Here is a 144,179-nt window from a genome sequence, read left to right as displayed (position 1 = left end):
ACCCTCCTATCCTAATGTCTTACTACCCCTCTGTAAAATGGAGACAATAGTAGCCCCTACTTCATAGTAATATCACCTATGTGGCTGGCACATACTCGGTGTTTAATAAATGCTCGCTAAGTGGGTGAATATTTTGGTCACTACCTCTGGGTTTGGGAAAATGCTTATAGTACAGACAATCACCTACCAATCTGCTGAGTTCTTCTTCAGAGAACGGTAGTAGTAGTGCCTGTTTTTAAAAGGTTAATTGATATCTCTTCTTTTTACAACACACTTTTTTCCCCCAGAAGCAGAGATAAGTAGGGATGCTCTCCAAGCTTAGAGGAGTGAGAGTAAAGGAAGTGGAGGTAGTAAATGTAGATGGCTTTTCTTCAGGCATTTGGCTAAGAAAGGGAAGAGAGCAGTGGGGATAGTAGGGTCAAGGGAGGCTTCAGTTAGGACATATTTCCTTTGATACTTGTTGGTCTCAGGGTCCCCTGATTAAGAAGGAAAACTATAGACTCATAGGAAATGAATTTCAATCTCTTCTTTCAAATGCTTCTGAAATTAGAAGAGCTGCTGGGAATAGAGAATGGGGTGAGAAGGGGCAAAAATAAATCGGGTTAGAGGATGGGGGGTGGGAGTAAAGATTTTTTTCAGTGTTTAGTATAGAACTTTAACTTTAGCCATTCAATTCTGGGAGTGCTTTCTAGCAAGACTGACATTGTGGTAGTAAAAACCAGTGTGATATCAGGGATCTCAGAGCTTCTGTAGAGACTGAACTGACTGGAGTCTCTCCCTACTCCCCTTCTTCTGTGAGCTCCCCAGTGTTGGATTTCAGCATCGCGCAAGGGTTCTATTTCCTGTCTCCAGTCTTGTGTGCACTAGGATTGTATAAGGCATTGCTCGGTCACTGGAGTGTGGCATACTAGGAAGGACATTGGCTCTGGAGGCAGAAGATGGATCCAAATGTTGCTTCGGTTACTTATTATCCATAGAATCTTGAACAGGTCATTTTACTTCTATTGGACTCAGTTTCCTAATCTGTAAAATAAATGCTTTCCCTAAGGTCCCTCACAGCTTTTGTTCCTGTGGTGCTATGAACCTACTAAAGGAAGCTTCCCTTGGCTGTTTTCAGACAGAATCATAGGATACAGAGCTGGAAGGGACCTTAGAGGGGGCTCAGTCCTCAGCCCCCTCATTTTACTGAAGAGGAAACTGAGGCCCCATGAAGTGAGGCTCCTTGCTTAAAGACACACAGGTCATGCCCAGGTCCTCTCTTTCTGGTCGGATGATCTTTCTCCTTCCTGTGGGTCTGTACAGGACAATCTGGGTGTGAGGGTCAGAAAGCTGGTCAGTCTTAGGGCTGGACCTTGCCGTGGGGGCCCGGCCCTGAAGGGGTCACCTTCTCCAGCCTTTCTCTATCACTTTATCTAAGCTCAGCTTGGCTGCCGTCCCTCCCCTATCCCCTCGTACCCTACTTAGCTGTGTGTTTGTTCCAATTTCCTCTCTCCCCCCTCCCAACCCCCAGTAGATCATAAGCTCTCTCAAAGGGGGGTCTGCATGGTTCTCATCTCTGTATCTCCAGCTTCTAGCACCAAGTCGAGTGTTTTGTAGAAGCGTAATAAGTCCTTGTTGAAGTCAATGGAAATATATGCATTAAGACAGATGATTGCCTGTGTTCTGACCACTGTATAACCACATTGTTTGTGAGTGATGGAAGTAAATTAAGCTTGGGGGTTTTGTATGGGGGAATGGAGCTTGATTAGGGGAAGGAAAGGATTACCTCCCTTAAGTTTCCAGAGACTGTTCCGAGGTAAGGGAGGGGAGACAGCGTTGTGTGAGCGCTTCTCTCTCCTCTAGAGTCCAAGCATGGACAGCCACAGGGATCTCGCATGGTGTCCAAAGGAACTGTCTGCCGCTTGATGAAATGACTCCAATAAAATCTGACGTGTTGGCAGCCTCCGGTTGTTTGTAATTTATTTTGCACGCATTTTTGCAGAACTCTAAAACTGTCTCCCCAGGAGCTGTGAGCTCAGAGGGGGTGTTCCGTGAACGATGAGCTCACCCTCAGAGGAGGCTCCCTGCAGGTCCCTCGGCCCTCAAGCTCCCAGGATCTCTTATGCCGTGGCTTATCTCTTGTCTTGACTTCTCTTTTGCACCTAGTACATTCTCCCGGGATTTCTTCAAATCTAGCACATTCTAGATTGTATCAGAGTCATTTGTGTTTATATCTTATTCTCCTGCATCAGAGGTGTCAGACGCTTGGTGGTGGGCTAACTCCTTTCCCCCCCCCCCACCCCCAATACTTTCAAGCTGGGCAGAACCAGATTAAGGCGTAATTGGGAAATATTGAAATACAAAATAAATAAAAATATAATTTGTTGTTGTCATTTATTCATGTCTGACTCTTCATGACCCCATCTGGGGTTTTCTTGGCAGAGAGACTGGAGTGGTTGGCCATTTCCTTCTGCGGCTCATTTTACAGATGAGGAAACTGAGGCAAACAAGGTGGAATGACTTGGCCAGGGTTACACTAGTAAGTGTCTCAGGCCAGATTTGAACTCGGGTCTTCCTGACTCCAGACCCAACCGCTATCCACTGCACCACCTCACTGTCCACCAAAATATAATAGAACATAATGTTAGTATGTGGTTTTTTTAAGACAATATGAGGCCTGCAGGGATCCTTATGCATGATTTAGTGGCCTTGTTTCTATTTGAGTTCAACACTACGGCCCTACATGACTGTAAGCTTTTGAGGGCAAGTCCTATGACATGTTTCCCTTTGGATCCCCATCAGTGTAGTGTGCAGGTGATAGGTGGTAAGTATTTGTTGAGCTGACTAAAGAGTCACCTCCACGGACTGGTTGTAGATCATTGGAAATGATTAAAATTATTTCTTTGCTAAAATTATCTTGGGTCAGTACAGAGTGCTGAGTCTGAAGTCAGGAAGACCTGAGTTCAAATCCAGCCTCAGACACTTCCTAGCTGTGTGACCCTCACCAAGTCACTTAACCCTGTCTGCCTCGGTTTCCTCATCTGTAAAATAAGCTGGAGAAGGAAATGGCAAACCACTCCAGTCTCTCTTCCAAGAAAACCCCAAATGGGGTCGTGAAGAGTTGAACACAATTGAACAACAACAAAAACACTTACTTTGCTAAGAGGCAGGAATAGATCAATCAATACACATTTATTAAGCACCTACTAAGTGCCAGACATTGTGTGAGGATACAAAGAAAAAGTGAAATAAACCCTGCCCTCAGAGAGCTTACATTCTAGTGGGGGAGACAAGCACATTTATGTGTGTGTGTGTGTGTGTGTGTGTATTATGTGTATGAAGATGCATACACAGTTGATACAAAGCACATGGATTTGGAAGGGGCCTTGGAGTACACAAGTGACCCTGTAGGGATTTGAACCTGGGTCCTCTGACATGAAGTCCAGGGCTGTTTTCCACTGCTTGCAGTACCAGGGTCCATGCATGTGGTACGACTTGAGCTTCTGAACCCACAACACGGCGCAGTGTTGTCCTGGCTGTAGGCCCAACTCCTGGTGGTCTTCAGCTAGAGACTTCCTTGTCATGGCATTCTTGGCTTCATGTTTGCTCTGCCCATTGGTCTGCAAACTCAGTTTTCCCATCTTTTGAGCCACGACAACGAAGTGGGAGGCTTGCAACACAGAGAGTCCAGGAAAGCTGGGCTTGCTCGCTGGAATTCGCCCTGCCGTGACTGAAACACTTGGGTGTGATTTTTTCTCCTCTCCAATGTTGAAGCTCCTCCCTTAACCAAGAGAGCATCTCTGGGTTGATGAACTGTGAAGCAATGACCTTTTCCCATCACCGCCATGTTGCTGTAGACGGGTGTGCCTAGAGATGCTCCAGTCATTGGGAGGTCTCTTCGCCCCAGAGTGAGGGGTTGTGTCTGGTGCCTGTCCAGGACATCCAGCCGTACCCTGTGAATGCTTTGAAAGTGGCCCCTCATTTGAAGGGATCTTATCACTCACATGTGCTCTCTCTCAATGTTGTCCTGCTTACTGAATACCTGGTACTCAAGGTCATCCGAGGGGCTGGGATATTCCCTCCAGTGGCACAGAATCTCATTTAATTCACCCTGGGCAGCTCGGGGTGTCCTCCAGTAAGATTGTCACAAGGAGGTCCCCCATCATGTTAGGGGTGGGCTAAGAGTGGGACCTTGAGTGTCGAGTGAATACTCCTTAATGCCTAATTTTTTTTAAGTTTTAGGTCACATATATAACAGAATGTTCAAGATCATGAAAACTGACCATAAGTAGGTTTTTTTGTTTTCTCGGAGGAATAGATGAGGTGTTAATGGAGACAGCAAAGGGGAATTTAGACAGTGATGCTCTCATTATGTTTTTTTTTTTTAACATGTCATATACAGAGGACCATATGTCTAGAGGTGGAAGGGCCTTTAGTGGCCGCCTGCTCTAACCCCTCCTTTTTACAGAAGAGGAAGTTGAGTCCCACAGAGGGAAAGTGACTTTCCAAGGCCACCGGGATGGCAAAGCTGGGCCCCTCTGATTCCTGTCATCTTTGTGCTACGCTGTACTGACAGAAGAGCTTCATGCCCCAGGGGGACCCAGCTCTAGGCTCAGCCGGTGAGGAATGTGGTGTGTATCCCCACGTGGAACACCCTGCCCCTCTACCCACCATCTTGGTTCAGCCTTCTTGTCCTGGTGGTAGAATTTGTTGGTGTTTCTGTTCCAGGGAACAACTTTGCAAGAAATTAGGATAAATGAGGAGGAAACTGATAGTGATGAAAATGGGGAGGATATGCCAGGACAGCCGGAGGACCACCACAATGTCGTCATCCACCTGATCTCACAGCTCCGCTTTGGAATGGACCTCACCAAGGTACGTCGCCATCCCCAGTCTCCCGGAGCGGGCTTCCTTTCCGTGTGGGCCAGTCTGGGGGTGGAGGGTAGGTTTGGAGAGGGAGGCTGAAGAGGACCGGGCTTCACCCCTGAAAGGCTGAGTCCCCAAACAGAGGAGGTGCTCAGCGGGAGGCCGGAGTGTTCACTTCCAGGTGTAACTTCTCAGTTGCAAAGTTGGGAGGTGAGACTTGCCCATTCTCAGAAGCTCAGCCGAAGCATCGGGCCGATCATCTCCTCTCTTGGGGGTTCAGTTTTCTCATCAGTCCAATGGACGGGTAGGACAGGGCGATCGCTACGGCCCCTCCTTGCTCTGAACGCGAGGGATTCACGGCAGCACGCTGGCTCCTCCTGAGTCCTGTGTTCCAGCCCCGCAGGTCCCTAGTTCTCTGTGTCTCGGCTTCTGTTTCTCCTGCATGGAATGGCTTTCCCTCTCTAGAGCGCTCATCCTTCCAGTCCCATCTGGAGCATGACGCCGGCCCTCGGGCATCCCTCGTGCGCTGCCCGTCTCCTCCAGCCCTCTGTGGCTCACGCTCTCCCTCTCCTCCGTGCAGCATTTGACCTGTGTTACCTTGCATTGTTGATTGCTTTTTTCATTTGTCTGCTTTCTCCCGACTAGATTGTAAGTGCCTTAAGGGCAGGCACCATCCACACTCTATGTGTCTTTGGTATCCCCAGAGCGCAGCTCAGTGCCCTGTAATCATAAGTGCTCATGAGTCGACCTACAGCTCAAAGCCATCCTGGGCTTCCTGAGACTTGGAAGAGAAAGGGGGATGACCAGGCTTCAGCAGTCTAGTGGTAGCACGGTGTGGTGGAGGGGGGAAGGGCAGGGGAAGGGAAGGAGGATTGATGAAGTGCCTACTGTGGGCCAGGCACTGGGCTAAGTGCTTTTACAAATACTGTCTCCTTTCATCCTCACAGCAACCCCCGTGAGGTAGGTGCTGTCATCATTCCCATTTTACAGATGAGGAAACTGAGGAAGCATGTGGTGGTGATAGCTAACATTTATATAGCACTTGCTATGTGCCGGGCACTGTGCTTACTTTGCAATCATTATTTGATCCTCACAACAGCCCTGCAAAGGTTAGGTGCTGTTATAATTTGTTTTATAGTTGAGGAAACTGAGAACACACATGATGATGATAGCTAATGTTTATATAGCACCTACTATGTGTCAGGCACTGTGCTTACTGCTTTGCAGTTATTGTCTTATTCGATCCTCACAGCAACCCTTCGAGGTAGATGCCATTATTATTCCCATTTTACAGTTGAGGAAAACTGTATAAGATGCATAAGATCTTATTTTATCGGTGGAGATTAACATTCAGAGCTTCGAAGGGTTTGGGAGAAGAGAGATCTGCCATGGTCTGGCTCCCAGCCTTGAACCAGCACTGCCCCTTGGTCGGGGGGCCAAGCATTGAGAGGTCAGTCTGCACCGGACTCGAGCCCTGGTCACATTCCTATACATTGTAGACGTGTATATGTATGCCTGTGTATATGCCCCTTTGTCTGTCTTCTCTGAGTTTAAAGGGAAAAGGACAGAGGTCCTCCCTCCCACGGGTGTGTGGGACTGAATTCTCTAATTAGCGAAGGCTCAGGTGCTCAGTACCTGGCCGAGACGCCCCTGGAGAGTCGCATCTTGGTCAGAATCTCTGGTCTCTCGTGAGGGATGTTGTCGAGGATGAGTTTTAGGGACCTGTTGATTTATCAATCTGCTGCGTGAGTAGTGGCTCACATAGTGCGGTGTTATTTCCCGAAGCAAATACATTAAATCTATAGATTTTGGGGGGGGAGGCTGTTTTTTCCCCTTAATTTTTTGTTTTTCCCCTTTCCTTCTTGGGCCAGTCAATCTCTCGGCAGTTTGGTGGGGAGGCCCAGGGAGGAGGGATGCTAAGTAGGCTTCTCTCTGTGAAGCAGACCCCCTAGGCCTTGCCTTGCCCCCAGCCCAGGGCGTGGATGTGACTGGCAAGCTGGAGGAATGGTTTTCTCTGTGCCTACAATGAAGTATGCCTGGGATGAAGGTTGCCAGGCCTTCCATGCCCAGGGGGAGTCTATAAAGACCAGGGATGATGTGTCATTTTTAAAGCACCTACTGTGTGCTAAGTTGGGTCTGGGAGGGGGCAACCTAGGGAGATGCAAACTCACAGGTAAAGGCGGTCTTGGCCCTCAGGAAGCTTCTATCCAAACACAGGGAGACAACGGCTCTTGAGAGTTGTAGATGGACTGGAAATGGTTTGGAGATTTACAGAGTTGGTGACGGGAGCTGACTGAGAATCGATCAGCGTGCCCTTTCCAGGAATGGTGATGCCAGCTTAATTATGTTTAATTGGTTTAATTAATTAATGCACTGGAAAGAGGCAGGCAGGCGGGGCTCAGGGGGCGTGTGTGAGGGGAGTCCAGGTAGTGAAGGGAAGTGTGGTTACCTCCCAAGCCTAGATGTGATGGGCAACCGAGGCAGCCACCCGTGAAGACAGAGAGGCCCCAGGATGACCTGGGCATGAACAGGTGAAGTCTTCAGAGTTTGGCTAAACGCCTGCTGCGTGGATGCTGAACATGGTCCAAGCCCTTCATTTGGCGCACAAGGAAACCGAGGCCCGGGGTTGCCTAAGGCAAGGAGTGTCAGAGACAGAATTTGAACCTAGGACCTTCGACTCTTCTGGGTCTGGGGATGGCGTATTTTCCAGGAGACCCCATTGCCTCTGACCTGTTTGGTGTCTGAAGGTGGAACACAGACCAGTGAACGAGCTGCAGACACAGACCTTTCCGCCCTGTATGAGGAACTTTCTCCCAGTCACCGGGTCCCAGAAGGGACCTGGCTGCCTCCGAAGCTGGTGGCGGCCCTGCACGGGGTGAGCCCCCGGGGGGTGGGGGGGAGGCTGAACCAGAGAACCACCGTGGTCCCCTCCATCACAGCACGGGAGGGTGCTGGAAGGAGCTGGGGGTGCCGAGCCCGGAGAGGACTGGAGGAGGACATGAAATTGGTCTGGAGTGTTTGAAAGGCCTCCCCGTGAAGGAGGGATTAGCCTGGTCCCAGAGGACGAGGGACGAGTCGATGGGAGGAGGTGGCAGAGCGGCCCCTGAAAGCCTATGGAAAGAGTAACTTACCGAGTCAGAGCCCCAGGAAAGTGGATCGGACCCCCTTGTGTGGGGGGTCCCTCACTGGAGGCCTTCGAGCATGAGCTGGGGGAGCAGCTGCTCGGACCAGGCAAGGTGGCCCCCAGGTGCTTGTGACTCTGCAGTGGGAAGCCCCCTCCCCTCACTGCTATTCAGTAAACATTTATTAAGTGCCTGCTGTGTGCCAGGTACTGTGCCAAGTGCTTTGTCAATTGGGTAAGTTTGGATTTCCCAAACGGAGACAGCTGCATGGTACCCGTTTCATCAAAGGAGTGACACTGTGACATTCGGGCAGAGGAGGGATTTGTAGTATGGTGGCAAGAGTGCTAGATTTGGAGTCGGGAAGACCTCAGTTTGAACCCTGCCTCAGACACTTAAAAGATGTGTGACCCTGGACAAGTCACTTAACTGCCCTCAGCCTTAGCTTCTTCATCTTTAAAATAATAGTAACAATAATAAATCATGATGATGATAGCTAATGTTTGTATAGCACCTACTATGTGCCAGACACTCTGCTAAGTGCTTTACAAATATTATTTTATTTGATCCTCACAACCACCCGGGAAAGTTGATGTTGTTATTATTCCCACTGTACAGTTGAGGAAACTGAGGCACACGAGTTAAGGGACTTGTCCAGGGTCACACAGCTCAGTATCTGAGGCCAGATTTGACCTCCAGTCTTCCAGACTCCAGGACCAAAGCTCCATCCGTCACACCCTCTAGCCACCTTCTTACATGAAGCATCATAATGGTACCTGCCTCACAGGGCCGTGGTGACCATCAACTGAGATAATACAGAAAGTGTCTTGTGAACCTCAGAGCATTATGTTTAAAGCATTTGTTAAACACCTACTATGTACCAGGTGCTGTGCTAAGTCTTTACAAATACAATATCATTTGATCTTCATAACTTCGTATGAACGTTGGTCCTCATCCCCTCCAGAGCGATCGCTGCAGCTGCCTCCTGGCTCTCCCCCATCCCCTGTAATGTCTCTGGCCGGGCAGCCATCCCTCTCATGGCGCTGATCTTTGCCTACTGAGCCAGCGACCGTCCTGTTGATCGACGGGATTTAGGGTCGGTCTCTGGCAAAGGCCCCTCTCGTCTCCTCTGGAAAGGTTGAGGTTGGTTCTGTTAATTCTTTTAATGGGAGAAAAGGCCAGTGTTATTGATAGCCCAATAAAACTGATCTAGTGGTGTTGACCTGTGCTGACACCGTCCGTCTCAACAGCTGCCTTATTACTCATGCGCCAGGTCTCAGGCAGACAGTCCTATTGGTGCCTGCCCCTGCCCCAGGCCCCCCGCCCACTGGCCCTGGCGTTCCGGGCCCTGATGCCCAGGAAGCAGAGGATGAAGTGACTTAATACTTACAAAGCACTGGTAAAAGGAGTGATAATAAAGCCCAAGAAAACCTCAGAAGGGACCAGGAAGAGCCGTTTTGCAAAAATGAAATGGAAGAAAGGAAAGGAGAAAAGAAGAAAAAAAGAAAAAGGAAGAAAAAGCAAGAGAAAAAGGAAGAAAGAAAGAATGGGAAGGTAGGAAGGAAGAAAGAAAGAAAAAGGAAAGAGAGGAGGAAAGAAAGAAAAAAGGAAAAAAAGAAAGGAAGGAAGAAGAGGAGGAAGGAAGAAAAAGGAAGGGCCGAGTTAGCTCCTCTTGCCGTGGGATTTTACTTGCCTGAGGGACTTAGAGGCAGACACCCCCAGGATGTCTTCTGGGACCTGAAGGGCCCTCCGCGGAAGAAGGCTGAGACGTGTTCCGCCCGAGCTCTCTGTGATGGAGCTAGGAGAAGCGGGAGGACGCCGATCTTGGGTAATTGACGCTAGCTAACATTTCTAGCGGCTCTCAGAGTTGGGAAGCACCCATTCAAATGCAAACTCTCTGAAGCAGGTGCTGTAGTCATGATCCCATTTTACAGATGGAGGAGCTGAATACCAGGTAAGAGGAGGGGGTGGGCTGCCATCCCCACTCTTCCTCCCCCCAGATCCAGAGCTTGCTCTGTCACGTCCCACTTCCCCTCTGGCGAGTCCTCGGGGATCAGTCAGCTGGACGTTTTGTATCTGAATCCGGGGCACCTGGCCTAGCACCTGGGGCAGAGTAGATTTTAATAAGCATTCCTTGATTAGTAGATGAAAAGGGCCACTTGGCACTTTCTGTTGGCGACTTCCCCGCTCTCCCTGTCATCTGATCTCAAAGCACTTTGTCTTCTCATAAGCATTCATCCTATCCTCATTCGACAGGGTCAGGGTTAGGCTTAGCACAGAGCGCTGGGCCTGAAGTCAGGAAGGCCAGAGTTCAAATGCAGCCTCAGACATTTACTAGCTATGTGACCCTGGACAAGTCACTTTACCTCTATCTGCGTCAGTTTTGTCAACCATAAAATGGGGATAATAACAGCACTTACCTCCCAGAGTTGTGAGAATCCAATGAGATAAGATATACAGAGCGCTTCACAAACAAAGCACTGTAACCACTAGCAGTTATTATCATCATTATTGATCTGTGTTCTCATTCTCTGTACACATGTTAAATAGATTCGTCTCTCTTTTAGCACTTTGTAAATAGTTGTTATTTAACTTTTTGAAGGCATCAAGGCATTGGGGGGAGAGGTCTGGGCTGGAGATCTCTGAGGGTCCCCTTGGATTCTTTGAGCCTCTAAATAAATCAATGTGTGCCAAAGAATCGAGGTCAGACTGTTTCCCTGAAACAGAGAAAGTACCAGATTCTGTGAAGCCTGTCATAGTCAGGAGCATCAGTGAACTCCCCGAGATACTCACTATGGCAGGTCACAGGCTGCAAAGTCGTCGTAACGACGGTGATGATGAGAGCGACCATTCACATAGCACCAAGCACCGAGCGGGTCAGCGCGAGGTTGGCAAACCTAGTGATGACAAACGTTTGGCAGGTGGTGGGGACGCGGATGGGAAGAGTAGGCCCGGGGATGGTGACTGAGAGATCCATGATGGGCCATGGTGACAGGTGGCGAAAAGGCCAAAGCGAAGTGCGCAAGGGGGCCTCAGGTGCTCCCCCTGGCCTGATAAAGGCCCTGGGGCCAGTGCCGGCCGGTGCAGCCTCTTCAGTGAGTCACTGGCCACCCTCCAAGTTTTATAAATTATTGGCTACAAGAAAATTTGAAGCCGAAGGGACCTTTAGATTACCTAATCCAATCCCCTTACTTCAGAGATGAAAAAATTAATAAGTAGCCGGGCTGAGATTTGAACTAACATCCTCTGACTTCAAATCTAGTATTCTTTCACCTTTCCCCCACATGCTGAAAAATGAAGGAAAATCTGGGGCCAACCACTGATTAATAAGGATTTGTTAGAGATTTGTTACAATATGAAAGGGAGGTGATACTCTTTTATCTGAGCAATCATCTATAAAGCCTGGGATTTGACCTTATTTCCATCTCTGCACGATTATGGTATGTCTTCTAATTTTTTTTTTGGCTAGGCAGTGGGGTTAAGTGACTTGCCCAAGGTCACACAGCTAGTAAATATCAAGTGTCTGAGGCCAGATTTGAACTCAGGTCCTCCTGACTCCAGGGCTGGTGCTCTATCCACTGCACCACCTAGCTGCCCCTCTTATGTCTTCTAATTTTTAAAGAAAAAACCTTTTTTGTCATTCCAAGATAGGACTTAAGGAAATACAACAACAATAATAATTAGCATTTATATAGTGCCTGATGTGTGCCAAGCACTATACTAAATGCTTTAAAAAATATTATCTCATTTTATTCTCACCACAACCTTGGGAGATACGAGCTATTGTTATCCCCCATTTTCTGGTTGAGAAAACTGAGGCAAATAGAGATTTAAGTGACTTGCCCAAGGGTCACTGTGTTGGTAAGTATCTAAGTTAGTAAGTTACTAAGTGTCTGAGGCTGGATTTGAACTCAGATCTTCCTGTCTCCAGGCCCAGACTTCTCTCTCCTGTGCAACCCAGCTGCCCATAATGGAATTTGGTCATGAATACTAAGAAACATTGTGATTTTTACTAATTTCATGTGCCCCTAGAATAGTCATTTAGGGGTAAAGTAGTGCTATTTTGTTGGGGGCAGCTAGGTGGTACAGTGGAGAAAGTGCCTGGCCTGGAATCAGGAAGACCTGAATTCAAATTTGACTTCAGACACTTACTAGCTATGTGACCCTGGGCAAATCACCTAACCCTGTTTGCCTCAATTTCCTTATCTGGTAAAATGAGCTGGAGAAGGAAAGGGCAAACCACTCCAGTGTCTTTGCCAAGACCCAAATGGGGCCATGAAGGGTCAAATACAACTGAAAAACAACTAAACAACAAAGTACTGTTTTGTGACTGGGATTTTTCTTAAAATTTATTGGGGAGAGTTGATTGGTCTCTTCTACACATGTAGTTTCCCACCATTAAGTAGCAAATGCTCTTCTAAACGATGTTTTTGTGGTGAATGAGCAGTTACCCTAGGAAAGAAAGGATGATCCATGTACCTTATTCATTCATTCATTCATTCATTCATTTATTCATTCATTCATTTGGGGGAGGCAGTCAGGGTTAAGTGACTTGCCCAGGGTCATACAGCTAGTAAGTGTCAAGTGTCTGAGGCTTGATTTGAACTCAGGTCCTCCTGACTCTAGAGTCGGTGTGTCACCTAGCTGCCCCAAAATTTGCTTATTTTAAAGGGGTGTGTTGATGGACCCCTTTTTTTGTAGCTGGCTGAGGCCTTGGACGGGCTAGAGGAAGAGGTGGCAGGATACTGCCCCAGGCGGGTCCAAGGCCTCTCAGGTTGGACCTTCCCTCCTGAGGGGGCAGCTAACTGCCTTCAGAGTCACGTCAGCTTGTGTGGGTGGTGCACCAGAAGCGGCTTTCCAGGTTTCCCTTTTTCTACACGAAAGATCCTGTCTCTGCCCTGTGTTGGTGATGCTTCATTGTGGTTTTTTTTTTCCATTTTCAAGGTGGTTCTAGAGCAGTGATTGATGGCGAAACCAGGTGTTTGTTACCTGTGAGACCCGTGCCGTAGGATCTTTGAGCCTGTGTCTCCTAGCTTAGTAATGACCTTGAAATGTAGCCCCCAGAAGCCAGCGCCGTGTTCCAGATGTGGTCTGACCAGAGCCAAGACCACTGGCCCAGTGCCTCCTTAGTCCTGGCATTATCCCCTTCCCCGAGCAAAGAGACAAAGCTTGGAGCAAATAGAGGGGAAAAGGGTCTGACCCTCGCCGCGGCTGGTCTTGGGGATTTATTAGGCCCAGGCTCCCGGCCTGAGCTGGACTCTGTGACACATGAGTCTCTACAGTGCTGAGTCCAGGGACTGCTGTCCTCCCCCTCCTTCCCAGAGGAAGCCACAGCCCATTAGATGAGGGACCTCAAGACTCCAGAAATACGGCATTAGCAAAAGGAGAACAAAGACACCGCTGAGTTTGCTGATGGCCAGAATTTCTCCTTTAACTCTTGACGGTCCTGAGTCAGACTCCAGACTCAGAAGAATGCCAGTATAGATGAAGTCGGGTCAACGAGCATTTATTGAGCGCTGACTGTGTGTCATACGCTATGTTTAGTGGCGGGGAGAGAGAGAGTGCAGTTTGTGCCTTATGGAATAAATGTCATTCCTTACACTTTGGCGGATTGCCAGGAGTGCTGAGACGGATCAGCAGGCAGCTGCTGGGGGGATAGAAGCACCCTAAGATGGGAGAGAATTTTTTAAAGCAAGGTTGAGCTTGCCATGAGCGTTGCAACTACAAAGGAACCTTAATGGTATGAGAAGAGAGGCATCCGGTCCTTAAATGAGGAATCACAGTTCCTGCCCTGAAACACTGCGATTTCTCCATTATGACAAACGTTTAAGGTCGTGGTGATCAAACAGAGTATGACGTCCCTGACAAGCTAGGATCAGTGCCCGTTCATTCCTATGTTGTTTTCGTTCTTTGGGACCAGGTGGATGGGGTGGGGACCATGACATCATCTGACCTGATAAAGCAGATAAAATCCCAGCCTAGGGGGCTGGGAATGGGAACTCCCACAGGCAGGGACCATGCCATCGATAACCCTGGTGTTGAGCGCTTCTGAGATGTCACACATATATTGGCTGAATGGAATCGAGGGGCGTCCCTGCCCCCTGCACTACAGCACCTCTCCCCAGGGATGCTGTGACAGCTGGGGCTCCCCAGGTGTGAGCTCACGCTTCATTCTCTGGAGCCTCCTGAAGAAGATCAGGGTTTCTGGTGTTGGTGACACTTTGCGATCCATCAACTTGTAACTGATATTAGGAAAGAGGCAACAACTTGCTCCCTTTTGCTGGTTTTCCCCCCGTCTTCACGTCTATAAATAATAGAGGCTTGGGTCGGGGCAGGGGGCAAGAGAAGCTTGTGTGTTCAGAGAAATGACATTTGGGGGGAGAGAAGATTGTCTGGACAAGGGAAGGAAAGAAATAGAGGGAGAGACCGTGTGTGTGGAGTCGTAGAAAAAGCCCAGGAAGAGGTCAGAGGATCTGGGTTCAAATTCTGCCCCTGACCTTAGACAAGTAGCTTTCCTCCTCTGTAAGGTGGGGAGGTTGGGCTTACTGAGCTCTGAGGTTCCTTTTGGAGATAGGTCCATGATCTTGTAACTCAACAGGTTCTAGGTTTCCTTCCATTTCTCATTGCAGAGTTCTGTGATCTGCCCAGTGTTGGGCAAGATCTTGGAGCCTCAGTTTCCTCCTATGTCAGATGGGGAGGCTGGACTTTCCTTGGGAGTCACAGCACCCCTCTGCCTCAGTTTCCTCGTCTATAAGATGGGGAGGCTGGACTTTCCTTGGGAGTCACAGCACCCCTCTGCCTCAGTTTCCTCGTCTATAAGATGAGGAGGCTGGACTTTCCTTGGTAGTCACAGCACCCCTCTGCTTCAGTTTCCTCATCTGCAAAGTGGGGATAACGGTATGGGCAGTGCCATCGCTGAGTTGCTTCGAGGTTCAAGGGGGTCACATCTGTAGGTGCTTTGAGAGCCTGGCCAGGCTGCCTGTGCTAATTCCCTGTCTGCTTCTGACACAGGTTGCGCTCCCCACCTTCATCTTGGAGAAAAGGTCCCTCCTGGAGATGTTTGCCAACTTCATGGCCCACCCAGACATGCTGCTGTCCATCGGCTCCGGGGCCACCCCGGCCGACAGAGCCATCTCCTTCGTGGAGTACTACCTGACGTCTTTCCGCGAGGGCCGCAAGGGCGCGGTGGCCAAGAAGCCGTACAACCCCATCCTGGGCGAGACGTTTCACTGCTCCTGGGACATCCCCAAGGACCGCGTCAAGCCTTTGCCAAGAAAGCGGAAGGCCAAGGCCCAGGAGGCCAGTGAGCCCCGGTCGGGACGGTACAAACTGACCTTTGTGGCCGAGCAGGTGTCCCACCACCCACCGGTGTCGTGCTTTTACTGCGAGTGCAAGGAGAAGGGAATGTTTGTGAACACCTACGTGTGGACCAAGAGCAAATTCATGGGAATGTCCATAGGGGTGTCCTTGGTGGGGGAAGGTAAGAAACAGGGCTGGGGGAGGGGTGTGTAGAACCCAAGTGCAAAGGGTTTCATAGCCCACTGAAATCAGGGCCAAAAATGTGCATTTTTCCCCTTTCCTTTCCTTTTTAAAAAGGCTTTGTCTTTGAAATATACCTTATGGTAAGGAGAATGCAGGGTCAAGGAAAAGTGTCAGACTCAGTGTCAGGAGCATCCCCAATTGTCCATACTTTCTGGGTGATGATGAGCAAGACACTAAGACCATAGGATCGTCGTCAGTCTATGACTGAGGAAAAGGCAGCTGAGGAAACAGACGCCCAGAGAGTTAAGTGACTTGCCCAGGGTCGTATGGAGAGTAAATGTGAGAGGAAGATTTGAAACAGGTTCCTAAGTTGAAAGCAGGAAGGGGACCTTGGAGATTCTCTACTCTCACCCCCTCTTTTTACATATAAGGAAACTGAGGCCCAAGGAGATTGTCACTTGCCCAAAGTTACTGCCAGATCCCATGGCCTTTCCTCAGTCCTCATCCTTTGAGCCATCAGTAGGTCTTGGGGACCCCTGGTCCTCCTCCAGTCCTCCCCGCATCTGACTGCTCCTTCTGAACTGCCTCGGGGGGGATCCTCCTCCAGGGCCCTCCAGCCCCTGACCACAGGGCGCTGTCCAGCCCCCTTTCTCTACTTCTTCTCTCTGTGGATTCACGTATCATCTCTGCGCTCATGATTCGCAGGTGTGTTTATCCAGCCTCGACCTCTCTGCTGACCATCTCCAACTTTCAGAAATCTCCCCACTCCAAAACAGAACTTGTCCCCTTCCCCCCCCCCCAACCCTCCTTCCTTCCCTGCTGCTGGAGAGGGCCCTCTCCTCCGCCCTGTCTCCCAGGCTGGCAGCCTTGCTGACTTCCTCGGCTCTTCCTTCTCATACCCCAGACCCCAGGTGTTGCCAAGGCATGTTGATTTTTACCAGAGAGGTTAGGTAACTTCCCCAGGGTCACCCGGGTGGTGTTAGAGCTGGGATTTGAACCAGGGGCCTTGGGCTCGAGCCTGGGCCATCTTCCCTGCGACATGCTGCTCCTGTATACTAATCACCAACACCCTGGTTCTGTTCACCAGAGTTGGCTTTATGGAATTGAAGTCCAGACCAAATTCTCTCCCATTTCCAGCGTCTCTCCCACCAGTGTCCTCACACGCTCAATGTGGGACTGAACATCTTCCCATCATTCTCCTGTTTGTAACTGAAAGAGGAGGACAGAACAGTCCGGTATACCCCAGGTCAAAAATGCGGGCTGTGAGCGTTTGTCAGTGCTTGCTATGAGCCCGGCACAGTGCTAGGCACTGAGGATTCCTAGACACAGGTATAAAACGGCTTTCATTCTAGGGGGAGCAGATGAGCAAATGCAGGGCACATCCGGAATACGGGCATGGTGAATCAGCAAAGGCCAAATCAAAGTCAGACTCTGAGGGTTTCTGTGTTTCGAGAATCGAGATCACTATGTTGGCTCTTCTCTGGTCCTGCGGCGCATCTCTTCTGTGGCTCTGGAAGCAGGGATGTTTGCTCTTTCTAGAAATGGATTTGGCCACAGATAACAGACATTCCCTGACAAGGGCATGGACCCTGGATTGGTAAAGACCTCCAACGAGGCTCATTTCATGGTCGTGGAAAGCTGGAGTAAATCTTGCGTGCTGGGGATTATTGGCAGATAGAATGCAGGTGTGGAGTCAGGAGTGAATGAATGAAATCGTGATTGATAAGCATTTATGAAGCGCTTACTGTATGCCCAGCACATAGGGAGATCTGGGTCCGGTTTTGCCTGTGATGTCTAATGACCCCGTGGCAAGTCTAGAATTAGATTTAGAGACTGGAAGGGAACCCAAGGTCGTCTGGCCCAACCTCTTCCTTTTATCTCTGGGGAAACTGAGTCCCAGGGAGCTTAAGTCATTTGCCCAAGGTCACACACGACATACAGAAATGACCGAGTTGGGACTTAATCCAGGTACTCCAACTCTCATTCCGTTGTCCACTGCGCTGCCCCTCCCTGCCTCCTGCATTTATCCATGAAAATGTAGATAGATTTCACGCTGCTTTGGTGGAAGGCATTCCCATGCCAGAAGTTTCTAGCGCTGACATCACAGATGCTCTGTGTCTGTGTGCTTATTGATCTGGAGAAGGCTATCACAGTTATGGTTCGATGAGGTTTCAGGGGTGGGATTCCCGACCTGGTGGGAGGTCATCCCTGGGGTACACAGAACCCCGGAGAAGTCGTAGTGGAGCAATAATGTCCTGGTCCTTTTTCCTTTTCCTTGAAGCATTTAGGTTAAAAAACAAACAAACAAACAAACAAACAAACAATCCAGTCAGACAGGATAACGGCCCTCTTGGGAGGTCTGCTTGTGGTGTGGCTGACCCTGGACCCTCCAGGGCTCTGCAAACAGAGTGCAAGCTCAGAAGGCCTTCGAGGAAGACCTTGGTGATGGACTGACTGTATTTCCATTGTCTCAGGCCTAGCCTGGCTAAGTTTGGAGGCTCCTCCCCCAGTCGACCCCAGGGTGATATTTTTTTTATACACAGTCACTCATAAGGATTGTGTACTAATTTTTCTGCTGCAGGTTGACTGCCTGTCCCATTGCACCCATCTCTGAGATGCTCTGAAAAGGTCAGAGAACAGAATAAGTTGGTTTTCATCCCTCTGATCCCCAAAGCTTTGTGCTCCGGAGGACGACGGCCAGCTCATTCCACCCCCCTCCTGGATCTCCACAGTAAAGCTGAGCTATTCCTCAGAGTTAGGTTTCTCCAAATGTGGATAGCAAAGGCACCCAGCTCCTTCATGAGCATTCAAGGGAGCAATGCAAAACAAGTATAGGACAGCCTTTATTTCGTCCCATAGATCCAGTCCTTGGTGGTCCAAGGTAGACGTGTCAGATACATGGCTGGTGGGCCACATTGTGGCCTGCAACACTCCTGAGTGTACCCAAACCAGATTTAAATGTAATTGGGAAATAGTTAACGAAACAAATAAAAATTCAGTAGAACATAGGAATCCACATATTAACATTATCTAAGTCAGTATACGGCCTGCATGGATTCTTATGAGCACTTTAGTGGACCCCCTTTTCTAGCAGACCTTTGATCAGGGAAAGTTGGTCCCTCCCAGGCCCTACCTGTTGGGACTTCCAGTCTCTTTGTGGAGAATCCCAGTGATCCCAGACATAGATTTTATTTCAGGTATTCTGACAGTGGTGAACATTTGCTAGCAGCATGATTTTTCATCCCATCTTTTTAAGCAGATGAAAAAGGATTCACAGAGGCCCCGAGCCATTACAAAACCCATATAGAGTAATAACTGCGCCATTAACCTCCCAGACACTCTGTAAAGGCTTGGACTCCTGGGGAACGAAGCCCACTTTTTAGAGGGGCTAACTGGTAACAATCCTTTCCATCAGACCTTCGTGGTTTGAATAACCAATGTGATAGTGGAGTGAGGATGGCTGGTCTGTATTGCTTGTCCACTGTCCCTTTTTTCTCTCCAAGGTTAACAATCACCACCACAATAACAATAATAATAATAATAATAATAATAATAATCGTTGGTGTTTCCATAGTTCTTGAAGGTTTCCAATGCACTTTACCAATATTATCTCATTTGGTCTTCACAACAGCCCTGAGAGGGAGGCGCTGTTATTATCACCCCCATTTTACAAATGGGTAAATGGAGCTGGTAAATCTTAAAGCCAAGATTTTAACCCAAGGCTCCACGCTTCAGGTCTTGAACTCACTCATTCTTTTGTACCATACTGAGCTCAAAATGCATTATTCACAAGTACAAGGAGCTCTCCTGATCTGCCCTGATGTTGCATTTCATAACTCAGACCAGCAAATTAAACAGGTTTCATCTCTGTTCTTGGGTTCAGAGTAATCCTTGCTGATTAAGTCTTAACAGCGTGAGGGAGGTTCTTCTCCCATTGTGTTGGTGATATCTTGGCTCTGGTCCAAGACAGTCAGCAGATCCTGGCCTTTGCCTGCTCTGGGATGTGCTGGTGAGGCCCTGCCTCTCCATCCTAGCTGAGGGAGGGAAGAGAATAAGCATTTATTAAGCACCTGCTATGGGCCAGGCACTGTGCTAAGCGCTTCGCAAGTATCAGCTCATTGAAGTTGCTCAGGAGAATGCTTAGAACCGACAGCATCCCGGGCCGTCCCTTCTGCTCCCCGTGTCCAGGGGATCCTTGACCTGAAAGGTGGCCGATACCAGGTTCCTGCTCGTCGAGGGGGTTCCGTTCTCTTTGCTCCTGGTGACCTCGTGCACAGATGTTATTTCATTGCCTCTCCCAGGACTGGCCTGGGTAGGTGGACATCCATGATCTCACCCCGTATTTGATGATCTCATCCTTGGCAGGAGAAGACGGAGCAACGTATAAAATGGTCATTCTCAGTTCTGAGATATAAAAATATGTCACTTCATGGAAGCATCCGTGGTAGAAGGAGATGGCAGTTCCTTCTCGGGGTTCCAGAGTCGCTTGTATATTTGCTTACGTGATTGAGGCTGCTGTGAGCAGACCCTGCTGCGTGGTCCTCGGATGGACTGGCCAGCCCCGGCCGGGCCCCCTTTCTGGGATGTCGTCCCTCCCCGTCCCTGCCTCATCGGGTCTCTAGCTTCCTTCTGCTCGCGTGCCGTCTGTCCCGCTCTCTTATTCTGACCGGTTGCACCCCGAGGGCAGGGACCCTCCAGTTTTGTCTTTGAATCCCCAGTGCAGCAGAAGGTATTTGACACACGGTGAACACTAAATAGATGGGGTTTCATGCCGTCCTTCTCCTCGGAGCCGCACTTCCAGATCTCCAAGCTGGTCATCCCATGATCATGCAGGGCTACGTGTTTGTTTGGTCTCCCCCCAAGAGTCGACTGTAAGCTCGTTGAGGGTGGGGGCTGTTTTTCATTTTGTCTCTGTATCTATAGTGCCTTGGTAGTGCTTAATAAATGCTTGTGGGATTGGATTGGGCCAGGTAAAAGAGATCTGGCAGGAGCCCCAGGACAGAATGCTCTCCCCAACGACAGGCTGACTCATAAAAGTCTCATGTTATTTATTCATGACTGACTTCAAAGATAAACCAGTTGTGACCACCCCTTCAAGGCCTTTTCTAAACAAATAGTGTGTGTTTCCTGTATACAGATCAGGTGAGTTTTCAGGATTCGGATTCGTGTGGTTTTAAAGGCTGTATAAGTTGCATTTGTGCTTTTAAAATGTCTTTATGATAATGTTTCGAAGGTTTACACGTTGGTGGATTTGGCTTTTGGCACGTATGAATTCTCTGTTTCAGTTCAGTTCAAAAAATACGTGCTGCTTGCTGTGATGCTGAGCACTGGGGGAGATGTAAACTTTATTTAGATCAGAAGTTCTCTGTTTTTGTGGCAGGCAGTCTGGTGAAGTCTGTAGGCCGTTTCTAAGAAGAAAGTTCTTAAATGCGGATTGATTATAAAGGAAACCAATGTTGGTGAAAATAAAGATGTAGTTTTTTTCTCCATTCAAGGTCACAGTTCCCCTGAAATCTGTCCACAGACTGCAGAGGGCAGTTGGACATGTCGCTGGAGAGGCTTCTTGGACTTGTGCTGGGGACACTGGGCTTGGAGTCAGTAAAAATGGGAGTTCCATCCTGTGTGTATAACCACAGCAGAATCATTTCACCTCTGTGCCTCAGTTTCCTTACCTGTAAGGATTCCATGATATGATGTGTATGTACATATATACATGAGTATAGATAGTGCTTTACAAATCTTAAAGTACTCCATATATTGTCAGCTGTCTCGAGTTCAGAAGGTCAGGGATGAAGTAAAATTTGGGAATGAATTACATGGAGGTCAAGCCTCTGAGGTAGGTAAGATTGCTAAGGGGAAGACTAGAGTGATCCTAGAGAAGAGACTAGCACATAGTAGGTGCTTAATAAGTGCCTATTGATTAAGGTTGTATGAGTAAGTGATTAGCTAAAGGGTCCTGGAGGAGAGTGAGAGGTGGTGGTCAGAGAAATTGGAGGAGAACCAGGCGAGGGAAAGAGAGAATCTTCAGCCTTGTGTCAAAGCATCTTCAGATCATATCAGCTATTTGGGCTCTATGTCCTGCGCCTGGCTCAGGTGAAGCCCAAAGTCCGCTAGCATCCCCAGGGCCTTCTCATTTGATTTGCTTTCTGCCCGTATGTACCGTTTGTACAGTTGATTTTTTGGACCCAAGTGCAGACTTTACATTTGTCACAGCCGGCTTTGGAGCCGGCCGGGTCGTTAGCATTCTTCTGGTCCAGTCCCTTTGTTTTACTGATGGAGCAGTGGGGATGCAGAGGAAGTGAACTCACCCAATATCGGGCTGCTAGGGAAACAGCAGAGCTTGAATTCCAGCCTGAATTTCCTGGCTTCAAATCTGCTGTTATCTCTTATTAGCTTTTGCTGAAAAGCTTTGGCCTAGACCTTTGGGGATCCTGGTTCTGTCACCCACTTCTACCATCTGCTAGTGATGATGGTGACGACAGCCGACCATCATAGAGCTCTTTGCAGTGCACTTTACGCAGATAATTTTATTTGATTGTCACGATAACCTCGTGTGAAGTAGGTGATCCCAGAGATGAAGTAATTTGTCCTGGGTCAAAAGGGAACTTAGAGTTCCTTCAGTCCACCCCCTCATTCTTACAGAAGAGAAACTGAGGCCCAGAGAGGTTGTGACTTGCTCAAAGCCCTACAACTAGTGTCAAAGATGAGGGTTTCTAACCTTTTTTTTTTTGAGTTATGGACCCCTCTGGCAGTGTCTGGTGAAGCCCATGGACCCAATCATAATCGTGTTTTTAAATACATAAAACAAAGTAGGATTACAAAAGGAAACCAATTACAACAAAATGCAGTTTTTAAAACTTTTTTTTTAATTTAAGTTCACAGGTTCCAGGTCTGAGGCAAGATTTGAACTTAGCTCTTTCTGACTCCCAAGTCCCAGGTCTGCCTATTACACCAGGCTGCCTCTCTGAACAGCTTAACTACAGATATGTCCTGCCCCTGGGCACCTGCTGCCTCCCCCGCTCTGGTGCCTCTGACACCGAACAACGTGGCGGGTGGAGGGATGTGGGAGCAGGGCTGAATTTCTTTTTTGGTCTCCCTTCTGAAGCTAATCCTTGTTGGCTTCTTCACATATAGGCCTGGGTTGAACAAAGCAATAGGACATTCATTCTGTCCTGTTCCATTTTGGATTAAAATGCTGTTAGAAATTTCATTAGATTTGCCTTCACGCAGGACTGGCTTTGCCTACATGCCCTGAGCTTTGGAAGTGTGGGAGAGAGGGTAGTCAGGGGCTTTTATTGTCAGAAAATGCCTCAAGGCAAGACAGGAGGAGCTTGGAATGGCCAAAATTGAGAGAGACTTTGGGATGCCGGTTGGTGGGTTTGTGTTTGCATATGGCACTTTTAGGCTTGTCTGGGAAGCTGGATTATGAGCCACATTAATGTAATTAATTGTGATGAGTGGGGTTCTCTCTTCTTTTTTGAGATAAAATTACCTCGTATTCTAGATAAGGCAGAAGTTTAGGCAATTTCTCCCCACTTTAGGTTAGAGAATTAGGAATGCCAATGTAGCTGATTACTCCCATGTTTGAGGGGAGGGGGTTTTCCTGAAGGTTGCAGCAGCTCTCAGAAATGAAGCCTTTGGATATATTCTAGAAGGTAATGTTTTGTTGAATTTTTGGATCGGTCAGTTGGAAGGATTGCTAGCAAAGACAGACTTGGCATTCTGGGTTGGTCTGGCATTTTTACTGCCAAGGGCTACTCAATGTATCATCTTCCCTGGCTCTTTACATGTGAATATACTCAATCAGTAAATATTTATTAAGCACCTACTATGTGCCAGGCACTGTGATGAGAGCTGGTGGTACAACAGAAGGCAGAAGACAGTCTCTTATCCTCTGGGAGTGAGAAGTACCAGGAACAATAAAGCGTGACTCCCTCTATTAACGGGATTCTCCCAGTGCTTGAGAAAAATAGCGTAATTGGAGCTGTCCAAAACTGGGATGGCCTGCCTTGAGAGGTGCTGGACTTGGGCAGAAAATCATCATCGTATGGTTGGGAACCCTCTTGGTTTGGGTTAGATTAGATGAGACTCCTTCTACCTCCCAAATCCTGGGACCGGCTTGCGTGGTTCTGAGCACAAGGCACCCGTTGCTTCTCAAGAGCCGAGCACAGCTGTGAATTCATTTAAATGCTGTTCACCCTGTTCGACGTTCTGTGGTCCCTCGTTGAGCTTGCAGCCGACCAAGCATCCGAGTCTTTTTTCAGGGGCGATATTGCTGGGTCAGGTCTCTTCCGTCCTAAAGTGCAATTGATTTCTTGAATCTTCATCCAGTTCTTTACATTTCTTCAGGATACATTAAGGGATTGGTGGTTTTTATCATTGCTGCCTGCCATGAGAATGGTGTCCATCACAGTTCACTCACATCTCATCCTGTGGGATTCTCATCCATAATTCATCCAACAGTGGTGGCCTTCACACAGTGGGAGCTGGGAGGCACAGCAGATAGAACCTTGGGTCTGGAGTCGCTTAGCTGTGTGACCCTGGACAAGTCCCTTAACCTGTTTGCCTCACTTTCTTCATCTGTAAAATGGGAAAAATAAAAACACCTATCTCCTAGGGTTGTTGTGAGGATAAAATAAGATATATGTAAAGTGCTTTGCAAACCTTAAAGCGCTATATGAATGTTATTATTGTTAGTAATTATTTTCCTAGGACTTTCTGATTATTGTTGAATTGGGACCCTGAAGCGTTTGCGGGAATTTAATGGCGAATGCTACCACTTGTGGTATGTGCTCGCAGCCCTCAATAGATGATAAAACTCAGTTCTTCAGCGTGTTCAGCTCTGCCGACATCAGAGTCCACTCTCATGGACATAGTGATGGGTCGCCCTTTCCCCCAATGCGCCTATCACTAAGGGAGCTCCTTGTCACGTGACCTGGCCATCACCATACTGTTCTTCCATGGTCTCCGGGAAGTCCCCCCCGCAGACCTACGGCTCATGCCCTGCCTTCTGAATCTCTCCAACCTGAATTCCCATCAGTGAGGGAGTAAATGGCTCATCCTCTTAAATGATCCTGATCCTGTGTCTGGGGAACAGGAGGAATGGAATTCACCCCATGAAAAGGAAAAGGCCCCTTCAGTATCACCATCCCCTGGTCCATTCACCACTCATTTCCTAGGCATCTAACGTAGGTCAGGCGCTGGTGCTAGGACATTAGGACAAAAAAATCAAACAATTACTCTGGGGTTATGATCCATGTACCCCAGTACATGCATGTGCATGCAAAAATGCACACGCATGCACACACGTACATACATGCACGCATACACACATGCATGAAAGGCAATCTCAAGGGGGAGAGCACCGACACCAGGAAAAGCCCAGAGTGGAATGAGTCTTTTGGCAGCATAGATTTAGAGCCCAAAAGGACCAGAGAGGGCATCTCGTCCAGCTCCCTTGTTTTACAGAGGAGGAAACTGAGGTTTAGACAGGTGAATAGCTTGCCCAAGATAGCACAGCCAGGACTTGAACTCAGGTCTTCGGATGTCATGGAGGCGTGCCGCCCTCCAAGAAGAAGGTTCCTTTATCAGAGGAACTGAGCCGGAGGAAAGGATTAAACTCATTTTGTTTGGTCCCAGAGGGCTGGATTGGGAGCGAGGGGTTGCCAGTCTCAGAGAGGTGGGTTTGTCAGGGGAGAGGCAGGAGGATCTCCCCGGCACAAGCTGCAGAGCCACGAGGCTGGCTGGCCCGCCAACGAAGGGATTCTCGTTTGGGTGTGACTTGGGTAAGGGGACCTCTGAAGTACCATCTGCGCTGAGGTTCGGCATCTGAATTCCCTGATCCAGGATGGGTCACAGGAACCAGAACAGCTCTCCTTTAGGTCCTGTTTTAATTAAGGTTTTTGCTCACTGCCACCTGACGAGGGAATGACTGGTTACTGGATTCAGTATTTTCTCCGACTTAATGAGTTTGAATCTTTGAATGGCTGGCAATTTTGCTGACTGTGAAAGCAATTCGTGAAATGCCAAGGGCAGGCTCCCGGGACAATAGATGGGCATGATTGACTAATTGGTCTTCTTTCAGCTTCCTCAGAATGGGTGCCAGTTAAGACAGAGTGTTAATTTGCCGTTCTTTTGATGAATGTGATTTGAAATACGTTTTCTATATATGTTCCAGATGAGGACAGATTAAAAAAAAAACATAATGAAAAGGGGGTACGTAAGCACTAAGACTATTGCTGGGTGATTTAATGGTCAAATTCCTTTTGTAAAATCCTAGGGATTTTTTATCCCTTTTAATTTACAAAGGGCCCCAAAGGGATGCATCCTTCTCTTAAGTCACACTGACTCGGAGGGCAGGTCAAGTGTGGACATGCCAAAAGAAGCTCATTTCATAGCGGGGATGGAATTAAAAGGTCAAGAAGAGACTTTGACAGGTCATCGACAGTTGTCCTCCCTGCCCTGTTTCTCCTTTGTTACGGAAACACCAGAGTTTGGTGGGGATGACTTTTAAGTCATCTTAGGCAAAGAGGAATTGATCCTGCTTTAAAGACCTGTAGACGAGGATGTATCCGAGTAAAGACTCGCTGATTGATTGGTTGGTTGGTTGAAGTCTTTTCAGTGTCCAAGTTTTGCGGAACAAATCCTTTTATTAAGGGGATGTTTGGATTCAGTCAAAGGGGTGCGCTTGAGGACCCAGAGGGCCACCTGTGGCCTCGAGGCCGCTCGTTCCCCATCCCTGCTACCATTGAGGAATTCCTGGTGTGTGGTCTGAATCCCTCATTGTAATTTTATGGTCTCTTCTTATGGCCTTGAAGGAGTTGGAAGACGCTATGTCTTCTGCATAACTGTCTTTCTGGTCTTTAAATGGTAGCGCGTGAAATGATCCCTCCAGTTGCCAAACGCACCCAACGAACAATGTTTTGGAAGAAGAAAAGGTAAGGAGAGGAAAATGCAAATGAAACAAAACAGTAAAAACAATGACAACAACAACAAAAAATCCCCAAACGCCCAAATCCTTGGCACCTATAAAAAGAAAACAAAAACATCATCCTCTGCATCCCAGGCAAATTGGGTTGCTAGGACTGCTAGCTGTTCCCTAATCTTGTCTTGCCTTCACTCGCCTCAATGTATTTGCACAGGTTGCTTGGTTGCCAAGAATGGATGGATGGATGGATGGAAAGGACATTTATTGATTGATTTATTCCATGCACCTTGCTTGGAATATAAATATAAATATAATAAATAAACAGCCCCTGCCCTCAAGGAGCTTACATCTGAATCGGGAAGATGACACACATAAAAGGGAGGTTTGTGTGATATACCCCTTCCAGAAATGGTGGTAGGGTTGAAATGATTACCTTTCCAGAGGGAGAGGTGGGAAGATGGCCTGAGCAAAGGAGCCTGGTCTGGTCTCAGAGCCTGGGTTCAGTGACTTGGCAGGGTCTCCGAGGATCTGGTGCCGGGGCTGCCTTCCCTTCCCTTCCCATCTCAGCCTTCCAGAATCCACCTCTTACTCCAGGTGCCATCTTGGATACTTCACCCTTCATAAAGTCTTCCTGGAATCCTGCCCAGCTAAAAGCATTTTCTCCCCTTTAGTCACCTTCTGGCCCTGTCGTGTTCTACATGTTGTTTTTTTGCTTTCTTATTTTCCCATCATTCTCTGTTCTCCTCTCACCTCCTTCGTCCCTAGCCTATGGTAAGCACCTAGAGGGCAGGGTCTTCGGTCTTTCTATCTTTGTATCTCCAGTGATAATTAGCACATGTATCTGGTTGGTGCTTAATATTTGTCTGACTCAAGGGTGGGGAACCTCCTAGGTCCTTGGGTGAGGCCTTTTGACTGAGTCCCAGTTTTACAGAACAAATCTTTTTATTAAGGGGATTTGTTTTATGAAGTTTGGATTCAGTCAAAGGGCCGCACTTGAGGACCTAAAGGGCCACATGTAGCCTTGGGGCTGCAGGTTCCCCACCCCTGCTGCTTTCTCCTTGTGGTTTACCTTGACCTATCTGGGCCTCAGTTTCCTCATCTGTAAAATTGCAAACTGACTGCTTGAACTAGATGGTTTCTTCTAATTAAAGCCTCTTCCAGCTCCAAGACTATGATCTGGTAATGAATCACGTTGTTTAACGAAAGCCATTGGTGTTGGAGCCATGGGTGGGCTGGTTGGACAAACGTGAAATACATGGGTTAGGGCTACTTTTGCAGCCGATTGTGACCTCTGCTGACGTCAGATGTTCTTTCTGTCTCCTTCCTTGGGACATTTTTTCTTGACTTGGTGGAATCTGCTGGAGCTCTGCAGGCTTAGCTTTCGAAACCCCAGAGTGAACAGAGAGAACTCTGTACCATGATAAGGTCTAAAGAGGGGCAGCTAGGTGGCACAGTGGATAGAGCTCCAGCCTTGGAGTCAGGAGGACCTGAGTTCAAATCTGGCCTCAGACACATGCTACTCACTAGCGGTGTGACCCTGGGCAAGTTACTTAACCCCGATTGCCCAAAAAAAAAAAAAAAAAAGGAAAGAAAAGAAAGAAAAAGAAAAAGAAAAAGAAAGATAAGGCCTAAAGGGTTGGTTGTAGTGGGCAGAAAGCCCAGCGATGGGCTTTCCAACCTGTCTTCTTAAAACAAGCCTAGCTGAGTTCTGAGGGGCTCACCACCAAGCTGGCCACAGGGCTGGCCCTTTATCAGACATAGCAACTCTGAAAGACCACTTAGTATTTTTTATAGTTAGGTAGTGTAATGTGTGGAGTAGTAGACCTTGAGTTAGGAAGACCTGAGTTTGAATCCACCCTCAAACTGTTACTGGGTGACCCTGGGCAAGTCATTTAATCACTTTCAGCCTCAGTTTTCTCAACTGCAAAATGAGGTAAAAATAGCATCTACTTCATAGGTTGTTATGAGAAAATATAAAATGTTTTGTGAGCCTTAAAGCACTATATAAATGCTAGCTATATATTATTGTTATTATTAACATTATTATTATTACTACTACTATGTCATAAATGGGTTGCAATCTGCATGGATCAAGAGAATACCCACATGATGTAATTATAGCTCCCTGAAATAGCGAAAGAGTATTTCCTCAGATTCTCCATCCTTGAACAATTTTATTCTTTTTTTTGTTTTGTTTTGTTTTGTTTTTGGTGAGGCACTCAGGGTTAAGTGACTTGCCCAAGGTCACACAGCTCGTAAGTGTCAAGAGTTTGGTCTGAGGTCAGATTTGAACTCAGGTCCTCCTGACTTCAGGGCCGGTGCTATATCCACTGCGCCACCTAGCTGCCGCAGAATAATTTTATTCTTTAGAGAGCACTGACCATCCATGTGAATGGATGGGTCATAACAGTTCTGGGTCTTTTGGGGAGGCCACTTCTAACTCTTCTCAATGTTTTCACCCATGAGGCGTTCTGCGGCTTTTGGACTATGGGGAAGACTACGTATTCACGCTGCCTAGCGCATATGCCCGCTCGATTCTGACCATCCCATGGGTGGAGCTTGGCGGGAAAGTCACCATGGATTGCGCCAAGACTGGTTACACTGCGCTAGTCACCTTCCACACCAAGCCTTTCTACGGAGGCAAAATCCACAGGTAGGAGAACTAGAAGGGCCAGGCTCCAGCTCATTTCCCCAAGGCCCAGACATTGTTTTATCCTGTGTCCCCTCCCTCCCTGCCCATCCTTTCTTCCTCTGCTCCATTCAAGCTGGGATCCCAGTTGGCCTAGGAAAGAATTGCTTCTCATCCGTTTGCCAAATGCTGCTGAGTCCCTCAGAATGGAAATTGAGATCAGATTGTTTGCGGTAAGTATTCTGATGCGTGATCTCCTATTTAACTGGAGAAGATGAATCATCTTGTTAGCAGGGATTTCTGCCAGCCCCTTCATGAAAGGCCGTCTTTTTTTTTTCACCTTTCTCATATCCAAGTCTCTTTAGTTAACTGTGAGTCTTTTGGGATACCCTTTTCACATATTCATCAGCTGGCAAGAATCGAGGACACTGGCACTGATAGAAGTTATCCTGTTCTGTGGATTGTTGTGGAGGAGACTCCAGTCTTCTGAGGCCATCTTGTCCAGTGCTTTCATTTTAAAGATGAGGAAGTGGAGACCCAGTGCTCCTGGGGGAATGCTAGGATCAGAGACCAGACCTCAAGTTTCCTCACTTGTAAAACAAAAGGGACCAAATGATCGTTCTGGGTGGTTGTTTTTTTTCCCCCCAGTTTCTACATCCTATGACTCTAATATATATTCTCGATGGGAAGTTACCTGATTGTTAACTGCTTCCTGTCATACGTTTGGGCCTTTGGGCGAGGAGAGACCCTCTGCTCATGCAAATCAGCGCCTTGTGTTAGTGCACAGTCTTGGAGAAGGGCCTGGAACACTGTCCAGGGTGACACAGCAATAGATGTCTTGGGGGAGGTGGCGGCACTCGAACCCAGGGCTTCCTGAGGCCAGTCTTCCAGTCCCCGTCCACACTGCTGCCAGCACCTTTCCAGCCACGTTGGCCGGTCCATCCCTGTGGGAGAATTCAATGTTTTCTTTCAAACTGGAAATCAAATAAACTCTTTGGTGCTTTTTATGAGTTTATTCTATGGAAATGACATGAAAGTAAAGTTTTTTTTTCTTTGTCCATAATTTGTCTTATCTGAGACAATCCACCCAAGAAGTTAATTCTTTTGGATGAGAAAGCTTGGCGATTGGTGGTTACCAATTTTGAGGCCAGGCCCTTGTTTCATTCTGAGCAGTTCTCAGTTGATGGGGGCCACTAGATGGCGCCGTGGTGCAGAGAGCGTCAGGCTGGGTGTCCCAAAGACTCATCTTCGTCTTCATGAGTTCAGATCCAGCCTCAGACATTTACTAGTCATGTGACACCCTGGCTGTGTCACTTCACCCTGTTTGCCTCAGTTTCCTCTTCTGTAAAATGAACTGGAGAAGGAAATGGCAAACCGCCCCAGTGTCTTTGCCAAGAAAACTCCAAATGGGTTTCTAGAGAGTTGGGTGTGACTGAAATGATTGAACGAAACTCAGCTGGTGAAGGGAGGAAGGAAATAGGAAAGGGAGTAAGCATTTATTAAGTGCTTACTGTGTGCCAGGCACTGTGCTAAGCACTTTACAAGTATCTCATTCAATCTTCAGAACAAATCTGTGAGGTAGGCGCTGCCGTTATTATCCCCATTTTACATTTGAGGAAACTGAGGCAGGCAGAGGTCACACAGTTCGTAAATGTTGGAAGCTAGATTCGAACTCAGCTCTTCCTGACTCCAGGCCCAGCGCCCTATCCACTGAGCCGCCCAGCTTCCCAGAGTCCTTTCCATCGTAATTTGTGTGTGTGTGTGGTGGATTTAATAACCCCCTTTTCTTTTACTTAAATTAATGGCACGCGATTTGAGCTCGTGCCTTCTGGTGGGGGAGGGGGGACTTGGAGGCTCAGGAGTCATGCTGGGATCAGAGGATGGTCGAGCAGGAGGGAGCCTCAGAGACCTTACCTGGGGTCCGCAGACTCCCGAGGGCTCTGGGAACTTGGACGGGAAAAAAGGACATCTTCGTCTTTGGTTTCCTTTGTGGTGCTTTGCACTTTAAATGCACTTTTTGCATTTGAAAACCTCCTTCAGGGGCAGCTAGGTGGCACAGCGGATAGAGTTCTGGCCTTGGCATCAGGAGGACCTGAGTTCAAATCCAGCCTCAGATGCTTGACACTGACTAGCTGTGTGACCCTGGACAAGTCACTTAACCCTGCATGCCTATTAAAAAAAAAAAGAGACAGAGAGACACACAGAGAGAGATTGTCAGACCCCACAGGCTGTAGCAGACCTCTGCATGCATGCATACATACATACATACGTAGATGCCTGCTCCAACCTGTGGAAGTCTGATAAGGATTAGCTGTTTAACACTCCCAGGCAGCTGCATTCTATTCCAGTCTATGCAGGGTTCTCCACCAGCCTGAAGGCTCACCTGCTGAGATGCTGCAGGTGTGGGGGCTGTGTGTGTGCACACAGGCTTTCCGGGTCAGGTCATGGAGTCACTGAAATTAGAGCCCAGGTTCCCCTGTTTTCTGAGATGCCGCAGGGGCTGGCTGAAAGTGCATTGGAGCTAACACCAGAAGAGACCTGGGTTTGAATCCTGCCTTAAAGGCCTTTGGCTTTTAACACTTGGAAGCTCAGTGACCAAATAAGCCAGTGAAGTGCTTGGAGCCTCAATTTCCGCATCTGTCAAATAGGGCTAATGGTTCCCATAGTGCAATATCGTGGGGATGGAAGGAGAGGTTTTCTGGCAATGATGTCCTGCATTACATACCCATTAAATTGAATTGAATTGAATTAACCCCAAGGTCACTAGCATCTATCTGAATTATAAAAGATCAAGAACTGGTCAGGGGTTTTGAGACTCTGACCCTCTTATATGACAGATGAGGAAACTGAGTCCCAAACAGGTGAAGCGATTGACCAGACCAATTCTAGACCATCATTTGGTGAGAACTGATGGTCCTAATGAGGACCCTGAGGGACAGAGGGGCTCTTGCCATGATCTGGCCAAGCCTGTGGTTGGTTTTTCTCGTGGTCAGCTCTATGTCAAGGGAAAAGTGGGGCTATTTTTTTGGCAGGGATGGTGCAGCAAAGTTTAATGATAAAACATTGGTCTTTTCTAATGCAACCAATAAACATTGAAACTCCTACTGTGTGCCAGGCACTGTGCTAAATGCTAAGGAAGCAATAAAAAGAAAGACAGCTCCTGCCCTCCAGGAGCTTACAGTCTCATGACAGGAGAGAAGGCAGGAGAGGAGGGGGACCAGGGCCCCTGGCGTGGGGTCTTCTTGTTCCATGGAGCTGAAGCCAGGCGGGGCAGCCGGGGCAAGGTGGAGGGAGTCTCTGCCCTCTGTAAAGGAAGGCATTGGGAGGCTTTGGGTCCTTTTCTGAAGAACTTTTGGGGACAGAAGACAGTTGCAGGACACGTCCTCCCTAGCTTTGCCCCCGACTGGCCAAGTCCCATTTGCTCTTCAGATAGGGGAAATACACTTTCAATGGGTGGAGATGCGGTTTCGTAGGGGCTTTGGGTCGGTGCGTTTGCTCGTGAAGGTCGGAGACCTGAAGCCGCTCAGGGGAGCCAGGGATAGAGCGTTGAACTTGGAGTCAGGAAGGCCTGATAACTGTTTCGGATCCTCGTTCGCTGCGTGTCCTTGGGCAAGTCACATAACCTTTCTCAACCCCATTTTCCTCATCTGTAAAATGGGAATAATAATGGAACCCACATTTCAGGGTTGTTGTGAGGATCAAATTAGATAATACAGAGAGCACTTTGAGGTCTGTAAAGTACTGTGTAAATGCTGGCCATTGTTATTATCAATGTCATCCTCTTTGGGGCGCTTTCCTCCTGGTTTGGGAAAATTGCTCCCTTGTAAAATTATATGGAGCAGTTCTTTTTTTTTCTTTACGTGTTCCCGTTCAGCATAGACGAGAATAAAGCACTTAGCACAGTGTCTGGTACTTAGTAAGCTCTATATAAATGTTAGCTATTATTTTTATTATTATAATTATTATTACTTTCATTGTTATTATATCATTAGATTGTGAGCTCCTTGAAGGCAGGGACAGTCTTTTGCCTCTTTTTGTATCCTCAGAGCTTAGCAGAGTGCCTGGTACATAGTAGGTGCTTGATAAGTATTGATTGATTTGGAATCAAATGACATCGTGCTCGCATCCCTGTTCTGCTAAATCTGTAACCTTGGTCAATCCTTTACCTGTTTGGGACTCAGTTTCCTCAAAGAAGGAGGTCAGACTAGATGGCCTGGAAGCCCCTGACCAGTTCTCAATTTGTGTGACTCTTTTATAATTTACACGGACACGAGTGACCCTGTGGTTATTTCAGTTAAATTCAACTCCATCTAATGAGCACATATTTTGTGGCTAATGTGTGTCAGGGACAAGGCTAGGGGTGCTAGCTGGAGATGCAGTGACCAAACGGACCCATTCTAGCCCTCAGAGAAATTATGTTCTCCTGGAGGAAACGGCAGGTCTACAAATTAAGTAAGTTCATAATAGATACAAAACAAATACAAAGGAATTATTTCAGGGTGAATGGCAGCCCTAGGAACTAGTCACAGCTTGCGGGTCTTCATCGGCAAGTGTTTATTACGTTCCAGGCACTGGGCGTACAACGACAAATGTGAAATCATGCAAGCCTCCAGTGAGTGTACAGTGTGTTAAGGGAATGCAGCAAGACCTCTTGGGTGTAAACAATCACGTTTGCCAGGTGGCTACAGTATTTGTGATGGAAACCACTCTAGAAAAGAGAAATAGCTGTTTTTTTTTAGTTGTTGTTGCTGCTGAAGATTTCACGGGGAGCCGGGAGGGCTGGGGGCTTTCGTGTGTGACCCTTTCTAATGACCAGGAGGCTGGAAGTTAGGTGAAGAGCAGTATCTTTCCCTCTGTTTTAGGACCATGAGTGTAAAAAAATAAGTAAGTAAAAGACACAGAGAAATCTGCTACTGGGAGGGGGAGGAACCAAAGCTACTGTCTTTCTTTGCTCCCGTTATAAAAAGCTTCCTAGAAGCAAATCTATTTATATACGTGCATTTCCGCTTCTGCCCTTTGGATCGGAAAGGTATTTATTCGCTTTGTGTGGAGTTAAAGTGAACACGACTGTGCGGAGCCAGAAGCCAGTTAAGGCTCACATTGTGTTCCCGGAGAACTTGGTGGGGAGGGGGGACCTGTGTCCCTGCTTGGGGGTCAGCCCACCTCTGGGGCAATGGAGGGGGTCCTGGAGCTCAGTGAGAGTGCCAGGCATGAGTCACACAGCTCTTGATGGAATCTCAGGCAGCTGGTGGAAAGAGCCCGCCTCCCTCTTGCACGGGGCCACTTTGGAATGCCCTGGGTCCCCAGGGGATCTGAGAAGCATGAAAGGACCTTTGGGAATGGGTTTGTTTTAAATCTAGAGTTTCCTGCAGATGATGGGAGAGAGGCAGAAGAAGCGAAAGGTCAGAGAGGTCCCTAAGAGTCTTTAAAGACAGGTTTCATGTTCACATCCAGAGCGGCGGCTGAGACAGAAGAGGCATTGATCTGTGGCTGTGTGTTGAGGCCAAGGCGTGTGGACTGCATCTTTTCCCTCATTTTTCAATATGATCTTGGTCAGGAGCATAGAATCATAACTCTCGGGCTGGAAGGGAGACCATCTAACCCATCCCCCTCATTTTATTTTATTTTTTATTTTATCTTATTTTTTGGTGAGGCTGTTGGGGTTAAGTGACTTGTCTAGAGTCGCACAGCTAGTGAATGTTATGTGTCTGAGGCTGGATTTGAACTCAGGTCCTCCTGACTCCAGGGCTGGTGGTCTATCCACTGTGCCACCTAGCTGCCCTTATTTCCCTCATTTTAGAGAGGGAAATAGGCAGAGAAGTCATAGGATCAGAGACTTAGAACTGGTAGGGACCTTCGAGGCCGTGTAAGCCAACCCACTCCCTTTACTGAAAGGGAAACTGAGGCCCAGAGAGGTCATACGAACAGAGCCAGAAGGAACCTTAGGCCAAGAGAGATAAAAGGATTTGCTCCAGGTCACACTGATAACAAATAATCAATAGAGCCCATGTTTGACCCAAACTGTGAATTATTACTTTTTAATGAAAGGATCAGACTTCTCTTTCACCTTCTTTTTTGTTATTAAAATATAGCAGGTTCTTAGCTTGGAAAATGACATCAGGTTTTCAGTCGGTCTGGGTTCTCATCAAAGTAGGCAGTCCTTCCAGTGGTACAGATTACAACCTCTCCATATCTGCCCATTGGGTCCTACTGTAATCCTCATGGGGATCTCCACCCAAGATGGCGGAGCCTTGCTCCCAGTCTCCCGACATTGCATAAATACTGGTGGGGCGATCCTTGGGTCATCTATTCATGGGAGCTGCACGGCTGAGGGGGATGATTTGCAAGTGATAGAATCTGGAAAAAAATCCAGCATGGTTAGGTCCTGTGGTCTTTCTTCCTCGTGGCCCTTCCCATGGAGGGGGATGGAGGTGCATTGACTTTGGTGTCTGATCGAACGTAGAGTCACGGCGGAAGTGAAACACAAGCCCACCAACACCGTTGTGTGCAAGGCCCAGGGTGAATGGAACGGCATCTTAGAGTTTACGTACAGCAACGGAGAAACCAAATTGGTCAACACAGCCTCTTTGCCCGTCTACCCAAAGAAGGTCCGACCCCTTGAGAAACAAGGCTCCATGGAGTCCAGGTGGGTGAGAGGAGCAGACGCGCGCATGTGCCCGTGTGTGTGTGACTTGTGGGGCAGCTGGGGAGGCCTCCTCTGGGGTCGCTAGGGCCCCGGCCGGGCCGTCGAGGAGCCTGGGGAAGGGAGAAGGCCGTTCCATTCGCCTTGTTGTGCCTCATTGCTCACTCTATAACAACAGCAGCGACAATGATGATCAGTAATTAATCATCATGCATTTCTGTAGCGCGTGAACATTTGCAAAACATTCTCCGTTTATGAGTTCTTTTCATCCTTGCGATAATCCCGGACGGCTTCCTTTTGTTCTCCTCCTTTTATAGAGGAGTTCGCTGAGGCTCAGAGCAGTCGGATGACTTGCTTTGGGGGCAGGCGCACAGCTAGAATATGCCAGGGTCCGGATTTGAACTCGGATCTCCCTGGCCCCGAGGCCGGCTCCCTCTCCATACTGCGCATCACTCTCATACAATCCTTCACCTAGGCGTAGAAAGGACCCCAGACACCGCTGTGTCTGCACCCCGGCCATTTGCAGATGGGGTGACTGAGGCCCGGGTAACAGCGACGGTCAGTGCAGACCCGCGGAGCCTGCCTCTGACCCATGCTGGCCGGGTGACCCTGGGCGGGCCACCTCAGCTCTCAGTCGTTAAAGCGTGGAGAAGGTGGCGGGACATTCCCGTCCTCGTCTCACTCCCCGTTAAGGTGGAGAGCGTTTCTGTAAAACTTCACCGTTGGGATGGTCCGATCCTCACCCCCCACCGTGAAGTGGGTGGGAGGGGCTGTCCGAGGCCCCTGCCCCCCGGGTCACTTAGGATTCCAGGCAGGATGAGGCATCGTTCACACGGGAAGGGGCCTTCGGGATCACCGAGTCTGAGGCAGCCGGACTCGTCCGGCAGGGACTGGGCATCTGCCGTGGGCCGGGCGCCGTCCGAGCGGATGCCCGCCCCGGCGGCCGCCGGGACACCGGGCGGGTCTGTGGTCGGGCGCAGACGCCGCCCGGGCCGCGGCTGGTGCTCGGTACGCTGCGTGCGCGGGTCCGGTGGGTACAGGGCTGCGTGGCAGCCAGGACCCGAGGGGGCTGCCCTCCGAGGACCTCCGGGCCGCCTCCGTGACACTGGTCACTGAGTCTTAAGCCAAAGACCGACGGTCCCTGCCCTCAGGGCTCAAGGTGTGGTTTCGGGTTGGGGGGGACAGAGGTTGGCGGGTGGCCGGCCCGGCCTGACCACCCCGTGCGCCTGCAGGAACCTGTGGCGCCAAGTGACCGACGCCATCAAGCTGGGCGACATGAGCTCGGCCACGGAATTCAAGCAGCACCTGGAGGACCGGCAGCGCAAGGACGAGCAGCAGCGAGCTGCCGGCAGCCGGGAGTGGCAGCCAAAGTATTTTATCAAGCAGGTAACGCGGGGGAGGCGGCTCTGCTCGTTTCACGGAGCGGGAAACTGAGGCTCCCGCGGCTTGGCCACAGAGGGAGTGTGAAACCTGGAGGAGGGAAGGGGCAGGCCGGGGGGGGCCTTAGGATCCTCGAATTAGGCTCAGAGGGGATCTCGTCTGACCAGGAGCAGAGGCCCTTGGAGGTGAGGGACCCGCCCAAGCTCCCCTAGCTAGGCGGTGGCCAGAGTCAGGATTTGAACCCAGGACCTGTGACTCCAAATCCTTTTCTCTGCCATAGCACGATGAATTGGGGGTGGGGGAGGGTGTGTTCAGGTTTTTGGTAGGACTGTCAAGGGGAGGAGGGATTTTAGGAGGGCCTCCTTATTGGGTGAAGGGGCATTCTTGTTGGGTGTGGGGCCAAGGACACCCCATCTAGAGCTTGAAGGGCCGCCCGAGGCCATGTCGTCCACCCCCTCATTTTACACAGGGGTGGGGGGGGGTGAGGCCCAGCAGGCTGTGAGCATCAGAGGCAGGATTGGGCTTCAGAGGGTCTGTGGTGTCAGACTGGGTCAGAGGCCTGGTTTAGAGGCGGGGCCAGGACTTAGTGTCAGCATTGAGAGGAGAGCAGAGGAGACGCCCTGACCAGGTTCGAAATAGGACGGCAGCTTGACTTCATGTCAGTGTCACTGGATCCCAACGCCAGAGACCTGGGTTCCAATCCCAGCTCTGCTCCGCTTTCGAATGCCAGGCGGCCCTGGCCGATGATAGGAGATAATACCGCCTCTGGAGCTGTTGCACAGAAAACCTCCAGGTGCCCTGTCAAGTGAGACAGTGGTACGGGAAAGTCGGAGGACCTGGGCTCAAATCCGACCTCTCACATTTCCTGCCTTTGTGACCTTGGAGAAGTCCCTTCACCTGGGCCTCAGTTTCCTCACTTGCCAGATGAAGGAGTTGGACCCTTCTGGTTCTGTGGCCCTAGTGGTAGGATCTGGATCTAGCCGTCCCCCCCTGTGGAGCAGAATCTTAGCTGGGTCCCCAGGGTCCCCTCTGTTCCTCTCAGGCAACAGGCAGGCGGCCCTTGTCCTACCACAGGGACATGGGGTCATCCACACTGCCAGGAGTAGCACTCAGTGCCCTCAGCCCTCTTGCAGGGGAAGTGGCCCGGAGATCCAGTGCATGAATCTCAGGGTTTCCTCTTACACTCAGTCCATCAGCTATCAAGCATTTATTGAGCACCGGCTGTGTGCCAGGCACTCGGGAGTCAGTCACCAAAAAATGAAACCAACTTGTTCTCAGTCGAGACAGTAGAGTAGGCTGCATTGAGGAGTAGTGAGCTCCCCGTCCCTGGAAGTGTTCAAGCAGAGGCTTGTCAGGGACCTGATTGAAGGAATCCCTGTTCAGGTGTGGGTTGAACTGGATTCAGATTCTGTGACTCTTTGAAGGCAGCTGTGAAGGGATTCCCCAAAGCCTGGCATTCATGAGCAGCTTTGAGGGCTCACTGAGGCATGGGCTGAGCGTGTCTCCTCTGGAACCCAGAATCTGGGGGTGTTGGAGCACAGGGAGCTTGGAGGATATGTTTTGTGCATCACAGGGAGAAGCGCTTCCAGTGATCACAGGCTTCAGACCCATCCCCTTGCAAGGGAGGGACCTGAGACCCAGATGAGCTTGTAGGGACGCCTGTCCGTGAGGCCCCGCCCGCCCCAGCTGCTGGTGCCTCTGGCATGGGGCTTGTATGCATTCTCTGTCTACTTATAAAATGTAAGGTCCCTGAAGGCAGGGCTGTTTCATTTTCATCTCAGTCTCCTCAGGGCCTGGCACACAGTAGGTACTTAATAACTGCTTGTATCCTGGTTGACAATCAAATATGGCAGGGTCAAGAGTAGAAATCAGAAGACTCCTGAAGATGTATTTATAAAGCTCAGACAAAAAACAGAACAGTCCCTGCCTCAGAGAGGCTTACACTCTAACGGAAGTGATTGGGTTTCTCTATCCAGTCCTTAAAATGAAGGTAACCATTTGATTGACAGACATTTTACTAAAAACCCCATTAGTTGTTTACATGTGCTGCTAACCGTAGTGTTGTGGAAATAAAACTGTATTTGGAGTTAGGAGACCTGGGTTTGAGTTCTGGCTCTGCAACTTACTGCTTATGTGACCTTGGAAAAGTCAGTTCATTTCTTTGGGCCTCAGTTTCCTGATCTGTAAAATGGTTGTGGGGCTGGACTAGATATCTTCTAAGGTCCTCTATCTATGTTTTTTTGTTTTGTTTTGTTTTGGGCAATTGGGGTTAAGTGACTTGCCCAAGGTCACACAGCTAGTACGTGTCAAGTGTTTGGTCTGAGGCCAGATTTGAACTCAGGTCCTCCTGACTCCTCTCCACCGCGCCACCTAGCTGCCCCGAGGTCCTCCATCTATGACAGAAGCTCGCTGACCACTTGTCCTGGGATGGATTGGCCATTGAGATGCCTCCTCCCAGCTCTCCATTCCTCTGGTTTTGATCCTGTGACGTTAGTTCCTAGGTAGTCACTAGGACTGTCCCGTTTCACTTGTTCCCTGCCTCTCCCTTGCCTCCTCTAAGACCTCCTTTGGCCCGCATCTCTGTGTAACGTCTCCCTTGTTCTCTTCTAGGGTGAAGGTTGGATGTATGTGGAACCTCTGTTGAAAGTCCAGTGATGAGGATCAAATGCAGTGTTCTTCCAAAATAGACCTATCTTTTTATAGGCATTAAAAGGTGCCATATACGAGGTTCAGGTGGTTTTGGCTGAACTCTGTTGGGATATCCCAAGGGGGGAACCGTTTTTCTTTTGTTTCGTCTTGTTAGAATCTTTTTTTTTTTTAAGGAGAGAAAAGTCATACGCTGTAATGCCCCTCCAAACTAATACGCTGTTGGATGCCCAGGGGCTGTTAATGGGATATATGCGTGTATATTTAGAGTGAGAGTGTGTGTGTGTGTGTGTGTGTGTGTGTGTGTGATATCTGTGTGCATGGTTCATACTCACGTATGTACCATATGCAGATGTAGACTGGGTATTCTTATTACATGTGTAAATATGACATGTATGTACCACCAATAATTTGCTTGATAGTTAGGAGTACATTTTTATGAATGAAGGTCAAAGTTTTCTATTTTTCACTTTGCCTAAAACTTTTTGCACTTAAAACAGGAATTCCTTACTGGCAATCAACTCCATGTCAAAATGGCGGTGACTTGACTCTGTCTATCTGACCATGTTGCGTGCGTTTGGTCCATAGAGCTTCTCATCCTTTTGGGGGGGTGTCGGGGGTGGGTGGGAATTGGGGGGGGGGGCCATGGGCTCTGTGGTTTCTCTTGTATGTCCTAATTGCTTACATCCTGCCATGCCATGTTGAGTAAGCAACTCCATCCCCTGACCCTTACCCATCTTGGTCATTGAGTTCCTGGGATGGCCTTCCAAAGACGGGTTTCCATGTGGCATGGTCAGCTGTCAGCCCAGTGGATAGAGGGCCCTTGAGTAAGAAAGCTCTGTTTGTTAGGGCGGGATGGGGGGAGGGAGGGATGGAGGGATGTGCCTAGCCTTCCAGGCTGAGGGTCCGGTGGGGGTCTCCAGCCTGCTTTCTTTGCCGATGACTCACACTCTATACTGCTTATTTGAAGGCTGGTTTTCTGCCTGCCTCTCTTTTTTTTTTTGGCCATTTTTCACCTTTCTTAGACGCTGCTGTTTTCACAGTGGAAACTCAATCATTTGGAAACATCTATTTTTGTTTTTAAAAAAGGGCTTCAGAAGATGCACCCACCAGTGGTCATGGTTTTTTAAAGGATTTGGGAGTTTTTTTGGGGGGGGGTTAAGGGAGGAGGGGGAAAGAAGGGTGCTCGTGGGTGTTTTTTTAATGCACATTTCTAGTTTAAGCTGAACTCTGCAAGGAAACCGCTGAACACAAATAAAGGCAACCTGGAAACACATCAACATTATTCAGCTTTCATTGTATTTTAGTCCTTTCTCCCACGAGGCCGCTTTAAGTACAGAAAGACAGAAATGTAAAGTAAATAAAAACAGGGAGTATAGAACCAATTGCTGTTTGAGGCTTTATTTTTTACTGGACTTCTCTGATATTTATGAGTAGCGTGAACGCCTGCCTCCCCACAGGACTAACTTTGGGCCTTTTCATTTGCTCCCCTAATGCCAATTTGTCCTAATTTGTAGATATTGAAAAAATATATTTGGATTGAGAACTTTTATCTATCCTTGTTTAAGTATTTATTTTATTTTTAGTCCTTTGAAAAAACCAGTGGAGTCACCTGGGCACACACAGCCTTGTACTGAGGGACTGCTGCTTAACCTTCATTGGTTATATCTTCAAATGGGTGTTCCTCCCTTTCATACCACGCACTCCTGGGTACCACGTGGCACCAGGTCTGGGCTCAGGAAAGCATGAATTCAAATTTTGCCTCAGACTTAGTAGCCGGGCAAGGCACTTAACTTCCTTCTGACTCAGTTTCCTCAATTGTGAAATGGGCATCATGATAGCACCTTCCAGGGTTGTGGGTTTCAAGTGAGATAGTAATTATAAAGCATTTGGCATAGCGCCTGGTATACTGTGAGTGCTTAATAAATGCTGATTCTCTCCCTCTTTCCCTCTCCTTCCCTTGGTGCTTTTGTGTAGGCAGTTTTATCATGACGGTTCATTGGGTTGGCTGGGAAAATGGTATCCTTTTCCTTGCTCCTTGAAAAATGGTCTTATTTATATCACTGTAGGGTTTTTTTCCTAAAATGCTTTGTGGTACACTAGGAATCTGCAATCTCCTCATAAACAAAAAACATGTTCCGACAACAATGTACTTTTTGATTGACTTGTTCCGATAAATTAATAAGGCCAGGGTTGTGCGGAAGCCAGATCCTACAGGTTCCCCAGAGCCGCTTGTTAGATTTTTAGGGTATTTACACCCCAGCAATCTGGTGCATCTGTTAACACTTGGTCTATTGTTTTGTTTTCTGTTTAGGCTTAAGAAAGTGGTGGAGAAAATGTTAATAATGCAGATTAAAACCAAAAAGTGCACTGGATGTACTTTTCTTGGAGAGCTGCTTGTTAAACATTTACCGGCCTACCCCAACAGTAAGCCCTCTCCAAGTGGATAGCTTGTCCCAGTTTGATGTAACATTTGTTGTTTGCGCAGGTACCTGGAGACACAGACAGGAATGAGAGTCCCTGCCTTTGAGGAGCTTACATTCATCATGCTAGGAGTTTGCTTCCCAAAATCTTTGTTGTGGACTCAGATCTCCTTTGGTGCTGATTTGTGCAATATTCCCTCTCACCTCCTGAAAAGCCACGTCTCCCCTCTCAGTGCCTGGAACACTCTCCCTCTTCATCTGCTCCCTCTTAGGGCTTTGGGCACCACCAAGACAGATGAACGTTTCTCGTTATGTGTGTTTTATTCCCTTATCTGTATATCTGTCCTTGGTCCCTGAAGACTGTAGGATCTCTGAGGGCAGAGACGGTCTCATCTTTATTTTTATCTTCAATGTTAACAGTAGGTTGAGTGATGGGGGCAGCTAGGTGGAACACTGGGTATAGTTCTGACCTTGGAGTCAGTAACACCCGAGTTCAAATCCAGCCTCAGACGCTTGACACTTACTAGCTGTGTGACCCTGAGTGAGTCACTTAACCCTAACTGCCTCACCAAAAAGCAAAAAAAAAAAAAAAAAAAATAGGTTGAGTGAATTGAATGTTGTCATGAATACAGGGCTGGGCCTGGGTTCAAATCTTTCTTTAGGCTTTTACTTGCTAGGTGACCCTGCACCTCAGCTTCCTCATCTATAAAATGGGATGATAATTCATCTCACCCAGTCTCGTTTTGAAGCTCAGATGAGACTGTAAGATGATGTCTGATGTGCCAACCCCAGAGCACTTTGTAAATGTGAGCTGTTGTGGTTACTTAATAGGGGGTTAGGGAGACCCTGGCCAACTGGCTTTTCACTCCTCTGAGCGGTGAAAACACTGCCAAGCGGCCAAGGGCTCAGACCTTGGACGTCTTCCTGTGCCGAGGCCCCCTTGGTCCCGTGCTGTGGAGGGGCAGCGCGTCCTCCTTGAGTGTCTTCACCCACGGGGACGCCACTGGCCACGGGTATGCCTCCTGCAGGAAGGAGGGTGGGTGGCAGACAAGCTGACTTTGTAATACGCAGGATGTCTCATTCCAAATCTGTCCTACTTTTGTTTCGAGCCTCGAGGTGTTTCCATTCCTATTGCTTTCCTGGGGATATAGAGATGGTTGAATGCAGATGATGTTTGGGCTTACTGTGTGCTTGGAGGGGAAGGGGGCTAGATGGACTGACTCCCCAGGAACCCTCAGAAGCTGCACTGGTAAGGGGGCTGTGTGTCATCATCATTTTCACGCCTTTGGGCCCAAGTAGAATTTCCAGGTTTGCTGTCTGCACTCAGGAATCAGTGGTTCCCAGGATAAAGCACTGGAGACTCTTATGGGAGAAGCACCATGTTTGCTTCACCATCAAAGGGAAGCCAGGATACTTGCTGAAGTCAGCGGCCTCCGTTCCCCATTAGTTTTTGCTTCACATTTGGGGGAATTAGAAGTGACACAGCACAGCGGGACTCTGGTAATGACAAGAGCATCTCAGAGTGGGCACAAGGCCTTAGACTTCCTCCCGTGGAGTCAGTCAGTGGCCATTAACAACATGGATGGATTCGGGCATCAGTCAGTCCTGGGCTCCAGCCTTCCTGCCTCTCATGCTCCCCAAGGAAGACCTCTCAGTCACACCATACTGTGACTGACGCTCTGTGAAGGTCAGAGACTTCCCAAGATTGTGTGAGATTTGTCCCTCGTCCTTGCGTCTCTGAACATGGCACTTTCTTGGTCTCACATGTGGCAGAATGACTTGAAGGGTTGCTAGGACCTGGGGTCTAACCTAGGCTGATGACTCTCCTCAGGTCCCAGAAAACCATGCATCTGACAACCAGGGCGCTGTCACCCTGATCAGGTTCTGAATACTTCCTAATTGGCATCCACTGATACTTTTTTTTTTTGGTGGGGCACTCAGGGTTAAGTGACTTGCCCAGGGTCACACAGCTATTAAGTGTCAAGTGTTTGGTCTGAGGTCGGATTTGAACTCAGGTCCTCCTGACTCCGAGGCCAGAGCTCTACCCACTGTGCCCCCTAGCTGCCCCTCACTGATATTCTTAAAGCACACAACTGACCCCATCACTCATCACTCCCCCCAATGAGGACTTCCACTGGCGCTCACCACTGGGATTGGATGCAGAAGTATCTGGCAATGCAAGCCTTCACGTGCTGGTCCCAACCTGCCTTTCCGGCCTGACTCTCCTTCACACACTTGGAGCTGTCTTCACAGGTCAGTCTGGCTCTGTGGCCGTGCCTCGGCCATCTGCCGTTTTTGGAATTCGCTCCCTCCCCTCTGCCTCGTGGCATCCTCATGTTCCTTCAAGGTTCTGCCAAGGCACCCCCTCCTGTAACACAGAAGGACTTACCCGGGCCTCCCCTCCACTGCTGCCCTGGGTTTATTTGGTATAAATCCTATGTACATTGGCGTGCTTGTCACCCCCCGGTAGCATGTCAGCTCCGTGAGGGCAGGGGAGCCATTTCCTTGTCTTTAGTACAATGCCTGGTGAACGCCAGCTGATTGTGTGGTTCCTATAACTACAAAGCTAAGTTGTGTCTCTGTCTGCACAATGCCTTTTTCCTTTCATGAACACGGAAGCCCCTCCTTGTCATGTTGTGAAAGGACCTGTTATCATCTGCTTGGCACAAAGAAGGTAGCATGGATCTCTCTTGAACGTAGGTGAAATTGGTACTTACCAGTGGAGGATGGATGGGGGGGTGGGGGGGATCTTGACTTAGTCGTGACATGATAATGTGGAGATGAGAAAGCTTAGGCTGGGGCCTGAGTAGGTGGGTCTGGGTCTTCTGGGATAAGGGCAGGTCCTGAATGACACTGGCTGGCGTTTTCCCCCCGTCTTTCCCCTCATATCCATGTTTTTTGAAATAGGAGGCAAGTAAACATCTGCACAAGTATTCTTGCACTTTGCACAATCAAATGAAGGGAATGTTCTCTCATCCCTCCTCCATTGAATAAACACTGCTCGATTAACAACCTTAAACAGACTGTGATGGCACAGACATCCTGATTGTCTCTCATGTGCTTGGATGTTCCTGGGAGAATTTTAGAACTGGCATTGATTGCAATATGCATTCACAGAGATCAGAGTTGACATTTCTACCTCTTCATCTCTTAACTGACATCTCGGTTTCCCTCATTTCCTCTGGTCCTTAGTGGGAGAAGCTGGAAGCCTTGGGGCCATGGCTGAAGGAAGCATTTGACCTGGATATGGTTTCTCGCTCACGTTTTCAGTTGAAGGCAGGCTCAGCACCGCTCACTGCAGGCCGGCTTGCGCCATTCTCTTCATTTGAACTCATTATTGGCAGTAGTGTAGGGGTTCCCATTGCAGCACAAAGCCGCCCAAGATTTGAGATGTCTGATACATGACGAGGGACTACATGCTGCCCTTGCTTCTGGCCTGCTCAGCCTGAAGGTGGCTGTGTTTCCTCACTCCAATTAGACACTCTATGATTCCGACTCGGGAACCTGTCAGTTCAGCAGAGCTTCGCGCCTTTGGGTTACGGAGGCATTCCCATCTCTCTGCAACCAAAAGCTCCCATTTCTACTTGCACTGAAAGCCAGAAGTGTTCATCAGAGCAGCAGCTCACGAGGAGGACCTCACAACTCCTCAGCGGTACAGGGGGCGCACACCCTTGACCGGAGGGAGTGACCTGAAGAAATGATCCCAGGAAAACCCACTGAGGACATTTGCAGGTAGCAATGGGATTAGCCATGGCCCACCTCTGAATGCAGAGCAAGAACCGTGACAGTTTGGGCCCTTCATGAATGCTTCTAAGTCAGTTCAGGACAACACTTAGCCCACACACACTAATGATGGGTGGTTACGAAGGCAGAGTCAGAAACAACTGGGTGCAAAGCCTGCCTTGGATCCATACTGGCTGGAGGGTCCTGGCCAAGTCAATTAACCCCCAGTTGCCTCAGTTCACTCTCAAAGTCCCAGAGCTAAGAAGCAGTGGGTCAGCATTGGCAGAAGGAGCTTCCTACAACCGACAGACATCCTGGGCCAGGACACAAGATAACAAAAACAGCACAGGGCCTGGGGAGAGAACCCAAGCTTACCCAGGGAGGAGGGAGGTGGATGCCAACCTGAGACACCACAATGGGATTAAAGGACAGCTGGATGATTTCAGAACTGGCAAGCTAAAATGGTCCACTGAGCTTTACTTCCCCTTCCTCTCACAACAGAATTCTGAAAGTGACTTTACTTCCTTTCAAGGTTAAATTAAAGGAGCTACAGAAGAACATAGACACTTAACACAAAACTTGAATTAACTTTATTTCCCCTCTTCACAATGTGTCTGCATTAAACGAAGTAACCAAGTAAAACCAAATCTCCAAAGGACAAAACAACGTGTCAGAAATCCAGATCTATTTGTTTTTATTTTGTGAAAATGTTACAGTCATTTTTGTTGGTCTGTAAAAGAACCATCAGGGTCAAAAATGAGTTTTTATAAATCGAAAACAAAACCAAAAAAAAAACCCAAAAAAACCAAACATTCTACATTTTAGGAAGGAAAATCAGCAGTAACATTCTCACTGAAGGTTGTAAATTACATTTTTCTTCATAAAAGGTACATACTATTCCTCATGTTCCACCAAAAGCAGTGGTGTAAGTTATAATTTTTTTAATATAGATATGTATAAAACCCCCCAACTGGGACAGCTTGTGGTAGGAAGCACTTTCTTCCAAGGGCTGCAGAGAACTCCACATCTTCCTCCTCAAGCTGCCGGGAGCAGGTAAGGGCACGTGTCCCATACCCACTAGGTGTGAGCGTGTGTCTTGGACGGACCTGTCACAATTTTTAAATGAAGTAAGGAGCACCTCGCTAAAGTCAGAGTGTTTCATCAAATGTCGGAGCCTCTGAGGGAGGGATGTTCACCCTGGGCCAGTCGTGAGGTGGGAGTCACACATACACAAGGGATGTATGGACATCGGAAACTTTTAGAATAAGCCTTTTCCCCCTCTGTTTTCTTGTGTCAAGAGTTCAATAAGGTTCTTTTGCACAGCGTCCTCGGTGCAATTTCTAGAACTGCCAAACGATACCAATTTAGCCCTTGAGTGAACAGCATGCACAGTAGCTGCCCTGTTGGGACCCCAAGGAAGGCGCCACCGCCACCAATCGCCTTGACGTCGACGTAAAAAATGACGCGTGTGTGGTGGGAATGGCAGCAGCTTCTTTGTGGACAGAGCAAACCCTCAGAGAAACAGAAAAGTGTGCATTTGATGAAACATTCTTTACATCGAGAAACATGGAAATCAATATTATCCAAGGGCATCCCAGTTTCTAATAGCTGTTTTCAGATCTGTAACTCATTTCCTGATTGTGTAAAAAACTCATCCCAATTTACAATCTGCATTCTACATATTGCTGTTTAGGTGTCTCAGAGGAAGTGCAGGTCTTGTAAAAGAATTAAAAAAGAAGAAAAACGGACAAATTTGCATGTGCCAGGGACCAGATTCGAGGGTTCTTTGGTGCAGTTAAGTCCAAATTCTTGGCGTGGAAAGAGAGTATGTACCAATAAAAAAATCAAACCTGCTGCTAGACATTCACAGCAGTGCTCGGTCTTGCTTCACATTACAAATCTAAAACAGCTGTTCTCAATAAGCCAATAGTTTTAAATCAGACATTGCCTGAAAATTTAGTACATGAATCTGGACCAGTGATGGTTCTGTACCCTCATGTCGTTGTGAAACATGACTGGAGCTCAAGGCAAAGACTGGTTATCTCGAGGACAACTGCTCGCAATCAGCGCTCGCAACAGTCTCTTTTAAACAGTCTTCTTGGTGGGCCTCTTGCCTTTCTTTAAAAGTAGTTTATTTTTGATGTAGCCACGCTTCCTCTTGGTGGTCTGAAAAGCAACAACACGGGGAGTTAGTGTGGACCGCTCATGCTGCTGAAGGAACACATAGCTGCTGGGACCAGAACGGCCCCCGCACTCCCGGCACTTGTGACAATGCCTCTCCCTTTGCTGCTCCCAACTCTGACCTCAGGGGCTCGTCTAAGGCTGGCATCATGCAGCAGCCTGATCCAGAGCTCAGGCCACGCTGTGTGCCAGGAACTGCGCTAGGCTCTCCAGGAGATTAGATTCTATCGCCTTGGAATCCGATGATGCCTCAGCTCACCCTTTACTTGCCATGTGAGTCCGAGTAAGTAAGAATCATTCAGAGCTTTGGTTGTTCTTTCTGTAAAATGGGGGTACTCACAAAGCCAAATTAATTACTGAATGAATGTCCCAAGAAAAAGGGCTTCACGTACACCAAGTGTGATGGGGGCAGGGGCTGGCTTGGCTTGAAGACTCCAGGCTCCCCAGGGCACAGTCAGGAGGGCCACACATCACTGGAGTTTGCAGCATAAGAAAGTGCAAGCTGCCCAACCCTCCTCTGGGGGCCAGGACGGAGACATGCACTGTCAGACACAAGGCCCCCAGGAAACTCAAAAGGCACCTGCTGTGGCTGCCCTGACATCAGTGCTGTCTCCAGGTTTTGTAGATCGGCCTTTTCTCAGCCTAGAAGTCCACTAATCCCCAGAATCACTCTCTACAGCCATGCTCCAAGACGCCATTCTAAATACGCAAAAGCATCTTGTGCCCACCTGACAAGGCTGTGTCCTGGATGACCAGGAGCACATGGGCAATTCATTTCACAGGTCCCATAGTATAGTAGTGGTTGTTCCTTTACTCGTTACACTAATTACTCCAACGGACTTTATAGAATAAAGGGGCCATTCTGTTGGATTGTTCCTACTCTGTTCCCTTAACACTGGTAACAAACTATGTCGTGGGTGCCTGTGTAGATTCAGGTGTGATTTCAAAAGTTCCTTATCAGTGATGGGCTACCTGGCCCTTTTCTTGGGGCAGCAGTGCGGGGCACCTAGGGATACCAAACCTGAGGCATGTTATCTCAGTCCCTTTAGTGGGAGGGTGGGGTGAGAGCCTGGCCAGGAAAAAAGCTGGAAGGAAACCTTGCAACAGCTAAAGAAACACCTGAAAGTCATTAGTTCAAAATGGCTCCCCACCCTCACTGCCTTTTCCCTTTAACTAGTAGGAAGCACGAGGGAGGAGACCAGGAAGGGCCCTTTTAGATGTCAGTCCATCAACAATGCCAAGCCCCATTTGGAATCCTTTTCCATTTTATAAGTGATTTCTTAGTAAAACGGAACACACACACAATTTTTAAATAGGTGGGGCTTTGGATTATTGACTTTTTTATTAAACAAAGGTCATCTTTACAGATTCAGAATGGCACATCCAAAGCCCTCCTTCCCCACTGCTTCTCTCTTTTTGTAAAGGCAGATGAATGAGCTCGAGGGTGGGCATTGCATCTTGACACATCCCCCTAGGCCCAAGAGAGAAGCCATCAGCAGCTTTCCCTAATCCTCCTCTGTCACAGGCCTTCAAGTTGGAAGAGGTCCAAGGGCTCCCAGAAAGTAGGGGTTTATCATGTTGGTACTCACACCCCCAATGTCCAGCACCTGCAAGGTGTTTAATAAATGCTTGCTGATGCCCAGGGAGGGATAGTGATTTTCCCCAAATCCTCTGGGCACTAGTTAATACTAGGGACAGATGCAGGTGCAAACCCAGGTGCCAGCACACTGACCCTACTGCTCTTCCCACCACAACCCATCCACATCTTCTGACTGAACACATGGAAACTTTCAGGCCTGGAGTTAGGAAGACCCAAGTTCAGATTCAGCCTAGGACCCTTACTATCTATGCAACCCTGGGCAGGTCCCTTCAGCTGTTTGACTCTGTTTCCTCAGCCATAAAATCGAGATAGTAACAGCCCCTACCTCCCAGGCTTGTTTGAGGATCAAATGGACGATATTTGTGAGGTGCCTGGCACACCTATTATTAATTATTATCCTAAGGATTTGGAAGACCAGAGAATTTCTGTGTCCTCTCTCATAAGGGCTAGCATAAGTACCCGAAATCCCAAGATTTTTGGAAAAAACCCAATGCATGATTTTTAAAAATAAATAAGGCCCCAGAGGCCACTCATTAAAGAGTGTGGCAGATTTCCTTTTGATGGATTTAGAGCCGAAGTGCTCTCATACGAGGTGTGGGACCTGTTTGCCATTTCAGATCCCAGGGATCTCTGAGGCCGTCTACTCCACCCCCAACATTTTACACGTAAGGAAGGCCGGGCTGAGGGGGGTTCACGTGTTTAGGGGCAGGTCCTCAGACTCCCGATCCTACAGCTTCTCAGCACGTTTGCCCGCCGCCTCTCCCTTCAGATGGGCAATGATCTCCCCAAAAGGGGATTACAATAATCTTACTTTGATCATCTGACTGTTCACATCCCTCCCCATTGTAATGAGGCTTTCCAGTAATTATGATTCTAGACAAAGCTCCAGCCTCGTCTTCATGAGGGACAAGAGAGGAAGGCCGTGCCAAACAGAACGTGGAGTGCGTCACAAGGAAGTGAAGATGGAAGTTTATTTCACAATGGAGGGAGCAGCCCAACACCAAAAGAATACTCAGGTTTAATTCACTCTTTTATACAAAATGTCGCTGTTTCAGGCTTGGCATTTTAACTTTAAAACAGATTCTGCAAGAGGGATCCACAGGAAAACTAGGCAGCGCACCAGAGCTCCTGACACGAGGCTGCCCTCAGACAGGGTGGACGACATGAAGGTCACCGACAGGCAAGGGTGATACTAAACATGGACATTTGGCACGGAGAGATGAGTCATTTACCAGCGCCCAGACAAGCCGGACCCCACCTTTGTAGGATAATTGCCCTGGGAACCCACCTTCTTTGACAAATACTTCTGTTTGGACAAAATGTTGGTTACTCTAGGCTTGTGGTCCAGGGTCTCCCGGTTCTGCAGCTGCTTCACCTTGTATATCCTAACAAGCCAGTGCTCGGACGTAAAGGCTTCTTCCAAATGTTTGAATTTAATGTCCTTGTTGCCAATCTCAGCGTTACGTGTTCGGTCAAAACCCGGGGGCGTCCGAAAATCCAGCTACAAAATAAGGCATTCATGTCAGTGACCACAGTGGGAAAACAGTCAGGGTGGGAAAGGTACACTGCTCTTGCCTCAGTCAAAAACAAACATGTGCTCATTAACCCCAAAGACTAAACTTTCGATGAAAAGTCCACCTGGTGGTTTCTGATACTGGTTCAAAGTCTTGCAAAGACTGATTATGCTTTGGGAAAAGCAGAAGCAGTTCCAGAAACCTAAGAAGCCTTCCAGCCAGCTAAAAGCCCCAGCCCCACCCCAAGATGCTACCCTCCTTAGGGGCAGAGAAGCAATGACAGAACAAGATCCGGTCCAGGGGGTTTTAGTCTTTTGGGGTCAAAGACTCATTTGGCAGTCTGGGGAAACCAATCTTCTCCCCGTAGTAAACGCACAGCTAACAGATGTTTTTTTTTTTTTTTTTAAATACAGAAACTGATTTAGAGGAATTTAATAACAAATGTCCCAAAAATACTACCCCAAACCAAATGAATTCAAGCAGAATAAGAAGGCAGGTCTTCCGGCACCATGGGCTGGGACAAGCCACCCTGCTGGGCCGATTCAGTGACATGGACAGACCAAATGTGCCGTCATGGGCATCCTGGGGCTGGCTCAGGAAATTTAGAAACTCAAAGATAAAACTGATCAATATCTTTACCTAGTAGGGGGAACCCCAGGAGAAATGTCTAAGCACACCTGAAAAAGTATATAACCAAGTGCCTATCTGGCTTCCACCAGATTTTCAAAGCCAAAAGGAGGTGGAGAACAAAATGCAAACACACCTCAAGACCCAGGTGCGTTCTAATCTTATCCTAGTGACACCATTTTGAAAATGGATGGAATTGGGTTTCAAAGTAAATTAAGACATGCACTTTCAGACACAAGGCTCCCAGGAAACTCCTCAGGGTGTTAGGTTACTAGAATGCACTAGAAAAGGCAGTAAATTAAGGTCTGATGTGTCAGTTGCATCCCCTCAGTGAGGTGGATGGTTCTCCCGGTCTCAAGAGGAATCTCTTTAGTGACTTCTCACCTTGGCTCATTGAGACGTGCACCTGGGGGGGTGAGGAGTCCCTGAGAAAGTGTCTGCTCCCCATCTCTCACATGATGCCTGAAATGACCAGCTGTGGGCCCCAGGCAGGGACTGTCCAGGGTCTCAAAGAGAGTCCTCCACAGAGGCAGGCCTCAAATCCAGGTCGCATGTCCCCCCCCCCCCCCCCAACTTTGTCTCTGGCACAGCCGTCTCCAGGAACAAGTCAGCAAGGCTGACTTGGAGAATGGATTCTTTCCCAGGAAGGTATGGCTTCTCTTCCTAGTTTCAAGCAAACGACCCCCAGTCCAGCCCATTCTGGATTGTCCAGGACCCCCGGGGGATCAGAGATCAGACACATGAAGTCCTGAGGTGACCTGAGCCCCACCCCGCCATAGCCTTCTTCCCTAGCATGCCCAAGATCACCAAGCTTACTCCTGAGTGCTGCGTCCTAGGTCTCCGCTCCTTTCCACTGTCCTCTAAAAGCCAACACTGACAGGAAGATAAAATCATGAAGCCCCTGGACGATGGACATAGTTAAGTAACTGGCTGCCCAGGGAAATGTCCCACCATCTGGCAGTCAGCCTTCTCTGTTTCACTAAGATTGAGGGCTGTTAACATTTCAGAACTCAACTGCAGACCCAGCATTCTAGTGCTAATCTGGGGAGCATCTGCAGCCTAACAAGAGAACAAAGTTCCCCTAAATAGGAATCTCTGCCAGGACTCTACAGCAACAGGAAAAACATGGATTGATTTTTAGCAGCTGGATAGAGCTCACCTCACAAATGAGAAGCCTGACCAGGAACAGACTACTACACCAACATTCAGTTTTGAAAATGTCCTTCTCCACAACTACAGATCATAAAATAATGGGCAATCCCACTCACCTGCATTTCTCCAAATCTGTAATATGACATTTTATACATGAGGCAGTTCAGTAAGGTCGGAGACCCTGCCTTGTCTACCCGAAACTCTCCCTGTGGGGTGAAGTAGTCACTTTCCTGTAAGGGAGAATAAAGACATTTCTGTGTCAGCACAGCTCCACTCTGAGAACCACCCATAACTCCCTTTAAAATAATCTCTCTTCAAATACTCGGTCTGATCCAACAAGATAACGTGTGCAAGACTCTGGGGGGATACAGCAGGTCAGTCTGCACACGTGCACACACACACTCTCCCTCTCCCTCTGAGACAGAGCACAACTCCAGTGAACAGCTAGTAGGCTGGTTTGTTAGGATGTAGAAGGTTTGAAGGACAGAGATGGGCTTGGTATCACAATTCAAAAATCCGCACTTAAAATCTGGTACGTAATAAAGTCACGATGGTAAAACACCAATCAAGGCAATCCACACGTTAAACAATCCTTTAAAGTTGAGACAGTGAAAGAAGAATGAGATGGCCTCGAGCCCTGAATTTCCCTTTTTCTGTCAAGGCGCCTCCCCACCCCATTCTTATTCTCTCACCCCACTTATCCACCCTATTTCCCAATCTCATGGCTGCTTCCTTTACTCTATCTCCTGCACCCACCTCTTCCTGAGTTACGGCTCTCCCTCCCTCTAGTCCTGCCCTATTCTGGTCCTAGGCTGCAAGCTACCTTCCCGTCACACGCCAGTCCAACTGGCCACCTTGGCATTCCCCACATCTCTGGGCATCAGCCCTAGTGGCCATCCTTCATGCAAAATCTCACAGGCTTAAGCACCACCTTCTAGCCAGGCTCGTCTTCTCCCCACCAAGATCTTCATGCGTTTATTTTTAGGGTCAGTGAACTAGCCTTTATCAAGCACCTACCATGTGCTAGGCACTCTTTAGCTGCTTCTGTCTGTATGAGCCAGACCACAGGTGACACTGCAGTCTAAGGGCCAAACCCAGACCCTGCTGTTTATGTACAGTAAGACCTACAAACTAAAGAGTTTATTTTTACATTTTTAAATATAACCACATGCTTGCAATGAAATGGTCCAGGCTGGAGGTAAAATGAAGGCCCCACCCTGGTTGGTGGAAGGAGACAAGATGTGAGAGACTATGAAATACTCAGGACTCACAAACCACCTACGTGTGCTTGGGGGCCAGGGGCCAGAGAGGACTGAGGTTTCAAAGCCGGGTGACAGGAAAGCCCTCCCTCCTGACCAGGCCTCGTGTCTGTGCTGGGATCGCTCACACGCCGGCTGGGGCGGCTCCCTCATTTTGTCGCTTCGAGCCATGGCAGGTGCCCAATAAACACTTGTTGACTGATTCACCAGTAATTCCTCAATCTCACATATTTCTAATTGGTTTCTTACCCGAATGTCTTTCGGATGCTCCCCTTCAGCTATTCTGACCATCCAGAGAAACTTATTGATATCATCACCAGAATAACCAATGACTCCTCCAAAAATAATCAAAACATAATCTACATCCAGGCTCCTCATGATTTTATAAGCAGCTGTTTCATTTGAAGACATGGCTTTCCCGACCTAGACCATATGTTTTAAAAAAAAAAGTCATTTAGGTTGGCTCTGGGGGGTTCAAAATCATTTTTATTTTATTGTCCAAACCCTTCACATCTTAAGTCTTAGAAAGTCTGACAGAAACTGAGTTCTAGGCTGAGGAACAATTCACCTAGATTAAGACTTAGGTTGTCATTTGCACACACGCACTTGGGGAACCCTCCTGCATATCCTCCCTCTGCCCAGCCCGAGTGGACCCTGGGTCTGGGAGATGGGCTTATCCCTAAGCCCACCATACTGGGTGCTTGTCCATTGGTTTGCAGCACGAGTGTAATGGCAAGTTTCTTTGCTACAGTATATGGTGAGAACACAATTTCCAGACTCAGGATTTATTAACACACAAATAATTTTCAAAGCTCATCACCCAAAGAAAGCTATCAATGGCACTTCCAACATGCATGTTCTACCCGCTCTTGCCCACACTGACAGGAGTCAGGGCAATGCCCAGCCCTCCCCTCCACGTAAATGGGCAGAATCAGGGAAACTCGGGGGCCTGTCACCCAGGACTCCCGTGTCACAGAAAACCCTTACCAGTGCAATGTGGCTATTATTCCATGTGTTGTTGTCGACCAGCGTCGTCCTGTTGGCCATGCCGGCGATCTGGTAGCCATAATCCCACCAAGACATCACTCGAGCGTGTTCGTCGGTGTTCTGCCTTAACCAATAATACGCTTCTCGGAAATCGTCCAGTATGTTCCTGGTGCTGAAAGGAAACGGCCACGTGCTTTCAAAGCGATCAGGATGGGACGAGCACAAAACCGACCCACCAAAGACTTGGGAGCTGAGGGGCTCGTCACAAGGCCCTTCCCAGGACCGCTGGGGCCCTTCTCCAGGGACACCCCCCCCCCCGTCCCCGCCCAGTGGAGGCCCTATAGCCTTACCCGTCATGGTTGTAAGAGGCCAGCACTATGCTGGGGCTGGAGTAAGCGTTGCTCGTTACCCACGTACAGTGAACGGCAAACATCATTAACAGCATCAGCATCAGCATGGTGACGATGCTTTTGATGTTGGGCCCCAAGCCTTCTTCGGTTTTCTCCTGCTCAGATACGTGTTTCCTCACTTTTCCTGCCTGAGGATACACAAAATTATTTCTACGAACTTATTTTGCCTTCTTGGTTTGTTAAGATGCCGCCCTTATTTCTATTTATCAGAAATTTATGTCAAAACAAGGCAGCGTAACCCCTCATCTTCCCCCAAATATTTTACTCCCCCCATCACTTTAACAGAAGCTCTGAAGTAGCTTTAAGGCAAGAAGCCCTGTCCCCTTGCCCCCCTCCCACAGAAAAGCAGCAGCCCCAAAGCAGATTCCATCCCACGCCATCTCCACACCTGTGTGCAGGCACCTCATGGGGGACTTGTTTCAGTAACAGAAGCTTCAATGCCCCTTTGCAAGAGCACGGCACACTTCATCCTCTTGAGGAAAAAGGCAGTTGCTTACCATTAACTATACGCCCCCAGCTCTACACACCCAATCCAAACCAACACGTGGACTTGGCCTTTATGGGGGTCACGTACCAAGGAGACGAGGAGCCTGGACTTACAGGCTCAATGTGAAATGTAAACTACCAAGAGGAGCAGACAACGTTCCTGTCCCACCCCTCCCACTTGATACCGATGTTCTAGTGGGAGGGAAGACGCTAACTTAGCAGCAGCAGAAGTTCACCCCAGTCAACAGAAAGCTGTGCTCTACGTACACCCCCCCAGACAAGCTCCCATACATTAGGGAATCCTTCCCTTTACAAAGATAAAACTCACCTGCCGCCCAGGAGACGATGTGGGTTAGGCTTCAGTTACATTACAATTGACAACTGTCTTGTTGATACATTGGACTAAAACCAAATATCAACAATTTTTAATAAAACTTCACTCGAGACATTTTATCACCTATCAAACCTGAGTAAGATCTTTCAAATATGATCTTAAAACAAACACTGACTATAACCCTTGGGAACCAGCATTTGGTCAAATGCCCTTAAAATGGTTCCCTGTGTCAATCTGAGCGAATGAAAAGCCATCCCCGGTATTATCCCCACTTTCTGGGCGTGTCCATAAGAATCAGTTTCACTTGAGATCTCCTACCTTGTCATATAAGTTTCCTGGGTTTCTTTTGTCGTCTTCGTCACTGCTGTCTTCCACGGGTGGGTTTTCCCTTTTCAGGTCATCCCCCAGATAGTGCTCGAAGACATTGGAGAAGGCGATCGCAGAGAGCATGCAGACCACCGGGGTCAAAGTCAACATCAGGCGTACCATCACCCCAGCAAAATAGACGGCGCTGATTGCATATAGAGCCACTGGGATGAGACAGGTTTATTTTTAATCATTAGAAAGTATGAAACAGCTTTTAGACAGTAATTAAAAGACCAAAAATTCCTCCAAAGAATTGTTTCTTCTTTAATCGCCAATACTGGCCAATAATGAACAACCACTGCCATAAGCCATAACTTGTTAGGGACTTCAGTCATTAACAGGCCGATGCCAGGCAAAGATTTCAGTGCTGTTACCTGGGAGATGGGGATCCCTTCATTCACATTTGTCAGCAGTGATGGATTTTCTAAGACTGTGATGCTTTTACAGGAAAATGCACTTATGTAAGACATCACAAGGCCCAGTCAGTAAGTGCCCAATCCCCTGCAAATCCTCCATGGAGTAAAGCTTATGCTAAGAGCAATAAACAAAGTGGAAATGATGCCATTTGTTAAGTGAAATCTGCAGTGCCTCCAAGGCACTAGTGAGAGACCTGGAGGTTTTAAACACATTCTGGCAGGGCGCAAACACCTGGACACCACATGAAATCACAGAAAAGTGACTTTTATGGGCTAAGGCTGACGTTCCAGGTCTGTGATACCATCTTCTCTTGAGCCACGAGTGGAGCCCACTAGGGCACTTTCCATCCCTTGTTGTAGACTTGGGTAGGATCACAAACTGGAGCTACAAGAGCTCTGAGAAGCCACACAAGTCCTAGCCCCACTCCTTCCACCAGTCCCCCTTAACTAAGGCTCGGAACTAGGGTTTTTCCCATCACCTGTCCCCCTCCCCCCTCCTAGCCAAGGCTAGGCCCAGCGTTCTCTAGCTCGGCTCTTCCCATCAGGTGTCCTCCAGTCTTGCTGCCTTTCGGGGGAAGCTCCGTACACCCTGACCAAAGACCTCAGGCAGGCGAAGGCTAAGGCTGAGGCTGACCCCCAGGGTCCTCAGACGCCATGACAGGTGTGCTTCCCTTAGAAGGGGCTGCCTGGACACCAACACCTGGATTGGGAACGATGCCCAACATTCCAGGCTATAACTTGTGACTCTCGTTAGCTAAAAATGCCCACGGTCTTGCTGCCTCATTTTATGATCCCGTGCCCAAGAGAGCACTCTGCTTAAAAGCAGACCTCATTCAGTTTGACACAAATATTTTCTCCAACAAGACATTCGAGGTATGTGCTGTAGCCTTGTTTTACAAACTGCTTGGTGTAGCTGTCATGGATCTTATTTAGGTGGGTATATTCCAAGTTGTAGACAAAGTTCTGGAAATTTAAGCCAGAACTTTACAATCTTAGACACAGACCACAGAGCAAACTGCTCAAATTTCTAACATTATTATGTAAACAAAATGAAAATGTTGTGAGGCAAAAATGAAATAATGCAAAAAACAAGGCAATTGAGACAATGTTAGAAAAATGGTTGATAAATATGTAAAGCATATGCTGGTAAACCACAGCCATTATCAGTACTGAAGCCATCTTGGTCAAAAGCAGCGAAACTACTTTTAAATCACATTAAAATCATTCTCAACTTCAGATCATCTGAAATTGCCTTGATTTTTATTATTGAGATGGAAGCAACCTGGTCACATTATGCTTTTAGTACTCACAGATAGTAATAAATTATTAAGTGGTACCATTTGTTCAAATATTATAGAATTTACTTCCTGCTCTCAAGTAAGGGCTGAGCTATTATATTAACTTCTATATACCAATTCAGTGCTTAGTAATATAAACAGAATTATAAAAATACAACTACTTTTAACATTGGATTTTTAATCTCAAGTACCAAAAATTTAAACCATATAACAAGGGAGAATTTTGCCTAACTGCAGAAGATTGGATTTACGAATACAAACTTCATCAAGGAAAAAAAAACAACAAACCCAGGCAATTATTTCAAATCAAAGTATTTCTAAACATTTCTCTTACCAAACACTCTTTCATCGTTGATATTTTTGATACAAAACCAGAGGCCTGCGGGGAAGGTGCACACGAGAATGTGGAGATCAAAGAAGAAGGATACCCATGTTGTAGGCTGGTGTTCAGATACTGAGGCAATGATTGGAATGTGTATTTTTGCATACCTAGTTTAAAAAAAAAAAAAGGCAGCATGATTTTGAAATGCCCCAAATGGCTTTCCTCCTAGATCAAAGCATTTCTTTTCCTAGTCTTAGCTCGCTGCTGAAGCAATGCTCACTACAGTGTAAAGAGCGGGCTTCTAAGCAAGGCCGGCTGGCTAAAGACCGGCCCTCTTACTGTCCCCAGAGACTCTACTACTTTGTGTGCTCAGGAGCTGACATGACTTGGTAGATGAATGTGTGCCTCTACGGGAGCTTCTACTCCTGACGTCACAGGTTCTCCTCCCATTACAGACTAGTCAGGGGCCTCGTTACACAGATGGCCCGGTGAGCTCAGTCCAAACTGAGGAAAACCATGGAATGCCATTCAGGAGCACCCACAGGGACCAGTCGGGGAGGGGCTCTGATTTCCAATGAACTGGACAAATACAATCTCGCCCAAATACAAGTTCTGCTCCCTCTGTCTGCCTATGAAATAAAAGCTCTGCACCTTATTAAGTGCCTTCCAACGGGCTTCAATGACCTTTCTGTACTTTTTACAAGCAGATGTTAAAAGGGATGTTACATAGCCATGGAGTAAAAAAGATTACGTAAATAAGGACTGAAATTTATAGCACTACCCCAAAAAGACAGCAACATGAACTGGACATGAAATGAATTAGAATAATTCCTCTATAAAAGCACAAAACCATGACCTGATATGTTGTAGGTCACTACACAAACATCAAGTCAACAAGCCTGAGAGCAGAGTCTGGTGGAAGAGGCGCTGGACGTGGCCTCTAAGAACTGTGTTTCTTGTCTTGTCTCTTGTCACCTTGTCCCAAGGTGTGTCCCCTGCCTCTGGGCCTCAATTTCCTCATCTGTAGAATGAGGTTGATCCTAAGGTCCCCGCCAGCAAGAGACCATATGAATCACCAAAGAGTCCTCCAACAGCTACTCGTCGTCCGTCTGTTTTCCAAGAGGACCAATTACATCATGGGTGATGTCTCGACTCGCTCATGAACTGGATTTTAAGTGAGGCAAAAGCTGCACAAAGTCATCAGCCTCATTCTCTCTTCCAGAGACGTCAAAGTCCAGTAGCAAGGTGAAAGTCAAAATGATTGGTGATGGCCCAGGATGCAGTGCCTGCTGCAGCCTCTTTCACACCACTGGAACAAATTGTTCTCATCTGCCCATTCCACCAGGGGACATCTTCACATGCTTGGGGCAGACAAGCCCCTAGCTCACTGAAGGGTTTCAGGCCCATCGGTTACTCTCAACCTGATTTAGCCCATTTGCCGAGACGGTTTTACTGGGGTGCGACTGCTACGCAGGCTACGGCCTCCTGGAGCCACAAGCTCGGCAAGCCCTCACGCCGGAGGTGCTACTCCGTAACCCCATACACAAGGGGTACTTAGGGACTCCAGGTACTGTCTGAACAGTATCAATAATCCATGTCTCCTATTTAATTTAAACCAGGCACTGTCCAGCAGCACTGCAGAGGCGAGCAGAAAAGGCTGGAGTTGTTCTACAAGCTCTTTTGTTGAAATTGATATTGTCTAGATCACAAGAGTTGAGGGACTATTGGTCTACAAGATCACCACTGTACCTGAACCTGGCAGAATGTGCGTGCAGTTAAGGGGACATGTTATCCACACTGATGAATTAAGCCAAAAAAAGGTCTGCTCAACAAAAACTAGTCATTGCAAAGCCCTGCTACTACTACTTACTGTCGTCTGATAGAATTTACTTTGTTTTACAATCCACTCAAAGAAAAATGGCAGAGATATGGTTTAAGAATTGAAAAAGGTCAAGGAATAAGTTTACACGGAAAAGCAAAGAAACTAAAAGCAGGTGTCCTAAATGGAATTTTATTTATCCTCTTCTTAACTGTCCACAAAAGTTTTAACTACAGTGGAATTTTTTTAAGAGTCTCAGGAACTGCACAAACATTCCCCAAGTTGGTTGGTCAGTAACACTACACGTGCTGGGTGCACATATCAGGGAGGCAGGCTGGCAGCTCTTTAGCGCACAGCTGTTGCCCCACACCTTCCCCCAATTACTCAAGGACAACACTCTATAGAAAAGCCAGCTGCCGACCTACCTGGAGGTGGTGAGTATAGCTAAGATATGTTTTCAGTCTCTCCTTCTCTTGAGAGAGTTATAACCTTTTTATATTTCTTTGTAAATTCAATACTTTAAAATAAATATCATGACATCATTTCACCTCATCTTTACTTACCCAGTGTCCCACAGTGAATAAAATCTGCCACTCCATGGTGCAATATAACCTAGAAAAGTAAAAAAAAAAAGAAAAAAGAAAAAAGAAAAAAAAAATGAGTTAAAAACAAAAACATCGGTGGTTTTAAAAACTTAATTATTAATAAAGTTACTTTATTTTATTTCTGGAGGGACACACCTATGGTCCTAAGTTATATGGCTGGCACTAGAGCAAAATAAGGTCTATGGCTAAGTGATACCATGTGTGGAAAAATGGAGAAACCAAGAAGCACACGTCACAATGCCGAGACTTCAGAGCATTCAGTCCCTCCACTGATGAAGACCGTGATTCTCCCACACTCAGGAAGAATCTCAGTTTACTACCTGGTGGGGGGTCTCCTTTCTCGATGGGGACCTGGCAGAGGAGCGCTCAGATGTGCTGGAGGAGAACTGGGAGAGAGAGAGAGAGGGAAGAGACTTTGAAGGAGGAGGGGGAATCATCCGTGTCCATGGCTGCAGAGAGGTCAGGGAGGAGGAGGAAGAGAAGAGGTCACTGGACTAGGCAGCTGAGAGCCATTCTGGTGCAATGGTAATGCTGAGAGGGCTAAGAAGAGAGGGAAAGGAGAAGGAAGACGCCTCTTGGGAGCAGAAGAGATACAGGGCGACAGGTGCCGGGGATGGAAAGGTGCAGTGGGGGGTTCTCTGCATGGGGGAGACTGACCGTAAGTGGGAGAGTGGGGGGATCTTCTCCTAGTCCCCATGATGTTTCAGAGATGACTGAGAATCACTCAGCGGTCACGCCTTCTCGTCCTCTCAGGGCCTTCACAGCCCCGTCCCCCCACTGAACTGCATAGCCTTGGTCCCCGTGTCTTCCTTGCTTCTCGTTCCTCCGTTCTGCTTCATCTCCCTCCCACCCCCTTTCCTTTGCACTAGCTGTGCCCCACGCCTGGAATACTCTCACTCCTCAACTTTATACACAAAGATATTCCCGCTCGCCCTAGATATCTGTATCCTCTTTCCAGGAAAAAAAGAATACATGTTGAATCCACAGGGCACATATTTTGTACGTCCCCATCCTCTTCCTGAACAGGTGAGCTTCTTGAGGTTTCAGGGGCTGGCCAACATAGTCGGCACGGCCTGACTCAAGGACCCTTTCCTGTTTCTCTTGAAGTTCGATTCCTGGAAGCCAGCTGTCCTCCTCTCTTCTCTTCTGGCAGGGCACAAGACTCTGTTTTCTCCCTATGTCCTTCCATGTCCCAGAGAAAGAAGCCTCACCCCTCCTGACACGCCTCTTGGCTCCAGCTTTCTCAGTCCAAGCTCTGCCCTCCCTTGAGCGTGTCACACCTGGGCTCTCCCTCCCTCCACTACCTGCCCTTCCTCCTCTTTAGGCTCAGGGCAACACCTACGCGTGCGGCGCTTCGGACAGCTCTCTTTACCCTTCCCCAGGAATGGTTTTGTTAGAATTTCATTCTTGAGGGGAGCTGACCCCCCTCCCCCAATCTCACATCTTAGATTCTGCTCCTAACTTTTCTCTGCTTTCTGAAAATGTAGGGCACAGATCTAACAGGCTTTCCACTCCTATCACCAATTTTCAATTTTCAAATGTATCCGGAATTTCCCTCCAATCATTTCCACCCCACCAACCAGTTAATTCTTTATTATAAGAAATCAGATTCCAGAATAAGATGTCCCATTGTAAGCTTCTTTATCTTTAGAAAAATGAAATGACTACAGCAAGTAAAGAAATCATAGCTAACTACACTCACAAAAAGTAACAATGAAATTAGGATAAGAAAGAAACTCCTTTTGAATCAACTATCTCTGATGACAGGCTGAGTGGCAACATGGCAGTAGGCAGAGAACTTGGCCTTGGAGCCATGAGGCCTGGGCTCAAGTCTTGCCTCTGACCCATCCACGCCAACACTCTTAAGACCAGAAGCTGAAGGCAAGGTGTCACCCTGGACTGGCTGAGAGTTTCTTCATCTGAGCGATCCGTTACCAGTGAAACGACAAGTCCAGGCCCTGGCCCTGTCCTCAGCGTGATGATCAAAATGCACAAACAAGGAAGGCAAAGGCTTTAGGCCAAGAGCCATTCCCCAACAGATAATCAAATGGCCTAGAGCTCCCTCATAACTGTAGCCTATTGACATTTAGATGGAAGATGATGCAGATCAATAATGAGCAATGCAAATCACAACATGGCAAACCCAGCAAACTGGCAAAGATGACGTAAGATAGAAACGGTCATGTTGGCAGAAACGTGGGAAACTAACACACTAGTTACGGAGCTGTAAACTGGTCCAACCATTCTGAAAAGCAATTGAGTATTACAGTGAGAAAACGACTGAAATGTCCGTACCACATAACCCAGTGACTCCATGGATAGTCACACATACCCTCAAGCAGATCAAAGGCCAAAAAACCAAAATATTAATTGTAATACTTCTGTGGTAGCAAAGAAATGAAAACAAAGTAGATGCTTATCAACTGCGAGTGGAAAAACAAATCATGGTACAAGAATATAAGGGAATATTACGGCACCAAAGAAATGACAACTATGAGGAATTCAGAAGCAGGGGAAGAGACATGTTTTTTCTAAAAGAAGGAAAGGTTCATTGGGTGGAAGGGAAATATATTAGGAAATGAAGATGGAAAAACAGAAGGCAACAATTTTTAAGATGCTTAGCTGATTTAGCAGATCAAATCCCCACTACTATGACTGGCTTGTGACGTGTGTGTGTTTTTTTTTAAGTTTCCTTTTCTGTCTACATGGTCTGTTAAATACTCATTATTTCTGCTCCTGCCTCTAAATACTGCCCACCGTGGCTCCCTGATACAGTCGGAGTTAAACTATGGAAGGCTGAGAACACCAGGCTCCAGTGTCCATACTTTAATTGGTAGGTAACAGTAAGGCACTAAAAATTTAGAAGAGGGATATAAGAAGGTCAGAGCTGCATTCTAAGAAGATTACGATGCATGATAGTAAAGACTGAACTGGAAATGGGGGAGACCAAAGTCAAGATGTTACTATAATAGTTATTCTGTCTAAGAAGTGAAGAAGGCTTTAAGGTGGTCACAGTGATTGTGCAAAGAAGGGAAGAGATTTGAACTGCTGTTGAAATGAAAAGGGCAGGACTTAGCAACTAGACTGGGGGTTGCAGGGGCAAGGGAAGAAGGGAGAGGGAAGTGTCAGGGTAATGCCAACACCGCAAGCCTGGGGGAACAATTTCAGTGGAGCGGTGGCGACAGAAACTAGGCTGTAGAGGGAGTGGGCAGTTTCACAATTTCCTCTTTTGGGGACTGGGTAGTTAAGGGAAGGTTTTTTTTTTACAGGCTAGGGAAGGCATGGGCATGTCTAGGTACACTGAGGAGTCAACACTCACAGGAAAGGAGCCAGTCTGGGAGACAACAGATAAAGAAAATCATTGAAGGTCTGAGGCTGCCAAGGAGAGAACAGGGGATGAGATGTGACTGAGGACCGCAATGGCTCAGGAATAACAGATGACGCTTCTAGTATTTTAAGGTTTTCAAAGCACTTGGTATTCACGTTATCTCATTTTGTTCTCACTGTTACATTAAAAATAACTCCATTTTGCCTTCACCCACCATTCTGGGAAGCTAAGTTGCAGGTACTTGTGAGTCACCTGATTTTGGAGAAGTCACAAGATGACTCCCCTCCCCAAGGTCACCCAACTTCAGGAATGTCACCCAACTACCCCTTTCCTTCTCATCTCAGTGTTTCCCCATACCCTCGGTCCAGTAATCCTATTTTTCACTCCCTCCAAACCATATATTAATTGTGTAGAAACCAAGCTCTGGGGTTCCTGACCATCAAAAGCCCGCACTCAGATGCGTTGCTAAATAAATTGTTTGTCTGGATGAAACGCCGTTTCTTCCCCATACCGCCCCCCCCCCCCCAAGGCCATGAACGCAGCTCTGCAGGTATCACCGCTGCCTTACAGATGAGGACCCCAGAAGTTCAGAGAGATTCAAAGACTGGTCCACTGTCACCAGGTTCTCCACAGTTCAAATCTATTGTTCACCTGACTATTCCAAGAAGACTTCAACAAGTTCTGCATTAACCTTAGCAAAGAGGAGGCGGGGGGAGGATGGAGGATGACAGAGAGGTTTTGAACAGTAGAAGAAATTCATGTAAATCTTTTCAATGAATTAAGGATCAAAGTGACATGCTGAGAACCAAGTGAGAGTCTTGAAAAGAGAAGTTCTGGAATACCAATCGTAGAAAACGAGATTGATTAAGAAGTAAATTATGAGATTACTGCTGCAGCAGTGAAGGAGGAGAAGGGGATGGGAGGAATGATTTAAGATTAATGGGGAAGAGTGGAGTCCCAGGTGCAGTCACTGATGGAGAGGCAGGGAAACAAGGTGTGGGCACAAATGATGGGCTGGGGTAAATGGCAGAAAACTGAGCAGCCTAAAGGAACGAGGAGGCAAAGTCCAGCCACTGCAAGAGTCCTGACCAGAAGCCTCCGAATTGAGGGGACTGGAGAAAGAAAAAGCTCCCAAAGGAAGTGCTTCCAGTGGAGAGGTCACAAAGTCACTGAAGAACGTAAGTGTCTGTGGGCAGAAGACCCAGCCAGTCTGGAAAAGGTCATCGTCTGCTAAGGAGTGACTCAAATTCAATGAGACTTTGGATCTGACTCCAATTGGATCCTAGAGATTTCTTCTCCCCTTTAATAGAGATAACCTCTGATTGTGAAGGAGGACCAGAGAAGCCACAGAGGAGTGCTCCTGGGCAAGAAAATCTGAAGAGCAGACAGACGACACAAGCTCCGACTGGGAGCAGGGCTGCATTCCCAACATGGCCTCTGCAGACGGCCGGCACCAAACACATATGTGAAGGGAGGGAGAGCCAGCCTGGGGGATCTGGAACCTCGACATGAGAAGGCAGGAGGGGACATACGGCACCCCAACTTCTGCTGGATCTGCAGGGAGGCTGACAGATTAACCCTCTGCACAGCCTGAAAGGGGGAAATGGATTGGCATCCAAGAGGGCCAGGAGCCCGGCCGTGCTTGCCCTCACTCTCGGGGCCCTCCCCGCCTTTCCTTCTTTGCTGTCCTGACTCCTCTTCTTCATCGGTGACTCCCTCCCTAGGACCACCATCTTAGGAAGCAACCAGACACACTTTGTGCCCCACTCTCTCCAGACTCTACCTCCTCCCTACTTGCAGACTGCTCCCTTCCCACACCCCACCCCCAGACTTGCTTTCCAGCATCCCTGGGTGTGTTGTCCTCCCCCACTGAACTATAAGCTCCCCGAGGGTAGGACTGCCTTGGTTGCTCTGTTGGTGTGAACAGTGCCTGACGCTCAGCAAGTATCCAATATTTCACTGAGCTCTCTTCCACTTCTCTAGAGACTAAGGAGTATCCCAGGCCTGTCCCTGTCCTGGTACTGTGACGCATGTGGACTCTACAGCTCCCCAAGGGTAGTGGGGCCCAGCACTGGGGGGAGGGGCAAGGACACTCTTCCAGATTAGGAAAGGTCTTGGCCATGAGCAAGACTTTTCTTGTGTTAAATAAAATCTTTTCTACTACCTCCCAGTCCCTCAAAACAAAAACTTCTAGGAATAAAGAGGGGCTAGTGTCCCTGAGAAGTGGTCCGCCCAGGTTGTTTAGTTCTGGGAGCCACATTTTAGAAGGCCACCAAGCGCAGAAGGCCTTCCAGTTTATAGCGTACAGCAGATCACTTGGGACATGACAGCTATCTTCCAGCATCTGAAGGGACTGTCACCTGAAAGATGCATTAGAAGTGTTCTATTTTAGGAATAATGAATGGGTGCAATTTCAAAGACTCCAAGTGAGGTTTCATGCCGGCTGTCCACAAGAGGACAGAGGTGGCTGAGCTGAGGCTGTGAGAGCATCTATTGAGCGTGTCATAGACGGGATTCTTCTCCAAGGAAAGGTACGACCACACGGTCCATGAGATCACTTCCAGCCCTGATGCCACTCACCGGTGTAAGTCAAGTAGATCACGCTCAGGAACACAGCCCCTGCAGCGAGGGACACTCCCAGGAAGAAAAGGGTCTGAAACTCCTGCTTTGTCAGTCTGTCTCTGAGATACTGGAGGAAGGCATATGCCTGGATCAGTGCAAAGACACCTAAAGAAAAGAGAAAATGTGTTTATGTGCCGGTACCACTCGAAGGTGAAGGAGTCAGTTTCCTAAAGTACTTTCTAATAAACCCATTTAAAAACACCTTTCCACAGGCTCTATCTAGGGTTTTAAAAAAAAATGTATCAAAAACTTATTTTGACCAAAATTAAGACTGCCTTTGGAATCTGTTAACAACTCCAGCTCTACCAGCAAAGAGAAGGAGAGTCTCATCTACCCATTCTGATGCTGCTCTCCAGAAAATCCTGTAAGAGCCAGGCAGATTCCTTTTGCTCCTAAAATTAATCTCTGACTCCTCTGTGGATGTATACAGGTTAACATCCATTGAAAACCAGGCAAGATAAATCATGCTTTGAATGCAACAATCCCATTCCCCACATTAAATGCTTCCCCTCTACAACCTTCAGTGAGATGGTAGTTAAGAAAATGTACATCAGAAAACAAAGCCCCTTAGATTCGCTTTGTTTTAGTAGAAAAGAAGATGGATCTTTGACAATCTGGAGAACCCTAAAGAATTGATAAATGGTTAACATTCATAGAACAAGGGGATAGCATATTTGGATTGATTATTTTTTTTTAACTGGAAATACCTGCTCTGGAAGCTAAAGTAATAAACAAAGTTGACTAGAATGATTTAAAATAAAGGGGCAGAGCAATAAAAAATAGATATATAAATTCTTTTAAAGAATCAATACCTCAAATTGCATAAAATAAGAGCTGGAATTAAAGAATCTCACTGAATAAAAAATGAGTGTTATTCCCCTATTTATTTTGTATATTTTGTAAAATCTAGGTTGTCAAAGATCTAGATAAAGGGAAAATTAGGACCAAAGTAAATGTGGCTATGATCACACACAAACAACACTGGTTTTACTTGCAGTTCTATTTGTAGATAAACAAAAAAAATTTGTCACAAAATGATTATGTGGCCAATTGATTTGAAGTTATTCTTCCCACCAAGTTGGTAGTGACAGTCCAGTTGAATATTAGTAAATTACGACTGAGGGGGGTGGTACTTAACATATTCTTTACAAGATCACTTAATACTGACAGAATTCTTCTTTTAATGAGAAGAACAAAACTTAAATTACAATTAAATGCTGTAGCCAAACCCATCAAAAGTGGAAATGTTTATCGAACAATTAATAAACAGGCTACACTGTACTGAATATGTTTGTGGCCATGAAGCCAATGCTGGGTGTACACTAGGCCAACATCGAGGGAGGCTTCTTGCTATGCCGTCTTTTTTTTTTTTTTAAGGTGGTATATTGATTATTGATCAAGGATCCAAAATGCAACTGGACTTAAGGTACAAGAGAACAACAATCAATGATAAAGGTAACTTAGCACTCGTTTTAAAAGAAATCGTAGCTCTCTATGACAGACAAAATTCTCTTATGTTTCAAAGTAATGTTTTTAAGAGAGGAGAGGTATTTTTTTCGTCCTTCTAGTGTTTTTGAAAACGGCACAAGAGCTCCTGACCACATGTGGGCATGTTTTAAAAATCTGCACAACAGTAAGGTTTAGAATTTTGTAAGTGGGAAAGTGTGTTTGCTTAAGATGGTGGGAATGATACAATGAGAAGGGCTTCACTCTACTCTGGGTGAAGACACTCCCTTGCTTTGGGCCCAAGTAAAAAAAACCATTGACATGAGCTTATCACAGTGTTGCAGAGAGTGGAGGAGCCCTAACTTTGAGAGTGGCCAGAAAATGCCCTAAGACTCTTTCTTCTAACTCAAGGGTTGTCCTAGATCCAATCATTTCATAGTAGCAACCAACTTGAGCCACAACTGAAAATCAGATAGTCAAAACAAGCAAAAAGCGGATCACTGGAATCCCCAACTCCCAGCCAACAGTCTTGGGAAATATTTTTGTTACAGTCACTATACACCAACAACTGCCCCAAAGAACTCTGTTTTTGTTAAACCAACAGAGATTTATGCCTGTTTGTTATACAGGATAGGCATACAATTTTACACGAATACACACACACACATGCACGCGCGCACACACACGTATGTATCATGTCAAATTTAAGAAATAAGGGTTGGTGCGTCTGGGCTGCTGGTGAGTACGTGCCAACTGTAGTTCACAGAGAGCTACAAGGTAGAAAGGTGCCTTGTATATAGGAGCCTACTTGTTGTAGAAGCTTTTCCTTTACAAATTAGCCACAATGATGAAAGGTGTCAGGTAATTTCCCCATTGACCAATCTTACTCCTCTTCCCCCCACCCCAACGAAGAGGAAAAACGAATCTCCTCTGTGTACCTGCGGCGGCCATGTGTTCACTTGTCCTGATTGGCTGGAATCCCACAAAAGGAATTTGCATGGACAGTATGAGACCCACGATGTAGAAAGTGCTATATGCTACAAAGACAAAATGGGAAGCAAATTAAATTATACCCGAGAAGCACCACCAGACTTTATGCAGACATACTGTTCCACTTTTGTCTTGAAATTCTGCATTGACAGTTTGTTCACAGGACTTTTTTAGGACATTATTTTATGTGACTGAAAGTTGCTAAATGGTTATTAAAAGACACTGGCAGAGTTTCTCTGCCTGTACCAATGAAGTTACAGGTCTGGGAAGGAAAAAAATTCTCCTTGACCAATACTTTGCCTTCTTCCCAGCATATTCCTTTAGGTCCGAACTCTTGAGGTACTGCTCGTTGTCCTGTGAGGTCGGGAGGCCCAACTTCCCTCTCTGCTGGGCTACTAAGCAACTGCCTGACCTCTCTCTACCTCAACAGGCTAGAGCCCTACCACAGGAAGAAACAGGCATCATTCAAGTCACCGACATCTCAGACGCTGAGGGGTCTGCAGCTACAGAGCACTGTATCTGAGGGGGCACATTATGCTTGTCCTTTAGGAGCTTTATCAATCCTAACTATGCATGTTTTACACCAACTTCTCACCAACAGGAGCATCAATACGAAGCATCAATATGCTTGATTCCAAAAATCTCAGGATACTTTCTGTCACTTTAAACAACTAGTTATTAGCACAGTATCATTTCTGAGTAGAAGAATGTCAACAAGGGGTTTAATATTTTTAAGACAAAAGTCACTGCAGGACATGCATCGATGGCTAGACAGGCAGCTCCAGTCAGCACCTTCATTTCTGCACTTTTAAAAACATCTAATGGGGGGCAGGGGAGAGGGAGGGAGGAAAGAATGAAGAGAATTTGTAGCTTAAAAAATTTTAAAAACAAATGTTAAAAATTGTGTTTGACAGGTAATTTGGTAGAAAAACAAAATATTAATTTTTTTTAAAAAAAAAATCCAATATGGCACTGAGTACATATGTGTCCTATATTAATAAAAGAAGAGCTTACAAAATAATTACATCTGGGAAAATAATAAAGGGTTCTTGACTTGACCCCCAGGTTACTAAGCAGCTGTTATTACAACAGTCTGGAGGTGCCACCAATTTCAGGTTCATCTGCAATGAAGATGAAGCATCTCTGAAATTAAAATGCTTTAAAAGGAAAACAAGGATTCAATTCTATTTCTACAGGTGCTTGGATTTTTATGCACACCAAACATATCAGGCCAGGTATACCAGCACCATCAAGCGCTTGGCAAATAAATTCATCTCCATATTTAAAATATGGAGCGAATTATCCTGAACAGCGTCAGAAGCTACTAGACGACAGAGTAACTGAGTTCTCATTTTAGCCAAACTGCACAGGAAAGAATATGTTTCTTGGGAAAAACAAACAAACAAACAAACAAACAAAAAAACAAACAAAAAAACAACAAACCATTGGCAATAGTAGATATAGACTATGAACCGAGACATCAATAAAGACTCCAATATCAAGATTAAGAAATGACTGAAGCATCCATGTATCCTCTCTGTTTCTTAATTTTCTCATCCGCAAAATGAGCGTTTAGATTTGACCATTTCTCATAGGACCAAATCTATGGTCATGAGCCTAGAAAGATGGGCAGGAATTGCCTAGGATTTAAATTCATAAAAATCCACAAACCACATAAGGGATTAGCCGTAGACAGGCAGCTATTCCAGAAATGATACATTCAGCTTGTTCGAACATTTATTGAATGCCTCCCTCCACCACCAGAGCTGATGAACTGTGGGACATAAAGAAAAAGAACCTCAATCCCACCAATGCCACGTCTCAAGAAGCTGATACTCCAGGAGGGAAAAGAGGACATGTCCATCCACAAGCAACTGTACTACCAGGTGCAATAAGGAGAATAAAGAACATAAAAGCCCACGTTTGTCATCACCCCCTGAAATTTACAAAGCATTTTCTTCAAAGCCCAGTGACAAAGTACAAAGACGATCATCTCATTTTACAACCGGGAAACTAAAGGCTAATTCAGAGAAGGTTGAGATTATTTTCAGCTGGATCAAGAAAGGTTCTATGTCACTGAGAATCAGCCAATACATCAAGTTCAATCGATTTGAAATAGTAACGTGACAGCATGTTGAAGTTAGAAAGGACTTCCTAGTGACAAGTTCAAACAGAAGGGTGGGGAAGGGGTCATGGTGGAGTCTAGAGACCAAGGTTGGAGCAAAGTCAGCCCCTGTCCCAGAAAGAAAGAGCTGCAGTCTTGGCCAGAGAGGCCTCTGTGCAAATGGGGAAACTGGGCAAACACCACCACCCTTGATGCTCCATGGGACACACACACAAAAAAACCATGCAAAATCCCAACCCTCCAAGAGCTCAGGAGGCAGGAAAGAAGTTTCTGTGGCTCAACTGTAGGTAGACACCAAGGAACATTCTCAAGAATTAATGAGGCTTCTTGGGCACCAACTTCCTAATGCCTGGAAGAGGTACCTGGATGGCTCCAAATGAAAAGCAGAAGATTCCCAACCACCTCAAGAAATGCATACTTGGCAGGTGCCTTGTCTCCAGCAGACACTGAGCACATCTGCTGAGCTGAACAACTAAGGTGGTTTGTTGTCTAGATGGCAGAAACGAGGTGACTTCTAGTATGAGTATAGTGTGCAATCAGAAGGGGACACTGCCACTGTCTGCTGCTGAGGGCAGGGTGCAGTACTGACGTGGTTACTTCCATCCCTTTCCACTTTAAAATCCTCTGACTGTATAGACTTGTCTACTGCCAAACCCTGGTGGATCCAGATTTCTGAAAGGGACAGATCAAATTTGGAGGTGTCCCGAAGGGTTCAGTCCTGGGGCCCTCTTCTCTCCTCCCTCTATACTACCTCATTTGGAGATCTCATCAGCTCCCATGGATTGAATTACCATCTCTGTGTGGATGGTTCTCAAATCTACCTTTCCTACCCCAATCTCTCTGCTCACCTCTAATCTCATTCTAACTGCCTCTCAAACAACTTGTATTAGATGTCTAGTAGATCTTAAACTCATTATGTTCAAAACAAAATTCATTATCTTTCCCCCTAAATCCTCCCCACTTCTTACCTTTCCTAACCTCCCAGTCTCTCAAATTAGGAGTCATTCTGGACACATTCTGGTCACTTATCAGCCCCCCGCCCTGGCCTACTCCATATTCAATACATTGCCAAGACCTGCTGATGTCACCTTTGCAGTATCACATCCTGTGACCTATTCCTCTATCCCACCTCAACTACATATAGAGACGGTCATACCTTCCCAAAAAAACAAAACTCTGAAATCCCTCTATCTGATTGTGATCTGTTGTCATTCCACGTCTCTCTCTACCTTGCAGCCTCCCATAGCCTGGCCTTCACCTTCACTGTGACCTCCAACCCCTCTATCACTTTGTAGTGTTCCCAGGATATCCCTTTGCACTGGTTATCCTCTCCTCCCTTCCTCATCTTGATCCTTTTTGTAATTCAACTAGAGTTGTTGTGATCTAGTTCCCGTCTCTTGCATCCTTGACCCTCCTTCCTAAAAATTCGAAATTGAACCCCCCTCTCCCATTCAATCAACTCCCCTAGCTTCCTATGGCCTCCGAGGTCAAACAGGAAATCCTCTGGGCTTTTAGAGCCTCCATAATCTAGCCCCTTCCCATCTTTCTCCCTATTTTTATCATGGCATATGCCATCTAAAAAGTATTAATGTCCATTGTATCGAACCATTTCTTTAGGACCTCCCAGCTTTCCTAAGCTCGGTATATCCCATTGAGTCAACCTATATATACTGAATGCCTTGTATGTGGTGGGTAAAGTGAGGAATGCTGAGGTGCTGAACCAGCCCCAGACCCGCCAAGGACAGAAGCCATGCGTATAAATAACCCTGATAGGCAGCATGTGCTAAGTGCCACAAGTGAGTAGAACAAACTGCTATAGGAGCTCCCAAGGACATATCACTTTCCCTTCTTCACACATGCACCCAACAGCAAGTGTATACTACAACTCTCTATCTTGTTGCAAAGGGCCTAACCCAACAGCAGTCCATCCAGATTCCTTGCCATCAGCACTCCTTGGCTGGGCTCCTTTTCACTGAGAGCCTTTGGAGACCCTGAGGAAGCTGCTCATGATGCTGGGCTATCTCTTCTCATTGTTCAAATCAAGGTCAAAGGGGCTTGCTACGAAAGTTGTAAACTTTAAGAAAATACACTATGACTGTTGTAAATCATTCATTATATCATGAAAATGTTACAACACTGCCATCCTGTGGAACTAGAGTAATTGGCATTCATCACAGCATTTCTATTTAGTATTTACTGAATGCATTCTACAGAAAGCACCACAAGGAAGATGCCTGGGAGTCACATGCTAGGCTTAGGTTTTGTCTAATTCTTAAATACCATTTCTCTAGTTGAGAACAACTCTATATATGTTTGTGAGGAAATTACCCTGAATATATGTAGACACAAATAATAAAAATGATTAAAAATACCCCCCCATATACCAACCCAATTCCCCCCCCCCAAATCCCTTTATTCCTTATCAGGAGAATAAAGGAAGGGAAAGGGGAAAAAACCAGCTAGATAGGGCTATGGTGGAACTACACATTTAGAGCTGCGAGGGAGCTTAAAGGTCACCTATTCTGGGAAGGAAGGAGGAGGGATAGAGGTACACAGAAGAAAAGGGAAAAGGGCACAGGGAAAATACAAAAGAAAGGAAGAGAGAGAGGGAAAAGAAGAGGGAAGGAGGGCCAGTGTATAAAAGTAATACAATGGCCCCTTCATCAAAGAAGGAAAGGAGGAAGAGCTCAGAAGCAGCAGCTAATCCAAGTCAAATTTTGTACTCTTGGTAGCAGAGAAAATAAAAAGTCTGACAAGAATTTGAAGCTTTTGGTTAAAATTATTTCCTGGGACAACACCTGGACATTATTGGCCTCTAGTCCATGAACACAGCTGATTTAAGAACTCCACATCGTGGAAGCCTGGGGCAGAGACCACCTTCCATCAAGCCTGAGAAGGCCCTCCTGGTCCTTTAGGTGCTGGCTCGGTCTCTCTCTTATACATTTCAAAATCACAGACAAATCAATTATTTGGTAAAATGAAGAGGTTAACTTTAATAAAATAAACTGATTTAAGTAAAATAAACGGATTAAAAATATTGATCAAATGGCTTGCTACATGTGAGAGGACTGTACTATTGTGACGTATATAAAAATGTTAAGAGCTCACAGCTCCCCAAGGGATGAGAAACTCAATATAAAGCAGTGAGAGTCAAATGAATGGTGCAAAAAATAAACCCTCTGGACATTCCAAGGAGACAGAGGGGGTAGCACAGAGCTGGGCAGCAAGGGGAGGATTCTAACAGCCCAAATCAACCCAAGGGGAGCCCCTTAGGGGAGCAATTGGGAAGCTGAAGCCACTGCAGAAGGGCTCAAATATCAGCCTGAAGAGCACGAATTTGAGCCTGGGAGCAGAGGAAGACAGGAGCTTTTAGAGCAGAAGGTAACGCGATCCAAGCAATGTTTTAGGCAGATTAATCTGCCAGTGGCATGCAGGCTTACCAAGGGCATGGGGTGGCGGGAGAGAGGAAGGGAAGAAGAGAGGGGGAGGAGGGGAAGAGGAAGAGAGAGAGACACAGAGAGAGAGAAAGGGCTAGAGAGTGAGAGACAGAGAGAGGGAGAGACAGAGGAGGCGCAGAGAGGAGAGGACTTAACCAGCTAGAGCAGCTCATCTGCACAAAGTCGCACAGCTGCAGCCCAACTCTCCGATGAGTCTTTTCTTCCCCAATGACAGTGTGAGGTTTTTGAGAGCGGGGACAGCCTTCTTATTCTAGTTGCTATTATTATTTGTATCCACAACACCGAGCAGAGTGTTTGGCATACAGAAAACACTGAATAAATGCTTTTTCATTCATTCATCATTAATAACGCATAGGACTACACGTTATAGGAGGCGGTTAGTTGGCTCAGTGGATACAGCACTGGGCCTGGAGTTAGGAAGACCTGAATTCAAATCCAGCTATATTCACTTACTAGTTGTGTGACCCTAAGCAAGCCCCGTAACCTCTGTTTGGAGCAGGAAATGGCAAACCACTCCAGTATCTTTGCCAAGAAAACCCCATGGGTAGCACTGGCATGCTACGGTCCACGAGGACACAAAGCGATGGACATAACTGAATGACTGAACAAGCAGTAGCAGAGAAATACATACGACTTCACCCCCAGATAAAACAAACAAAAATTTTACGAGATGAGCAAGTAAGAAAAAAAAGTCCTGAAAAAAATTCTGCTATGATGGAGTCGTGTCATACTTAACAGCCAACAAGCTAGCTCCCAGACTGCCTTTCTACATCAGCCTCTCAGATTCAGCCTTCCAATTCCTGTAAACACTTCAGTGTTTGTTTAAGCACAACACTACTGAAGCCAGAGAACACTGATTTTTAAAAATCACCTTTAAGGAATCATTCTGAATGAAACCATTATGCATCGAGTGGAGGAGGGACAATTCAGATCTCTTAATCTCCATTTAAAAAAGCATATGATTTTATCGATTGTATTTGTAGAACAATTAAGCACCCAGCTATGCTGGAAGTAACAAAACCACCTGAGGCCCCTAATATGCATTTGAGGGCTTGCTGTGATGCTCTCACCAGAAGTGGAAGAAATTCCAAATGCAGCCCCTCTGCAAAGCATCAGGCTACAAAGAGAGTCTGCCCCTCCATGAAAACTCCTCACAGTCTGAAAAGAAAGAAGAGAGGAGTGGAATCCTACAATTTGTCTCGGTAAATGTCATTACAACAATAATATTGACATAATTAAAGACTGGACTGTTTCTTGGGGTTCTGACCCATATGAGAATGACCCAAGGTCTTCCATATTATTTATTTCCTTAGTTTTCCTATTGCATCCACTGCAGTTTGCTCTGTGAATTTTTTCCCCCAATGCAAAAATCACTTGTTTTGAAGTTCCTTAAGTACTTGAGGTCAGACTGAAGCTTCTTGGGAGTTATTCCGGTTAAAAGGATCCCCTACTTGCTGGGTAAGTACCCCTTTGCTTTAGCTCCTAATATTTGCTTTAAGGTGAACGCTTTCCATGTGCGCAGCAGTCTGCGGTGAATTAACAGGGGGCTTTCCCCTCCACTGTTTCCTTTGATGTGGCAACCCTGTAAGAAGGACAAGAGACACTCTCCGAGAACGAGGGGAGCCTGGCCAAGAGAGACACGAAGATACGAAGGGGATCGCCAGGAGAAAGGATCCCGGACAAGAGAAGCAAAGGAACAGGGGGAGTGGGACTGGGGCTGGAGACCGCAGGGAGAAAATGGAGGCGTTTGCCTTTAAGTTTTATGGACCCACAAAATACCTGCTGGACTTAAGGTCGACCTGCAAGATTTTCTCATTCTATTATTCCCACTAGACAAAAGAGGAAACAAATTCAAAGCACTCTGTTATCTGCCAAGATCACACAGATGGTGAAGGGAGTATCAAACACATCTGACCAGGCTATGATCTCATTTTCAGAAAACTCAAAATTCTGAATATCCATTAAAACAATACTAAGAAAAAACACTGGGTCTGAATCTTATTATTGAATGTCTGATATTTTCTAAAGAACTCACCAAAATAACAACTGGTTTCAGTTTTCAGTGTAAAATGATGGCTATAATGCTGGCTTGGCATTAAGACCTGAGTTCAAATTCTGTCTCAGACACTTATTAGCTGCATCAAATGAGATAACACATGTGAAGCACTCTTCAAACCTGAGAGGGCTACATGAATGCTGGCTGTGATTCTCGCCTACGACAGAACTAGAAAGCAACAGGGATTTAAAGATTGTACAGGAAAAGCACTTTGGAAATAAGGGCTAAGCTAATTCCAGGTAAAGACAAAGCTTCTCTCTCACAAGATAAAAGGGGTGGAGCTACTGCTAATCCTAGACTTATCTCTGACCAAAGTGGAAAAAACCCATGGCAATTTGGAAATGACAGCTTGGAAGAAAATGACCATGTCCTATAAAAACAATATTGAAGAAAGGAAATACGAGGCACGTCATACGTGGCTACACCTTGAAAAGTTGGTTTCAAAAAACCAACTAGGAAAGAGGTTGTTATTGTAAGGTGAAAGATTCCAATGGAGTATGACTCATAGTCAATAGGAAAGTCTACAAAGGGAAGCTGCCACGGTTGTTTACTATCTGCTGAGCACCTGTAGTATACTGCTCAGCACAGCAAATAATACAGGTGCCAGGGGCCTGCGCTGGGAATTTAGCTTTAATTGTGCACACTCATTTCAACTTCTGCAGTAAGAATAGTGACATGTCAGGGAAGTGAAATCTTTAGTCTGACGTTTCAGCTCTATAACAGACCAAATGGTCAATAAAACTTATTAAGCCCTTGCTAAGATGAGACTGGAGGCAGTCACCCAGCAAGGCCCTGCAGAAGCAATCTGCGCAGTGGGTTACGAGCTCTGGCCAGCCTCCACCCAGCAGTTTACACCAACTTATATGGAGGATAGGAAAGTCTCCATTCTTCATTTTAATTCTACAAAGACTAAAATTTTAGTGTGCGGCTAATAAAAAAAAATTAAAATACTTAAAAACCCAGGGTCCAACAACTTTCTGCCTATAAGAAAGAAACTCTATTTAGGGATGATATTCTGTCATGACCCTTTCAAACACTCCTCAAATCTAACTTCTATTCAGGTTGGGTGAGACGCTAAGGCTGTCTATGAAATAAGATTAACAATACCCACAAAATAATAATCAATTAACTAATTATCTATCTAATTACCTATTGAAAGATACTGAATCTCTACGCTAATAATGGCAAACAAAAGAGCTAAAAGAATTTCATCTTTACAATTTTAACTGCTGCAAAACACAAACTGCACCGAAATTCATCAAAAGAGGGTTATGTTGGTGACATGTAAAAAATCTTGTTATCACGATGGTATCATTCCACAAGAGAAGTGGCCAAAGGATGTGAACAAGTTCTAAGAAAAACTGCAAGCTATAAACAACTTTGTGAAAGAATGCTCCAAATAGGTAACATGTGGAATGCACATCAAAATCCTGAAGTTTCACCTCACAGCCTGCAACTACTTATCAAAAATAACAAAAGATGGGAAAGGCCAGTGTTGGAGGGGTTGTGGGCAATGGGCACCTGGGCCTCGCTGATGGATCTGTGAACTGGTAAAACCATTTGGGAAGCAATCTGGAATTAGGCAAATCAAGTGACTAAACTATCCTTCTCCTCTGAGTCAGAGATTCCATTAGTACGCTTATGCTCTAAAGGGCCGTTAATAAGAAAGTCCTCACACACACCAAAATAGTTATAGCTGCACTTTTTGGACAGCAAAGTTAGCCCACCCATCGAGGAAATGGCTAAACACACTGTGGCTCATGAATTCGAGCAAAACGTTCCCGTACTGTGAGAAATGGTGAGTGGGATGAGGGCAGAGAAGCCTGGACATAGATGTGAACTGACACAGAACCACACGGTGACGACCACCCGGACAGGCAGCTCACACGCATTACAAGTGAAAGCTACAGAATCATAAAGCATAAGCGAGGCTGGAAACGACTCTCACCTACTGCTGGCATTGGTGGGGGGTCTCTTTCTATACACTGATCACTTAAGTGGATTTTTTTTTTGTCCTTTTGTCACATTTTGCTATGTGATGGCTATGGGAGGGGGAGGGATATTGGGGAAAATGATGGTGATATAAAAACAAAAGCTGTTTTATAAAATAAAAACTTTTTCTGGGTGTGAGGGCAGAGGGCCTGGAATTTCCTAAAATCTTTTTTTTTTTTTTTTCCGGCTGAAATTCAGGACAACGGCTGCAGATAATGCAGAGTAATTTCTTTCATAATCCCTTTACAAACTTAGAATAGCTGGAAAGAACAACTGATGTGAAGTCAAAGAGACCTGGGTCCAAGTCAGTATGATTCCTTACAGAAAAGGCCCATTCCACATAGATGACCCAGTGTGCCCAAAGACTGCTCTGAGGGTTCATCGGCCAAACCCTCAACAGCTTCATTACAAACACATTTTGTACCTGCCTTTCTCCTACATAATGGTTTTCTTACAGTAATCACCAGTCAACATTACCTACAATTCTTAAACAACAAAAATATGTACTAGCTTACACTACCAGAAGCCTAAGTGGCTCTATGGAGAGAGTGCTCTCCACAGGAGTCAGGAAGACCTGAGTTCAAATTCAGCCTCAAAAACTTACTAGCTGTGTGATCCTGGGCAAGTCATTCTTAACTTCTGTTTGCTTTAATCTACCAGAGGAGGAAATGACAAACTACTCCAGTACCTTTGCCAAGAAAACCCCAAGGACATTATGGTCCACAGGGTCACAAAGAGAATCACGTAACTGAACAACAACAACAACAAAAAAAACTGACTAGGTCCCCAGCTCCTAGCCTCGTGGCTTAGACATACTGGGTACTTAATGTTTAGTGAATGGATTACAAACTGGTGAACTCCTCTTTATTCTAACATGTGTGGGATCATGAATACAGCCAGCCCACTTTTGGGGGGCTTCCAATACAGGTTGCTAGAGCAATCTTCCTAAAACATCACTGCTGTTTTTCTTTCAACCAATAAAATTACATTTTCCCCAATTCTCAAAATGGGGACTGCCAGTGAAATGAAGAGCTCCTCCGGACTTGGCCTCCCACGGCGCCACATGCAGAGGCACGTCCTGGAGGGCGGGCCCCTCTGCAGGGCTCAGAGTCGACAAAGCCTCCACACTGTAGAAGAACTGATATACAAATGCAAGGTAAGTAAGGGGATGGCAAGACAGCACCTGCATCATCTGGTCCTGATGGTCACAAATGGGAAGCAGGTCAAGCAGGTGAGGGATGGCTGGAGAACACGCCGGACAAAGAGGCCGGCGACTGCAAAGGGTGGCAATGCTTGGCTGGGTCAGGGGGCGGTGGCAGAAAATGTGGTGAAAGCTTGTTCTCTCAGCCTCCAATGACTGGGATGCGTTTTTACTGCTCCCAGTCATTCCTGAGCTAGACAGAGCCTACCCAGTCCGACATGCAGCTGTTTTTCCAGAGGAATACACGGTGCTCAGCATTCCTATGATTCACTGTGCAGAATGTTCAGAGATATACTCATTTTCCCTTTGTTGTTGCTTTAGTCCAATGATTTTATTAAGCATAGGGAATTGGGCAGACATCCCTTGCACTGATGAGCAAATTGTCTGTAATTTATAGCATTAAAAAACTTGCCAGAGGCACCAAGAAATCAAGAGCCCTGTTCATGGCTACAGGACTCATACATAAAGTTTCTCATGCTGAGGCGGGCCGGCCTACTGCCTACTACACCACACCACCCCTCTTATTAATTACCGTCAGCCCCCAGAGACCAGAAATCACATCGTATACTCCTCTGTATCTTCCCCAAAGGGCCTGACATACTGCCATGTCCATAGTGAATGTCCAACAAACACTTGTTCAATATGTAAAAAAATCAAATTAAGTAGGAAAACTGTGATTACACCAGGAAAGGGGGGAGGAGGACACTGGTCAAGGAAGAGCAAGCAGAAACAAATTGAATTTAGCACATTGGATCCTTGTAATACTAAAACCTGACCAAACCAAAAGTTACTAGAGCCTCAGGTCTTAGAAGGACCACAATCTAAAAACATCAACTCTCTCTAGAACCAAAGAATGTTGGGCTGAACATTCAGCTTAGGTTATCGTGCTACATTTCTTCCTGTAAGCAAACTCTGATTTTACACGGATTCAAAACCTATGTGTGACTTTGTATTCCCTGATTTTCTGTCTTAGGCAAAAATGTTGCTCCATCTATAATGTGTCAGATTCCTCTCTAGTCTCTTACAAGATGCTTTGCAGTTATCTTATTTCACGACCATTCGGCTTAGTAGAAACAAGAGACAATATGCTGGAAATAAAACCCCCAAATATGGAGTCAGGGTTGGAATGGCAGGGTGGGAAAGGAGGGGGGAGAACCCCAGCCCTGGGTTCACATTCTGCCTCTGACCTATTTTGATGCACGACCCTGTGCAAGTCCCTCAACCTCTAGTCCAAGACTAGAAGAAGCAGGGCAGTTGTTAGCATCACAGGCAAACATGACCTCTGAATTCCTGACTTGACTTTCCTATTCACTCACTAAGGAACTTTTTATATGCAGTATATCCCAACAAATGTAATTGTGAAGCATTAGGATGGAGTAAAGGATTGCTGTGCTCTGTTCATCATAATGATGGTCCCCAATTAATAATGATGATGATGACCTGATATAGCGTTTACTGTTTGTAAAGCACTAAGTACTTTACAAATATTACCTCATTTGAGCCTCATATCAACCCTAAGAAGTAAATGATGTTATTATCCTCACTTTACAGATGACGAAAATGAGACAGAGCTTAAGTGACTTGCCCAGGGTCACACCCCTAGGAAGTGTTTGAGGCTGGATTTGAACACAGGTCTTCTTGATTCCTGGCCCAGAGCTCTATCCGCTGTGCTACCTAGCTACCCCATTAGGAAATGTCATTCTAGACAACAAATGGGATTTATACTGTAGGGATCTCACTATTAAAAAATTAGTTGCTGCTAGCCTATTTCTCAGTACTATTTCAAGGTACTGGAGACAGATGAAATGAGCCTCCAACATAGGGAGGAGGAGGGGCATCCCACACATAGACTGGGCTTGGCTCCTGGTACGCTGGCATTCCATGGGGACAGGATGGTAAAGGGCTGCTATTTTATCCAGTAGCATAGGAGGTGGTGATCAAGAGGCCTCCAAACCGGTCCCTGAGAGGGGGCCCTTCCAGACTCAGGGCGTGTCTGAGGGAACTTGTAGATAACAGACTCGGGGGCAGGTACAGCGTGTAAACAAAGGCCCCCCAATGGAACCAGCACAGACTCTGCAGACAGAGTATGCGGGTTCTCACTGCCTCTGAAGCTACTTGGATGGACGGCCACGGGCACGCCACTTCATCTCCTCCCCGTGCTTCACTTTCCCCATCTGAAAAATGCCTTAGAGACCTCTTTCTAGCTTAATATCCACCTCCACCAGGATCCCGACACTTGGGATAATGTGGAGCTAAGGCCCCGATGGACTCGGGAAGTGGGGCAGCTATTCCTTCCATTGGAGGTAGCAGGCTCCTGAGTGGGGATGACAGGAGGAACAGGCAGGATGATAGGGGACGCCCCCAATCGGAGAGTTTGCTGCTGAACAAGTCTGGGGATCGTCTGCCTTCTCTGCAGTCAACGCTGTTCTTTTACAGATTTCCCAGGATGACAGCTTCTTTAAAGAAGCCAGGCTGGAGCTGCCCTGATCTTCTCCAGGGGCGAAGATTGTGGCCTCTGACGTGACCGCAAAAACAGGAGCTTGGGACACTTCTTGTCAAGAAAGTCCATTTCACTTCCTTCTAGTTCATTCAGTGTGTGTCACATCCAGCACCTTTCGAGCTTCTTCAAGTAACGAGCTTTTGGATCCTGGCCTGATCTACGCGGGCACTAAAGATAATGCAGAGTGAAGGAGCCCAGGAAATCCTAGCCCAGTCGTCACTGGATGTTGCCTTAGTTTGGAGAACTTGACTGGTTTTGTCATGGGATTTTCTCCACTACATTTCTGCCCCATCTTCGTGGTGGTTATTTGCTAAGGCACCTCAATACTACAAGCTGAGCTAATGAAGTGACCCATGAAATTCTTTATTGTCACTGGGGTACAATAAAACCAACCCTCCTAACAGACACTGAGAAAAGAGAGCCTGGGAGCTGTCTGTCCAGTTAACCACCATCTCTTTATGTTTCCCAGCTTCATTTACAAGGAGAATGTCAATATGGAGGAGCTTTCATTTCTCCAGTAGTATTCCAGTAGTATTTATTAGACAAAAATGGGATGTCATACTAGTAATAAGTAAATCAATGTTCACAAACCATTTAAGAACTGCTAGTAAAGCATTTCTTAAAATTTAATTTAATTTTTTAAAAATTTCCCTGAAACCCAATAGCCAGACACATTCTGAGGATTGGGTTTCGTGGCCTGGCTGCGGGATGTGGGAAAGAAGGCTTTGCTAACTAATTCTAAGTCAGATGTTCCGTTTTTTCAGGAAGCAGTGCTCTGAGGAGCAGGCCTAAATTCAAACAATGGAAAACCTGTATGGACGAATGCAGAATAAAGCAGAACCAAGAAAACAATACAAAGAGCAATAATGATGTAAACTTAAAAACTAAAACGAAGCCAAAGGCCAGGTCGTTCTAAGGACCTATTTCAGTCCTGGAGATGAAGAGATTCCCTGTCCTGGAGCGTCTGTGCTCATAGACTGCTCCTGTCAAACATGGGTACTACACTGGGTTTGTTCTGCTCACCTGTGACAAAGAAGGCTTCCCTCACCCCCCCGGCTCGGGGTGAGGAGCAGAAAAATCTAGAAATGACTGAGCCAAATGAATACAAAAGTCAAAAACTAAAATGGAAAGAAAGACATGGCGTTTTTCTGCCATGGGGTGACAAACTTCACAGAATACTGCCCCCTCCCCAAAGGAAATAGAATATACTTCTCAAAAGCCAAAGTTTTGCTCAGGCAGGTGAGGGATGTTTGTGACACTGTTTCCAAACATGATTAGAAACTCGACTGAAGTTCATAGTAAGACTGTGGATTTAGAGCGCAAGTTTTCTTTTATAGCTAACTAGCCAAAGACCCATCTGTGTTGTAAAAGACAATCTCAAAGGGTGAATCAGCTCTCATTAATCATTCAGTTCAGTTACCACATTATGAAAACGATCTCTTGGAAAAAACTCTTCTTCACACTATACTGTAGCAAGATTCTGTAGGATGAGCCAAGGCTCAAGATACGTCACCAAGGTGGAGCTTTTCAAAGCACCAGAGTCTGCTTCAGTTTTGAAAATCATCATTGTGTAAAACGAATCACCCCCGCCCCCCAAATAGCTGCAGCCAAAATGTACAGAATGTTTTCAAGATTACAAAGTGCTTTCTGTGAAGTAGTGCTATAGAGAGTTTCTCTATTTGACAGGTAAAGAAACTGAGGTTCTGAGAAATCCCATGCCTTACCTGTGACCACATGGCTAAAAGTATGTGTGTGGGGGTGGGGGGGAACGAGCCATTACTTGAACTAAGGTTAGCATTATCACACTACTTCATTTAAATAAGTAGAGAAAATTATGCACAATTTGAAAGATCTTCATGATTTTTATACTACATATTCTTTTCAAGGAATAAGAGAAATTTAATAGGACAGACTTCAAGATTCAAAGCCCAACTCCTTTGAAAACAAATTTAATAGTTTTTAAAAAAAAAAAAACACTTACTAATTAAGAGGGTTTCTATATGATTGCCTGAACTTTTTCCTTAATTCAAGAGGTGTAATGAATCGCCTGTGAGAAGCTCACTTTAAAGGACCTCAGTAAAAAGCACACATGACTTAGTTCTTAGCTGCCAAAGGCAGGTGGTCACTCACCTATGTAGACCCTCTTGCTGTATCTCTGCATCAGCAATAACACAAAGACATGCAGTGGAATAAGATTTATAATAAACACATAGCCGCCCCATGCAGAGACCTGGGAAGAAAAACAGGTTAAAATGAGATGATTGCATAGTTCATCAAAACACTGGAAAATTCTTGGTCAATTCCCTGATGCTCTAACCAAGTAATAGATTATTATGAAATACTTGAAATTTGAATATTTCGCTGGGAAAAAGGTTAAACAGTTTTTAATAATCTATAAGTTTTGTTGAAGGCTTATATAGTCACCCGGTACACAAACCCAAGGTATTTTTCTTTAGTCATTAGAGAACTCAGATTATGATTCACAGGTAATTTGCTTACAAGTACATACTCGAAGGGATAAAAAGAACTGGGAAACAAACAAAAAAAAAAGATGGCAATTATTTTCACTTAAGATGAAAGCATGTGAGTTGCATTAAAAAAAAACAACTCACAAAAAACTTGATTTGTCTTTCATTTCATGGCAAATTATTGTCAAGAACACAACAGTGTTTCCAAATGCTGTGATGTGTCAACCGCTTGGTCACAAGAGGATTGTGAGAGCTGCAAACTGAGCCAAGACCAGCATAATTGACTGTTATTCTAGGAGGTGTTTCTCCACCGCCCAGAAAAACAACTGAAGGCAAGAGCCTAGTCTGAGACTGGTCTTCTACACTATTTCCAACCTGACTGCTGGGGAGACAGACCAGTGTAATGGAAGCCCATGTGCACTTTCAAATAAACAATTTTACTACATTCTTATAGGTACAAGAAAAGGAGCAACTTGTAGCCAAGTAGGGGTCCATCCCTTTAATGAAGAGATAAGAATAACTTGTAACCATCTGAATGACAACCAAGTGGAATTATTTTAAGTAGGCCAAGCACTCCCCTCAAAATCTTAATTTCACAAATTATGTAGTTAACAAATTCTTTGTTTACAGACAGAATGGTCAACTTTAATCAAGCGGTCACACTCCCAATACTCTAAATGTATAGTTACAAGTTTAATACACATACCACAGGATGTAAGTACCTCATTATTAGCAAACTGATAATGCATCAAACTTTTTAAAAGTCACAATTAAAATCCCTAAAAACCAAGACAAGGTAGAACTATAGAAAACACGAGTCTGATTTGATCAGCAGGCAAGCATCTTTGTGTCCTGGAAGCTTTTGGTCTTCAGAACGATCACCTTGATACCGGACAACCCACAAGGATTTGTCCTTTCCTCCTCACTCAGCCACCACTAGAGTTAGAACACTCCCTGCCTTCGGCATGGACAACTGTAATCGCTTCCTAACTGGCTTCCCAGGCTGCCTGTCCCTCCCTCTCCAAACCATCCTCCTCAGAGCTGCCCAGTGGAGATTCTGTCTAGCTCTCCTGCTCGAGGCTCTACTGGTCCTTCTTGCCTCTAGGACAAAATACGAAGGTCCCCTCTTTGTCTTTACAGCCCTTCACAATTGAGCTCTACCTCTCCAGGGGTCACACTTCTGCATGCTCTAGCCAAAGGGCCCACATGCTGGCCCCATGAATGGCCTGTGCACGAGGTAACATCTCCTCCTCCCCTCCCCCAAGTCAGATCAAGAGGATCCTTAAAGACTTTAGCTCAAATGCCACCAGCCATGTGGGACCTAGCCTGCTGCTCCTGGTCACTACTGTCCTCTCCCCTTACTCTGTATGGACTTCGTACGGATTTTTTCTTGTATACATAACGCACTCTCAAGCTAGACACGAGCACCTTGAGGACAGGGGCTATTGTTACTTCTGTCTAGCGATGAATACTTACTGATTTTGCTGAGGGTTGAGCTTAGCAAGCATGCCATAAATGAATGAATAAATATATATAAATAAATAAGGGAGTAAATAAATGAATGAATAAATAAATATTTGAATATTTAAATAAATGTTAGAACAGCACAGGGCCAAGAATAGAACCTGAAAACAAATCTTGTAACTTCTCTTTGTTTTCTCTTCCGTAAAATAAGTGGGCTGGACCAGAGGCTCTCTAAAGTCCCTTCTACACCTCGGCAGTTCACTTTACTTGTTGCCCCTAATTTCTGCCGTTCTATATAGCTACCTGGCTAGTATCTAGAGTGGTAGGTATTTCTGGCATTTTTCTATCCCCTTCCCCTTACATTTTAAAAGTCTTTTTTGGTCAGATTTTCAAGACTCCAGGTAAGTATGACATAATATGATACAATAAGAACTTTACTAGCTCTAATTACATGAACTTCATTTCTGTTTCTAATAAGTTACGGTTCAATAATCCAAATAAGACAAAAAGATATCTTCAAAACAAGTAATTCATTTCCCCAAACTGCCTTTGTCTTCTGAAATCCTTGCTTTTGGATGGCAGCTATGATTAAAAAACAAAACCAAAAATACACTGTCTCTGCTCCATCTTCTGTTTATTTTCTAAGACCTGATAACTCTTAGGAGAGCTAGCTCCATTCTTCTGGAGGTATCATTTGCCAGGATGTTACACAGCCAAAGGGAAGCAGCACCTGCTGGGTTGGACATGCCTTGGGAAGGCCTCCATCACTTCTAGCCTCATGCTCCGCTAAGATCAAAGACACCCCTCTTTTCCACTTCCGGTTGACAGCTAACAGGGTGTTGTCATGCACTGCTCCCACCTCCTTCCTCTGACCAGTGCCTGAGAGCACTGGGGGAGCCTCACTGATGATCGCCCCAAGAACACAAGCAGCAGCAGCATTCTCCTAACAAGGACCCAGGGTCCCCTCTCATAGCTACTCTGGGCGCCAGAGTTCCGGGATCTTCCTGTCCTTTCCCACCTCTGCCACATTCTTAATCTCCTGCTACAGCTTAGAATTCCCTTAGGCCTCTTCAGACTCTTGGCACCCTAATTTAACCACTGAAAATAAGGGACTCCTTGACAACCTGAGGAGTGCTGGGACATGGGCCTTCATCCCCTTTCACATCTCTTCTAGGAGTTTACATTTCTGCTGTTATGGTCAATTACCTGTTACTTTATATTCAAAAATTCCCCATCTCTGCAGTGAGTTCCCAACAAAGCAATCCCTGCACTTTGTCATACTGGCTAGAAAGAGGGCTGCCTCAAGTCTTCTTGCCAGAGGTCCTTGGGGCAAAGGTCCCACTCGTTCACCATCAACACTTGGTATTTGCTTTCTTTATGTGTTTGTGGATACATGGAAACCTTTCTTTCTTGGTGCCCCTATGCTGAGCACTGCATTGCCCATAGCCCATAGGCCATAATCAATGCTCAATGATTAAGGAACACCAAGTACTCAGTCGCCTAAATATGCTGAGAACAAAAACTTTCTCCTTACAGCCTATTTGGGAGAAAATTTCACGTGAATTAAAAGAGCAGATCTAAGAATAAAAAAAAAATTCCCCCTTAATTCTTTCCAAAAAAGTCCAAGTCACCAGCAAAATGTCACAAATTCTCCATTTAAGAAGAATATGCCTGTTTCATTTGCTAAAGAGATTAGACTCCATATTTAAATTCAAATAATGTCTTACCATATAGAAGTAGGATAAGCAGCAGCATATTGTCCAAGAAACTGATCCGGTTTTTACAGATTTCACCTAAAACAAACAAATAACAGTTAATTCAAACTAGAAGACAAGGAGAGAGGAAGAAATTGATAACATTTATGAAGGGCCTACTAAAACGCAAGGCACTGAAGACAAAAATGCAGAAAATGAAACAATTTCTACATTCAGGCAAAGCAGGGAATAGAAAAAGTGGGAAAAAGTGCCAACCTTTCACTGTAGAAAAGACATGGGTTACCTAACACAGTAATGCCACTAATGCCCTGTGAACACCACAGAGGTCACGCACTGGAAGGTGTGGACCAATGCAGCAGGCTCATCCAATTTTCAAAAAAACACAGAGCAATTTTCTTCAAGACACTTTGACATATTGATTTTGATATTTCAAAAAAGCCTTTTTTCCCCTTTTAGGATTTCATTTTAACAGTTACTGTTATAAATCGTTTTGAGAATTATAAATGAATGTCAGATGAAGTACAAACCTGGAAAGTCAATCAAGAAACTTGATTTTCCTCTTTCCACCCCTCAAATATACCACATACCACATCACACATCATGCATATTAATAAATGTCTGTCCAATGAATATCGAACAACAAGCATTTACTACGTACATACTAAGAAGTAGGCAATGTGCTGGGACAAAGCAATCCCTACTTTCAGGGACCTTTTCTATTGTCGCTGCTTGTTGTCATTCAGTTGTTTGACGCTGTGACCCCATCTGGGGTTTTCTTGGCAAAGATACTGGAGTGGTTTGCCGTTTCCTTCTCCAGCTCATTTTGCAGAGGAGGAAATCAAGGCAAACAGGGTGAAGTGACTTGCCCAGCTGTAAATGTCTGAGGCCAGATTTGAATTCAGGTCCCCCTGACTCCAGACCTCACGTTCTATTCGGTGGGCTGCCTTGTTACCCCTCAAGGACCCCGTATTACAACATTTTACACAGACACAGTCTGGAGAGCCAATGCCATTCTTCAGTCACACAAAAGATTATTTCCTATGTTTCAGGATCAACTCTGTTACAGAAGTGACTATACCACCAGAAGACAATGAACTTTTTAGAGAAAGTAGAACCTGTGCCTATACAGTTGACAATTCTGAGTGTGGTAATGCTTCTACATTGATGCCAGCTATAAGCAATAACAGTTTTTTCACACTCATGATGGAATTTCCGTTAAAATTTTTTTCTCATCAAAACACCTCTCTCCCTCCAATCCAAGTAATTACATAAAAGTGAACTGCGCTGCCCTGGGAAACAGTGTGTTCCCTTCTCACTAGAGGTCTTCTCCAAAAGGCCAAGTGACCACTTGGGATGCTGAAGAGGATCGTCAATCAGACGGACCTCCATGGTATGTGACTATGGTATACTAGGAGGCGCCAGAGTGTCATGCCTGGAGTCCAGGAGACCTGTGTGCAAATCTAGCCTCAAATGCTCACTAATTGTGTGACCCTGGACAAGTCACTCAACCTCTGTCTGCCTCCATTTCCTCATCTGTAAAATGGAGATAATAATAGCACTTACCTCCCAGGGTTGTTGTGAGGATCAAATGAGATATCTATTACTTAGCACAAGGCCCGGCACATAGGCGCCACATAAATGCTTATTTCCTCCTCCCCTAAGGTCCATTCACTCAACTTCTCCGACTGTTTCCTCTTCTATAAAATGAGGGAGTTGGACTAGATGGCCCCCAATGTCCCTTCCAGCTCACCATCTATAATCCTGTGGCCTCCTTTTCTTCCCTTATTGTATCCTAAGAATTTATTTCTATTTGAATTGGAGCCACCAAGCATCTCTTGTCTTGCACCAAAGGTCCCAGCTCTTCAAGCTCTGCAACAGTCACTGATGATAAAGGCTGCCATTAATTTTTCAGGCTGGTACTGGTGCAAACACACGTGAGAACGCTCCTGAGACAGCCAGCTGCCCGTCACTGCTCTCCCCCGAGTGTGAGCGACCAGGCCGCACTTCGCGCAGGCACACGACTTCTGAAAAATTCTACTTTAACTACTGTCCTGATCGTGCTTACTTTACTCCCACCACCAAACCATGCAAGTCTTTCCCCATGTTCAGAATTTATTACAGAATTCAATTTCTAGGAATGGGCTCACTACAACAGCATTTTACATCAATCTAACTTAGAGGATTTTACCTGTATGGAGTCTATAAATAAAACTTCAGCTAACAGGAAACTATAATGAATAATTACTTTAATAAAATTGCTTGAAGCACAACTTAAATGATGGGAAGCAGAATGAAAAATCTTGCTCCAATATGTGACAAAGACCATTATGACTAGGCATTGAAATACCATTTACAAACAGTACAACTTTAGCAAATGGTGGGGATTGACCCACTGAAATTCAAATCAGAAAGAGAAAGCCAAAAGTTCCTGGGAAGTCTAAGAACAAGGGCTGTCACGCATCCCACTGACCTATAATCAGACAGTTTCTGCGGCTCTAAAGGGAGCTGTGAGAGATAACGCAGGCAGCAGGGACGAAGAGGAAACGTTTCAAGATGAAATGCCAGAAGTGACTAGGACCAGGAGAAGAAAAGGCTGCCCAAGCTGCCATCTGCCCAGAGGCCTTCTCCAGTCATTCCCAATCCTCTCCTAATCTAGTACTAATTTCCATTTTCATGTTCCACAGGGTCAGTTTCGGGGGGAAGGGAGGTTTGGAGGAAGGCTTCACCTGTTCAGTTGTGCTTAGTTTGGGGCACACTGGGAACCCCAGAATATCAGGATTTTATTACAAATGAGATTTGGATGCAATTAAGGTTAAAAGTGGCTCCTTTAGCAAAGTTCTGGTAAAGGTAAAATACACAAAATGCTACAAATCAAGAGCATTATAAAATAAAATAGACCACAAGCCTGCCAAGTATTCACTATATCCAATTCAACCTCAGGAACACAACAAAAATTTTGTATAACTGGTTATCACTCCAAAAAATATGCAATAATGTAGCTTTAGCCATATTTTGTAGTCTAGGAAAAATATATGTAAGACAGTAAATATTTTTACTATTTCTTTGAAATCCAGTCTAAATTCATAGTTTTAGCCAGAACTGAGAGAAATCAATGGAAAGTAGTGGAAAACTTCTGCGTAATGAACATTGATACAGTAAAGAGGAAAAGCTAGAGCAATGAATCTGAAAAATGAAGCAATCTAAAAATTATTGAATTAAAAAGGGTTAGAAAAATGACACGTTAAGAAGTGTTCCTCTGAGTTTAAAATATAACATTATTACTGAGAGTTTAGCGCCCATGAATTTTCTCAGGAAGCTTCAATTCAAATTTAATTGGAGTTTTGAGAAAAGAGTGATACAATTTTCTAATTTCTAACAGACACATGAAGTACTAAAATGAAAGTTGGAATTACAGGCAGTTATATCACTTTAAACTCATTTTATTCCTTTTGCATTCATCATCCATTCTGACTTAGTGATCTTTACTACTACATATTATATATTTAAATTGCTAGACTTTGTCAATTAATGGAGTTGCAAAAATTCCACTTGTTTCATGTGTCTGGAGTATTATAATTTGGAGAAAGGTAAACTAATAAGGAAAGACCCAGCTACCTTCCACTAGGCCATTTCAAGCCAACTAGGACATTCCCTGTGCCATTATATCCTATAACTTCTAGTCTATTTGGAAAAGTCTTATCTAACAGCATTTCAAAGAGATGTTTTCATCAGAAAAACTCATCTTAATACCCTGTCATTAATATGTGAAAAACAGAAATATCTTAAATCCTTACTCCTAAAAAAAGTTCATCTTCCCTAGAAATCTAACAAACCTAACATTTGCATACTGGGCTGTATGTAAATGCTAACAGCAGTATAAATGACCAAAACAGAAAAGGATTAAAGAGGAATTTAGTTTATTTTTATCTATTCCAGTTTAAATATAAGCTATATTTATTCATGCATGCTGCCCTTCCTTTCCCCTCCCTGTAAATACAACCTTTATTTGGGGCACCCTCCTGCCAGAAGTGGTTGCTCTAAGTAGAATTTAATTTGTCCTTGCAATGCAGACAAGGCATTTAAATGATAAAATATTATTAGATGCCATTCAGAAATGTGAATAATAAGATAATAATAATAAGAAGAAGAAAAAATACTGGAAATATAAACATTGGCAAAGAGACAAAATGACTTTTACTTGAATATAACATGATGGTGTGCTTAGAAAACCCCAGCAAATCAGCAAAGAAACTGCATAAAATGATCAATAATAAAATAGCTTGATGTGCAATAAATTTGAAGAACATGTATATACAATACTAGCAAAAACCACCATTAATTAAAAGGAAAGAATTATGTGGCTGTTAGCCTACCATGAATGAATGCATTATTTGTTTGAATACATTCTATACAAAAATAAAGCAAGAATTAGCCACTACTTGTGACTGGGCCATGCCAACATAAAAAGTACTAACTAAATTTTCAGATCTAGTGTTATGCCAATGAGATTACCAAGGGCATATCTCATTAAATTACGTTTTTAAAGAAAAAAAAAAGTCTATGGTCTCAAGGGAAGCAATGAGAAAAATACTAAATACAGCTTCTCTTTGTGACAGCCATGTCAGGTCTGGCCACTGCCTTGAGTTGGTTTCACCACCATTAATACAGGATACTGTGCCATATGCATATGTTTCAATGCTCTCTTGTTGTGTTTTCAATTCTGTGGTTCTGAAGAATGGATATTACTCCTAGGAAACATGCAGAAGTTACGGCTCTTAAAAAGTCCATTTCAGTGACTGTGAAAGACTGCAGTGGCTGTCAGTGAGGGGCAGTCAAGTGTTTTCGGGATCATTCAAAAATCCATGATGAAAGAGGATGAACCATATCAAAGTCTGGGGTTAAATAGGATGGAAAACAGTGAACAAGAACAAGAACAGACAGACTCCTTCAGGAAAGCTGTCTAATGAAGTACTTAGAAAACAAGAAGAATGGGGTAGCTGGGTGGTGCACTGGACAGAGCACCAGCTCTGGAGTCAGGAGGACCTGAGTTCAAATCCAGCCTCAGACATTTGACACTTACTAGCTGTGTGACCCTGGCCAAGTCACTTAATCCCACTGCCTCACCAAAAAAAGAAAAAAAAAAAAGAAAGAAAATGAGAAGAAGCCTTCAGAGGGATCCTGAACCTGGAGGGGTTGTTACTGAATATTCTAGCGTGTATTTGTAAGCTTCAAATTGCAGGAAAATGGGTAAGACCAGTTAAAAAAAAAAAAAAGCTGCTAACAGTTCCAATGAAGAAAAAATTCTTATCATGGGCAAGACAATACAAAGCCTAGAGAACTGAAGGTTGGAAAAAGGTTAATTTTTAATGATGAAATTCGCATTTTCCATTTAAGACTATACTAAAACCATAAGATTGTGGCATCTTGAAAAGGTAAAGCACCCCTTTCCCCAAAAATGTTTTAGGGATCTTTCACTTCTAGTGAGTCAGAAGTCTCACTACCAATGACAAACTGTGAAAAATGCATTAATACTGATATACTAAGAAGCACAATTGTCTAGAATTAGAAGGGAAAGGAATAAGCATTTACATATAACCTACTATATGCCAGGCACCATTCTAAGAACTTCCAAATATTATTTCATTTGAACCTCACAATATCCCTGGGAGGTAGGCACTGTTATTATCCTCAGTTTATAATTGAGGAAACTGAGGCAGATAGCAGTTACATGACTTGTCCAGGGTTACACAGGTAGTAAATGTCTAAGGACAGATTTAAACTCAGGTCTTCCTGACTTGAGGCCCAGTGCTGTATCTACTGCACCAACGGCCTCCAGCAGAATTACAGAAATTCCCAAATTGAGATGCAATACTGCAACAATCTCACATTATTCCATAGATCACAAAAGGCTAAGAAATGTATCCAAAAGATTAATAATGCTTTGATGGCCTGGGAATTCACTTAATTTGAAGCCTATGGAAAACTTATGGCCTAAATCAAGGAAAATCTTGGGAAAATGGATTCTTTGGCACAAATGTGATAAAAGTCTAGCTTCATGATGTAAAATTAAGAAATGTGTCAAAATCTCGTGAACTCACTGCTAAATCATGAAAAATGATTATAGCAAAAGTAGTAAATATTGCAAATTAAAAGTTGTTAAAGATGTAAAAAGGTATAAAGTTTATTAAGTCAATAAATTTAACCATTTGCTTTACCTCAAGTAATCTGCAAAAACACTGTAGAGAAGCAAGAAATGAGAGCAAGTAAAAACTGGTAGTCCAGTGTTTGATGACACAAATCACTACATACTGGCAGTGGGACTTTTTCTTTTTTTTACAAGAACTGGTGGGAAAATGGGAAAGCAGTTTGGCACAATTCAGGTTTAGACCAGTACCTTCTACCACTCACTCACTCCCAGAAAACCCAAATGGATGAGTGATCAAAAATCAAAGCTCACATAGAAAAGCCACTACAATGAGGAGACCCAAAAGGGTCACTGTTCACAGTTATCACTGGGCAGGAGGCTTTGGCTGAGTCCAATCTAAGAATAAAGTTGGAAAGCTTCCAAAAAGGACTTAAGGTGGGTCTTGATGGAGGGGTAAGACGTGGTGAGGCCATGAGAAGATTATGGACAAAAGCCTGAGGAAACGAAAGACTGTCTATACTGGGCAACACTGGTTCAATCCATCTGATACAAATGGAGAGCTCATGTAAGGCAACAGCTGAAAAGTTGGGTCATCGAGCATCCTGAATGCCAAGTCAAGGAGCTTCAATTCCTTGGAAGGGGCTGTGAAGGATTTCTGAGCTGGGAAGTAATGTGACCAAAGTGATCTTTTACCAAGATTAAAACTCAGTACTGTGCATGATGGAATGGATTAGAAGCTACATAGAAAAGGAAACCAGGTAGGATACTCTCACAATCAGACGTGACACAAGGGTTGGAATTAGCTTGGGTGGTAAGGCTAAAAGAAAAAAAAAAGTCAATGTAAGTGACACTGCAAAAAGGAAAGCTATGGGACACAGTAAAATGACTAAATGTGAATAGTAACAGAGGCATTAGTCAAGGATGATTCCTGAGTGGGGATACTATAAAGAGAAGGAAAATCAGGAGTAGTTACTGGCTTTGGCTCTGAAGATGAATTAGGATTTCATTTGTTGAGTTTCAAGGAGGAAATCTTAGTAGCCAATGAGATGTGCAAAACTGGCCCTTGGGAGAAAGATCAAAGCTACTTCAGAACTGGTATCTCCAAAGAAGGGACAGCTGAAGCCATTAAGAGTGGATAGTAACATAAAAAGAGAAAAGGGAGATGGATGAGACAACTGTAGACTCAAAAATGTCCAAGTACATAGTTCTGGAGGAGTTAAGAGTAAACGGATCCAGTACCAAAAGAAACATGAATTTCAGAAAGGGGATGGTTTATAGCAGTGGTTCTCAAACTTTTTAGTCTAAAAACAATCTTCTACCCTCTTCAAAAGTCAAGAATCCCAAAGAGCTTTTGTTTATGCGAGTTACGTCACTGATATTTATCATATTAGAAATATCTCAATATTTGTCCAAATATTGGACAAATAGTTTTGACCTCTCAGATCTCCTTAAAGGAATCTCATGGATTTACAGGGATCCTTGGACCACACTTTAGAACATTCATCTACAGAATCAAAAGTGGAAAAGAAATCAAGGAGTATGAGGATCAAGTCTTTGGCCATTATGGGGCTACTGGTGTACTTAGAGAAGGTACAATTTGAAATACCAGTTAGAAGTGGTGAAGAAATAGAGAAAGCCAATCTGGAGGAAAAAATGTAAGAGAGGACAGTAGGACAACCTGCAGGTTCTATTCAATAATATCTATGCATGTTTACAGGCAGAAGAGCAAGAGCCAATAGATACAAAGATCACAGAGGTGCTTGGAGAACTGAGATTGAGAACGAAAGAGAAAACTGAGAGATCAAAATGGTGACTAAGGGCACTAGAATAGTCAACCTCTTCTAAACATAGCTCTTAACTAAATACAAGAAGGGACATGCTTTCCAGCAAGTAGAATCTATCTCCTTGGCTGTAAGATAACAAAGTCCAATAGAACAAAGTCACGTATGACTTTGTGTTTGTTTTAATTTCTTTCCTCCTCATTGAACAGACATGGTATAACGCCATCACAGAGACTACTGCAAAGACAAGCTGGACAAGTCAGTTTAAATTATTTGGTTAGTACCGATGCCACCATAATTGAATACTGAGATTATATATACATTTAAGAGAACCCAAAGAACTTTTACATACAACAAAGGAGGTGGTGATCAGACACTGAAATACCATTTGGAAGCCGAAATAATTTCCATGTCACTGCACTTAAACACAAAGCCCTAAACTTTGGCCATACAAATTTGTTACTTGCATTAACTGGTTAGTACTTTTCTCTAGAAAAGACATGACGACAAGACAGTAGAACTTACACCACAAACAAACATCAATGGCTGCAGATCTGTCCTTCTGAGCATACATTTTAAAAATAAAAAACAACTAGTACTTAAAAACACCCAAGTAAAAACCTGATTGTTATGATTTGAACATCTAAGCTATCACCATTTGACCAAGAAATTTCTAGCAGTGGTTTTTTTTTTTTTTTTGGTGAGACAACTGGGGTTAAGTGACTTACCCAGAGTCACACAACTAGTGAGTGAGTGTTGTGTGTCTCAGCTGGATTTGAACTCAGGTCCTCCTGACTCCAGGGCTGGTGCTCTATTTACTGTACCACCTAGCTGCCTCCAATGTGCTCAGTTCTTATTCAAATACATGTACTACATTTTCTTCAAGAAGCCAGTTTTCCCCAATTTTTTCCCACTGTCTGAAGCAGTAGCTAAAGGCTGCCTGCCAGAACGGGAAGAGCAGGCCTGAGGCTGGGTCTGCCACCAAGCAGCTGGCTGCTTCAATGAACTCATCTTCTAATCGCCAGCTTCTGGGAAGGCTGAGGCAGGGGTCACTTGAGCTCAGGCCTTCTGAGCTCCTCTGAGGCTAAAGACAATCAGGCCATTAGGTTGCCCAAGGGAACAATGGCCCAGGTGGGAAAAATGGAGTAGCCAGTGCACTTCCAGAGTGGGCTGGGTAAGGAGACACAGTCTCAATTAATGAATTAATCCCGGCCCTTTTTTTTCTTCTAATTTCAAAAATATTTCTAATTGTTTCTTATTTGCTCCACCCAGAATGTACCTTCTAGTACACACACCAACTAGTGTTTCAGGTGTTCAGCCACAAGGACGAGGGTGCCAAATTGCCACCCCTGGGATCTGTCAGGAATTTATGGACTAACCCTCAAAGGGGGGGCAGAACTCCTATAAATTTTACCATGTCCAGTTTGAAAGAAGAACAAGTTTTACCACTCTAGAAAGTCCTAGAGAAGTGGGGGACAATGACACCTGGCTATCTGAAGCTGACTCTTAGGAGTAACTAATCCAGTCACTGCCAGGTGTGAGTGAATGTAGTGTTCACACTCATATAATGCACACCAAAATAGTGCAACTACATGTGAGCCCCTAGGTCTAAAATCTGAAGCCAAGCTCAAGTTCTGAGGGGAAGTATCCAACTCCAGAAGATCCCCTCCCATAGAGGATGCCCTGCCCACCAGCCTTGGTGTGACTGGGGCCATTTTTCCCTAGCAGTGACCAAGGAACAGTGACCAAGGAACAGAAGGATTCATTGTCCCTTACAGCCCCCTAACAGACAAGTTTCTCAAACAAACTCCCAAGCTCTATGAGTATTCAACACATCACTTCTGAATACCATAACTGATACCTCTTGCAATTACTTCAGAACTGACTAAAAAAACTCCCAGAATCACCTAGGCATGGATAAAGACTACATCTAATGACCTAGGCAATCTATATTACAGGCAATGTATATATGACAGGCAATCTATATTACTAAGAAATGTGTGACAACAAAGATGTTGCGACCGAAAAGAACTACCAGGTTATCCCTAAAGACAAGCACTTTTAACCACCAAATCACTCTCACCAGAAAAGTACTGCTCTTGAACACCTATTAAGAAAAATTTAATTCCAATTTCAATACTGCTAAGCCGGGGTGGGGAACCTGCAGCCTCAAGGCCACATGTGGCCCTCTAGGTCCTCACTTGTGACCCTTTGACTGAATCCAAACTTCACAGAATAAATGCCCTTAATAAAAGGATTTGTTCTGTAAAACCTGGACTCAGTTAAAAGGCCACATCCAGGGACCTAGAAGGCCACATGTGTCCTTAAGGCTGCAGGTTCTCCACCCCTGGATGACAGTATCAGTTGGCAACAGCAAAACCAGCATTTCTGGGTCAACAGGGAGGGGAATATTAACTCTATGTCTACCCAACATGTGTAAAATATAAGAAGCCAACAATGTGAATAAACTGAAAAATATTTTCTGTGATATCCTTGAACAGTATTCCTCTTCCACATCTAGATTCAGAAAATGTCTACTATCACCATCATGTTCTCTCTGGTAATAACTGTGGAACCTTCAAAGACATAATGCAAATAGCCATAACATAACATTCTAAACTGAAAACTACTCTGTGTGTGTGTGTGTTGGGGGGGGGGTGCTTATTCATTTAACACCTAAAAGTTTTGTTTTACTCTCACAAAATTTGCGGAAGTGTTGAACAGAAATTACAGAGCTCTGTGATAACTCCAGACTTCTGATGCATTACCACCAAGTTTTGATTAATGACCTATGTGAGAGGTACTGAGCTACTGTGTCAATACAAAAGCCAAACCCTGCCTGCCCTCAATGAGTTTACATGGAAAGCAACACGTCTACACGGCATGCTTGAGGCACATGCACAGCAGAGGGGGTAAGGAAAGGCTTCCTGATGAAGGCAGCCCTCAGGTGAGGAGAGGGAACATTCCTAGCATAGGGAATAGCCAGTGCCAAGGCTGCGGATGACCAGGAGACTGGTCATCTTTCATTGTTAACTAGGGAAATATTTTAGTGCAGGTACACAAGTGTTGAAACCAAGAACTACAAGTCTTTTACAAAGACTTCTATTTCTGAAAAGGATTTTATGCAGATCACTTTATGTAAAGAATCTATAGAGGAAAGTTAAATAAATGCCACGGAGAGCGACTACTAAATAATCCTGACAAGCAGCACTGCTCATAGCGCTAGAAAACCTAAGAGACCACCTTCTCTTCAATAACCGTTCGAGGCTAAAAGCAAAACCAGCAGTGCTGGTTTCAAGAAGACGATCTGGAATTGGTATCCCGAGTCCCAGGTTCAAAGCAGCGCCCACCGAATTCCAGACACTTCCTCGTGGACTTTTACCAGGTAAGACAACAGTGCAGGTGGAGCCCAACGGCACCAACACGGCCACTTCTCCCCCGGGCATTCATCAATAACTAGGTTGACAGAAAAAGGAGATAGGGCTTGTGGGCAAAAACAAAGCATCAGCGACTACTTACCCATAAGTAGTATGTGAACTGCAGAGCAAAAATGGCTATGCCTTCATTATCAAAGGATCCAGCTACTGAACGAGAGATGTAGCCTGGCACAATTGCAATGAAGCAGGCCGCTAAAAGCCCTGCTCCTTGGTTCCACAGTTCTCTGGTGAGCAGGAAAGTAGAAATAGATGTAAGGCCGCTAAAAATTGGTGCTAGGAACACACACACATCTCTTATGTGAACAGTTATATTCAGCATATTTAAAATCCAATGTATAAGGCCAGCTGTCACCATCAACCCTGGGTAGACCTAGGAAGGAAAAAAGTCCAATTAAGTCAATATTTAAGTAATAAAACTGCTTTAAAAAAGTGAATAGTAAAAAACAAAAATACTAAACTACATACAAATGTATTCCTTTCCTATTATTGTATTTTTATTTTATTGTTTTGAATTTTAAGAAAGTATTTTCATATACACAGCAAAACACAAAGAGGATTGTGTATGAATCACAAACCTCCATTCTATACAAGATGGTTTTTAAAATTAGTAATAGTTAACATTTCTATAATGCTTTAAGGTTTATACAACACTTCACAATTATTATCTCATTTTATCTTCACAAAAAGTCAGGGAAGTAGTACTATTATTATCTCAATTTTAGAGCTAAGGAAACTGAGGGCAACAGAGGTTAAGTGAATTTGCCCAGGGTCAAACAGCTAGAAAGTGCATGACGCTGGATTTGAGCTCAGGTCTTCCTGACTCCAGGTCCAGCTTGTGTTACCTCAGAGTTTTTTGGTTTTGTTTTTAATTTTTTAAAATATGTCAAATTACACAAATTCTTTTTCAAAGTTGTCATGCTTATCAATGCTTCCTTCTGAACCTCTCCTGTTAATGCTAGGGCAACATGCCTACTGGTAACCCTTCCATTTCTATCCAAAACAAAACACCCTAGTAATGAAGCAGCAAAGCCAAGCAAAATGAATTTGCACAGGGGCTACTAAGCCCAAAAAGTCTGTGCCCCTCTGTCAGGAGGAAGGCAGCACGCTCCACCAGAGGTGCTCCGGAGACATGACTAGCCCAGTCATTCATCTTTACATTGTGGCTGTCCCAGCATAAATACTCCCCAGGATTCTCTGAACTTGGCTTTGGTTACTTCTAATGGTGTAAGACTCTGCATGACGCTTACAGACCACAGTCTGTTCAGCTGTTCCCCAGGCGTCCCCAGGAGACAACTTAAGGTATCCCCTCACTCCCCAGCGCTCCCTTCATCTTCCCTTCATGATCAGGAAGGGGTTTTATTTTGCTCTTCATCCACTCTGGCCTCACTTACTTACCTGTTGAGTTCCATGTATTCTACCCCAATGGCTTATGGGGTTCACCCTCCTCCAACCACTTCGAATCGCATCCATCCAATGCCCACTCTCTCTACACAACTGTTTCTTCATGTGTGTACACTCTTTACTTGAACCTCAATAGTGAGACACAGTGATGCCCACTCTCTTCTTTCTTTCTACATCAGTGTATTCCTTTTACCTTCACTTCTCTTTCTGTTCCTTGAAACTCTCCAAACAGAACCAGCCCATCTCCTGGCAGTTCTATTTTTCTCATTAACCTCCCCATTACCCTTTGGAGACAAAAAAGTTCTGCAGAGATGTCTGTTTCTTTTCACCCCATTAAAATGTTAGTAAGTACCACTATATAATCACACATCCCCTTCCAAATCTACTTTTCTAGGTTTTTTTTCAACTTTGGTGCTCTTATTTCAAAGCTCCTATCCAGCTCTGGTCCTTTCATTAAAAAAGGCTTGAAAGTCCCAGGTCTTCTGACACCACTGGTATGGTTTCCCTCCTCCCAGTCTCAGCTAGTTAGCCTCACACTGCACTGCTCCAAACTCTGGCCAGCCACTTTCCTAATGGGTAGAACTGGGCTTCCTAGAACCCTTCTATCTCTTTCTGAACTCGCTCCTGCCAGTCAGTTCTCCCCTTTCTCTAGCAGCGAATGCTGAACCAGGCCAGCCTGCTGGGGAAGGGCTCATTTGAGTCCTCTTAGGCACCACCCCCAGATGGCTGATGGTGCACTTGCAGCCCACAGCCCTCTTCAGACGTTGCTGCAGGGCCACATGTTATCACACCTCTCCAGTGTTTCCCCAAGAAGAACATGAAACACTTGACTCTGCTAAAAGATCAGTTAAAATCTAGGTAAACTGGAGCTACAACATTTCCCTTCCTACTCTTACATACTAACTCTGAATAACAGACAACTGATCTTGAGTGGTCCATTCTCAATTACAGTAATAAAGAACAAAAATTTTAAAATGTCACATCTGCTTCCTTCCAATTAGTTGTTCAGGAAAGCTGCTATCCAGTAAGACACAGACATATACCAATTCCCACTATATGTATCTTCTTCAACTATATCATACTAGAAATATTAGGAAGTAACACAAAAACCCAAAAGAAGGCAAGAGAAGCAAATCAAAACACAGGAATATAAGGCTAATACAATCAACAAATTATATCATTTAAAAAAATCAATATTTACGATGCAAACAACCCTCAAGTATCCATACTCTCCCAAAAGACAGATTTAACAAAATAATTAATTACTAATTTATAAAATTAACACAAATTTATCTTATATACTTACAGTCCCACCTACTATTCTTCCTAGTGGATACCATGCTCTTTCATCAAACCAATTTAAAAATTCATAGAACCCATGGGATGCAAGATGATGTGTTGATCTATAGTTAAACCTAGAGAAAGAAGGGAAAAAGGCACATTATTTTCTTTTCATCAAAGTATCAAACAGCTGAACACAAGAGCACCAATCTTTATGCTCAATGAAGGTGGAAAATGCATCTATCTAATCAGGAGTTCTTAATCTGGGGTCCATGAACTTGTGTTGTTTCTTTTTTTAAAAATAACTATTTTATTATAATTGGTTTCCTTTGTAATCCTATGTTTTATTTTATGCATTTAAAAACCATGTTCTCAGAAGGGGTCCATAGTCTTTATCAGACTGACAGCACTAAAGGGGTCCAGGACATAAAAAGAGTCAAGAACCCTGTTAGTCTCCAGCTCTTGGGGGTGGGGGAATGGGATAGCAAACCTATTCATTTATCTCAGTTTATTAACAGGGAAATTCCATGAGAACCAGCCAATAATTTTTTTCATTTCACAAGACTACATTAAATTTTGCACTTTAAGACAGATCTGCGAATGAGTCTGCAGCCAAGACACATAATAATTTTATAAAATTCTTCCAGTGAGTATTTTCCTTTCAAAAGGTTTGTATTGTATCTTAAAAATGAAAAATCCTCAGACTTATTTACCATAACCTTGTAAGAAAGACTAGCATTTATTTTGCTCTATCCTATACTTGTATAGTAGATAACAGAGATAATAGAGTAGGTAACTCTTTGGCAAGTTACAGATGGCTGAGAAAGTTACCTGGCTGATATGTCAGATAAGAATCAAAGAATTTCAGCACTAAAAAAGATTCTAGATCACTTAGTACTCCCACTCCATCATTTTACAGGTAAAGAAACTGAAGCAAAGAGGAAAAATGTAAGCTCTCTCCTTTTTAAGGTGATTTTCTTCATCTTTAATGAGCGCCATTCATTCAACAAAAAATACCAGATAGTTTTGTTCTGAATGGGTCTGGGCATGGGGCTGAGACCAGAGAGTGACACAAATACCAGTACACTCAAGAAGTTAACAATCTTAGAGATTTATTTACTAAAGCAAAACAAGATTAAATAATCAAATCCTCATACTCTATATATCACCAAAAAAATCCATACAGAATAGCAATTTAGACCTTGAAAAAAGCATCTGATCATAGCTCCTTGCCCTTCCTAAAGAGGAGAAAAAATGTAGCCTGGAGAGGTGCAGAGAACTTCAGAGTTGAAAGGTCCTGTCCAGGATCTGGTCCTGTTCAGACAGCTCCTCACTTCCCGCTGGCTGGCTCCTCCACCGTCCTCCTATCTGCCCCCTTTCAGCTCCCTTTTTGGTGTTCTCTTTCCCCATCGGACTGTAAGCTCCTTGAGGCCAGGGAATGCGTTTCTTTTTCATATTTTTATCCTCAGCCTTAGCATGGTACCTGGCACACACCAGGCTCTTAATAAAGGCTTATTGACTACTGTTGGGATACTAAAAATTAGAAAACAATCTCGGCTTCTCTAGACTTTTCTTCTGATTAATCAGTTCACCAATGTTTAAGAAGCATCCACGTTCCAGGATCAAGAGAGGCTATGGCTAGATACACAGACCTACAAGTTATCTGCACAGATACTTCAATCCGTGGGATCTGATGAGTTTCTCATGTGGGAGAGCAGCCAGGCGAAAAGGGCAATGGACGAAGCCTTAGTTAAAGGATGGATAGAGATGATAGCCCAGCAAAGCTGCCCCATGTCAAATACCTGTAGAAAATCACTGAAGTTACCAAGGGAATAGCAGAGCTGAGGAGTCTCCTCCTAATGCCCTTTAGAGGGCAGTGTCAGCAGTGACAGTGATGGCGCTAATGAGTTAGTGGATAAGGAAGAAATGCAGAGAGACATGGATATCTTGAACTCACTAAGTACAAACTTGACTTCTAACCCTAACCACCCCCCTCCCTGCCCTTCCCCTATTCCTGTAGGGAGCACCACCAACCTAGGGCTCATCCTGGACTCCTCCCTCTCTCCAGGCTGTTGCCTCTGCATTACCTCTGGCAGCTTGTACCTCTGTAACATCTGTCCAATAGGCCCTCTTCCCTCCTCTGACACTGTCCTGCCCTGGTCTAGGCCCTTATCACCTCATCTGGGGAGGAAGGTGGGGGCAGGTAGGGTCTGCTTGCCCTAAATCTTTCCCCATTTCAGTCTCCTCCATTCAGTCACTAAAGTGATTTTCCTGAAGTGCGGGTCTGGTCATGCCATTCCTCCCCCACCCCAAACTCCAGAAAATGCTCTATTTGGCATTCAAAGTCCTTCATAGCCTTGTGTCAGTCCCCCTCCCTCCCCCCCACCCCTACCTAGACCTGACATACTCTCTTCAATCAAGTGACACTAACCTCCCACAAGATATTCCATCTTCCGACTGCTGGCATTTTTCCTAGCTTTCTCCTTCGGATTAGAATTCTCTTTCTCATCTCCACCCCTGGCTTCCCCAGACTTCCAGTTAAAATCTCATTTTCTACAAGAAGCTTTTCCTGACCCTCCTTAACAGGCCAGTATCTTCCTTGTGTTCATTAGGTCCAATTTATTGTTTGTACCAAGGTGTTTTCATGGTATCTCTTTCATTAGACTGGGAACTCCCCTGAGGACAGGGGCCCTCTTGGTGGGTGGAGGTGGGGGGCTTTCTTTGTATCTCCAGCACTCAGCACAGTGCCTGGCACGTCACAGGCACTTAATAAATGTTTATTGACCAACTACATTCAGATGTTAAATAGTAAAGGGGAGGAGAGAAACAGAAACAATAATGCAAAGAGATAAGCAGAATCTAGGGAGGTGTTTTAGGAATAAGAAGCCCCAGCCTGTTAGTTTAGCCAAGAAGCCAGAAAAGATTTAAAAGGCCTCTTAGAAAAGAAATTATGGGTAGAGTATGATCCTGAAGAAGGCCAAGTGAGATTAGTCTGGGAAAGAACATAGGACACTTTTCTCTAAACTTTGTATAGTGAGTGCTTGGGGCCTAGCCAAGTGATCTGTCCACAAAAGACAAGGGTTGTTGGAAGTAATACTGGGATAAAAAGAGATTGTGAAATGAGAAGATGGTCCTGTGAGGGAGGCTCGAGGAATATAGTACCCAAGTAAAGGGCAAGGTATTTTACAAAGACCAAAGGAGGCTGGGAACCAGGGTTGGGAGCTGGGAAGTAATGAGAAGACAACCATCATGGAAAGAAAATGGAATGCTAAATACAACTCCCCGAGAAGACAACAATGTGCCATGGGAAAGGCAGACTAATCCATACCCACACAGTACAGTGACGAGCTAAACCATAAACCTCTCCAGTAATGAAGCCTTCACAATTGCATGGATGCAAGATGCAAACTAGACTGCACTAATTTCATAGCAGAAACACCTATGAAAGATTCTGTCAGCAAGACTGCAAACCTTACAAGAAAAAAATAGCACATGCAGAAAACTGGAAAGAGATCTGAAAACTGCCAAAGAGGTGGACAATCCTGGGTCACTGACCCCCTTCTTGCTTAGCTGGGCTCAGTGTTAAAGCTGTGGAACGGCATCCAGAATGTCCTTACCTAAACTAAACCAAGACCATTCTCTGTGTTAAGAAGCTTTCATTCTAAAGATATCTGCGCCCCATCTCTGACTCAATACATTCTACTGCGGAGATTTCAACGAATAAATGCATTTGCCAGGGTTGGCTGTAAATGGGATGTAGTGTGACGGAGTGGGCAGAAGGCTGGGGCTTCATGTCAGAGGACTTGGCCTCAATCCTACACTTTAGCCCCTACCCAGACTACAGAAAAATATCCCCAAAATTCAGTTTCCTAATGGGGATAATATTACTAACCACACAAGGTTGTAAGCAAAGCAATTTTGCAAACTTCAAATGGTTAAAGAAATTCAAGTTATCTACCTCCCACAGGTTTGAGTAGAATGAGACTGAGTTGGCTTTCTGAATACTACAAATGGATTTTTAAACACACACACACACACACACACACCCTACACCCCTTTGGCAATTGGAAAATATTCTAGAATTTTCAAAAATATCACACATTTCCATGTTGTTTATGAAGCACAAGCTAATACAAGGACAAAGAAATGCTGTCTAACTGGTTCTGTCACTTCAAGGAAAGGTCTTTTTCAGAACTGTTTTCCTAATCTAAGCAGCTGGAAAGCAGTAAAAAACTCTTCTACTGGTGGACAATTACAGAACTCATCCAGCAACTACCTCCCCACTGAGATACTGCCCAGAATATGAAATGTTATTAGAAAAGGGACATTTCATAATTTTTTTGTTGAATGAAGGGCCAAATCCGTACCACCCATCACGTTCAGTGTTTGGGGAAGTACTAATATAAATATGGCATGATCCTAGCTCTTAAAAGACTTTAAGGTCTGACATTAGCAATTTCTAATTTCTAGCTATCCAAGGTCTAGTTTTTAAGTGTTGCTTGTATCTAGAATTATGCTCAAAATAAACATTAAGGGGGGGAAGGAACTGCACCCTGGCCCCCTTCTCTTCTCCCTCCCTCCAGGGGAACAGAGTCCTTATATCATGGTAAAGGGTTATCTTCTCTTGATGAAGAACTTGGTAAACTTTGGATTAAATATTCCCCTTTCAATGTTCCCTCAAACACCCGGTTACAGGTCTTAGGAATTGGCTGGGGAAAGCTCCTTCATACCCCATGAACAAAAGTACGAGTGGGCTAGAAGGATGGGTTTAACCTTACGAGAAAATATTTGTGGTCCGTTGTGAAATTATAAAGAAAAATTAGAGTGTTAACAGACAGAGGAGTTTGATAGTGCTTACAAATCACAGCACAGCAACAGTGAAAATTATTTCCTTGAAGCCCAGAATACCACTTGAAAATAGGCTATAGAATTTTTTAATAAATATATTTGGAGAAATGATCCTGCCCCGATAATGCTTCATTCTCCTTTTCTAAGAAAGGGCAGCAAAAGACAAAAAAAGCACCCTCTCACCCTGTTTTCACTCAAAAAAGCAAGTGCTGGGCTTCAGGATCAGGAAGCCACATTAGAGCCTGAAGGGACCTTAGAAACCATGGAGTCTAACGCCTCAGTTCACGAATGAATGAGCTGAGGCCCAAGGAGGTGCAATGATGGCAGAAAGTTGCACAGGTGCTCACCAGCACATGAAGAATCCAGTTATACCATTCCTAACTGGAACTACAGTTACTTCAATACAAGTCTAATTCCCCAAGATTAAGTATTGCTTTATGTACCTTTCAAGAAAGCAGAGAGTGAAGTACATATGGAAAGATTTTCTTTTAAAAAGTTACATTAAAAGGCTTTTTGCCAATTAAAGTGTTAATCTTCAGCAAGCTGGAAAGCTTAGCTCTCCACAACGATTCATTCCCCAAAGCTTTTAAATAGCTAACATTTTAATGTATTATATGCCTGCAAGAATTCGGTTTATTTAGCAGACCCCAAAATGAAAATGACCATAGGAAACTTAGTAAAAAGTTCACAGAACCTCAAATCAAGAGATCTCAAATGAAGAAAGAGAACTTTAGGCCATGTCAGCCCACCCCCTCAGTTCACAGATGAGGCCAAGCACTATCCACTGAGCCACCAGCCACCTCTAACCAGAAAACAGATTCAGGTTAGTTCTCTCTTAGCTTTCAACTGCTCCCATTTAGCACCATTTCTAAATAGGTTGATTTCTGAAGGCACGGAACCTGAGGGCCTCCAAGTATTTTCTCTTCTCTTTTCCTCTGCCCCTGAACTTCTGATCTAGGTCAGTCCAGTCTATTAAATACTGACTAGTCTGCTTCTCTGGGAGGGTCCAAAAGGTGCTTCCAAGCGGAATTAAAACAAACCAAAAACTAACAAACTAACAACAGATTTCCTAAAAAACCCCAGCTGGCACTTTCAAAACAAATGTTCTCCTGCTTTGACAAATGTGCTACTGATCCATATATTCTTATCTAGAAAATCTCTACAGTCAGGCAAATGAATTGGAATCTGAACCCCAAATCCCTGGAAATATTTCCTATTTTCTAAAAGAGCAAAGTTTCAAACAAAGCAGATTTACAAAAAAGACACAGAGACTGGTTCTTCACAAAATGAAACATCTCAGGAATCTTCTACATGGGAAGTTCCCATTGTGCATTTAAAATGATATTCATTTACATACACCTTTTAATGGTGACATCTGAGTAAAGTACAACCAGTAAACCTACAGAATGAGATTATGTTTGAAGTGTTCTAGTTCTTATTAACAATGTCATTCACTACCATTCAGCCTCCTCTACTCTGGTTTCATTAATCCTTATTTGCACTTATCAGAAACATTCAGCATAACAAGCAACCAGTTAGTATTAATAAAGCAACAACTGCATGCCAGGTGCTGTGCTAAGCATTGGGAATATAAGTATAACCAAAAAAATCTCTAAGCTCACATTCTTATGAAGAAGACAAGAGATGTTAAATAGAAAGATGCTAGAATTAGCATACAGGTATATCCTGTATCCACAGAGTATGGTACTCGGTGTGTGAGGGCCAGTTTGGCTGGATCTCAGAAGCCAAGCTGTAGAGTTTAACTGAGAAGCTGGGGACACATGAAGAATGACAGCAAGCAGGAATGGAACTGTCAGGTGAGGGTCTTTCAAAGAGAGAGGAGACATGGGCATATCTGCAGGCATCAGGGAATGAGCAAGTTAATGATGAAAGATGTAAGATTTGAGAATGGGGATGACAGTGGGGGCAATCTGCTGGAGAAGACAGAAGGTGATAGGATCGAGGATGCACAGAGTGGGGTTTGTTTAGCAAGGAGAAGGGCTACCTCTTTATCAAAGACAGGAGTGAAGTACAGAATGATAAAAGATGTCTAAGTGAGAATGAAGAGTGGAGAAGAGGGAACTCCAGGTAAACAAGCTTAATTTTTGGTGAATTATGAGCTGTAGGATGGGGGAAAGTGGCCCAGGATGTTGGGAAGGATTATAAGAACTATCGAGGTGAGTGAGATGGTGGATTAATTAGGTAGAAGCATAAGAATTTCCTTGCTGCAGTGAGGGCTCATTTGAATTTACATAACAAATTTGTAGTGGAAATATTCAAAAAAGTTTGGTGATTTTCTCCAGCTCTGTTCTCATCAAGCATTCTATAGATTTGCTCTTCCTTACATGTGTCTAGCTCTTTGATGAGGTAATAATGCTGACAATAATCTTCCACTCTTCTGCACAAGCTTTTAAAAAGAGTGAGTCTTCTGGCCTCCTCATTATGGCAAATGATTCACATCAGTTAAATTTCTGTATGAAATTGTTATAATTGGCATTAGCACCTTCTATCCATTCCCTATTTTTCAGCATCAATTTCTTATTTTCGGTAGGTCAGGACAAAGGTGTTTAAAATGCACACCATTTTTTTTTTAGTCTTTTATTCCTTCTTCTAGAAGTTTTGTATCAATTCTGATCTTTATTCTAGCAAGGTGGTGGTATGCCTGAAGAAAGATGGATAGTTCAAAAAATGAGTCCCAGGGGCAGCTAGGTGGTGCAGTGGATAGAGCACCAGCCCTGAAGTCAGGAGGACCTGAGTTCAAATCCGACCTCAGACCAAACACTTGACACTTACTAGCTGTGTGACCTTGGGCAAGTCACTTAACCCCAATTGCCTTAAAAACAAAAACAAAAAATGAGTCCCACAATCAAGCTTAAATCCTTCTTTGAAATGTTATCAATTTCATTTTCTGGAATGTTATTGGGCACTCACCATATCCACAACCTTCTGCTTCTTTTCCTGAAGAAAGGATTTATGAGGCATAGGAGCAGAGTAGTAGGAAGGTCCCTGGGTAATGTGTTCAAGTCACTGATCTCTCCTCCTGAACCATCTTTACCAACATAGATTTGGCTATCCTCAGCTATTCCCACATTTGCATGTAAGTCACTAAGTATCAAAGTCTATGTTAATTTAATCTGATAGGTCTTTGAGTTCAAGGAATTTTTCTACTTCATCATCTTCTTAAACACATGTTGGCACAGAAAATACAATTATTGTCATAGTGGATTTAAAAAAACCAACAACTTATCCTGAGCACTGCAGTATGATGTGACCAACCGTCCAAGAAATTTATGGTGCTTGTTGCCTTTGCTTATGCAATTAAAAACTGCCTACTCCTTTACTTACTTGTCCAATGAGAACCCATAAGCCATCCTTCCACTCAGCTGCAACAAGAATATCAAAATTGACACAGCTCAGTTCTTCAAACAGTATAGCCATTAACCAGTAAGTGGCCAGAGATCTCACCCCGAAAAGTATTAACGATTAAGAACGTTTATAAACTATGTAAGACTGTGAGTCTTAGGCCTCAACTTCCTTTCCCACAACTTGGTCACCAGGCACTGCTGAAGAAAGATACCACGTAGGACTAAGGACCATTTTTTACTTTTCTGTTTCCTGGGATGCTATGACAAAAGAATTCATCACAATTAGGTATGAGAGTAAGGTTCTATTAAAAGTATTTGTCATAAGGTATTTTAACTACATAAAATATTTTACATTCCCCTAAGCAAGGCATCTTTATTCTGAGTTGTTCTTAAATCTTTAAAACCCTCCTCAATTTTAAAATGGTAACTGTGCCAAAACAAAAAACAAAACAAAATCCCAAGAACCATGGACTATGAAAGTAACCAGGCTGAGGTGCCTTTTTAAAAATGTTCTAACATGGATAAGCTTAAATGTTAGAAAACTAAAGTTTAGGAGTCTAAAAGCCAATTAGAGTGACTCATTACCCAAAGATCAAGCTATGTGTCCTATTTTGAGCCAACAATTCACCATAATAAGGATGAAAAAAGAACACTGTATACAGTAACAGCAACATTGTTTTTAAGAACAACTTTGAGCAAGTTAGTCATTTTGACTATTATAAATACCCAAATTAACTACAAAGGACATATAAAGGAAGATCTTCTCTGCGTCCAGGGAAAGAACTCATAAAGAGAAATACGTATAGAATGATTTTACATATATATATATATATTTGTGTCTAATGGTAGACATCTATGGGGGCGGAGGGAAAGAAAAAAAGAAAAATTACATGATAACTTTATTATATATTTAAAAGCAATGGCAAATTATACATGATAGATTTGCAGTTTCATATGTAGTCATCTTTTTTTTAAAAATTATGTTATGGAAATGCATGTCTTATTCCATTTTTTAAAAAAAAGGATAAGACAAACTGAAACTGGAAGAAAAAAAAGTTGAATTATTCTCAAACTTAGACAATGCCATTGATAAAATGGATTTTAAAAAACATGGCAGGGTAACAATTTCATTTTCTCTTTCAATCTATCTACTCCCCCCTTTCCTGGTATTTCCCAGTGCCTGTCATTTACCTAACACCACCATCCCCTCCCCTGCCTTTCACAGCCAATCTCTTAGAAAAGAATCTGAGCATTATTGCCTCTGCTTCTCCACATCTCACTCCTCAACTCCTCCCAGTCTGGCTTTGGAACCCACTCCCCCCTTCACTGACACTGCCTTCAAGAAAACCTGCGTCTCTCTATTGCTAAACTTTTCTGTTTCCCAACTTCTATTCTTGTCAAGTCAGCAAGCATTTATTAAGCACTTAACTATATGTCAGGCACTGCTTTTTAGGAATTAGGATTTAGGAAACACAGCACAAGCAAAGCTAGTTCTTGACTTCAAGGACATTCTAATAGGGGAATACATAGAAGGAAGCTGAAAAGTATGGGGCTGGCGGGGGCACAAAGGAGAGAATGTAGGAGGAAAAGGGGGTCTGATGGAGGAAAATAACAGGAAGGTCAGGAATGAAAAGGTGAATGACGGGTGCACTAATTTTCTTAAAATGATGGTTCCAAGAGGCACTGACCAATCAGAGGAAAAAGGGATGAATAATCTTTTTAGGGTGGGTGAAAAGGCTGCTGGTTTTTGTTGAAGAAATAAGTCTAGAGAGGGGTAGAATGATGAGCGTACAAATTGACTGGGCCCAGATTTCTTTTCCATCATGAACTCCAGGAGGAATTGGTTACTTCACTCCAGAGAGTTTATAGAATTGACCCCAACCACCAATTCCTCCTTGTTTGTGAGATCAGATCAAATCTGTTGTAATAACACTGGTAGAATTCTTTAAACTAAAATACTCTAAATAAAAGTATATCTGGTATTAAGGGTGGCTTTTAAAGGGAGGGGAGATGGACATAGCTATATGCAAAACAATGTAATTTGGGAAGTGTATTTCCTATGACTTTATTTGGGGCAAAAGGTTTCCTCAAAGACACCCATCAAAATATACCCAAAGAATCTCTTATGAATTTCACAACTCTGATGGGGCTGTTTCACTTTCTGATTTGAGTTCTAATAAATAGAGGATTCATGCAGTATAGTACAGTACAGTACAACATCTGATAGCAAATTGTGACTGGTTGCCGTACTGCCCACCTTACTTAACGGACTGAGACACGCATTTGAAAACTTCCTCCTATGTAATCACAAGGAAAGTGATTGGTTGTTGAACAAGTCTAGTGTTTGTGATTTCGGTTACAATTGTGGAACCAGGCCCTTGATTTGGCACACAAACCTCTGACACACCACTTCTGTGGGAAAATGAAGTTTTGACCTCTGTCAGATTTCTGCTTTGCACTTCACTGTGTATGACAGCCGCTCAGGGCACTTTCCCTTTCTGCTTCCGTCTCCTCATCTGTAAAGGAGGATATCACCTCGCTAGTTCAGTGCTGTTATGAAGCTCAAATGAGGTCAATTCTCTATGGCACTTTGCAGACCTTACAAAAGCTATTTAGTGGTTAAAAGTATTATTAAAAGCAATAAAAGAATGGCAGAATAATCTAATGTTTAAAATTGAAGATGAAAAAATCAGTTCAAAAAAAGTTCCAAGATAAAAAGATTACAGCTATTCCTAAAGACTATTTTGGTGACAATCACATAGAAGGATATAATAACCATCTGAATAAACATCTGAGATTGAATTGGTGCTATGAAACAAGGACTTTATTTTAAAAATTCCTAACAGGTACACATTCACTGCTCATAGAAACAACAACTGTTAAGTTATTTTGGTCAAAATATAATTAGTCAAAAATGTAAAAACCTAACATGGAATCAGACAGTAAAACATCTCTCTAACACAGGTAACAGTGGCGTGTGAACTGTGTTTCTGTCTAAGCATTTTCTCCTAAAACCAAAAGCTTCTAAGAATTGATTATCACATTGTTCAGAACTACTGAAGCAGGGGAACTGAGGCACCTGTGGGAATTCCTTTAGAAAAGCAAAACTGGATTTCTAACTTGGGGATTTCTTAAGTTTTCTTAGAGCTAGAAACATTTTCATTAACTTAGAAACAAACTGACAAGATTAATCAACAGTATGATTTTATATTTTAAACCAGCAGCGCCAAACTCCAGCAGAGACAGAGGCCCCCAAGCAGTACATCTGTGATCCCCACGAGGCTCACACGGGCTTAGAAAACCATCTATCACCATTACCTCTGGTTTGCCAATCACATTCTGATCCAGTCTGGGCCCATTTCGGAGTACTGTGAGCTGTGTGTTTGACACTTCTGCTTTCAACTATTCCTTTTCATTTACCAATTAAGAAAATGCAAGATATTTTTAAAAGAGGGTTTGAGTGCCTACTACATGCAAGGCAAGGTAGTTATGAGGCAGAGTAAGCAATGTATAAAATGATGCTTGTAAACAACACAGAAACAATGGCAGAAAAGGATGAGAAAGAGCAGGTAAAGAAAGACGAGTGAAAAAACCCCAGCAAGTACACAGATGAAAGTGATAACTCTGGTGCCATAAGCTGAGGCCCCCTCCCTTCGCTTTCATTATGTGTCTCCAGGGGATCGGGGGACCACTGGCAGAAGGACTAAATCACAACTGTGGCAGAATCTCTCAAAGATATCTTGCACTTGGAGCTGTGGCTGAAATGGTACTGAGAGAAACACAATTGACACTGGCTAAATTACTGATCACTGAAGTCTAGGAGACAATTGCATTTGCTTAAACAGACACACGAGGTTTCAGCAGTGGACAGAACAGAGCAAGTATTTGGGAAAGGGTGGGGCCAAGAAGGAAGGAGGCAAGTTGTGGAAGGTCATTGGATTGGGCGATTGGGAAATTGCAGGTGACTTTGAAGAGGGAGGTTGCAGTGAGAACTCGAAAGCCTGGAAGGATAATGATGCCCTTGGCAGAAATGGGCAAGTCTGGAGGAAGAAAACAAAATATGCCCAATGGAAAGAGAGTTGAATTAAAAACCCGAGGCCCTGTGTTCCAAGTCCATCTCTGCGGCTGGTCCCTTCCTGATTGAATTCTGTGCTCCTCTAAGGTCTGGGCCCAGAACACAGCCCATCCAAGCCTTCTTACTCTTCCCCCAATCCCCCAGGGTTCGGAGCCTAACCCTGGGGCACCTGCCACAGATCATAGGTGAAATGGGAAGGACAGGAAAGGTTTAGGCTGGGGGCAGAGACGCTTTGCCTGGGCTGCCAGAAGGGGAACTTCATACCAGTGTCAAATACTGACATTGGGCACAGAAGTTGGGGGCTTGCACAGACACCGAAAGCCAACTGTGGGAGGGGGCAGAGGCTATCTGTACCTATGGGAGTGCCATAAGCCACTCCAGAAGTGCTGCTTATTAATGAGAAAAGGGAATGGTGTGGATGGACAGGAATTAAGCCCTACAACTGGCTATCCAGATAGTGATGGCTGCCCTTCTTGCCCTCAGTCTGGTTAGTTATCCCACCCACTGGAGAGCCAGAGACCCTACTTTGGAGGTCACCGCTATAAACGTTTTTCTTTTTCTCTATTAGAATGTTTAATTTTTTAAGAAATACTTTCTTTTCAGTTCCAAATTCCTCCTCCCCCACTCACTGAGAAAGAAAAACAAAACCGACACAAATATTGTAGTGAGCAAGGCAAATCCCCACATTTATAGTTCCCCTCCAAAAAGCTTCACCCTACCCTCTGAGCCCCTCACTCCTCTATCTGGAGGTGGGCACAATGCTTCACTGAGTCTTCTGGAGCTGGCCTCGCTTCCACTGAATTGGTCAGTGTTCCTAAGTCTTTCAAGGCCGCTTGTCTTTACAATATTGTTTAACTGTAAAAACTGTTTACCGAGCTCTGCTCACTTCACAGAAGTCTCCTCAGGTTCTTTTGAAACCATTCCCTTCATCATTTCTTACCGTATGATAACTTTCCATCACATACATATATCCTGACTTGTTTAACCACACCCCAATTGATGGGCATCATTCAGTTTCCAATTTTTTTGCCACCAGGAAAAGAACTGTTTTAAGTATTTTTGTATTTTACTCATGAGTCCTTTTCCTTTGATCTCTTTGGGGTTTAGACCCAGTATTAGTATCACTGGGTTAAAGGGTATGCACAGTTTAATAACTTTGTGGGTCCAATTCCACATTGTTTTTCAGATGAGCCGGACCAATTTCCTCACAGTCCTTCTGGCATGTATCATTTTTCTTCTTTTGTCAACAGTAACAATCTAATGGGTGTAAAACAGTGTTGTTTTAATTTGTATTTATTAATGATTTAGAACAATTTTTCATATAGCTATTGATCTCTTGGATTTCTTCCTCTGAAAACTCTATTCATATCCTTTGACCATTTATCAATTGGGAAATTGAATTAGTTTCCAACATATTTTAAAAATGAGACACTTGTCAAAGAAACTTGTTACTAAGACCTCTCCCCCCATTCTCTCCTCTTCTAGTTTTAGCTGCATTGGTTTTGTATGTGCAAAACCTTTTTAATTTTATGTGACCAAAATTACCCATTTTACCTCCTAAGAACACTTTGCTTTCTTGTTTGGCCAAGAACTCTTTCCCTATCTGATCTGAAAGGTAGTTTCTTCCTGGCTCCTCTGATTTGCTTATGTCCTAAGCAGTGTTTTTCAGATTGTTGGGCTGGCACTGGAAAGAGCAAAGTGGTCAGATACTGGGCACGCCCAAAAGCACTCGCTCCTCACTATGCCTCTTAGATGTAGCCTTAGTTTCCTTTAACTTTTAAAAATCTTTGTTTACTTCTGTGTAAAACAGAAATAAGCTGTATGGGGCTCACAGTTAATGAGCAGGCACTATGGGAACCCCACCCCCAGTCCCTCAGGGCAATCCAAGCATCATACTTAACCCCTAACTCTGTAAATATTAGTAAACCTTAACTAAAAAAAAAATTCTAACCAGCATCTCTAACACCGACCATAGCCCATTCTTGTCACAGCCTGTCAATCAGCAGCATCTGACTTACTGTAAACAAATGCTGGGGGCTAAGGCACAAGGATTTTCCTGTTGGCGGGTGAGAAGCACAAGGTGTGTGGGACAGCATCCCATCTGCTCTAAGAATTCAAGATATTACAATTCTAGGCTAGAAAGGAGTAAATGGAATGAGGATCTTAATTTATTTCAACTGCGGTCTGAAAGAGAGAGAGGCAGGTAGATACTGCCAGGCCCAGGATCCCCGCACCTCCCCCTACTACCTCGGTGCTCCCCTAACTGAAAGCCTTCCTGTCCAGTCACTCTGCAAGCTTCTGTATGTATCTGTTAACAGTCCAAATCCCAAACTTTTCTTTGGTCACAGCTTTGAAGGATCATTTTTCACTTGGTCTACACGATCCTGTCTTTCTTAGATTTGGGTTCGTCAGATATCTGAGCTGTTCGTCTTACCTTTCTCTTTTATAGAAGCATCTAAATTTAGAAGCAGATCTAATTCTTTATCCATATGGTCCACAGCTAGCTGCAATGGGAAGGCAATGTTCTGGGCCTAAGAATGGGACCTAAGCCCCTCTTTACCTGTGGGCATGGGATTAAAAACGATCCATAAGGTACAATCTGTCATATAAATATGTGCAGAGAAAAGTGACCATTTGGCAAATCGCACAAAATTGTAAGTCACTGAATTACCCCACATAGGTGAGGGTTATTTTACAGGCCCAAATCTCATTGATGTTACCAAGGACAAAGTGAAGACCTCTGCACCTCTAGCCCCTCTACCCTCAATGCCATTTCTGATTACATACTTTCCATAAAACTGACTGAACAGAAATTGTGATTAACAACTCTACAACCTTTAGAAACTTTATTAAGTAAATACATCACCTGTGGCTAGGCAATGATCCAGACACAACCCCTTGTCCTCTTGAGTGTACAATATGGGTGAGGAATACATATTTGGGTATGTCCTGTAATAACACACATATACGTACCAGATGTATAGCACAGACTCTTAAAAGTATAAGACAAAAATTATGAGTAAAGGTTGGAGAAGGAAAGATCATTTTTAAAGGGAGTTAATCAGAGAAGACATCATGGAAGGGCTCAGACTTGAAGGATACATATCCTGACCACCAGCAGGGTGAGGTGAAAGAAGATTGCAATGAAAGCAAGAGTGACTCGGGGCAGGTAGGTGGTGCAGTGGATAGAGCACCAGCCCTGGATTCAGGAGGACCTAAGTTCCAATCCTGCCTCAGACACATAACACTTAACTAGCTGTGTGACCCTGGGCAGGTCACTTAACCCTGTTGCCTAGCAAAAAAAAAAAAAAAGAAAAAAAAAAAAGAAAGCAAGAGTGACCAAGGCATTGAGAATGCCCAAGATCGTGAGGGCAATGTCCTCTCCCCAAGATACGCCATGTAGTCTAGCAGGATGGGATGGGCCACCCTGACTGCTGATGGGTGCGTAACAGATACAATCAGCAAGATCTCTAGAGGGAAAGCAGTATTTCCGGAGTACTTTGTTACGGCAATGAAGCTAAGAAGGACTAGAATTTAAAAGACCTCAAAGTACCAAGCTTCATCTACTGACACAGGGTAGTTTTTTTTTTAATTCATAAAGAAAATGAATATTTTTATTTCAAAGTAAAAATTATGGTGTCAATTAATGTACCCGGCCTTTATGTACCTTCTGGCATATAATTGGAGAAATGACTGACAAGATAATTAGAACTCTATATTTCTACCATTACATATCTATATGCTTATGTTTATGTAAATTCTTCACTTATGTAAATCCATTCATTTACAAGAACTATTTTAAAGTTCTAACTATAGGGATGACCTCGTGATAATGTTATTTTCAGAGTCTCCGCTTAAATCAGAAGCTGTCCCTATAGGTGAGATACCCTTATGATTTCCTGTAACTGATGCTCTCTTGGACAAGGCTTAGTTCACTATATAGCAGGATCATCACTGTAAGGCTAATGTATAATAATATTTGTTAAACTGGGGGGAAAAAAAGAAGCCAATAAATTTCATGACAAAACACTAGGGAAATCTTCAGGCTCCATTACTGTAAACTGGTGTGATGTGCTAAGCTGGTTTGAAAAACAAAACAAAACAAAACAAAACAAAAAAACAGAAGGGGAATTAAAACAGGAATTATAGGAGCAGAGATTAAAGCTGGCAGGACTTGGAGGCCTTCCCCAGCCCATGCCAGAAACGGCAAGTGCCCACACCTATTCACTCACTGAGGTGGGACTTAAACCGGGAGCTTCCTTTATCCACCGGCCCACCCATCATGCCTTCTATTCCCACTCCATTGCCCTCCCTTCTCATCGCTTGCCACAAATAAAAAGCCAGAAGACAGAGTCCCTCAAAAGCAGTCTCTGCAACCACAACTAAGCTGTTGCACTTTTTTCTTCCCAATCCCCATCTACCAATTCTAATATTCCCTAGGAGTAGTACAGATTAAAATGTATACAGATGCTATTATAGATTTATATACAATTAAATATAACTAAAAACACACTCTCAGTAACTATTCCTTTCAATTAATATTAAATTGGTGACAAAAAACAAAATCCATTACATTATTAATATCTTTAAATACTCTTAACCTGGCTCACATTTACAAGATCTATCTCTAAATAACTACACAATCCTCATTGCTTTAACAATTCAATAAGTGAAGGCTGAAAAGTTTGAAGGCAAAAACCTGCATTCTACCTCCAGAGATAAAAATGATACAATATTCTGAATTTTAAAAAATCTTTAGCTTCCTAACAAATACTGCTGTAAGTGAAGCGAACATGGAATTATTTTAGAAACAGAAAAACCTAGAGTAAATACAATCAACTTGACTGTCCCTAATATAGTCTACCAGGGCTGGGGAACCTGCAACCTCGAGGCCACATGTGGCCTTCCAGGTCCTTGGGTGCAGCTTTTTGATCGAGTCCAAGTTTTACAGAACAAATCCTTTTATTAAGGGGATTTGTTCTGTGGATTTTGGATTCAGTCACAGGGCCACACTTGAAGACCTAGAGGGCCACATGTGGCCTTGAGGACACAGGTTCCCCACTCCTGGATACTGCTTCGTTAAGTTTAAAGATTTAATGACATGAACTCTGTCATCAAGTCTTCAGTTTTTACAAAATGACAAAGGTTAAGAATGACTAGAAAGTAAAATGACTCATGAAACACTTTCATTATTCCCAGTATTACCACAAATGTAATGCAAACTAAAGTGAATGCATATACCACTTGAATTTTTACTTTTCCAGAGAGATGAATGAATGGCAAAACTATTTGGAAGGTTCAGAGTTAAGCCATACTTAACTGTTCTTAGAGTGCCAGGCCTGAAGTCAGGAAGACTAGAGTTCAAATGCAGCCTCAGACTAGCTGTGATTCCATGGGAAAATTACTTAATCTGTGCCTGCCTTCATTTCCTCAACTATCAAATGTGGATAATCACAGCACCTACTCCCAGGTTGTGGTGAGGACCCAAGGAAATCACATTTGTAAAGCGCTTAGCTTACTACTACCTGGCACCCAGTCAGGGCTACAACATAAATGTTAGTTATTTTTACTGTTAGTTCTACTCCTTTCATTTTACAGGTGAGAAACTGGGGTCTGGATTGATTATGAGGTGACTTGTCCAAGGTCCCACAGGGAGTGCCAGAGGTGGGATACGAACCCAAGTTCTGGGTTTCCTGGACAAGCAAGGACTGAATTCTGGGCACTGGTGCATGTCTGGGGCTTTAAGAGAACTGTTTTCAAAGACTTCAGAAAAAGGACCATCAGGATCCCACAACTGGAATAAGCTAGTACTAGTAGGAAGCTCTAAAGAAATAAATACTATTGGGGCAGCTAGGTGGCACAGTGGATAGAGCTCCAGCTTGGAGTTTGGAAGACCTGAGTTCAAATCTGGCCTCAGACACTTAGCACTTACTAGCTGTGCCACCTTGGCCAAGTCACTTAATCCCAACTGCCTCACTAAAATAAAACAAATAAATATACTATTGAAACAAATTAGTCTAATATGAAAAAAAAGGATGCTGTCTAAAGATACCAATGTATAGATGACTCATTGACAAATTCAGTTTATAAAGACATGGAGCAGACAGAAGCAGAAATGGGCAAGTAACAGAGAACAAAGGCTTTCTAAACACTGTCCCAGAGCGGCTGAGGCCAGAACACCCCAAATGTTATCATGATGAAAGCTGACAGGACGAGTAGGTCAATCAGGAGAATGCCAGACTTCCCACACGCTTGGATGGCAGCAAAAACATGTTAAGAGTTTCTGGTCCTTGCCTTATGCAAAATACTGCAAGCAACGGGCTAGAGAATTAGCTGTTGGGTAGACATGGAACTGGCTGAATGAACCCCAAGAGTAGTTAATGCTAAGCAATACAAACTTGGTTCCTATGAGGGCGCCCTCTGCCCCATTCTATTCAACCTTAGGTAGAGGCATGAGTAACTTAGCAACTTTGTACATGATACAAAACTGGGAAAGAGAACTTTACACCAGAAAATAACCAGAATCCAAATGAGGAAACACAATGGAAAAACCACCTAACTCCATTTAAGAATTAAATCTATTTCCTAGGAATCTCAAGGCCTACTTCGGTGTTCCAAAAAGTCAACTCCATAAATTCAGATGGGGAAAGTATGGCTAGACAATAGTTTCACATGAAAAATGTGAAGTGACAAGTTAAAAAAAAAAAAAATCTCACCCAATCTTAGGTTACATGAAGAGATATGGTATCAAGAGCAAGGTGGTAAGACTCGACCATGCACCATGTCTGAAGGACGCCAGCAAGCTTGAAGGGGAGAGATCCAGAAGGGCAACCAGTCACGAAACCATTGGAGGCGACAAAGACCTTACGGAGATCAATGTATGGAAGTGAGGACGTGATCAAGAGAAGGCAAGGGCTGGTACGGTCCAGGAAAGGTGGCTTCCTTTGTTCTATTCTGGTCCCCAGGGAGCAGAATTAGCAATAAAATCACCAAGCAGCACATTCAGAATTGTTTTAAGAAGAATGTCTTGACCACGAGGGCCATCTCAGAGTGGGGGCAGCCTCAGGACGTCTCCAAGCAGGGAAGATTCCTGTGTCTGTGCAGGTAGGGCCAGTGGGTCTCTGAGGTTCCTCCTAACTCTGGATTGAGGTGGCTTTGGGTTGGAGACAAGAGATAGGGGAACAAAATGAAATAAAAAATAGCACCAAGGCAACAGTGTCGGACTGGAAGGCAAGCAGGCCTGGGTCACATCGTGACTCTACTAGTTAATACTTCCCCTTTCCTGTCCTCAGTTTCCTCATCTACAAAATGAAGGGAATGGACGAGATGGCCTCTAAGGTTCCTCTCAGCTCTAAGCCAACAACCCCACGAGAACACCTGATGGAGCTCAAAGCATCCAAGGGGCGGGAATCTCAGAGGAGTCAAAGGGCTCGGGAAGTGCTGACAGCCTAAGAAACTACACACTGGAGAGCCTGGCACGAATTCCTGACGAGATCCTGAAAAACCCTTGTGAAAGAGAACTGGTGAGCACGTGGAGAGGGCACGTGCCACGACAGCCTCCCTCGCTTCTCTGCTTGGCGAATCTGGAAAACGCTGCCGACACAGCCCCTGTGAATTCCAGCAAGATCCGAGGCACGGTCTTCTCATGACGTCCTTAAGGACGGCACAACGCTGCACGCAAGGCACATGCGGGCAGAGTCAGCTGATAGCTGGAGGCAGGTCAATGCTCCCCTGCAGGGAAGCTCTGTCCTCCACCACCGAGTTCCAAGTGTTGATCAGATCCTTAGAGATGACAGTCTTACCCAGTTTGCAGGTGACAAGATTAAAAACACCTAAGATACCAATGACAGGATTAGGATCTAAGAACCTCCTGACAAACTAGAATGACACACCAAATCCAGGAAGATATTTGCTTCTGTTCTGATGCAGCTGGTATGAAACAGAAGAGCTCTGGCCCTGGAGCCAGGAAGTTCTGAGTTCAAATTCAGCCCCAGATACTTACAGGCTATTAGTATTAGCTCATTTAACCCGTTTGCCTCAGGTTCCTCTACTGTAAAATGGGGATGACAGCACCTATCTCTCAGAGTTGTTGTGAAGATCAAATGAGATAACATTTGTTCACACACACAAAAAAGTGCTTAGCACAGGGCTTGGCACATCTTCAGTGCTTCTTCTCCTCCCCGTTAAATCTCAGGTCCTTTATAGAATTCCTTCCCCTTCCCAAAAATCAACTGCAAATCTAGGACAAAGAATACACAGCAAGTAACTATTTCACTTCAAGTCAACATGCATTTATTAAGTGCCTACTATATGCTCAGCAATGGGAAATACAAAAAAAAAAAAAAAAAAAAAAAAAAAAAGGGAAAAAAACCCAGTTCCCGATCTCTAGGGCCTCTGACTTAGACCAACAGGGCAGCCAAAGACTACCTGGAGTTTTTCCTAGATTCCAAAAGCACCAAATAGCCTGGTCTTTGGGCCCACTAACACAGCTGTCCTGAATGAAAGAGGTCCCACTGTTACGCTAGGTGCTGCTTGGGGTCCATCTGAAGCACTGTGAGAAGTCCAGGGTGTCACATTTTGAGGAAGTCTAGCAACAAGCTATATTTGTCGAGAATGTATTGAGAAAGGACAGTGACAGGCCTTAACCGATGCTTTAAAGGGACTGACTGAAGAAACTTGGAATTTTTAGCCTGGAAGGATGGATGAGTTGGAGAGAGAAAAAGTAGGAGGCACAATTATCAAGTACCGTGTCTGTCTGTCAGTCTGTCGCTGATTCAGGAAGAAACATTCGACTTCTTGCTTGGCCCTAGGGAAATATGATAGAACTATCTATCGCCTAATTTCAGACAAGCTTAATGAGAAGTTATTTTATTCATGGTAAAGTTTTCCATGGACAAAACATTTTAGCCAAGGCATTCCCCACCAGAGCACCTCCCTGGACTCATATTCTAATAAAATCTTTTTACTGCTCCCTTGCCCCCATTAATATACCCAACTTTGTTCCTTCCCCCAAACCAACTCCCATGGATAGTTTAGTATCTGCAAAGCAGTAGGGAAGAAGGTCAATGTCACCCTTTAAAAAATCTTCCCCCATCACACCACATGTTTACTTTTGGATAACTGTTTGTAGAGGACCAATACAGGCCCAGGCAGGTCGAGGATTACTCTTCTTCCTTCACCCAATCACCAAATAACCACCATCATTTCTCAAGGCTGTCTGAGAAGTCAATGGCTCCTCGAAGGAAAGTGATTTGGGACCACATCAGCCTATTTCACTTTTTGGCCTGCTGTAACTGACAGAATGAGGATCAGTGGAAAGAGGCAACAAAATCAAGATTTCAGCTCAACATAAAGAAAAAATTCCCATCAATTAGAGCTATTTAAAGGAAAGGAACTGGCTGCCTAGGGAAGCCAAGATAACTGTGTGTTGGGATTCTATTAATGAGGAGTTCTGATTCAAGTGCAATATCCCAGCAGACCACTGACATCCCTCCTCACTTGAAGAGTCTATGAAATTATGACTGCCTCGTCTCAGTGTTTCTCAGTCTGGTTCACCTAAAATCGCCAACTCCAGGGCCTGCAAGTATAAGGAGGAGGAAGGCCACCTTCCTTCTACGGTCAACAAGCCTAATGTGACTTTCCTGCGCTACGCTGGCAGCTAGCCTCCACAAGCACATCTCTACAAATCTGCAGCTGGGCTGTAACCATTACAGTGGGCAGAGGGAGAGGAAGGCAGAGAATGCAGAGGGTTGCAACTGAGGAAGGGCTGGAGGCAGAGCTAGAGCACCAATGTGGGAAGAGACCTGCATTTCAGGGAAAGGCTTCTGAACGTCTGTCCCAGTGAGTAACAGGTAGCAAGGGGTATTTTTGGGCAGGCCAGCAACATAACCACATCTCTGCATAAGAATGACTACTCTGGCAGTGGCATTAAAAATGGGAGCTGTGTTAGGGGGCTACTAGAATTACTTCTGGGTTATGTAACCAACAAGATAGAGGAGGAGACATTTTCTTTGGCCTCCATGAACTGGCAACAACCCCCCCCCAAAACCCAAGGGTAATCACGCACCACAGGTAGTACAACTACAATTGTTTCCACAAGACAAGAAACCAGGAAGCCCAATGAATTAAGAGTGGAGAAAGCTAATCTCCTAAACCTTCTCAGGATCCCTCCCTGTCCACCAGTCCAACTCTGCTTCGAGACCCACTCAGGGATTTCCTTCCTGTTGAAGAGACTCTCCTGGGGCACCCCACCCTTGCTCTTTCCCATCATTCTGTTTCAACAAGCAGCTGATAGACTTTGTCAAGCCAGAAAAGAGGATGACTAGGAGGAGAAATGGAGCTCTCTTCTGCCTGGTTAGGGAACCCCCAAGGCTTTAAAGGCTCCTCCTGTACCATCCATCCTTCATTTCTCCAACCCTACAAAAAAAGAAGTCAATGCGGCCCAGTCAGGGAACTAAAAAAGAGGGAGACCAGAGCCAGCATACAAGACTAAGTCTGGCCTGAAAGAGAGGGGACTAGAATCCAGCTGGGGCCAGTCCTGTGCGACGAAAAGCTACTGGGGACAGAATAGAAAGTGAGCAACAGGAAAATATAAGGCAAAAAAAGTGAAATGCACCAAACATTTCCATGAGAAAAAAATTCAATTAAATCTAAAGCACAACCAGATAAATCAACAGATGATACTAAAATCTGAAGTGAAAGTGAAGAACAAATCATACAAGAGATTAAAAACCTTTCTAAATAAATAGGAAAGAGCAAAGAGATGCCCGATGCAGCACAGAACATTTCGAACTCCCAAGCGAATATGGAACCCTCCTTTTAGGATGATCCTGAATGGATCAAGAGAGAAATCAGAATCTTGAGAGAAACTTAAAAGGAACAAACGGCAGGATTTATGGCCTGCGCCGCAGAAATTATGAGCAGAAGAGAAAAGCCTGACTCCACCACTCGGCAAAAAAGTGAAGACCCACAGACTGGGAATACAAAGAGACTGAAGGGAAGGACAATCTGGAAGAGAAGCATAAAGAAACACATTTAAAACAGACGGATGATTTCCAGACAATGAAAAGCCACTGATATCAAAGATGGGATACAGAAGAGGCATGCCAGGCATTCCCAGAAACATAGGGCAAGTTAAAAAAAAAATCTTAACATGATTCATGACATTAAAAAAAAAATTGACCAGAATTTCCAAAGATAGAAAATAAAGCACAAACTTTAAAACCCACAGAATATTGACACAAAATCACACCATGCTTTAACTCCAAGACGCAGCAGTGGGATTAAATAATTCCAATGACAAATAACAAATTCTACAAGGACCAGGAGAAAAATCTTCAAATACAAAGTACAGGAATCTGAAGTAACATAAAACTATCTCCTACCCTACCAGAAACCACAAAAAAATGTGGAGTATTATAAAAAGCAAAGGACCTCAAGATGTAATTCGAGATGACATATCCTGCTTACTTGAGCCTAATCATTCATAAAAAAGATGGACTGAGATCTATTTTTGGACATGGTCAACAGCCAGATTAAGGCAGCTAGGTGGCACAGTGGATAGAGCTTTAGGTTTGGCATCAGGAAGACTCAAATCTTCATGAGTTCAAATCCAGTCTCAGACTTGTACTAGCTGTGTGACCACTGGCACACTCCGTTTGTCTGTTTCCTCATCGGTAAGATGATCTGGAGAAGGAAACAGCAAATCATTCCAGTATCTTTGCCACAAAAACTGCAAATGGACGTTATGAAGAGTCGGACAAGACTAAATCAACTGAACAACAATGTCTAGATTTGATTCTGCATATGTATTTTGGGTTTTTTAATTCTAATGGGAAAGGAAGAGGGAAGGTAGGAAAGAGAAAATAAATGCTTGTTAATTTAAAAAAACAAACACAAAAAAGGCATTTAAAGCATTCCTGTGTAAAGAAGGAAAAATAGGAACAAATTATTTACCTTGCAAATACTCCCAAACAATAAAAGCACAAGAAAGGTAATGAAATAAGTTACCCCATCCTCTAGATAGCATTTTTTATAAAGAGGGAGGGGAACCCAGGAAGACACCTATTGACTTCAAACCCACCACATGAGAGGGATCATTAAGAGGTTTCTTTTTGAAGGTACACAATGAGGGAAAGATGAAATCAGAATTTAAAGAAATAGGAGAAGTAATGTTGAAGGAGCAGGCCTGAAACACCACAGACTAAAGGTGACAATCACTCCTACAAATGAATCGATGTATTATTGGAAGATAAAACTGAATAGAAGAGGAGAAAGAGGGAAGGTAGGGAAGAGCGGAATTTTTAATGTATCTTAATCAAGTCCACAGGTAAACAATGAAGGGAAGATAACTCATACAGTCTCTCAGAAAAAAAAAAGGGACCATAGGAAAAAGGAAGAGGTGGCAAAGGGAAGGAAACAAACAGGTAAAAAGTGGGATGTCTTTACCCAACGGGAGACAGGATGCACCCCCCCAGGGGAAGATGAAGACCTCACAAATGGGCCTAAAGTACCAAGAAGTGGCGCTGAGGGAGTCCATTTCCTCTGAGAGTTGTCTCTGTGGCCAACATCCTGCCTCAGGAGGAGGCAAATCTGAGCACCCAGCTGGGCAGGAACGGACCCAGAGAGGAGCCTGACTGCCGGGCAAGTGGAAAAGCCATCCCAGGGAGGGAGGATGGCACAACAGGACCACACAAAACTGACCACATGGGGGCCAATACTTCTTTCCTCATTATTTCCCTGATGAATTGTTATTTCCGAGTGTGAAGAAAAAGAGAAAAAAAGCATGGAGGGGGCAAGATCTACAAGGCAATAACAAAACTGCCTCAACAGGGAATTCAAACTTGGAACTCTAGAACCTTTAATTCAATAAGGAACAAAAAGAGGCTAACAATAAATCATGGAGACTACAAATCAAAGAATATAAGGTCAGAACGGGGAGAAAATAAAAAGTTGGAGGGGTGGAATGATTTTTTTTAATTAATCATTTACCTGAGAGGTGGGTAAAAAATGAGAAAGGTTAAATAACTAAGTGAAAGAAAGAAAAACTTGAGAAAGAGTTAGATTAACCAAAACTAATCATTATAGGGACAAAGTACTGACTTAAATGAGGGTGGGAAACAAAAAAAATTAATTCAGAAAAAAAATACTAAAGACACAAATGGAAGAACACAAATTCTCAAAACTCTGACTAGGAATTGATTAAACAATCCAATAAAAGAAAGTGACAGATTTAATAAGAAAGCAAAACTCTATAATCTGTTTCTTACAAGAAACACTGCTAAGAAGTAAAGATTAAAAATGAGAGGGTGCAACAAAATCTACTATGCATCAGGTGAATCCAGAAAAGCAGGATTTGTAATGGTGCTCTCAGACAAAGGAAAAATAAGAATTGACAATATCAACAGAAATAAAAAAGTGACATTAAGTTCAAAGGAAATGGAGAAAAACCAATGTTGATTTAAAAACCTAATATGCTGCAAACACCATAGCACCTAAGTACTGAAAGAAAAAAATTAATGAACTGCCAAAAAAATACTGATTGACACAACATGAGCCTTTAAACTGCATTTCTCAGAACTGGGCAAATTAGACAAAGATAAAAACAAAAGGAAAATACGGAACTGAACAAATTGCTGGAGTAAACAGAGCTAAAAGATCTATGGCATCTTCTGATGGGAACCACCAAAGAATAAGCATATTTCTCAGCACCACATGAAAAAAGCCACCTCACACTAGGACAAAGATGATTGGCATATCATCCACTATGTTCTACCCCTCTTCCCCTACGTATCCAGCCATAGGCCAAGCCTTGCAATTTCTCCTTCTGTGACATCTCTCTCATCCACTTCCTTCCTCACTACTGATACAGCCTGCAGCTTCCACACTCTATTCATCCTCAGCTGCAAAAGTGACTTTCCTTAAACACAGTAATTTCCCTACTCAATCGCTTCCAACTGGTTTTCTACATTTCTTTACTTCTTTTATTACGTTCAATAAAAGGCCTCTGAAGAAAAGATCAAATATTAATTGGAAGTCTTCTGGTGAAGACAGGTGCTTGAATAAGAGACAGACCATCTAGCTCCCTTATACCTACTACAGCAAAATCCTGAAATTCACACCAGATCAAGATACCCCGTAAGAATCTACAGCGCTGACCTCTTCCAAACCAGAACTAAAGAGTTCAGACAGAAGCTCAAAATCAATCAACAGGCAAGAGGGCTCTGCCAGCACAGACCATCCTCCTAACATGACCTAGCAATGCCAGGGACACAAGAGCAGAGGGCTCCTGGAGAAGGCCCCACGTGGTCAGGACGCAGGGACCTGTGTAAGGACGCAGGGAGTGGCAGTGGGCCAGCCCAGGTGTGGCCCCAGGGGCCTTGTCTTGAGACACCAGAAGAAGCTCTGAAGAGAAGCTTGGTCCTGGTGCAGAGTCCCAAATCAGGAACTGGAGAGATTAGCGAGTATAAAAAAAGTACTGCAAACCTAAGGAATCAAAACAAAACAAAACAAAAAAACACACACACACACAATCCATGACAAAAGACGTTCCAGCAAAGACTATATGAAGTCCTAGAAGAGATGAAGCAAGAAAGAAAAAATTAAATTAAAAACTCTGGAGGGAAGAACTGAGAGGAAAGTGGTAAACCTTACCAAGAAATGGAATCTCTGATAATAAAAATAAATGACTTCATGAGCACAAAATCAAAATATTGGAAAGAGAAAGAATGAAATGGAAGCCATCTGTGATCAAAAACCAATGAACTGGAAAACAGGTCCAGGAAATACCAGTCAAAGTCAACGGACTTCCTGAAAATCATGATTTAAAGAAAGCCTGAATGAAAACCACCCTGATTTAGTGGAAACAGGGCAGAGCTGGCCACGAGACATTCATCAGGGGCCTGGCATTGGGCTACACACTGGGGAAGCAAACAAGGGCAGAAGGCACTAGTATCCTGGAGAAGCTCCCAGTCCAATGGGGGAGACGAGGTCCAAATGAGCTCCTAGACAGGCAAATGGGGAAGTAATCAGCAGAGACAAGGCACTAGAGAGGACTGGGAAGGCTTCCTGTGGAAGGGGCGATTTTAGCTGGGGCTTGAGGGAAGCCAGGGAAGCAAGGAGAAGATGAAGAGGAAGAGCATCCCAGGCGTGAAGGACAGTAAGGAAAAATGCCACAAGGTAGAAGACAGAATGTCTGTTTGAGGAACAGCAAGGTCACCAAGTATGGGGGTGAGGTGCTAACAAGATGTGGCAGTGTAGGTGAGCCTTGAATACCAAAGAGAGGATTTTATATTTGATCCTAGGGATGATAGGGTGCCCTAGTTTATTGGGGGGAAAGAAGGAAGCACATACATGGTTGGAACTATGCTTCAGGAAAACCACTTAGACAGCCAAGTGGTGAGAGCGGTGTGCCAGACTGACCAACCAGGAGTTTACTGCCAATAGTCCAGGAGTGAGATGACAAGGGCCTGAAGCAGGCTGGGAGCAATATCAGAGAAGAGAAGGGGTATATGTTACGAAGGCAAAATCGACATGCCTTGGTAACTAATTAGATATGGAGGGAAAGAGGGAGAGTGAGGAGTTAGGATTTCCTCTAGGTTTCAAAGCTGAAGGGATGGTGGTACTTTCAACAGAAATACAAAAGTGTGGAAGGAGGAGGGTTTAAAGGGAAATATAATTAACTTTGGACATACTGAGTGTCAGACTGGGGTGGGTGGGGAACCTGCAGCCTCGAGGCTACATTTGGTCCTCAAGGTACTCAAGTGCGGCCCTTTGACTGAATCCAAATCCAGAACAAATCCCCTTAATAAAAGGATTTGTTCTGTAAAACTGCTGGGACTCAGTCAAACGGTACACCCAAGGACTTAGAGGGCCACATGTGGCCTTGCGATTGTAGGTTCCCCACCCCTGGTTTAAGACATCTATGGTAAAGGCAGCTTGGTGGAACAGTGAATATAACACTGGCCCTGGAGTCAGGAGGATCTGAGTTCAAATCCAGCCTCAGACACTTGACACTTACTAGCTGTGTGACCCTGGGCAAGATGTCCAATCAGTTGGAGATGCCACACGGGAGGTCAGCAGGGAGGTTAGGGTCAGATAAGAGGATCTGAGAACCATCCACACAGGGATGATAAATGAATCCATGGGAGCCAATGAAGATCACCAAGTGAAATAATAAAGACGGAGAAGAGAAGAGGGCCCAGGATAGAGGCCTTTGGGACACTCATGGAGAATGAGGAGTGGTCAGACAGGTAGAAGGAGAACCAAGAGGGTACTTATCAATAGATTAAAAAAATTCAATGAATTTGCCATGCAATTTAAAAAACTTGGAAAGCTACAAATAAAAATAGGGAAAAATAAATATCAAGACAGAAATTCTGAAGAAACAAAATTGAAAACAAAAAATTAAATAAGCTAAGAGTTTAAAAAAAAAACAGCTAAGAAGTCTGATTAAAAGGAAAACCAAATTGTTTCTATCAAAAATGAATCAAGGAGAATTCACAATTGAAAATAAAGGAAACAATCAAAAACTAATTTCCTCAATTACATTCCAACAGAACTGCTAACTTAGATTAAATGGATTAAAGTGGACAGGAGCACTGTTCCAATATCCACTCCCCACCCCACCCCCAAAACATCAACAAAAGAAATAAAATATTTAAATAACCCAATATCAGAAAAAGAAACTGAACAGGGCAAACTCTCCTCCAAAAGCCAGGTACATTTTTAAGTAGATTATATTCAACATTCAAAAAAAAAAAATAAAAAATCAGAAATGAAAGGAAACCTCCAAACTTTTTCAATGATACAAATATTGTATTGATACTTATACTAGGGAGAAACAAAATTATAGACCAAATAACCCTAATGAATATAAACAAGAGGTTAACAAAAAGGCAACATCAACATATTAAAATTATAAGCTATGCCCGGGTTGGATATATACTAGTAACGCAGGGCTGGATCAATAAGAAAAATTATTAACATGATGGACTATGACAAAACTATAAGTCACATTTTATATGCACATACTTTAATTAAATGTGTGTATGTGTATATATGTACCGTATATATATTCACATAATGAAAACTTTTTTAAAACAAAATTTAGTATGTGTTTCTGCTTAAAACACTAGAAAGCTCAGGAATAAATGGATGTGGTCAGTAGTATCCATCAAAAAGCAAGAGCCAACATTATAAGACACTTTTCTAATAAGATCAGGGTTAAAGCAAGGGTGTCCACTGTTACCGCTATTATTTGACTCATAGGTAGAAATAAACACAGAAAAGAACAAAGGTATGCCTGTCTTTCTCCAACTGGTGAGCTCCTCCTGGAGCCTCCTAGGCTTGGGGAGGGCTTAGGCTAGTCTGTCTTCATTCCCTACCAAGTGGTGTTCCTGACTTTTTAGACTAAGAACTCATGCCCATACTGGCTACCTCCATCCCCTGTCCTCCTTGTTTCAGCTGCCTTCCCCCAATTCAATGTAAGCTCCTCAGTGGCAAATTGTACTGCCAGCACTTAGCATGATGCCTGGCACTTAAGTGCTATCATAAATGCACGTGTATTTCAAAAGGCAATAAAAAATTTAATTAAAACAATCACGTCAGCCATGTTGAAGGATATAAAATCCACAATCACCAGCATGTCTATATATTACAAACAAAATCTAACAGGAAAAGATAAAGATATTTCATTCAAAATAAAGAATGTATAAAGTATTTGGAAGTTTATGTATCAAGATACACACAAGAACTCTAAGACACAAAACATGTTACAAAAATCAAGGCAGATCTAAATAACTGGAGAATTATTGTTCAGGTTAGGTCATAGCGACATAATAAAAACGACAGTACTATCAAACTTAATTTATTCAGTGCCATACCAATCAAACTACCAAAAGATTACTTAAGAGAATTAGAAAAAATTAAAATTTTTATTTGTAGGAACAAAAGGCCAAAAATCTCAAGGGAAATAACTGGAAGGGGAGGGAGGGGGAGGAGGTCCACGGTACCTGCGTGGAGACACAGAAGCAAGCCTAGCAATACCAGATCTCAGACTATACTATACAAAAAATAGGAATCATAAAAGCTATCTGATACTGGTTAATAAATAGAGGTCAATCAATGGAGTAGGGGTTAGGGACACAACACAAAAAAACAAATTAATAGAGTAAAATAGTCTTTGATAATCCCAAAGCTTCCAGCTACTGGGATACTGGTCACATTATTTGTCAAAAGCTGCTCAAAAAACTGGAGAGCAATATGGCAGAAATTAGATACAGACCAATACCTCACAACATAGGATAAGCTCTCTCTCTTTCCCTCCATCTATCTGAAGATATGAAATAAAAGATTATTACACAGAGATCATAAGAGATAAAAGGTAAGCAAATTAATTAAAGAAGGAAATACTTTTCATATAATTTATGGATAGAAGAACCTATGACCAAAGAACAGAGAGGATCCACAGAAGATAAAATAGATAATTTTGATTATATAAAATCTTATTTTAAACAAATAAAAGCAATACAGCTAAAATTATAAGGGCAATGGGGGGAAATCTTTGCAAGTTTTTCTGCCAAGTTTCATATCTAAGGAACTGGTTCAAAATTTCTAAGCTGTTCCTCAATGGATAAATGGTCAAGGATACGAATAGCCAAGTTCTAAAAGCAAGAAATTCAACTTAATAATACTTAAAGAAGTAACAAATCACTAGTAATCAGAAAAATGCAAATACGAGCAACTTAGAGGTTCCATCTTACAATCATCAATTGGCTTAGGAAAATTAGAAATTCTTAGAGGAGCCATGGGAAAACAAGTGCCCTAATATAATGCTGGTAAAGCTGTGAGTTGGTTTGCCATTCTGGAAATCAATTTGGAGCTATAACAACTCATTCAATTGTGTACGCCCTATAATCCAGAGAAGCTACAAGGCCTACGCCCCAAAGATATCCAAAAAAAGAGGGTAAGGACTCATATTTGCAACAACAACAAAAAAAAAACTATAGCAATTCTTTTTGTCAGCAAATAACTGAAAATTGAGAGGGTGTCCATCAACTGTTGGACAGCTGAATAAATTACAGTATATGAATGCTACTGTGATACAAGGAATGAAGCAAAGGAACAGTTTCAGAAAAACTGGGATAAAGCAGGGAATAAAGTAAGCAGAACTAAGTTTATATAATAACAGTATTATTAATAAAAATACTTTGAAATACTTAATTCCTCTCAATCCTATGACCAACTGGATTCCAGAGGATTCCTGAGGAAGCACGCTCCCTTCCTCCTGAGAGGTGATGGACTCAAGATGCAGATTATTTTACATTTTCAAATACAACCAATGTCAGAATTAGTCTTGTTCCTAGTTGTTCTAAGGACCCTGGACGTTTGTTTTAGTTTTTTTCTACTGAGAGGATGAGCAAGATGGGGGACAAAAATGTGGGTCGGGGGAGTCGAGATAGAGTAGCAGATAAGGAAACATAAGGAAAATAGATGGTTAAAAGATTTTTTAAATGCACAACAGAAAACGAGCCAGAAAGAATCAGACAAGCAGACAGTTTTTGAAAGCTACATATTTTAGAAAGTAAACTATACACAAGACGAAATCTCCAGTTTCATGTGGAAATGAGCATTTATTTGGTTAAGTTTAGAATACAACAAAAGAATTTTTTAAAAACAGTTTACACCAAGTAAAGAGAACCCACAGAAAGGATAGAGAAAGGGTCTTGTGGAAGGGATAGATTAATCTTTCTAAAAGATAAAATAAAATAAAATAAAATAATCCAAGAGAGGCAGTATGATTTAGTGGGCAAAGAACTGGGTTCAAGTCCTAATCTGACTTGTACAAGCCATGTAACCCTGAGCAAGCCACTTCAATGTCTTAGGGCCCTAAACAATTCACTGTAAAGACTATACGGTCTCTGTAAGATTGTAAACTAAAGGGGCAGCTAGGTGGCGCAGTGGATAGAGCACCGGCCCTGGATTCAGGAGGACCTAAGTTCCAATCCTGCCTCAGACACATAACACTTAACTAGCTGTGTGACCCTGGGCAAGTTCACTTAACCCCACTGCTTAGCCCCCCCCCCCCAAAAAGACTGTAAACTAAAATCTGCAGTAGGAAATGACACCTCCTGACCAAGAGCTCAACAGTAATGAAGTTAAAAAGTGTAGACAAAAAAAAATGATCCATAGCATTAACTTCTCTAGTTGGATAAACAGCTGAAACAGGTGAGTACCCATCGAGGCCCGGTGTTGTTAAGAATATATATTTTAACGGAAAACTGTATGGCACAAACTAGGCATAGACCAACATTTTACACCGTCTACCAAGATAAGGTCAAAATGGGTATGTGATTTAGACATAAAGGGTGATAACACAAGCAAATCAGAGGAGCATGGAATAGTTTACCTGTCAGATTTATGGATAAGGGAAGAATTCAGGGCCAAACGAGATAGAGACCATTATGAAATGTAAAACGGATAATTTTGATTATATTAAATTTTAAAATTTTTGCACAAAGAAAAACCAATGCAGAAAACTGGGGAAAACTTTTTTTTTTTTTTACAGCATCTCTGATAAAGGCCTCATTTCTTAAACATATAGAGAACTGAGCCAAATTTATAAGAATACAATTCATTCCCCAATTGATAAATGGTCAAAGGATATGGACGGGCAGTTTTCAGATGAAAAAAGTCAAAGCTATTGGTCATATGAAAAAATGCTCTAAATCACTACTGATTAGAGAAATGCAAATCAAAACAACTCTGAGGTACCACCTCACACTTGTCAGATTGGCTAATATAACAGAAAAGGAAAGTGATAAATGTTGGAGATGTGGGAAAATTGGAACACTAATGCATTGTTGGTGGAGTTGTGAACTGAGCCAATCATTCTGGAGAGCAATGTGGAATTATGCCCAAAGGGTTATAAAACTGTGCGTACCCTTTGACCCAGCAGTACCACAACTATATCTGTATCCCAAAGCGATTTTTAAAAAGGAGGGGAAAGGATCTGTTTGTACAGGGGTATTTATAGCAGTTCTTTTTGTGGTGGCAAAGAATTGAAAACTGAAGGAATGCCCATTACTTGGGGAATGGCTGAACAAGCTGTGGTACATGAATGTAATGGAATACTATTGTGCTATAAGAAACGATGAGCAGAATGATTTTGGAAAGACTTATGTGAACTAACGCAGAGTGAGGTGAGCAGAACCAGGAGAACATGGTACACAGTAACAGCAACATTGTGTGATGACCACCTGTGAATGACTTAGCTCTTCTCAGCAATACAATGATCCAAGACAATCCCAAAGGCCTCATGATGAAAAGTGCTATCCACCTCCAGAAAAAGAACTGATGGAGTCTGAATGAAGACTGAATACTATTTTTCACTTCTGGTTTTTTTTTGGTTTGAGTTTTCTTCCACAAAATGACTATTATAGAAATATGTTTTACTACATGTATACTTCACATGTATAACCTATACCAAATTGTATACTGTCTCAGGGAGGGGAAGAGAAGGGGGGAAAGAAATTGGAACTCAAAATTAAAAAAACAAAACAAAACAACAAATGCTAAAAATGGTTTTTACATGTAATTGGGGAAAAATATTATTAACAAAAATAAACCCTACAAATGTACAAAAAATACATGTTTTACTACCCCCAATGGAAGTCATAGCTCTTTGTCATTTGTGAAATTTTCCATCACCTGGCCCCTTCCTGCTTTCCCAGACTTCTTGCTGGCCATTTCTATCATCCAGCTCCCCTGGCCCAGTTGCTGTTCCTCCAACACTACACTCCCTGCCATGTCCCAGCTTTTGCTCTCATTCCTGGAAGGTATTCCTGGTCTTCCCTGCTCCCTCTCACACCTTTCAGAATCCTTGGCTTTCTTCAAAACTCAGCTCAAATGCCATCTTCTGTTGGAGGCCTCTCCTAGGGCATTCCAGCAGCTGAGGCCTTTCCCTCAGAGATCATTGAACTGCTTTGTATACATCCTGCACATAACCGGTTACGTACATGTTTGTCTCCCCCCTCCATGAACATCTTGAGGGCAGGAGTGTTTCTGCTCTTGTAAAATAACTGCTTGCTGACTAACTGTCTCAAACCCATTTCTGCTCTCCTACAAACATGAACCACTAGAAAGTCCTAAGTGCAATGGCCTGAAAGCCAGGAAGCCCAAGGTCTAGCCCCCGGTCAGACTGCCATCCATTTCCAGCGAGATCCTTAACCGGTCAATCAGGCCCCATCGAGGCTCAATGGACCTTAGTTTCTGCATCTGTAAAAGGAAGTGGTTTGTCTGAGGTCTCCATGATGCCTTCTAAAAGAAAAATGTGAGCTAATTAAGAAAATATCAATATTTTGTGTAGGGGGAGGGGGATATAGGCTAATCAACAGGCTTTTAATATAATCCAATGCTTCAGAGTATTTCCAGTTTTATAATTCATAATTATAAATTCATGGGTATTTGTAGAATCATAATCTGATTTTCTATATTTCAAAAAAAAAATGAGTTTTGTCTTTTAAATTACAAACTAAACTGCTCTAACTTTTTTTTTGGTAACTGACTCAACATAACACAGCAAACAGCAAGTCACACTCACTTTCAAGAGAAAGCTTAATCTCTCTGGGGAAATGAGATTCCTAAGCAGCCTAACTGAAAAGGCAGTAGTCTCCCAGTATGGTAGAGCAAGGTGCTTCATAACTGAAGCTGGCCATGTTGCTTTCTTTACCCAAAACCCTGCGTTGTTAAACAAACCATTTGAAGTGACTTCATGGACGCAAAGATAAAACTTTCCCTATCACTGGACATACCAAAGTAGATTCTCTTTCCTCTGACTTCTCTGGATTTTAAGTTTCCTTCCAGGATCAGCTTCGGCAGCCACTGCTGCCACCAGCTCCTCCTGAAGCGAGCCCTGCCTCAGGCCCAGAGTGCCTAACATGCTCTCTGTATCTCCCAGCAGAACATAAACTGTTTTTCAGTTTCTTTTTGTGTCATCAGAACCGAGAGTCTTGCACACAGTAGGCACTTAATGCTTACTAAGAATACTGAGAAAGAACTACAAAGGGGTATAATTTATCCAATTAGTTACAACATCTTAATATTTAGCTATTTCTATATGCTATGACTATGAAGGAGATTTTAACATGTGCTCAAATTCCAGGAGACTGACCACACATTGACATATTCTCTCCTGTATGAGGGGTGAGTTCAGATAACTGCACCACTCCATCAAAGCACCAGGATAAAGAAAGAAAGAAAGAAAGAAGCAAGGACTATCTTCCCCATAGAGGAGTTCCAGGACCATCTAAAACAGAGGATATTTACCTTTGGGGTGTCATACACACCCCCTTTGGTAGTCTTGGTGAAGCCAGAATACTATTCTTAAATGTAAAACACATGCAGGATTACAATAAAAACCAGCATTGAGTTGTCGATATGTAAAAAATAAAACAGCCCAGTTCCTGGACCCTGATTCTAGAACTTCACTGAGGCTGTTATAGGACCGACAGGAAACATACTCCCAACACCCACATCCACCTCTATGTTCCCAGCCCATGCTAACTCTGGAAATCTGGCATTTTCCCAGGATGCCCTGGGAGTTCCTTGGTACTCTGGTAGCAGACAAGTAACAGTAGTGAATTGGGCCCCCTGACACCATCCCCCTCACTGAAGAGCTCTCTAGCTAAAAGGAGTTGGGTATAATTCCAGGCCCCTTCGGTTTTAGTGCTCCCCACTGGAAAATCTGTTCCAGCCGTGTTTTCAGGGTTAGTGACCTCAGTCCCCAATTCCTCTTGCAGCTGTTGATAGAATAATCTATAAACTCCAAGGGACTCGAGTTCCAATTCTTCTTCTTCTCAGTTCAGGGTGCCGAGAAGCTGGCCAGTGGCAGCCGGGGCTTCATCTATAAGAGGAAGCTCCCAATGGGTTTCTAAATTTTCCTTCTTGTGTCAAGAAATCTGATTTCATATTCCCACAGAAATAAATGTTCTATCTTGTGATTAGGCTGTTGGGATAAATACAAAAACCCTCCAAGAACATGGAGTGTGGCCCCCGAACAGCTGAGGGATCTTGGAAGAATTCTACTCCCTCTGTAACCTACAGGACGTTGAGCATCAATAACTCAGAGAAAATCATTAACTACTATCACCTTCAGGAGAAGGTGATAATGGGGTGTAGCATGTCACAGCCTTCACAGAGTTGGACTTGGAATAAGGAAGACCGGGGTTCAAATCCTGCCTCAAACACTAGGCAAATACCTAAACTTCTCTCAACCTGCAAAGTGGGGGTGGCTAATAATAGCAAATACTTGAGAGTCACAGTGCAGCTTTAATGAAATAAACATTACAAAGTCTTATGCAAAAATCAAATTATTGTATAAATGCAAGTGAATTTTTATCCACAATCATCTCAAAATAAGTAAAAAGAATTTTCCCACATAAAAATCAATGTAAAGGAGTGCTGTTAAACTGGTTGGGCGATGAAATGTAAACGTTTAGCAAGTACTGAAAATATTTTCTCCACAAGCTACTTTTCTGTCACTATCAATAATTGAAAACCACAACTCTAAGTCAAATAAAGGAACGGAAAAACAATATTGCACGCTGCATTTAGAATCTATAAACACACGCATTCAACATCAAATGCACTAGACACAACCCTTGTCTGCGCTGGCAAGAAAGCAACGTACAAAACGAGCATTTTGACATTAAAAAAACAACCAGAAAATTGTAGCAATGAATGTGTGCTCATTTAATACTTCCAAAATTTTAAGACCTACATCTTTGTCTAAAATCTAAAGAGAAATGTAAAAACACGCGAGGACAAAGGAGACAAATCAACTCCAAAAATACTCCCAACGGTAAACTTATTCTGGCGAGGGGAGAGCGGGCAAGGAGGGAGCAGCCCGGCAGCGCAGCTCAGAGCGTCCAGAATCCAGTCCGGACCCGCGGGGTCTCCGACTGTTTGAGGGTGCCCGCCGGGGCCGGGGAGAGGCCCACGAGGGTCGCTGTGAAGGCAGCCCCCTCGCAAATGTCAACGGATCGTCTGCCCCGAAGGGGGCCGGCCGTGGGGCGGGCAGGAGGGTTCCTTCCTCCCCCGAAGACCACCCCCCAACACTCGCGGGGGGCGGCAACAGGTGCGCCCCCCGCCCGGGCCACAGCGGCTGGACAGCCCGGCTGCCGGGGCACCCGCGGGGCCCGGGAGCGGGGCGTCCGAGCCTCACGCTGCCCCTCGGCCGGTCCGGCCCCCCGACTTCGGGAAGCGCCCGGGCGGGGGACGCACCGCTTCCCGGCCCGAGGGGCACGGGGCCCGGAGCCTCCCCTCGCCCCGGGCGCAGAGCTGGTGCGGACCGGCTCTGGGGAAGGGTCTCGGCCCGGCCGTGCAGCAGCGACCCCGCGTCCGCGGGGGGTCCCGCTGCCAGCCCACCCCCCCAACGCCGCTCTGGCGTCTGGGGGGGACAGCTCGGCCCGTGCCCCCCCCCAGCGCTCCGCACCCCTCCGAGCAAAGGAAAGTGGGCTGGTCACTTTCAGGGTCCTCACTTCACCACCTCCCCTGCAAACAGGGTCCCCGGCCAAGTGGGGACAGCACGGCCGGAGGCCCCCTCGAGCTGCCCCCCGCCCCCGGACCCCCCCCTCCTCCGCCCCCGCGGGAGGGCAGGCAAAGTTCGCGGCGGGGGAGGGGCGGGGGGCCGGGGCTCGCGGGGACTTCTCGGAGCCTCGGGGTCGTCCTCCTCTGCGGCAGGCCCGGGAGGGGGGGTGGCGGCCGCCCCACGCGCGCCCTCGCCCCCGCCCCACGCGCGGCCGCCCGCTCACCAGGGGTCGAACTCGTGGATGATGCTCTCGAAGCGGATGACGGCGAAGAGGCGCGAGCTGAAGCCGGCCAGCCAGGCCAGGAAGAGGATGGTGAAGGAGAGCAGCGACTGCCAGCCGGCCGGCTGCGACAGCCCGCCCGCCAGCGGCGCGGGGCCCGGCCCCGGCCCGCCCGCCTTGGAGCCGGCCCGCCCGCCGCCGCCGCCGCCGCCGCCCGCCGACGCCTTGGGCTTGCTCTCCAGCGCCGAGGGCTCCGCCATGTTGTCGCCCGGCGGCGGGTCTCGCTCGCAGCCGCCGCCGCCGGAGCCGCCGCCGCCTGGTGTGTGGGGCGCTCGCTGGGCGGGGCCGCCCGGGAGGAAGGGGAAGGCCGGCAGCGAGGCCGAGGGGGCGGAGCTTCGCCGCGGGGGCGCGCGCGCGGCCCCGGGATGCTCCGGACTGCCGAGCCGAGCCGAGCTGGAGCCGGAGCGGGAGCGAGCGCGGCCGCGCCGCCGGGGCCGGGACGAGAAAGTGGAGGCGCGCGTTCGGCAGCAAGGACCACCCCCTCTCCCTTCACACGCACGCGCCAACCCCTCCCTCCGGGGTGGGGGCGGAGCGCGGGCAGCCCAAGCCCCGCCCCACGTCCCGACAGGAACTCGCCACCTCGACCTGTCAGAGAGCGACAGGTCCGTCACGGGGCGGGCACTAGCCCGCCGCCGTAGCCAATGGGGAAAGGGATCCCGCCGAGGAGGCGGGGGGCGGGGCCGCAGGTCGCTCCCACCGCCTCAGTCGTCCCGGACTGCGCGGTTACGCTCTCATTGTCACTGGAAAGACGCAGCTTCGCACGTGGGTCAGCCTGGGAAGGCGGAAGCGCTTTCGGCCAGCGCTCTGCCGCTGCCCAAGCCGGGAGCGAATGCCAGGGGGCGCGGGAGCGCGGAGCCTCCGCAGTAGGAAGGCACGGGGGAAGGGCCAAACGCGCAAGGCGGCGTGACATTTAACCCACTTCGTGCGGCCCGCCTTCGGCACCACGCGATGGAGAGGGGAGGGGGAGCGAGGGGAAGGTGCGCAGGCGTGGAGCGCTCGCCGGTAGGGAGCGCGTGGGTCCTGCTAACCGTGGCTTCCCCTGCCCACGTGCCGAGGGGGGCGGGGCAGCTCCCGGCGGCGCGCGCATCTTGCCCTTCCCCCCGCCGCGAGCGCGCGCTGCTCCCGATGGTTGCGGAGCCCGGAGACCCGTAGTGGCCCTGGCGCTCTCGCTCACCCCGGGATCGCGGAGGGGAGTCCAGGCCGGCTCTGACCCTGCACTGAACGCTCTGCCCCCCCCTCCCTGCCCTAAATCTTTAGGGCTCCGTTTTCCTTGTCTGTGAAAAGAATCAAAGGTCGCCCGTGGGCGCCCCGCTCGTGCTAGCGCTGGTTAGAGCCCAGGAAGGCCCCTCCCAGCCGGCATTTATGTGGCTCTTAAGGTCTGCAGATATTTGGCGCATGTTATTCGTCTAGCCCACTCCCTACCCATTTTACAGAGGGGAGAAACTGAGGCCCGGAGGGGTGACTACACCTAAAAGGGTCAAGTTTGGAACCCAGGCCCACTTCCAAAGCTACCCCGCTTTCCAGCTACTCCAACCCCCTCGTTTTACGGTTGGGGAAACCAAGTCTGAGTTAAGTGATGGGAGCTAAAAGGCTTGGAAGGGAGCCTCGGACCTCCCGGTGGACTGGTATTTTGTAGACGAGCAAGCGTGGAGCCCGGGGGTGGGAGGTTCGGGAGCCGAGGCAGCAGGGGTAGCCCATGGTGCCCCACACCAGGCCCACGGAAGCCAGAGGGTAGGGGCTGGCCGGTTTTGCACTCAGTTCTTACCGACACTGCCAGTGCTGCACCAGCCATCCATCCCCTGCCTGGTCATCACCAAGCTGGGAGGGCACTGCCCTAGCTACCTTCCCCTGGGTGCAGTGCCTGCCGCTGGAGGTCATCTCCCAGCCCTCATTTGTACAGAGGAGGAAACTGAGGCCCAGAGAGGGCAGTGACTGACATCTAGGACTGCATGGTCTTTGTAATCCCATCAAACACCTAGCCCAGGCTGGCAGACTAGTTGGAACTTAATAATTGAATTGAGTCGCGGTGAGCCCTTCACACTTAGCTGTTGGCTGGCTTGGGGGACAAGGTTTTGAGTCCGTTCAATTCAGATTAGAGTTTAAGGGGCCTCGAAGATCTTCAGGTCCACCCCATTGGCCCAGAAGAGCAAAGTCTGGTTTTCTTTCTTTAAATTAGTTGGGATTTTAAAATTGATTTTTTATCTTTGCTATTTTTTGTCTGGCTCCTCTTAAAATGAATATCTATTTTTGCAACCTTTTTGGTGCCTGTTCTCCCTAGTCCTATTTGCATGTTCTATACATTTAGTGAGAATAGGCTCTGAAACACCCTACTCCCGTGTGCTGATATAGGGGGAAAGCAGAGAAAAGAAGCGAGAGAGGACCCCACCCCCTCCTTCCAGGCTTGCTCTCTGGTTTGCATGTGGGACTAGGTGGCCACTTAGCTCTGCAACTTTGGTCATTTGCTTAACCTTTAAGAGCCGCAGTTTCTGCATCTGCAAAAAGGTGATGGTAATTCTGGAACTATCTTCCATACAAGACCTGAGAAAGAAAGCTCTTTACAAATCTCAAGAGCTACAGTATATAAATGTGAATTGTTACTGCTTCCTTTATACCTAAACGCAAATTAGGTCGTTAGCGGTTTATATTGTGTGTTCTTATTATTCATGCCTGATAATAAACATAGACCTTGCTAGCAAATTGCAAGTCCAAGGAACCTGAGGTCTCTTCTGTGAGTTCTTCAACTATCTCTCCATAGTTTCTGGAGTGCTACATTCTCCTGGTCCTCTGACTGCTGTTCTCCTTGCCCCACCCCAACTCTTTTCATTCACCTCTTGCAAATTATTCCTAAGGATCGATCCTGGACCCTCTTATCTCATTCACTCAGGCCCCCCCCCCCCCAACTATCAACACCTTGGGGATGTTTCCAAAGCCTTAACCTCTTTGGAAGTCCATCTCCACATTGCCAGCCATTGAATTCTGTCTCTCTGTCCCTGGTCATCCCACAAGCACCTCTGTGTCAGTATGTCCAAAACACAAACTTAATATCTCCCACCAAACCTGCTCCTCTTGTCTAATGTTTAAAAAATTTGTCAGTGTCATGGTCATGCTCCAGACCCAGTTGTCATCTTTAACTTTTTCCTCATCCTCACCCCTCAAAGACAATGGCCGAGTCCTACCCATGTTCCCTTTTCTTTGATTATCCCTCTGTCTGTCTATGAGTCTGTCCATCCCTTCCCCCCTTCCACTGCCCCAACCCCAATCCAAAGCTTCATTATCTCTTCAGGCAGGTGCCTCGCCTCCTAAAGAGCTCTTTCTCGACTCTCTCGCCTCCAATTCATGCTTCACACTCCTGCCAAACTGATCTTTATGCTAGAGCTGATCATATCACTCTCAGCTCAGAACCAGTGAGTCACTATTGCC

The 144,179-nt window shown here is 44.9% G+C and overlaps 2 protein-coding genes across 2 annotated transcripts in view; one reads left to right on the top strand and one right to left on the bottom strand.

The window, feature by feature from the left end:
* The window catches only part of LOC114050535 (oxysterol-binding protein-related protein 10-like), a 256,026-nt gene extending 216,330 nt beyond the window's left edge, over positions 1 to 39,696 (top strand). The window contains exons 9-14 of the mRNA XM_027872312.1: positions 4,731 to 4,854; positions 14,976 to 15,444; positions 28,840 to 29,026; positions 35,466 to 35,648; positions 36,878 to 37,031; positions 39,636 to 39,696. Coding sequence (XP_027728113.1) covers positions 4,731 to 4,854; positions 14,976 to 15,444; positions 28,840 to 29,026; positions 35,466 to 35,648; positions 36,878 to 37,031; positions 39,636 to 39,680 — 1,162 coding nt within the window. The 3' untranslated portion in view covers positions 39,681 to 39,696. The remainder of the gene's footprint in view (positions 1 to 4,730; positions 4,855 to 14,975; positions 15,445 to 28,839; positions 29,027 to 35,465; positions 35,649 to 36,877; positions 37,032 to 39,635) is intronic.
* Positions 39,697 to 46,487: 6,791 nt separating this feature from the next.
* Positions 46,488 to 140,959, bottom strand: LOC114050509 (dolichyl-diphosphooligosaccharide--protein glycosyltransferase subunit STT3B). The gene is made up of 16 exons (XM_027872261.1): positions 140,703 to 140,959; positions 102,629 to 102,737; positions 100,004 to 100,291; positions 88,571 to 88,636; positions 85,042 to 85,141; positions 69,528 to 69,626; positions 67,102 to 67,248; positions 61,152 to 61,200; positions 58,782 to 58,936; positions 56,686 to 56,897; positions 55,488 to 55,675; positions 55,138 to 55,309; positions 54,400 to 54,573; positions 53,008 to 53,121; positions 50,887 to 51,099; positions 46,488 to 47,983 (listed from the first exon to the last, which is right to left on the bottom strand). The coding sequence occupies exons 1-16, from the start codon at positions 140,957 to 140,959 to the stop codon at positions 47,903 to 47,905; spliced, it is 2,424 nt and encodes an 807-aa protein (XP_027728062.1). The 3' UTR covers positions 46,488 to 47,902.
* Between the last annotated feature and the right edge of the window lie 3,220 nt (positions 140,960 to 144,179).

Source organism: Vombatus ursinus, unplaced genomic scaffold (genome assembly GCF_900497805.2).
Source record: "Vombatus ursinus unplaced genomic scaffold, bare-nosed wombat genome assembly UNPS02014799.1, whole genome shotgun sequence".
In the NCBI taxonomy this organism is placed as follows: Eukaryota; Metazoa; Chordata; class Mammalia; order Diprotodontia; family Vombatidae; genus Vombatus; species Vombatus ursinus.
This window is presented reverse-complemented; position numbering and strand designations above follow the sequence as displayed.

Bases quoted from the DNA above. Each gene is read 5' to 3' on its own strand.
- LOC114050509 (XM_027872261.1), bottom strand. From the start codon at position 140,959: ATGGCGGAGCCCTCGGCGCTGGAGAGCAAGCCCAAGGCGTCGGCGGGC. The intron at 88,637-100,003 runs GTAAGTAGTCGC...TGTTTGTTTTAG, and splicing joins AGTTCACATACTACTTATGG to GTGAAATCTGTAAAAACCGG. The intron at 47,984-50,886 runs GTGGGTTCCCAG...GTTGCTTTTCAG, and splicing joins AGAAGTATTTGTCAAAGAAG to ACCACCAAGAGGAAGCGTGG.